The sequence below is a fragment of the Natrix helvetica genome (genome assembly GCF_964273705.1).
Source record: "Natrix helvetica genome assembly, chromosome: 7".
Classification (NCBI taxonomy): Eukaryota; Metazoa; Chordata; class Lepidosauria; order Squamata; family Natricidae; genus Natrix; species Natrix helvetica.
The window spans coordinates 24,993,311-25,137,489 of record NC_138558.1 but is presented as its reverse complement, the minus strand read 5'-3'; the positions used below and the strand labels follow the sequence as shown (position 1 = coordinate 25,137,489).

The following is a 144,179-nucleotide window of genomic DNA, read 5'->3' as shown; positions in this document are numbered from 1 at the left end:
TGTTTTGTGGCAAATGATGGCAATGTTTTTCAGGGTGTATAAATGTGACCGCCAGGGGGCAAAGCCACAAATGTAACATGGAATTAATCTGAAGAACAGCAAAATGGTATTCTTGGCTTTCTTTTTGATATAACATAAATAACATCGCCATTTTATCCAAAGATCTGGTTGACTGAATAACTGTGCATAAATCTTTACATTTCCTCACCTCTTCATTCCTTTTTTTCTTTCACAGTACTGAATATTTGATTCCATTATGTATTTAAAAATTATCTCATGATAACATGCAGCTGCTTTTTGCATACGTATTTATTTGCTGAATTTATTTATGTGCAATCTCAGGACTCTCAGCAGCATACAGAATATAAGAAGAAAAAATTAAATCAGCCACGATAAGATTCAAACACAAACAAGAGAAAGAGAAAATAAAACTGGGAAAAAATGTAAATAACAAGTAAAAGAAGATGCAGTAGGTTAAAAAAAAAAAACGTTTTTCCAAACAGCTCAGTTTTGAAGACCCTTCCAAAAAGTCATCAGAGGTGACCTAACCAGAGGTGAGTTCCTACCGATTCATCCAAACTGGTAGTAACTTGGTGGCCTGGCTTGCTGGAACTGGCAGCGACCCAGGCCTGCCACGCCCCCAAACTGGTTTTCTCGGCGCTGTAGGTGCCACACTCTTGTTTTTGCCTTCTCCGCATGCACAGATAATTTTTTTTGCAATGCACATGCACACACAGCATACATGAAGCCCGCGCGTGCATGGCACGTCCCTGAGTGAACCGGCAGTAGCGGTAGCCGGAACCCACCCCTGGAACTAACAACGTCCTGGAACTCCAGAGGAAGTTCAATACAGAAGTGTGAGACCATTAGGAAGTTGTCCCAACTCTAGGAGGTCACTTTTTTCAGTGCTGTTCTAACACTTGCTTCTAACAATCACTAAATGAACTGTTCTAAGTCAAGGATTACCTGTTTTTAAAAATAGTAAAATTTTGTCATGTTGGCCAATAACAATTATTGTCATAGGTAGGTGTTATTTTTTTCCCTTTAAAATACATTAAAAATGTACATTTTATCCTGATTGTGTATATGCTGTTATGTCTATGAACATAATAAAATTTTAATTTGATTTGATTTGAAGCTGATAACATTTGGAAATGAGGACACATGTACAATGATGTTTTCAGAAATGCCAAACAACTCTACCAGATCTCAAGTTCTGGCGTTGTATAATGTCAGCCAATGTGCTATCTCAAATGCTCATGTTAGCATCAGTGGAATTAGGCAGTGTACTGCCTCAAGGTCCCAAAGAAGAGACGAAGAGCCAATAACCTATTATTTAAAAATATTTTAGCAATCCAGAAATGTGGTGTGCTTGAACTGAGAAAGAATGTAGGAACAATTCTTAAAGTATCTGAAAAACTGGAATCTTACCAACTGAATACAGCCTGCAGTTATTGCTTGCCCTGAAAAACTGCAAATACAAAGACCAGATGCCCAGTCTATTCTTCTAGAAACTATCCTCATGCTGAATATTACCCAGGAAAAACAAAGTAGATGATTTTGCTCAACACCCAGTAAAATGTCTTGGTTCAGATTCAATTTGATTTTTAGAAGTCGTCTTATTGCATGCTTCAATATTTAGACCGTATTTCCACAAAAATAAGACAGGGTCTTATTTTCTTTTGACCCCCCGAAATAAGCACTTGGCCTTATTTTCAGGGAGGTCTTATTATTTTTTACGTTCAGGAGGTGGTGAGTTTGGTCACTTCATGGCTTCTCCTGTGTTGCAATATTTTCAGGGAGGGCTTATTTTCAGGGGAGGGCTTATTTTAGCGCATGCACTCAAAAGCCCGACTGGGCTTATTATCCAGGTAGGGCTTATTTTCGGGGAAACAGGGTATCTGATTGCTTTCTTCACTGTTCACTTTACTGTTTTTGACTCAGAGCTATAGGCAATGCTGAACTTTATACAAAATGATCGACCATCGCATTCATTTAACATGCCCGGTCCATTATTGGTAGAAAAAAGATGACTTATCAAAAGGATGAGATCTCTATGATGACAGAATTGTTCTTCCAGTTCAGATGAGATTAAATGGTACAAAAAGTACCAGAAACACCTAAATTTAATATATCTTCCTTTTCTTTTCTATCTTTTTTTTAACTTTTAAAATTATTTTTAAGTTTGCATTAGTTTTTTTTTCCTTTGTATTTGTAAACCTTAATAACAATTATTGAAAAATTTACATGGCTATCAAAATTATTTTTTCTAGGGATTGAAAACATGGCCAATCAAATCAGATCAGCCACTATGAAGCACATTTGAAAACATTAGTTAGATGGACATATACTGATAAACCCATAATGTATCTAAGTCAGGGGTATCAAACTGAAGGCCCACGGGCTGGATTTGGCCCGCAGGGCTGCCCTGGAAACAGTGAAGGACCAGCCCACAGCGCCTCTGCCAGTGAAAACAGAGCTCAGGAGGGCCATGTGTGGCCCTCCCGAGCTCCATTTTCGCTGGCAGAGGGTTGTAGGAGGCCGGTCCAGCTGAAAACGGAGCTCAAGAGTCCATTTCCGCTGACAGAGTGCTCCGGCCACCACAGCCCCCGCCCCCAGGAGTGATGTCAAGCTGGCCTCATCCTTCCTGGCCACACACACTCCTGCCAAACCCCTATCAAACACAACCCTGAGGCAGCCCTCAATGAAATTATTATTATTATTATTATTATTATTATTATTATTATTATTATTATTATTATTATTATTATTATTATTTATTAGACTTCTAGACCGCCCCCTCTCCCCAAGGGAAATCAAGTTTGACACCCCTGATCGAAGTTCACACAGAAAGATCTCAATGATTACATCTGGTTCTAGGCCACATGCTATCTGCCATTGATCAAAAAGGAAGCATGCTATAAATCAGATGCCGATGCCATCTACTTAGACTTTGATTTGAAGCATAAAGGTTAACCACTCTGTAGTCACGATCAATTGTTTTTAGTGGCATTGATCTGAGAGTGCCAAGATTTGTCCTGTGACTGAAGAATCATCCATAAGTAGACATCTAAAAATGTTTCACAATATTGGATTAAAAAGAAATAAATAAACATTTTCTGCCCACAACATGGTAGGTACACACAGCTTTTGGTTCCAACTACGCATGTTCAAGGTCCCAAAGGTATGGGTTTTTTTTCCAAAAGGCAACTGGACTTTCTTGATTTCTTTGAAAACATTTCATTTCTCATCGAAGAAGTTAGAAGTTAATTTAAGTTAGAACTGGAGAAACTTCTTGGATGAGAAGTGAAATGCTTTCTTAAGACTAAAAAAAAAACAGCAAGAAAGTCCAGTTGCCCTTTTGGGTGGGAAAACACCTTTGGGAGAACCATCACCTGGATGATTGAAAATCTCCATAGATACATGTTGAAGGATAATTCAGTTATCTGATATAGTTCCAGGTGGGTGACTGCCAACCCAAACTGCCATACTAGAACAAAGCCATGCAGAGAGTGTGCCAGTGAGATACACGAAGTGACAACAAAGTGTTTTCCTTTTCCATCATAGTCCTAGGAAATGGCAGCATCGCAATACTTTCTGATAAATTTGTGGGTACTTGCAAAAGCAGATTTCTTTTACATTGAGAATGACATTCTTTATACTTTTGAATACTATTTTCTGGCAGGCAACAATAATTCTGCAGGCAGAATTTGGAACAATCTTCTTTTCCCCTTCAGTTTTGTACAGTAAATTATAGCTAACGCAATCACTGGGGACATTTCCCCCTCCCCCCCCCCCCACATACTCTCTTTTGGATTGTGTCCATGAAATTGTCACATTCCTTAATGCTGTCATTAGCCCAAAATAAACTTCATAACCACCAAGCTTTGAAACAATTCTTATCCAGAAAGGGTAAATAAAGTAAATAAACTCTTCAGGTGGACAATTCTGCAATTCAGCAGATCTCAGAGTTAATTATATTCAGAACATTAATTTCATCGGGTGTACCATTCATGTTTTTATGATTATGTCTGAAAAGTGAATAGTCTAATTATAGGATATACAATGTAGCTTGCATCATATAAAATCTCAGAGATGATGCTATGACGCAATTATTTCAAGATTGCACCAATGAGCAAAGTCCATTCTTCATTCTTGTCCCAACACCCTCATTCTTTTGCATCACAAGAAATGATCATGTCCAAATCTGCACTTTCCCATGTATAGGTAGTCCTTGACTTATGGCCACCATTGAACCTTAATTTTATGTTGCTAAGTGAGACAGCTAAGTAAATTTTGCCTCACTTTATTACCTTTCTTGTCACAATTGTTAAGTGAATTTCTGTTGTTAAGTTAGTAAGAGTCGTTACTACTTTTGGAGGATTTTAGACCATTGTATTGGTATTGCTTTGACTTAATGAGCTATAGCTGAATTTTATATTCTTTTTTATTTAACTGATCTCTCTCTCTCTCTCTCTCTCTCTCTCTCTCTCTCACACACACACACACACACACACACACACACACACACAGGGACGGTTTAGGGTTTTCTTAATGTTCCCCAGCAATTCTCTCTCTCTCTCTCTCTCTCTCTCTCTCTCTCACACACACACACACACACACACACACACACACACACACAGGGACGGTTTAGGGGTTTTCTTAATGTTCCCCAGCAATTCAAAAACACAGGGGTGTGCCAACCGAGTCCAGGCAAAAGCAAACCAACATGAATCCATAGAGCAATGGCCCAATGAGTCCATAAGATACATGAAAGTGCCCAACAAGATAAATCCACCAGGCGAATTAAATCTACAATACAAGAGGGTTGAAAAGGCAAGAAGAGTCCAGAGTTCTTGAGGCATGATCCAAAGTCAAGGCACAGTGCCAGTCCGAAGGTAGGAATCACGATAACCAGGAAACACGTTCCCAACGTCATCTCCATCTGTCTGCTGTGCTAAATAGCCAGCTTTGAATGCAGCCCATCAAGAGGGACGAGGCTACTGCCTCATAAGTGGCCAGACTTGATCTTCGCTGCACCTCATCGCTGACCAGCTGCAACTGTGTTCTTTCTCCACCAAAGCCTCATGGCTGTCCTACTGCTGTTATTCGATCAATCTGAATAACAAAAAATGGTACAATTTGTTGGACCCGATTTGTCCAACAAACATTTTAGGTCTGAGAGTGACAACATACAATACACACAGATCAGAAAGTAGAAAACTTATTTGGCAGATAAAAGCAATTAGTATTTTAAAATATATTTCAGAAGTTTTAGGTTTCTTTTAGGAGGAGGAATATTTTTAACCTCTTATACAATTCTTATCTAGCATATTCAACAACAACAACAATTTATGATTACAGCCTTAGAGCAGTGACCAGAACAAATGGAAGCACTCAGTATATATACACTTAAAACTTCTAGCGTAAAATAATAAATAACTAAAATCTATAATAAAATCCAGTGTCAATTATACATGGTCGGACTATAAGATAGTTGCAATCCCAAAATTGCATGGCCCGTTGTCGGTACAATGCTAAAAGGGAAGTGACTAAGCGGTGCAAAGGGTTTGCCATAATTGTTATATAACACCGCTATGGAGAAGAGACGTGTTTGCGACGAATCCCTAGTGCTGCTGTGCAGAATGTGGCCACCTGCGCTGTAGTTATGGACTGTTTGTCCTTAAGTAGCCACTGGAGATAGGTAGTGTCGGAATGGCCAGGATACCTACCATATTCTTCTCTGATTCCTTTGCCCGTCATAAGTTGACTGTTGACTGAAGCTACTGTCAGATCCTACATAAATTTTTAGATATATGAAAGACTCAAAGTTCTTCCCCAAAACAATTGCATTTGGTATTTTGCAAGACCTGGATTCAGAGTGTTAAAGAGAATGATATGTTCTGGAAAAGTGAAGTGTGAAGCTATAAACAGAAGAATTGTGATCTGTGTGAATACAGAGTGATATTTGTCCTCTAGCTGTTAAGAACATGCGTTATCTTTTTACTTAAATTTTTTGTTTGGGTACGCTAAAGCTAATTTTTTTTTAAAACGTGGATTATGGGAACTTTTCTTGTAATAAATTGTACAAATGCAATTTTGCTGCCCCCCCCCCCATAACAGTGTGTATGTGTGTATGTAACACACATACACACTGCAACAACAGAGGCTTCTGGAAAATATTCTAGATCTAGATCCATAGCAATCTGGCTTCAGATCTGAAGAAAGGAATATAAACTGTGTTGGATTCTACTATGGAAGACTTGGATCATGTCCTACCTTGTCCTCCAATCCAGTGTTCTCCAACCTTGGCAACTGTAAGACTTGTGGACTTCAATCCCAGCTTTGCTGGCTGAGGAACTCTGGGAGTTGAAGTCCTCAAGTCTTAAAATTGCCAAGGTTGGAGACGCCTGCTCCAATCTCTCTGAGAATCCTGGACGTTCACTTTTTTGATTGTCTATAGGTTTGTGATTTGGCAGTGTTTCAGAAGACACTATCCCTACCCAATATGCAGTTAAAGGGAAAGAGATTGGCACTCCTATAGGCACTCTTTTATGGACCCTACCTTATTTAACATCTACATGAAGCCACTGAAAGAAGTCATACATCAGTTTGGATGATAGTTATACATCTTCACCCTGAACCCAATGAAAAACGATGTGGAATTTCTGATTCAATGTTCTGATGGTATCAGGGTCTAGATTGGGTCTAGAACAGTTCAGACTCAACCCTAGTTAGACAGTTGAAAGGCTGGACGAATTAAAGGGAGATTCAAAAGGATTATGTTTCCTCCGAAAGCACATTATTACTTGAAATATTTCTGATAGATGCTCTGCTAGAACACTTAATGCCTATCAGGAAATGTACCATTACAATGGAAAAATTACTAAATTTCCTCAAATCAGTGGACTTCTATTTTCCTTCCTGCTGAACCATAAACAAACCAATTATACAACCAGCATAAATGCTTAAGAAATGCATTGCAGATATCATGATGCTCAAAATAGATGCGTTGTTAGCCTAAGGTAGAAAAGAAAAGAAAGTAGAATACCTTTCAGCTCTGTATGGGATATTCTTCAACAGTGTTCTATGCCCTGTCTTTTTAGGCACAATCTAAACAGTGCGGTGGCTCAGTGGCTAAGATACTGAGCTTATCGATCAGAAAGGTCAGCAGATTGGCAGTTCGAATCCCTAGCGTCGTGTAACGGAGTGAGCTCCCATTACTTGTCCCAGGTTCTAACAACCTAGCAGTTCAAAAGCATGTAAAAATGCAAGTGTCAACTTGTACAGGGACCACCTTTGATGGGAAGGTAACAGCATTCCATGTGCCTTTGGCGTTTAGTCTTGCTGGTCATGACCACGGAGACGTCTTCCAAAGCTCTTTGGTTTTGAAACAGAGATGAGCACCACCCCCTAGAGTCAGGAATGACTAGCACAAAGGTGCGAGGGGAGCCTTGACCTTAAACTATCACAGAGGGAAAGGGCAATCATTCTGTTTCTGGTTCACTTTTTCCCAGGTGAGAAGACTTCAAGTTTTGGCAATTGTTGACTCCTGCCATAGTATATTGCAATTTCTGGCTTCTAATGCGAGCCTTTTGTATATTACAGGTGCAAACCTTAAATAACAACTTTAAGGACTTAAGAATCATTGTGGATCTTTTCAGTGTTTCTTCCCTGCTTTTTTTGTGTCTTGGATTCAGATCCAGTTTCTCTAAACTTCAATTAAATGTTTTGACTGTTTTGTGTTTCTGCCAAATGAAAAATTGGTTCATTTATGGCTGTGCTTATAATCATTTGCTCCTATTTGTTTACTGCTTCCATAGTTGAGAATTGTATGCTTTGTGGATTTGGCCTGCCTCACAATTTGTTCCATTTACCTTCCAGTTCAGTGCAACACTCTGATCTCTCCTGTAAATCCACAAACTTTGGGAAACAGTTTCAGATCAGCTTTTTGCTAGCCTCACTATTGTGACATTGAAAACACATGAAAATCCACATTAAATGTCTGGTTGCTATTTAGAGCATCTTAGCATTTGCAAGAGGAGTGTTGCAAAATCAACAATAAGCTTCTCTCGATTTAATTAAATGGTATTTAAAAACCAGGGAAACAATACTGAGCTGGTGTTGTTTAACCTGTGCAGGTAATAAGGACAGCCTGGAAGCCAAAAGACCAGATGATGCAAAAATTCCCAGCAATGGCTTTTTGCAAAGATTTGTAGAAAATGGCCTTCTGCAAAGATATGCAGAGCTCCTGAATTTCTATTTCGGTGCAATGCATTTCCTGTAGAACTGCAGCCAAGTTGCAATAAAGCATCTGAACTGAGACTTATCAAAGGAGAATGTGGATATAGCAAAAGTCTTATATGTGCAGGTGCCCAAAATGTTATTGTTTCAAACCATTGTCAAGTGAATAATTGCAAGTCGAGAACTAGCTGTAGCATATTTATAATACAGCAAATTTTGATCAGTGATATTTTTGATAAGATTTTAAAAATAAGTAATACTAATAGACACAGAGTTAATAAATTCAAAAGCTTTAATGTAAGTACCACTATTTAACTTGTCCAAGAAATGCAAACATTCTTAGTGAGGTATCTTCATATTTTCCACCTTCGAGAACTGATTGTCTAGTTATTCCTGCTTTATGCAAAAAACCACCCTTGTAAATAAATTGGAGAAGATAAAATATGCAAAATCTTTAGGATATTAGTCATTTGTAGGGAGGAGGATGTCTGCAACAAATACTATGTGTTATGTAATAAAAATGCAGCTTATTTGGCTGATGATGTTTAAAAAGGAAAAGATAAAAAGCCTATGTGTGTACTACAGTGTTAATCAAAATAAATTACTTACGTTTTAAAATCAGGCATCTACATCAGTGTTTCTCAAACTTGGCGACTTTAAGTCCTGTGGACTTCAACTCCCAGAATTCCCCAGGATTCTGGGAGTTGAAGTCCACAGGACTTAAAGTCACCAAGTTTGAGAAACACTGATCTACATAAAATGTTTGGGTTCTTTGTTCGGATTCCTCCTATTCCCTAATTCTTGACTTTTTTCCAGCTTCTCATTAAGTATTTCAAAGTTCCCTTGGTATCTCATGGATAACTGCAAGAATTTCAAAGCAAAAGACACATAACAAAAATGCTGAGCAAACCAGTCAATAAAGCCTTCTCAATAGAGGCATATTTTGTTTTGCCAAAGTACTGGAGAAATCGCACTTGATTTGCTAGAGAAAAACAGTGGCGCACAACTTTATATCATTTCTGAGATCTGCTTGTACTAGAAATGCCAGATTTCTATTTAAAAAAAAAAACCAAGCAATATGGTGACTTTGTTTCACTCTTGTGGATGAGAGAGAGAGAGAGAGAGAGAGAGAGAGAGAGAGAGAGAGAGAGAGAGAGAGAGAGAGAGAGAGAGAGAGAGAGAGAGAGAGAGAGAGAGAGAGAGAGAGAGAGAGAGACTATTGCTGCATGAAACAGCTTTTTAAAAGTGGACTTGAGAAAGTGGAGTTGAAATGAAGCAATCCTTTGAAATGGCACAGCCCTATGGTTAAAAACAATTCTTTCTTTTTCCACTAGGTGGCCTTGCATAATCAGCTGACTGCAAAAACTCCTATGTTGGATTTTTTCCCCAATAGCAAGACAACTGCAAGAAAGCCATATTAAATATTTTCTGAAATATACAAAAAAAAAATACTTTCAGCTGTATCATCTTTTTAATAAGATTGAAATCGGTTAATTCAATAGCTTCAAAAAACATTTCCACCTTTATACAGGAATATATCATTTAACTCACTGGAAGAGAATTACTATGTGTCATACACAGATTTAAAAAATAGTATGTTGTGTTCAATCAGTTTAAATCTTTTATATATCAAACACCAAATTAAGAAGAAAAAGAAAATACACATTTGTGAGACTAATAAAACAGATTAAGAGAAGGAACGAATAGTATAAAGTAAGAGGGAAATAGGATAAATTCAATAGGATAAAGTATTTTATATATGTTTATAGCTATAGCACAAGAGTAAATAGCATGAGATTATTTTTACAGTCCCTCCAAACCCCCAATGCTTAAGACCCAAAGAAGTCTGGACTCATTAGCTTCTGATAGCTATTGTACTAGAGTAAGATTCAGCACCTTTAAAGCGCTCCATGGCTTAGGCCCAGGGTACCTGCGAGACCACCTACTGCCACCAGTAGCCTCCCACCGTCCAGTACGATCCCACAGAGTTGGCCTCCTCAGGGTGCCGTCGGCCAAGCAGTGTCGGCTGGTGACCCCCAGGGGGAGAGCCTTCTCTGTGGGAGTGCCTTCCCTCTGGAATGAGCTGCCCCTGGAGCTTCGCATAATCCCTGACCTCCGGTCCTTCTGACGCGCCCTAAAAAGTTGGCTTTTCCAGCAAGCCGGCCTGCCCTGTTAATTTTAACTTATTTTTAAATGTATTGTCTTATAAATTTGGTTGATTTTTTTTTTTTGTATATGAATTTAATTTCTTTTTAACTTTTGGGATGTGTGTTTTTTAATGTTGTATGCCGCCCTGAGTCCTTTGGGAGAAGGGCGGCATATAAATCCAATAAAAACAAACAAACAAGCAAACAAAGCACCTGTCATGTTTTCAAAGGTTGTGAGAGGTGGCAGTTGTAACAGCAGCTGCAGTTATGAACATCCCTTTCCCTTTGCATCCATGTGTAATGTCAAGTGGGGCTTCATTTTCAGGGGTGTCAAAATCACATCATCCCGGCAGCATCATGTGATGTATTGCAACTTTTCTCCCCTTTACTAAACCGGGCGTGAGCATAGCCAGTGCATGACGCATCCAGACTGTGAATTTGACAGCCCTGATTTAACATAGTCTTAACCACTATCTGAACACTTCCTACCAGGTGTCTTCCAGAGTTAAAATAAATGTATATACATAAATTATTGCTTTAATTTCAACAAGCATTTCCCAACTTTTCTTGTTTCTAGGCTTTCAAAGGTTATACAGTCCTGATAGAAGTTCAAAAATTTGAGAAACATAGACATTTCTTAGCGTAAAGTCTAAAATTCTAAAAATTCAACTTAGGAAAGTGAAGAAAATAGTATTCTGTGAGTCAAAACTACCATAAATCCTTTGGTACAATTTAATTGTTACTGTTGTTAAAAAGGAGAATAATCATAACTGAAAGCAAATACTGTGTGTTATACCATATTTCGACACATTCTGTTTGAGAATGATTCCGTTTTACCTCAGCAGGAAAAATGAAGAAGTGTATCATTAACTTTATTAACAAGTAAAAAAAAGCCCAGGGATAAATAGGTAGCTTGGGGGAAACGAAATAATAATTTAGAAAATATTATCTCAGATTACAAAATGAGCAAACTTTTTACAAATGAAATACTATGTCCATTGGGCCATTAGAAGATTCTTGATAAAGATAACGCCAGAAGAAATTATAGACCATGGTTAACTGATCCAATTTAGAGCGACTATAAAGTTTGTCCATTACTGTCTCCCAAAAATAATTTTGCTAGGAAAATCTGGTTAATATGGATAAGCACTATGAACAGAGAGAATAAACTCGGTATGTTTAATCTTAAGAAAGTGAAGTTGGCTTACTCCAGTGGTGGGTTGCTCTTACCGTTGCTACTGGTATGCTGCTCACAGGGCTGCGCGTCCTGTTTGTGCACATGCTCTGCACACGCATGTGCAATCCACCACCCCTGCGACACCCAGCTCCTTGTTGGGGCTTGTGCAGGCGCCACATGCTGTGCGCACATGCACAATTGGCCGGTTGCTTTAAAAACAGGTATAGAACAAAGGTGGGCGAGCCAAACAAGCCATCGTACCGGTACACTGACAGCTGCTCCTGGCTACTACTGGTATGCCCAGACGGGACCGCACCAGACCAGGAGGAACCCACCATTGGCTTATTCCAAAGATATCCCACAAAAGATAACCAAGATTCATTTCCCATTATTCTAGAATGCAGGACAATAAATAAGGAAATTACAGGAAAACATACCAGTGAATATTAGGAAAAAACACTGCAGCAATAATAGTTCAACAATGGATTCAGTTATCCAGTGAAGTAGGGTGAAGGTCTCTTTCATTGGATGTGTTGAAGTGAAGACCAAGCTGTTGTGGATGTTTTAATTTGGATTTCCTCGCTGTGCAGTACACAATGGCTAGAACAGCTCCTTCTGTCAAAGAATACTAGGGGTCTTACCTCAGTATCCTTGCTTTCTAATGTCAAGCTGTAGGAATGGTTGCAGTACGGAAACAATGTTGAGTAATATAGGTTCTTATGCAACAGAAAATATCGGACCATGAACAAGAAGTAAAGAAGTAGACAAAACAAGAGATGGTTGTTGACTTCAGGAGGACACAACACAACCGCTCCCCGCTGAACATCAATGGCTCCTCCGTGGAGATCGTAGAGAGCACCAAATTCCTTGGTGTTCACCTGGCGGAGAATCTCACCTGGTCCCTCAACACCGGTTCCATAACAAGGAAGGCCCAGCAGCGTCTTTACTTTCTTAAGAAACTGAGGAAGGCACAGCTTCCACCACACATTTTCACAACCTTCTACAGAGGGACCACCAAGAGCACCCTGGGCAGCTGCATCACCACCTGGTTTGGGAATTGCACCGTTTCGGTTCGCAGGACCCTACAGCGAATAGTGAGGACGGCAGAGAAGATCATCGGGGTTGTTCTTCCCTCTGTCAGGGACATATACACCACGCACTGCATCCGTAAAGCCAGAAACATTGTGGCTGACCACACACACCCCTTATACACACTCTTTACTCTCCTGCCATCTGGAAAAAGGTACAGAAGCATTCGGGCCCGCACAAACAGACTGTGTAACAGTTTCTTTCCATCAGACTCCTCAACGCAAAGAAACTGGAACCATAAACACTTGTGCATTTAGCTTGTGTATTTTTTGTGTATTTAGCTTGTGTATTTTTTCTCTTTAAGTTCTTAGATTTAGAGCTATATGTAGCTCTGTGTCCTGCTTTGTCTGCTGTAGCACCTTGGTCCTGGGGAAACGTTTTTTCATTTCACTGTGTACTGTACTGTATATTGTTGAAATGACAATAAAACTTGACTTGACCTGATTTAAATGTTTATGACTTATTTAAGCAGTTTCAATGATTAATTCTCCCTCATTCATGCACATCATGCACTGTTCCATTACCAGTTTGATCATAACTTGATCTGGAAAAGGCAGGCAACAGAAGAAGAACAAAATGGGTCACAAGTCTTCTACCAAGTTTCTTGAATCCATCTTCCTTTAATAACATTTTCTTTATTGTTTCCTCCATAGTGGCATGCACTGTTCACAGCCTTTGGCTCTTTGGGGGGGGGATATTTCCAGGGATGGGATTCTGATTCGCTCCCACTATCAAGTGTCACGATGTTAAAATGTTTGCTAGGCCTGAACTGCCTAAACTGACACTCAAGAGTTAAACTAAGAAAGCTTTATTGCGCAGGTCATAAAACAAAAAGTTCTTATCTGAAAGTGATTTATTGCGCATGCGTTTACACATTCCAAATTTTTCTTCTTCTTTGTTCGGCTGCCAGCTTGGCAGACGTAGCTTTCATTATCAAAATGTAACCAATTAGTTATTTCTGTTTCATTTACTTTTATTATTTTCGTATTAAAGTTTGTTTATTAATTAGAATATACTTGTCAAAGACTTTTATTTTATTTTCTCAATATCTCAAAAGATATGCGGAAGGGAATCAGCCACGGTCCATTGATCTCAGATTTCCCCAGGGCATTTTTTCCCCTGTCAACTTGGTAGCAGAGGATGGTTCGATGATACAAGCTGAGATGGCTACAATTTATGGCTGTATTTTCTCTTCGTGCTATCTAAAGATAACCGACTAAGCCTAATTAGCAATGTCGGAGAAAAAAAAAAAGAAAAGGAAAGATGGGGCGAGCACAGATGAATCAGCTTCCTCTGACAAGGAGGCCCCCTCGGACACAGAGAAGCAAGATCAAAACTTGCTTCAGGAACAACAAATTCCTTCAGGTGCCGAGCCAGATGTGGGGGAAGGAGCTACAGGACGTGACATCCACGAAACGAGGTCAGTGGTTCCTCCTTCTAAAATATCTCCAGGAGATTATGAATTTTTGGGGGCCAAGCCAAAACTTCCCACTCTGCCAGAGCCACTCCATTCCCAGACCCTCGCAGATTATCAAACAATTGATGAATGGCCGGCTGAAAAAAAATCCTCCCACGCAGAAAGCAAAGTCTATGAAATCTCCCCAGATGATGAGCAAGAAATGCAAAGCTATCTTGATCAAATAGAACGTTTCGAAAAATATGCTAGGGACGCGAGAGTGTGTTTTGAGGAGATAAGGCGAAGTAGGAGAAGCTCCCCCATTCCCAAAATGTCTGAGGATGCCATCTTGTCTTCAAAACAACAGCCTAAGACACACCCCACAGAGTTCATTGGTCAATCAGAACAAAGAGACATGTACACGTCACCGAGGTCACGTGGTCCCTTTGAGTCAACTGAACTTCCGCATACGTATAGAAAGGTGAGGCAGCCAAAAAGTGAAGCTGCACTGCCATCTGCTGGCGGAGAAAAATTATTACAGCAAAAGATGAAGCAGTTGGACCAGATTTTTAGAGATCTGTCTATGAGTTTTACAGAAGCCCAAACTTTGCCCTCAAAGGATAAGTCTTCAACACCCCCTGGCGGTGCTGAATCCTCCCTAGATGGAAAAGGGCAAAGCCAAAGGCGAATTTGAGGAAGCCAATTTGATGTTGCCATGCAAAGGCCAATGATGCAACCCCAGCATCCCCTGGTTCAACAACCAGATTTGCAACCAGAGCAACAAATTGTTCCTCAGCAGGTATTCACAGTCACCCCCTTGACTGGTGAGTCCAAGTTAAAGGAGTCAGGAGAGAATTATAAAGCCTGGGTCAGTGAAATTGCACTCTTGCTTCGAAGAGAAGGCACGCATTCCATGGTTTTTAATCCTCCCCCTCAGCCCTGGACACCTGCGATAAGAGACCTCGAAAACAGAGCAATCACGACTTTGCTCATGTCAATGGAAATTGAGATCCAAGGTATCTTTCCACCTGATGCAACTGCCCAAGAAATTTGGGCTATTTTGGAAGATTGCTACAGGCCCGTTTCAATTGAATCCTCATGTTTGCTCATGTCTGAGTTCCATGGTTCGAAGTTGAAACCTGGTGAACGAATTGGTGGACATTTGACCAAACTGAAAAGAATGAGAAGTGAATTGAGACAAAATGGCCATGTAATCGATGATATCCAAATGATTAGCATCATCATTAACTCATTGAATTATGAATGGAAAGATGCTGTTGCAAAGATTAACTACGTGCCTATTGCTCAACGCACAGTTAACCACATTTGCAGACTTTTAGTGGAAGACGAAGCTATCAGGTTAGCTACACCACATCTGCAAAGGCCTCCAGCGTTAAAGGCTCCAGCCAGACGTCCCTTCCGAGGAAGAGGCTACGCTCCAAGGATGCCAAAATGCTACACCTGCAACCGTGTGGGACATGACACCCGGGATTGTCCCCAACGAGTTCCAGCTCCCGTCACGTACCAGCCCAGAGGAACAGATTCCAGAGGCAGAGGTAGAGGCGGAAGACAAGGTCGCCGTGGTCCAAGGCGTGATTCACAAGCTCCACTTGTGACACTGGCCATAACCAACGTTCCACAACCTGATCCAAAGTTCGACAGACGTCTTTTGTGGACTTTAGACAGTGGAGCAGCTGTGCACGTTACCCACAGAAGGGAACTTTTCACAGAGATGGGCGAACCAGAGCCCGAGTATCGAGAACTGTATTCCTTCACCAACCACACTTGCAAGGTTATGGGAAAAGGAACTGTTTACATTGAAGAGCTCGATACACACATCCCTGATGTTTATTACATACCTTCAGCAACCAGTAATTTGCTTAGTCAAAGTCACTTGTCTAGAGATTTAAAGTTCCAGGTTCACCACCTCGAAAAAGCAAGTTACTTAGTTAAAGATGGTGATATTATTGCTGAAGCCATGCTGATTGGTGGTGTTTATTACTTAAAGCCAAAGCCTAAAGGGCAAGCACAGGCAAGTATGCAAACTCCAAAAAGGCACAACGTAGACCCAGAGAGAGTTGTCCCAGAGAGAGAAAACGTTACTGTGCCAAAGGCTCCTAAAGCCAACAAACAAAGAAAACAGAAACAGATTGCTCAGAGCAAGCCTGAGGGTCCTCATGAAACTGTTAATGTTGAGAATTCACTAACTGGTAAACCTTTGCATTCCAGGTGTATTCACAAGTGGCACAGAAGATTGGGGCATGCCAGTTTCCGTGTTCTTAGAAAGATGCCGGAGTTCGCAAAAGGTTTGGATCTAAAGGGGTGTAAGGTGTTTTTGGATTGTGCGGTTTGCAAAAAGGCTAAATCCAAGGCGGCTGCAATTCCCAAACACGCTACACGCCGGTCAACACGCATTTTTGATTTGGTACACACTGACATAGTGGGTCCTTTCCCACCAACACTTGGTGGCAGAAAGTATTTTTTAACAATTGTAGATAATCATTCTAGATATGGATTTGTATATCCTATGAGAGAGAAATCTGAGACCTTTCAGATCTTTAAAGACTTTGCAGCTTTTGTTTCTACACAATACCAAGTTCGCATCGCCAGAATCCAGAGTGACCGTGGTGCAGAATTCATGTCTCAGCGTTTCCAGGACTGGATGCGTAAGAATGGAATTCTTCATCAGACATCTGCTCCATATATACCGGCTCATAACGGAGTCGTAGAAAGAAGACAAGGGGTTCTACAAACCATGATGCGTTGTCTTCTAGAAGATGCCAATCTCAGTAACGCATACTGGGGTGAAGCAATCAAATATGCAAATTACATTGTCAACCGTACTTGGAGCAGTGTAATCAATCAAACTCCTTTCTACATGCTGTATGGCTACAAGCCCGATCTCAAGAACCTCCACATTTTTGGTTCATATGCTATGGTGAACACTCCCTTAAGTCAAAGAAGAAAGGGAGGTACAGTAGCAAAGAGACTGAGATTTATGGGTATTGATGATAATTCAAAATGGTACAAATTCATTGATACTAAACATGTGATTGTCATTTCACAATCTGCTAATTTTGAGGAAGACATTGGCTGGTCCAGGATTCATTCCAATGATCCTGAAGTTTATTTTCCTAGAGATGGTGTTCCAGATGCCACGCAGCCTGATGATAATTCACAGGCAGATATTCCGTCTACCAGTTCTTCACAAACTGATGTTCCGTCTTTGCAAGCCGCGGATGCTGATGCTAGCGACGAACGTGAGGACGAGGATGATGATGATGAAGAAGAAGAAGACTGGTCTGTTGCTCCTAGACGCTCCAAGAGGGCCACAAAAGGAATCCCTCCACAACGTTATTCATGGCAACTGACAAAGTCACCATTACCTTTGATTTGCAACGTTACTCTTCCTCCAGAGACATTCACACAAATCAAACAGCTCCCTGATTCAGAGCAAGACAAATGGTATGATGCAATGCAGGATGAAATGGACAGTTTAAAGAAACTTAATGTATTCACACCTGCAAAACCTCCAGCAAACAAGAAAGTCATTGGCACCCGATGGGTCTACAGAATCAAGAAGAAATCGAATGGTGAGTCTTTATACAAAGCCAGACTTGTAGCTCAGGGTTTCGCTCAACGTTATCCTGAGGACTACACAAACACTTACTCACCAACAGTCAGAACTGAAAGTGTAAAAATTGCTTTAACCACTGCAACTATTCTTGGTTTAGAAGTTTTCCAATTTGATGTGGACACAGCTTATCTACATGCAGACCTAGATGAAGAGATCTACGTGAGAAGCCCTCTAGGATTCCGAAAGCAAGAAGGGGATACCTGGTTCCTGAACAAAAGTCTTTATGGTCTGAAACAGTCAGGTTTAATGTGGTATTTATGTCTTACTGACAAACTAAATTCAATGGGCTTTATTAAGTCCGAAACTGATGAATGCGTGTTCACAAAAAGATCTAACAATGCATATGAGATAATTCTTGTTTATGTTGATGATATTGTTTATATTGGTCCAAATAAGAAAATGAGTGAGATTTTTGCCAAAAGTTTGCAGAGATACTTCACACTGAAATCTTTAGGACACATTAGCACTTATTTAGGTGTTCAAATTGAAAAGACACAGAAGGGGTTTAGTCTTTCACAAGAAGAGAAAATTGACCACATTCTACATCATTGCAACATGAAAGATGCTAGCACAACAAAGACACCCATGCAAACAGATTTTAACAACTTAACACATGAACCAAGTCCTGAGTTCGAGGATCAAACACTTTATCGTTCAGTCATTGGTTCACTATTATACATTAGTAGTTGGACCAGACCTGCCATCGCACTTAGTGTTAATCTTTTATCACGACACGTAGGTAAGGCAACACAATTTCATTGGTCATGCATTAAGAAGTTGTTGAAATACCTGAAACACACTAAACACATGAAGTTATTGCTAGAACCAACACACACTGATCAACCAAAGTTGATTTGTTTTGCTGACGCCGACTGGGCGAGCGACAAGAAGTCACGCAAAAGCACTTCTGGTTACATGATGTTCCTAAATGGTTGTCCTGTTTACTGGCAAGTGAGAAAACAGAGTTTTGTTTCCTGTTCATCTACTGAAGCTGAATATGCTTGTGTTTCAGATGCTTGTAATTCTCTAACGTGGTTTGATGCTTTGATCACAGATATCTGGACACGTCCGATTCGACCAATCACCGTGATGGAAGATAATGTATCTGTTGTCTATATTTCTGAATCACATTTTACAGGTTCTAGGTCCAGACACATTGACATTCGTTATCAAAACACAAAGCAATTAGTTAAGCAAGGTTTTGTTAAATTGCAATATGTTTCTACACATGATCAGATCGCAGACATGCTTAACAAACCACTTGCCACAAATCAACACGAGTATCTGCGAAAGAAGATGTGCCTTAATTGATGATTTGATGACGTCAGCCCAGACTAGCAAAAGAAGGGGTGTCACGATGTTAAAAAGTTTGCTAGGCCTGAACTGCCTAAACTGACACTCAAGAGTTAAACTAAGAAAGCTTTATTGCGCAGGTCATAAAACAAAAAGTTCTTATCTGAAAGTGATTTATTGCACATGCGTTTACACATTCCAAATTTTTCTTCTTCTTTGTTCGGCTGCCAGCTTGGCAGACGTAGCTTTCATTATCAAAATGTAACCAATTAGTTATTTCTGTTTCATTTACTTTTATTATTTTCGTATTAAAGTTTGTTTATTAATTAGAATATACTTGTCAAAGACTTTTATTTTATTTTCTCAATATCTCAAAAGATATGCGGAAGGGAATCAGCCACGGTCCATTGATCTCAGATATCCCCAGGGCATTTTTTCCCCTGACATGCCTGTTCCTGCGCTTTACCTACATCTTCTCAGCTGGGTGCGCGGCTCTGCTGCACCTTAGCTGTTTTCCTTCCCAAGCTGTAATCCAGAAGGTAAGTCTTCTCTAAACTGTGCACACACGTGCAGCATGCACTCAATGAACTGGTTGTTAAAATGATAGGATCCCACCCTTGGATAGTTCCTTTTTCATGTGCTTGCTAGCCTCAAAAAGATTGGCTTTCTGCTGTTATTGTGAATGCTTGTCTTCCCCATGGTGACAAAGAATTCATAATAGCTTTCTATTGGTTCTTCCCATAGCCTACTTTTAATACTTTGAGCTTTGTGATTCTACAGTTGTACAACAGGGGAAGAACTGCTTAGATGATCATTGGAGTATGGAAATTACTGTAAGTGGTACAGGAAGCTTCATTCACTACAGGAAGCTGCCTATACCACAACTCACATCCCTGGGCATGTCCCAGATTCGCTCCAGGACATTAAAGTACATCTATTTATCACTCCGAGAGATAAAGACCTGTAATGTTCTACTGTATTAAACTTAAATGACAGTATGAAAAAAAGTTCTCTTAGGGCTGCAAAAAGTGTGAATAATCTCCAAGATTTCTGCTTAAAAGGAATAAAAGAACAACTTAAAATATAAATAATGAAAGCAACCTCATGTAAAAGTCAGGAAAATGTAAAGCCCCAAGGATTCCTGTAAGTGTTTTATTTTAATGGAAACCATCAGGTTAGAGTGCAATGATACGAAAAAAAAACCCTGTAAAATACATACACCATTTCCATTTGAAAGAAATAATTCTCATTCAGTTCATATCTTTCTAGCACTTCATAGACAATAAACGACACTTGGTTAAGGAAATGCCTGTTAGTTATGGGATAATGGAGAATTCATGTTTTTTTCCCATTAATTTCTCCAAAGGCTCAGTGTGGGAATGATCTGATTATAGGCCTGTTTGTCAGTGAAATACATTGCGTAAATACTCCACAAAGAAGCAAACAAATTAGCATGTAACCAAGTATGGCACTTCTAGTTAAGTATTTAAGATAAGGGAACAACAATCACCTTTGAGTAGTTTTTGTTGTTACTACATGAATCCCACAAAGTACACAACTGGTTGCTTGCATGTTTCCAAGATTTTTTAAATGCTGTACCATTATGTTAAATGTAATCTGTGTCAATAGCACAAAGAATAGTTTGGAGGCTGTGTAAAATAAATTGCCTATTCCAGGAACGCCTTTGGGATTAACATAAATTGATGCCTTCAGCAGATTTAAATTGAAGTCCATGGAAATCAACCACACCTAGACTGTTATTATGTTTTTAGATATTAAAATCATAACCTAATACAATCCTCTGAGTTAGCCTCAATAAAGAACATACTGAACTAATCTAATTATACTATATATTTTATCATTATCTTTTCCACAACAAATGCCAGAGAAATGTCTCTGCATCTACCAATTGTCATTCATTTTGATAAAATTTTTAGACTTTATTTAACAAGAAGAGAGAATTTCAGATAATTTATCCAATGCCAAATGGTATTCTTGTACTTGGACCATGTCACAACCAACTGGTACTTGATTGTGACATGGTCAAAGGAAGGTATAAAAATAGCCTTTTCAACTGTCTTTCTTCTAGTGAAACATTAATCTGCTTTGCCATGTAGGTAGTCCTCAACATTAGTTTAATAAGCGTACGACAGTCCTGAAAAAAGCAACTTACCACCATTCCTCAAATGTATGACTGCTGTAGTGTCCTGAGATCATGTGACTGCTGTTTGTGACTTTCCTTGGGGCTTTCAACAAGCAAAGTCAACGGGGGAAGCTGAGTCACTTAATGGCCAGGGCAAAAAAGGTCATAAAATCAGGTGTTACTCACTTAACAATGACATTGCTTAGTGACGGAAGTTCCAGTACTGATTGTGGTCATGCATCAAGACTATCTGTACTTTAGTTAAATCCCAAAGGAAAGAATTAGGGATTTTCTTTCAGTGGGCTCTGTTACTACAGCGGTAATGTCACTGACGCAAGTGATGATTTTCTTGCCCAAGGAATAGTTGAGGAATTTCTCCTTTCCCTGGAGGTACTATCCATCCAGTTTCTTTGCACACGGTTGTAGATGATAGAATGAGGCTGGCTTTATTCCTTATAAGTATCTAGTTTTAGCCTATCGTTAATCATCTGATACCATGCAACACAGTACTACCAGTCTTTAAAACTGCATAATTGGACAGCTAAGATGGCGCAGTGGTTAGAGTGCAGTACTGCAGGCTACTTCAGCTGACTGCTAGCTGCAGTTCGGCGGTTCAAATCTCACCAGCTCAAGGTTGACTCAGCCTTCCATCCTTCTGAGGTGGGTAAAATGAGGACCCAGATTGTTGGGAGCAATATGCTGACTCTGTAAGCCGCTTAGAGAGGGCTGTAAAAGCACTATGAAGTGGTATATAAGTCTAAGTCCTATTGCTACTGCTATAATTGTTTATAAACCGATTGCCCTCATTGACAATTTATGGTATAATTTACCCCAAAGGACAGAGAAAGAAAGGTCTTTGCTGAAAAAAATGATCTGATACATAACACTCCATGCATATGTACTGCAGGCAAGGCATTTCTGCTATGCTCAGCTAAATAATATACTTACTAAGGAAAAATTAATATCCTGCCCTTCTGGTGAATATACACCTCATTTAGAGAAGCCACCAGGAGTAATTAAAATCATTCCAAGGGAAAAAAGGAAGAATTAAGAAACAGGCAGATCTGGTAGCCTAAAAAGTCTATCTGGGAAACAAGAAAAGGTGTTATGTGTTCAATAAAAACCTAAGCTTTATCACACGGTGAAAGAATTACCAAGGGACAAAAGAGGTGTAATATTTGGATTGCAGTCTCCAAGAAGGTGTTTGTCCTCTTTTCCTCAACCAGGCCTCTGACATTAGGATCAAATTAACCGTTTGTTCATCTGGTTATGGGCATATTCTCATCCACTTGAGATGACTTGCTTGTTCACAGGAATACAAATTAATATTCCAATAGGAAGATGCACATATCCTGGGTGGATGGATAACCATCTTAAGATAAGGCCACTGGGAAATCTTATCTATTATTGTGTGCCATTCAATGGCCCAGTAGATATACCAAATAAACAGAAAGGAAGTAATTATCTTACTCCACTGTTGCTTCCCAGTAAATTATTTAGGTCATGTTCCCTTATGTTGGAAATACTGTATTTTGAGGGAAATGAGGGAAAAACACTCGGGACATCCAGAGAAACTAAAAAGGTGGAGTCACAATATTTCTAGAACAGTGTTTCTCAACCTTGGCAACTTTTACAATGTGTAGATTTCAATGTTTAGTATTCTACGAATTGAAATACATATATCTTGCAGTTGCAAAGTTTGAGCAACAATTCCAAAATGTCCTCAGTCCAGCAGGCCTAACCGGCTTTATCTTTTCCTCCAGGTGTGTCTATGGAGATTCTCAACCATCCAGATCATGGTTGTCCCAAAGATGCTTTTCAAAAGACAACTAGACTTTATTGGGTTTTTTTCTTGAAAACTTTTCACTTCCTTGAAAATGTTTCGCTTAATTTTTTTCCTTTGAAAACCTTTTGTTTCTCATCCAAGAAGCTTCTTCAATTCTTAATTAAAACTTCAGTTAGAACTGAAGAAGCTTCTTGGATAAGAAGTGAAATGTTTTCAGGCAAAAAACCAAGAAAGTCCAGTTACGTTTTGGAAAAGCACCTTTGGAACAGGTCTGCACCTGGAGTTTCCCTAATGATATTTGGATTCCCTTTCTTTCTTTCTTTCTTTCTTTCTTTCTTTCTTTCTTTCTTTCTTTCTTTCTTTCTTTCTTTCTTTCTTTCTTTTTTGTATTGTAATTCCATTAAAGCTTACAAGGGCAAAGTTAAAAGACTAATGTAAAGTAAGGAAAACAGAAAAAGGAAAAAAGAGAGTACAGAGAAATAGGAAGAAGAAAGGATGGTTCTTTCTCTTCTAGAGAAACATAAACAATTTTAGTAATACCTTAAAAAAATCTCCCATCTCTTATCAATAATCAAATTGTAAAAAAAAAAATTCACTCTTAATCAGCAACATGTTCTGTTCTATTCTAAACATTCTATTAAGAGCTATCAAAAATAGTAATAGTTGTTTTTTAATTTGTGTTTTGCTTAACGTAATCAAACAAATCTATTTTGTTATATCTCTCTCTCTGTATATGTATACACACACACACACACACACACACACACACTTATCAACCAATCTTTAAAATCCCTTCATTCAGTTGCGATCAAAAAGAAATCCTATTAATACCTACGAGAAACCACAACATATGTAATTTACCCCATATAGATTAAAATGGGCCATATGCTCGGGAAACAAAGGATTAATCCTAAGGAAGGAAGCAATGGCAAACAGAATTGCAAAGAATAAGAATACTTATTAGTGTTACAGCAGTGTTCTTTCTGGTGGTAATGTATTGTTTGGAAAGTTGTGTCTTGAGAAAGAGTGACGAACGATAATCTGCCTTCAAATTATGGATCTGAAAGGCTGGACTGTCAGAAGAACAGATTAACTGTGGATGAAACACAGTTGCTTCCTGGAGGCAAAGATTGGCAAACAGAAACTCATATATTTTGAGTATGTGGTGCAAGTGGATGATAGATTTAAAAACTCCGATGGGAATAGCAGAGGAAGGAGGGCGAGTCATTCAGTCTCTTTGGACTGTGACCCAATGGACATCCTATCAAGAGGATTGTCTCAGTAACTGATGGGATTTGTTGATAGGATGAAGGGGAACACAGGAAGAGCTACAAATTATTATTAAATTCAACATGTGTATATATTTCCATGTCAGTGTACATGTAGAATATATAAAAATCAGCGCCACATTGTTTAGATGTGATAGTTTTATTTATTTATTTGTCAACAAGTGGAAGAAACAAGCATGAAAACACATGAAAAAATGGCACAAATAAATGGGTATAAATAAGCAAAACACAGCCATAAAGACATAGAGAGTACATATTGTTAGGGATGTAACCCTAGGCTTGGCTTGGCAATGTATATAAGCTATGATTACTTTACGATTACTTTAAATGTTTAAGAGATGTAATTGGTTTGTTATCTCAAGAGGGAGTCAGAATGGCTGTTAGCTCTCTGTTTTGTTAGAAGCTGATCGGTGTAAACTGAGGTATTGTGGTTTGCTACTGTTAGCTATATTTTGTGTGCTAGACTGACTATTTTGATAACTGAATTACTGAACCATGTATGACTTGGACTGTTAACCGGACTCTGAATACCTCTATATTTCTACATAGTAAACTACTATATATTTATACTATTCAGTGTCTCTGCATGCTGGTTTGTGCGTGTTATTCCATATCACTCTCATTACGCTTGTCTGCATACTCGCTCTTCTAACGGGGAGCTTAATTACTTAACACTGGTTATGGGCCCAGAGTGTGCCAGATGTAGCTAAAGAGAGAGTTGGTGTTGATATGCAATACCGTATACAGATAGCTGTTTAATTTATAAATGTTTACTATTATGAAGAAGATGGCACACGCACCATCAGCAAATTTATCATTGATAACCTGGTTGGATGGAACAAACTATGTTTCTTGGTCAATGAAGTGCAGCTTACTTCTGCGTACTGAGGGATTATGGGATGCTGTACAGAATCCACTGGACGTGACGTCTTGGGATCCAGATGACGAGGATGATGCCAAGAAGATAGCAGAGTTTCAAAGATGCAACAAACAAGCATTGTGTATAATTGGTCTAACATTGTCTGACCAACAGTTAGTTCATATTCGTGGGGACAATTCTGCAGCAAGATGTTGGGAGAATTTGAAGAAGATATATGTACGTGACTAGGTGTACATATACATCTTACCCGCAAACTGTTTAGGGCACGTCTTCTGAAGGATGGAGATATGTTAGCTCATTTAAACTTTATGAAAGGAGTTTTCCAGGAGCTACATGAAAAAGAACTTATTTTCTCAGAGTTACATCAAATTTACATCATTCTGTCTTTGCTGGATAAGAGTTATGATGATTTTGTATCTTCACTTGAAGTCCTAACTCGAAATGACTGACATAACTGCATGGCTATTGGAAGAGTCCAGAAGAAGGTTGGAAAGGGAACAACTGAGAGAGAGACCACCACAACATGAAGAGTCACCTTCAACTGCCTATGCTGTTAGAAAATGTTTTTCTTGTGGGGCTAAGAGGCATATAGCTAGATTCTGTAAAAATGCAAAATGACAGAATACTAGAAAGGCTAAGAAACATGCTAATGTCAATTTAGGTATGTCAACTTTAACTATCTCTATAAATGCACCAATAAGCCATGATTCATGGGTTGTTGATAGTGGAGCATCACAGTGCATTACTAGAAATAAGAATTGTTTTATAAAAATGTCCGCCAGCAAGCAACATGTATCTCTGGCAAATGGATGGAGGGTGAAAGCATCTGGTGAAGGTATGGCAAGGTGTTCATTTGTAAATGAGCATTTATCCATGTTGTATATATCTAAACTGAAATTTAATTTGTTATCAGTAAGAGCTCTAGTTAAGATTGCCTATGTAGTAACCTTTAGGGGAGATAAATGTATCATAGAAAAGGAAGGTAATAGGATTACTGCAAAATTAACAAATGGTTTATATATTATAACTGATGACCATACTGCTAATTCAGTGTATGACAATGTGAAGCTACATGATGAATGCATACATCTGTTACATAGGCGTATGCGGCATATTAATATCAAAACGCTGCAACAAACCTTAAAGTTGTCAGAGGGAGTTAAATTAAAACCTTGCAGTAAGTATTTAAATTGTAATATATGTAGTAAGGAAAAGAGCAGGGATACTCCAGCAAACAGACCTAATGGGTTTAATACGAAGGAACTTTTGGAAGTTGTTTTTGCTGATCTAATTGGACCTATAAAACCCAGTTTGGGAGGTGCCTTTTATGGTTTGAATATTATGGATCATTACTCAAGATATGGTTTCTACTACTTAATGAAAGACAAAACAGAAACATTTCAACTATTTTTTAATTGGCTTAGATTTGCGGAAAGAAAGATAAAAGCCAAGGTTATTACTGTAGTTACTGATAATGGGATGGAGTTTATAAATTATAAGTTCCAAACTATGTTAAAAACAGCTGGTATTGAGCATAAACGTTCTGCTCCTTATAGACCTCAACATAATTCATTTGTAGAACGAAGGGGACAAACGTTACAAGCTATGACTAGAACCATGTTAGCCGATTCAGGATTGCCTGAAACATTATGGGGTGAAGCCATGATGTGTGCTAATCATTTACTGAACAATATTGTAAATGCTTCTACTGGAGAGGTACCATTTACTCGTTGGAATGGTAGGAAACCTGATTTGAGCTACTTGCACACATTTGGAGTTCCTGCATGGGTGCATATTCCAGCACAGATTAGGTCAAAGAGACAAACTTGTGCAAGGCAATTAATTTTTGTTGGTTATGACTCAAATCATAGATCTTATAGGTTCTGGGAACGGGGGACAATTAAGATCTATCACAGTGCAAATGTGAAGTTTTTAGAGCATGTTGGTTGGGATAAACTGAAAATAAGTAATGATGTAGTTATTGAAACCCAGGTTTTTCCTAGTGGTAATATAGAGAAACCAGATATAAAAAATTAAGGATGAAGTGAAAAGTCAGGAGGAGTTAGAAGAATGGGAACAGACGCAACAAGAGAGTCCAATAGTGAGCCCTGAGTTACCCAGAAGGTCAATCCATATAACGCGGCCACCTGATAGGTATCAGGCATCTGTTGCATGTCAAGTAGATAAAGTTCCTGCAACGTATAATGAACTATCAATGTATCCTAAAGAGGAGCAAATAGTTTGGAAAGCAGCAATGAACAGAGAACTGAAATCTTTACAAATCTGGAGGTATATGAGAATGTGAGATTACCACCAGGTGAAAAGGCGATAGGGTGTAAATGGATTTATAAGATTAAATCAAGTGTAGATGGGACAGTTACCCATAAAGCTAGATTGGTAGCACAAGGTTTCAACCAGTCGGCAACTGATTATGATGAAATGTTTGCACCACGTTTAAAAGCCATAACGTTGCGTGCATCATTAGTTTGGGCAGCTAAGCATGGATATGTAATAAATCATTTAGATGTTGAAACAGCATATCTCCATGCACCGTTGCAACACACTATTTATTTAAAGAAACCTGAAGGGTTAAACACTGATTGCAACACTGGTTGTTGGAGATTAAAAAAGAGCCTGTAGGGTTTAAAACAGTCAGGATACGAGTGGAATCAATGCATAGTGAAGGAATAAGCAAGGATAGGGTTTAAATCTGGTTTAGCTGATCCTTGTTTATTTAAGCTAGAAAGTGATGGTATGACTTCATTATTGTTATTGTTTACAGACGATATAACATTGATTACTAAAACAGAGCAGAAGGCCATTGAAATAATTACACTGTTAAAAAAGAGGTTTAAAATAAAACATCTTGGTGAAATAAAGAAATATCTCAGATTGAAGACAGATAAGACTAGGGGAGGGTATAAAATATCACAGGCTGATAAGATCAATCAGTTACGTAGGAATAACAAAATGGAACTGTGTAAATCTGCTAAAACTCTATGAGTCAGGATTTTAGCAATGATGATAACAAAAGCCCAGTGTTTGATAAGAATATTTATCAATCCCTAATTGGTAATTTATCTTATCTTAGCAATTGGTCTAGACCAGGTATTTCATATAGCGTAAATCAATTGGATAGGTTTAATGCCGAACCCACTGAACGGCATTGGCAAGCAGCAAAATGTGTATTTTTTTTAAGGTTATATATTTTAATTTTTTTTATTGAAAAAGTTTTATACAGACAAATTTTCCCCCTTTTAACCCCCCCCACCATACAGTATAAATCACATACAGATACTATGCCCCCTCCCCTCCCCCCAACGCCCCCCCCAAATTCTCATTCAGATATTATACCAAATACTTTACCCCCTCCCCTCCCCCGTCTTAAAGTAAATTACTCATTCACATATTGTACCCCCTCTCCTCCCAACACTCACAATATAAGTTTCTCTTAAAGCAACAATAGCACATTAATCCCATCTTCTAAGCTAATTTAACATATATAACTCGTAATATAAATTTCTCTTAAAATAACAATATTTCATTAATTCCATCTTCTAGTTTATTTATACATATATATTGCCCCACCCTCCACCCTAACCCACCCCTACCTCCCACTCAACCCCCCCTGACTTCCGCTATACACCATTCTAACAATTCCAAGCATCCCATGTATTGTTTACTCTGATCATCTATCAGTCTAAACATTCTTACCTAAAGGCTACATAATACCTCCTAGTCTGGTATTTATTCTGTATATAATCAATCCATTTTACCCATTCCTGTGTATAATTCTCCTGCTTCTGATCTTTTAAAAAAGCTGAAATTTTTGCCATTTCGGCAAACCCCGCCACCTTCTGAGTCCATTGACCAATTGTCGGTAAAAAATCTTTCTTCCAATGTTGCGCAATCAACAACCTAGTTGCTGTGACCATATACAAAACCAATTTTGTTTCCCCTTTAGTAAAATCCTTAGTTATACCCAATAAAAACATTTGCGGAGTAAATTGTATTCTTTTCTTCAATACATTTTGCATAACCCACCATATTTTTATCCAAAAAGCTTTAACCTTGTTGCAGGTCCACCATACATGAAAAAAGGTAGCATCTAGGCACCCGCATCTCCAACATTTTGGTTGAATATTTGGGTACATGCATGATAATTTTTTAGGATCTAAATACCATCTGTAAAACATTTTATAAAAGTTCTCCCTTAAATTCTGTGACTGTGTATATTTAACATTCTGAACCCATATTTTTTCCCACGTTTCCAACATAACCACTTCACCAAAATTCTGAGCCCATTTAATCATACAATCCTTAACCAGTTCACTTTCTGAATCTCTTTCTAACAGTACATTATATATTCTTTTAACTTGTTTTGGGCCAGTCTCTTTTATCTGCTTGATCAGTTCCACTTCTTTATCCATAAAACCGACCCTACGATCTTCTTCCCATCTCTTCTGTAGCTGTATATAATGTAACCAGTTTAAAATAATTCCTTCTTCCAACAGTTGTTCCAAAGTTTTTAACTTCCATTTGTCCCCATCAGCGATAAGCACATCTTTGTATAAACAACCCCCGAGTGACTTAATATTCATAATCCCCATGGTGTCTGCAAGATCCAACCAAAGCGGTATTTTATAGTCTCAATTGGGCCGGTGCTTCTTCCATACTCTCATCAGGGCACTTCGGAGAACATGATTGTTAAACACTTTATCCACCCTATCTTCATAAAAAAGATATGCATGCCATCCCAGAACAAGATCATGGCCTTCTATATTCAGCAATTCCATTTTTGTTTTCCCAAACCAATCTGCTACATGCGTTAATACCGCAGCTTCATAGTACAATCGAAGGTTTGGGAGTCTAAGGCCGCCTCTTTCGTGAGTATCTTGCATAATCTTCATCTTTACTCTCGGTTTTTTCTCCTTCCAAACAAATTTATTTAATGTTGCTTGCCAATTTAACAAAGTTTTATCTGATTTAAGCACCGGTATCATCTGGAATAAAAAGATAAATCTAGGTAGAATGTTCATTTTAATTGCTGAGATCCTTCCAAGCAAGGACAATTGTAACTTTTTCCATACTTCAAGATCCTTCAAAATGTGTATTAAGGTATCTGAAACAGACAATACACTATACATTATCCTTAGAGCCAAAGGATGAGCTGATATTAACCGCATACGCTGATGCAAGTTTTGCAACTGAAGTTTCCATGCGTAAATCTACATCAGGTATCGCGATATTCTTGGGAAAAGCATTGGTTGGATGGCGGTCTATTCATCAGAAGCATATAAGTTTGTCTACAATGGAGGCCGAATTTTCATGTTTATCTTTATTATGTACCGATTTAATTTGTTACAAGCAACTACTGATAGATATGGGAATTAATGTTTGTGAGCCTATTGTTGTATATGAGGACAACCAAGCAGCGATCCAGATGGCAACAAATATTGCTGTAAAAACAAGATCAAAGCATACTAACTTAAGATATATGAATGTACGGCAAAGTGTTAGTTGTAAAATGATTAAACTGGAATCATATTGTATGTCTGAAGAAAATGTTGCTGATCATTTTACGAAAGCACAAGGTACAGTCAAACATAAACAATGTTGTGATGTTTATGGATTGAGAAGTTGTGTGTAAATACATTGACAACCCAAGAGGGGAGAATGTTAGGGATGTAACTCTAGGCTTGGCTTGGCAATGTATATAAGCTATGATTACTTTACTGTTACTTTAAATGCTTAAGAGATGTAATTGGTTTGTTACCACAAGCAGCCATAAGAGGGAGCCAGAATGGCTGTTAGCTCTCTGTTTTGTTAGAAGCTGATCGGTGTATATTGAGGTATTGTGGTTTGCTACTGTTAGCTATATTTTGTGTGCTAGACTGACTATTTTGATAACTGAATTACTGAACCATGTATGACTTGGATTGTTAACCGGACTCTGAATACTTCTATATTTCTACATAGTAAACTACTATATTTTTATACTATTCAGTGTCTCTGCATGCTGCTTTGTGCGTGTTATTCCATATCACTCTCATTACGCTTCTCTGCATACTCGCTCTTCTAACAGGGAGCTTAATTACTTAACACTTATAAATGGGCCAGTAGGACAGGGACGGTAGGTACACTGGTGCGCTTATGCATGACCTTTCAGAAATGCATAAAATCCATGGTAGACAGTTTAAGGTAAAAGGTATGGGGGTTAGAGGATAACAGTATCACAAGTTGTTCCAGAAACCATAACCATTACCCTTCTATATGAAACTATTCATCCACCCTGACTAGCAATAAACTGTGCAAACTGAAAAATATCCATTATAATTGGAACAGCACACACAAAAAAATTAAATATACTACATGTAACTTATTGAATGCTTTAATTGACCTCTTCGCACTTTTGAAGTTCTTTGAATCACGTTCAGTGAATGGTTAATTATTAAAATGTACATGTATTTTAACAACATTGAGCTTCTCATGTTTGCACTGATTATTTTATTTGAATTGATCTAAACACTTTACATTTGTGGAAGATTTGACCTATAAAGTGGTTAAAGACATGAAAGGTTTTGGATAGAAAGTTCTTAGTGCTGTCATTCTAATCAGAGGTGATATGCTGCCGGTTCGCACCAGTTCAGGCGAACCGGTAGTGGCGGTGGCGTGAGGCTCCACCCACTCATCCTGATCTCATCACGGACCTTCTGCGCTTGCCAGACGTCCGTGCGCTCCCATTACTGAACCGGTAGTGAAGAGAATAGAATACCATTACTGATTCTAATGGAACTATGAAGCTATGCCATCTTTTAATATATTTTTAACAAAAAGAAAAACTTGAAATAGTAGTAAAAATACATGGGGGTAATAAGGTAGGTAACAACTCCTATAACCCACAACTAAGGCAGGCTAAGTTCAAAAAGAAAGTTTGTGTAACATTCTAGTGATGTTACTCATATCCTTATGAAACCAATGTCATGATTTGGCCTATTGCTTGTTATCAATCAGAACATTAAAATATGTGACTCAATAGTAATTACAGATGTTCCACAAATATATGTTAAGACCAACAGATCAAAATGTTTCTCTCACAGAATTGACTAAGCCATTGGCTGTTTATTGAGTCAGATAGGCTTATATAAGAATTAAGTCTCTTTGTATTCATGTATGGCTTGGCAGACAATAACAACTAAATACTGGTGAGAAACATACACCCTGCTTTTTAACTTTTTTCCTAATTTTCCAATTCATTTTTGTGGAAATTGTTCTTTACTCTGTTCCCATTTATTTTATACATTTAAGATCAAATAGCTATTCCATGGGAGTAACTATTTATTCATTTCTATATGATTTTATATCTTATTAATGGTGAAAGACTTTTAGAGACAAATTCAACACTTACTTAGATTTACTTGAAAATAGTCCATTCACCTGAAACATAACAAATTACTTGTTGGACGTATCCCTTTTAATTTCAAGAAATAAATACACTGAAGTTTTCCAACCTGTGGCCTTTTAGGAAACTTCAGATGATCTATAGCAGTGTTTCTCAAACTTGGCGACTTTAAGTCCCGTGGACTTCAACTCCCAGAATCCCCCAGCCAGCATAGCTGGCTGGGGAATTCTGGGAGTTGAAGTCCACGGGACTTAAAGTCGCCAAGTTTGAGAAACACTGATCTATAGTGTACGCGTCAAAATAAATTAACCTGGGCAAAAGTTTGCAAAATTACCAAATTTCACAAGGCTTTGATACTCTTTCTTGAAATCTTACAGAATTTGGCATTTAAAGAGGTAATCCGCAGTTTCATGCCGTTTGGTGAGCTCACCTGATTTGAGCCATCACAACACATGCCTGTGTGCACACATACACAGTTTAAATTTCATTTTGGAATGCTACTTATAGGATATCATTTGTGGCATGATATTGAAAACTCTTGGTTTTGTGTGGTTTTGTGTACTGATTTATAGAAAAGTACTGCTGGTTTTCATTACAGATATCAACAGTATTTTTTTTAAAAAAAAGTAAACTAGTTTCACCACAGAATCCCTTATTATTCTAGTTTTGTTACATAGCTAGAGAGCTTTGTGAAAAACAGAAATTGCATGTATTATTTTTGTGGAAGAACTCCATATGTTCCAGCAATTCCCAGTCGATTCAAAGTTTCAATTAAGAGATATATTCAAGCTGTTATTCAGGGAATCCTGCCGTTCCAAGGACATTTAACTGGATGTCTCCGCAAGAAATAACAATAGATGCTTTCTTTTTCTAAGATAAAATATCGGCCTAGTTAAAAATCTAAACCTAATGAAAACAAGTTGCAATCAAGCTTAATGATGATCAAATGTTTGTTCTCTGAAAGATGAACTCACAGCTTTTGTACTGTGAGAAGAGAGCACATTTGGAGAAACCCAAAGGCAACTGGACATTCTTGTTTTTTTTCTTTTTCATTTCAAAGAGTGCAGAGAAGAGCAACAAAGATGATTAGGGGACTGGAGACTAAAACGTATGAAGAACGGTTGCAGGAACTGGGTATGTTTAGCTTAAGAGAAAGAAGGACTAGGGGAGACATGATAGCAGTGTTCCAATATCTCAGGGGCTGCCACAAAGAAGAGGGAGTCAAGCTATTCTCCAAGGCACCTGAGGACAGAACAAGAAGCAATGGGTGGAAACTAATCAAGGAGAGAAGCAACTTAGAACTGAGGAGAAACTTCCTGAGTTAGAACAATTAATCAGTGGAACAGCTTGCCTCCAGAAGTTGTGAATGCCCCAACACTGGAAGTCTTTAAGAAGATGTTGGATAGCCATTTGTCTGGAACGGTATAGGGTTTCCTGCCTAGGCAGGGGGTTGGACTAGAAGACCTCCAAGGTCCCTTCCAACTCTACTATTGTATTGTATTGTATTGTATTTTGGTAATTCATACAATACATCTAACATAAAACCATGACCTAATTGCATAATATTCGTTAATGATTAGCATTACAATGTGGTTGGATGGTAGTTTGTGATTCTGGGTGTTATGCAAATCTGGGTATCCATTTGCTTTGCCAGATGCATCAAATTTTCATGTTTTTTTTTCCAGTCCGCTTTCAGATGGTGCAACAGAATGAATGAATCTGTGATTCTGTATTACCAAGTGCAAACCCTTCAAAAGACGGACGGACGGATGGGTAATCTAGAGAGATAATTTACTAATTTATTACTCTTATGACCATAATAACAAAAACTTTGTCATACTAAGGAAAATGTTACAGTTCCTCATTCATAACTTTCTCTAAAATTACTACATAGTTTAATCCTCATATATTTTTTTATTTTCCTTTTACTGTTTTAATACAGAACAGCCAACTTGTTTTACCATATACTGTAACCCATGTTTTACCCAGCCAACTAGAACACGTTTACTAAGAGATTCTAAAGATTAGCAATTAACTATTCCTGGAATCTCTGGGGCAACATTTAGTGTAGGTTATGTGTGTGCCAGAGGTGGGTTCTGGCTGCTGCTACTGCCGGTTTGCTTGATGAGCGCTACGCGTGCATGCACAGTACTAAAAAAAATTGCTTCTGCACATGATCAGAAGCAAAAAACAAGAGAACTGGTTCGGGGGAGTGGCAGGCCAAGTTACTACCTACTTGGCCGAACCAGTAGGAACCCACCTCTGGTAGGTGCATGTAAAGAGAGAATCTTATACTACACGCTACATGTGTGTATAGTGCAAGATCCTCTCTTTAAATTTCCCACTAAATATTACCATTCTTCTCTCCTAGACCAGTGGTGGGCAACCTTTTTTTTCAACTGAGCCAAATCTCGCCAAAACCACGATTGAAATTTATTTGGAGAGCCGCATTTTTAAAACCGAAAATACATAGGATGGTACACTGTTTTTAGTTTCAATAAGTTTTTATTGAGAATACTCTGCATGCAAGTATCCACATAGGTCGGGAGGATACAAATAACACAACTAATAAAACAAAAACTTTAGAACGATATTATTTATCGATAACGTTAAATTCCGTAAAATTTGCCTTACAATGTAGAGAAAATTACATCCTGACAATGACTGACAAAGTCACAACCACTAATGTGAACATTGGCCTTGCATTTCCTTGGATAGTTTGAGTAAGTCAGGTTTGTATGTTGTTGTTTTTAATTTCATCTCTCTCTCCCACTTTCTTTCTTGTTTTCTTTTTCTTTCTCTCTCTCTCTTTGGCTCTTTGGCTCTCTCTCCCTCCCTCCCTCTCTGTCTCCCTCTGTCATTTTCTCTGGGTGTCTATCTGTCTCTCTCTCTCTCTGTATCTCTGTCTCTCTCTCCTCCTTTCCCCATCTCTGTCACTCTCTGTGTGTGTGTCTGTCTGTCTGTCTCTCACTCACTCTGTGTGTGTGTGTGTGTCTGTCTGTCTCTCACTCACTCTATGTGTGTGTGTGTGTCTGTCTCTCGCTCTGTCTCTCTCCCCTCCCTTCCTCTCTCTCTGTCACTCTGTGTATGTGGGTGTGTCTGTCTCTCACTCATTCACTTAATCACTCACTCTGTGTGTGTGTCTCTCTCTGTCTGTCTATCTTTCTCTCTCTCCCTCCCCCTCTCTGTCTGTGTGTGTGTGTGTGTGTGTGTGTGTCTGTCAGTCTCTCTCTGATTCCCTCCCTCACTCCCTCTCTCTGTTCCTCTCTCTGTCTGTCTGCAGGCCAGTTGTTGAGTGTTTCAAATGTGATTGGAACACTCAACAAGGTGACCACAGTGTGTGTGTGTGTGAGTGAGACAGACAGACAGAGAGAGGAACAGAGAGAGGGAGTGAGAGAGGGAATCAGAGAGAGACTGACAGAGACGAATCAGAGACGTACTTTTAACTACCTGGCAGCGGCGTTTTGCCTTGGGGGGCTCCACAGAACATCCCAAGACTTCGGAGGGAAGTTTACAGCCCTCCTTCGGAACGCTTCAGAGGGAAGCTTCTGCAAAAGCCCGGGCGATTGACAACAAGTCTCCCAGGCTGTAATTTGCCGAGCTGTGCGCACGTGCCCGTTTTCCACGGCGTGGAGCAGCGGCGAGATTCTGCGCGGCGAGCAATGATTCCAGGGGCTATCCGGGAAGATGAGGAACGCGAGGGGGGACCCTGCCCCCCCACTGATGGCCCCCGGAATCATCGCTCGCCGCCCAGTATCTCGCCGCTGCTCCACGCCGTGGAAAACAGGCGCGTGCGTACAGCTCGGCAAATTACAGCCTGGGAGACTTGTCACTCGCCGGGGTTTTGCAGAAGCTTCCCTCCGAAGCCCGAGAGGAAGGAGGGAAGCGGGCGCCCGGCACACAGAAGAGCCGCATTAAAATGTTTAAAGAGCCACATTTGGCTCGCGAGCCGCGGCTTGCCGACCACTGTCCTAGACCATCAATACACCCCATCTAAAGTCTATACATCACACCCACATTTACCCTGGCCCCACAGCAGACTAACGATATTGTTGTAGTCATATATTCTGTTATTGATGCATTGGCACTGGCTGTTGTTCTGTACACTGTTTAAACAGTCTATAAATTCATAAATAAATACACTAACTTAAGTGTATCTCACTAATGGGTTATGAATTAGATGACGGCAATGTCATGGAGAGATGGCAAAACAAGGGGTTAATATATTTATATATTTGGTTAGTTATGAGTTGCAACACAGTCTTACTGAGTCTGCAAAAACAGGTTTAATGTTTAGAGTAAACCTGGATAAGTAAACTCTAAGAAACCCAGATAAAAACGGTTAAGGAGCCACCAAACTGTTCACATTTCACGAGTTACCTCCTTTGGGATATACTTCTCATGAAGGTATTTGACAAAGTAGACCACAACCTACTTCTTGGTAAGCTAGAAAAAGATGGGATAGATAGCATCATCATCAGATGGATTTGTAACTGGCTGACAAACGGTACACAACGAGTAGTCCTTAATGGTACATCTACATGGAGGGAAATAAGCAGTTGGTTACCACAAGGTTCCATCTTAGACCCAGTACTCTTCAATATCTTCATAAATGATTTAGATGAGGGAATAGAAGAGGACCGTATCAAATTTGCGGATGATATTAAGCTGGCAGGAATAACCAAAAGCCTAAATGACAAGTTTAAGATCCAGATGGATCTTGACAGATTTGAACACTGGGTCCTATCTAACAAAATGAAATCCAATTAGAGAAAAGTAAATCCTTACACTTAGGCAAGAAAAACCAAAAGTACATTTGAAGATTGGGTGAAACAAGGTTTCATGGCAGGAACTGTGAGAAGGATCTTGAAGTCTTAATAGGCTCCAATTAAATATGAGCCAAGAGTGTGTGGCAGCAGCCAAAAAAGCCAATGCAATCCTAAATTGCATTAACAGAGAGATACAATCAAGATCAAGTGTACGAATAAAACCTTATAAAGCCAAAGAATTCTGGACCAAAATTCAAAAAAGTTTAGAAGAAATAATAGAACAAAAAATTGACATGAACCCTCAGCTGTTTCTTCTAGGAATAATAATAAAAATATTAGTAAGGATATCCAATATTTAATGCTTCATATAATCACTGCTGCCAGAATTTCATATGCCCAAAGTTGGAAACTAAAAACCATTCCATCAAAGGCAGAAATCATAAAAAAGGTGTCAGAATGCTCAGAAATGGACAAACTAACGATGGAACTAAGAGATAGCGAGGAAACAGTGTACTACAAGATATGGAACAGGTGGTATAACTGGCTTGAAAAGGGATGTAAAATCAACGCATAAGGAACACATAGCAAACACAATGAAAAGAGACGGCATATATTTAGAAAGCAATAGAGATGGAAATATTGTATATAGATATATATCGGGTTTCCCCGAAAATAAGACAGGGTCTTATTTTCTTTTGACCCTCCAAATAAGGGTTTGGCCTTATTTTCAGGGAGGTCTTATTATTTTTCAGGTGCAGGAGGCAGCAAGCTCACCAGCCCCACCCTCTCTGTCCCACCATCTGCTTGCCTGCGGCCACAATGATCCAAATTCTCCTTAAGTTTAAGTTTTATTAGATTTATAGACTGCCCCCTCTCCCCGAAGGAACTCGAGGCGGTGTACAGACATTAAAAACCATATACAAAAATAAATACCCTTAAATTCCCATAAAATCAAATTAAACAATAGGCTGTACAAAGTGATAAAAATTAAAAACAACCTAAAACCCACCCCTAAAAATTTAAAATACAGACTTGAGGGAGTAAGCTGGGATTAGGCCAGGCTAGCTAAATTGAACAGGTGGGTCTTAAACTTCTTACGGAAGGAGCAGAGATCGGTGGTTTTTCTGATATCGGGTGGGAGATCATTCCAGAGGGTCGGGCCCATCACCGAGAAGGCCCTGCTCCTGGGCGTTGCCCGCTGGCACTGCCTAGCGGACGGCACCCGGAGGAGTCCCTCTCTGTGAGAGCGGATCGGCCGAAGGGATGTATGGGGCAGGATGCGATCCCGCAAATACCTAGGTCCTGTGCCATGGAGTGCTTTAAAGATGATAGTCAACACCTTGAAACGCACCCAAAAAGCCACAGGTAGCCAGTGCAGCCCGCGCAGGAGAGGTGTCACGTGGGAGTACCTAGTAACTCCCACAATTGCCCGCGCGGCCGCATTCTGAACCAACTGCAGCCTTCGGGTGCATCTCAGGGGGAGCCCCATGTAGAGCGCATTACAGTAGTCCAGTCGGGACGTCACAAGCGCATGGGTGACTGTGTGGAGGGCATTCCGGTCCAATAGGGACGCAATTGGCGCACCAGGCGAACCTGGTAAAACGCCCCCCTTGCCACGGCCGTCACATGGTCATCCATTGACAGCCGGGCATCCAGGAGGACGCCCAAATTGCGTGCCCGATCCACGGGGGCCAGCTGTTCGCCCCCAATGGCCAGTGATGGAACCAACTGGTTGAACCGGGGTGCCGGTAGCCACAGCCACTCCATCTTGGAAGGGTTGAGCTTGAGTCTGTTACTTCCCATCCAGATCCGTACAGCCTCCAGGCACCGGGACATCACTTCGACGGCATCATTGGGGTGGTTCGGGGTAGAGATGTACAGCTGAGTGTCATCAGCGTACAGGTGGTACTCGACCCCGAACCCACAAATGATCTCGCCCAGCGGCTTCATATATGTGTTGAACAGGAGAGGCGAGAGGACCGACTCCTGCGGCACCCAAGTGAGCAGCCTCAGGGTCGACCTCTGCCCCCCTGTCAGCACACATTGCGCTTAGCCAGAGAGGTAGGAGGAGAACCACCGCAAAACGGTGCCCCTCACCCCCAGCCCCTCTAGACGATGCAATAGGATACCATGGTCGATGGTATCAAAAGCCGCCGAGAGGTCTAATAGGACCAAGATGGAGGAGTAACCCCCATCTCTGGCCCTCCAGAGATCATCCACCAACGCGACCAAAGCCGTCTCCGTGCTGTGGCCGGGCCGGAAACCGGACTGGCGCGGGTCCAGATAATCAATTTCCTCCAAGTGGCGTGGGAACTGTTGTGCCACCACACTCTCTACAACCTTCGCCAAGAAGGAAAGGTTGGAGACGGGACGATAGTTAGCTAACATAGCTGGGTCCAGGGAAGACTTCTTGAGTAGGGGTCTCACCACCGCCTCTTTTAAGACAGCCGGCAAGAACCCTTCTCTCAAGGAGGCGTTGACTAACTCCTGGAGCCAGCCTCGTGTGACCTCCCAGGATGCCAGTATAAGCCAGGAGGGACACGGGTCCAATAAACATGTAGTGGCTCGCAGTCGCCCACGCAACCTGTCCATATCGTCGGCTGTAACAGAGTCAAACTCCTCCCAGAATGGTGCCTCAAGACCCACCTCCGACGTCCCTTCTAGACCACTAAAGGGGACCCACTCGCTGCGAATCTGAGCGATTTTGTCCTGCAGATATTCCCCAAATTCCTCTGCTCTACCCTGCAAGGGGGCTTCCCGCGGCCTCTGTGAAAGGAGGGAGCGGGTCACCCTAAACAGGGCGGCAGGGTGGTAATCTGCAGACGCAATAAGAGTGGCACAATACTGACGTTTGGCCACTCTTAATGCCACAAGGTAGGTCCGTAAATAGGCTGTCACCTGTGCTCGGTCAGATTCAGAGCGTGACGATCTCCATCTGCTCTCTAGGCGTCTCTTGTGGCGCTTCATCACCCTCAGCTCCACGGTAAACCAAGGGGCCTGGGTGGATCGCTGCTGCAGGAGAGGCCGCAAAGGCGCAACCCGGTCCAAGGCCCCGGCGGCCGCACTATTCCATGCAGCCACCAGGTCCTCCATCCAGGAGCGGGTCAGGGCTACAGGAAGTGGCCCAAGCTCCGTCTGGAACCTATCAGGTTCCATCAGGCGTCTGGGGCGGAACCATCTAGGACATTCCGGTTCCGCCTCCCCGCGATGGGGAGTAGTGGCTGGAAAGTCGAGCCGGAGAAGTGAGTGCATCCCGGCCTTCGCCTGTCCTGCTTGCTAGCCGCCAAACAGCTGACTGTGCTGCTCTGGTCTCGCGGGGGCTCTTCCTGATGGCACACACACACACACACTCCAAGGCAGCCACATCCCTTCACTAACTTGGTTTCCAGCTCCATTCTCCGCTCCACATGCAGGACAAGAAAAGTAGACTGTATGCCTATGGTAAAAAAAAATACCAGAAAATACCTTCCAAACTTCTCGCAAAAAAAAAAAAGATCTCGCGAAGTTGGAAGTAGTCCCACAAACTACTTTTCTTACCCTGTACGTGGCAGTGCAGAATGGAGCAGGAAAGCAAGTTAGTGGAGGGATGTGGCTGCCTTGGGGGGGGGGGGGGGAGTGTTAGTGATCTCTCTCTCATACACCCACACACCAGCCCTTCCTTGGGAACTCTGCACAGACGCAGAGGCGGCTTCAGATAGAGCATTTGGGGGATGTGCGTCTGCGCTGAGATCCCAAGGAAAGTACGATTGCCAGGAAAAGGGGGGGGGGAGGATTTTGCCTCTTAACCTGTTCTGAGTCTGGGCTGAGCTTCAGAACAGCATAAGAGGAAGGAAAATCTCCCCTCCCCATTTTCAAGCTGTTTGCAAAAATGCCCATTCCGACCCTTCTATCCTGCAATCCTGGAATATGCTGAAGGCTCAAAATGGGGCGTTTTTGCAAACGGCTTGAAAATGTGGAGGGGGATATTCCTGCCTCTCACCCTGTTCTGAAGGTCAGCACAGACTGAAAACAGGATGAGAGACAAAATCCCCCCTCCCAATTTTCAAGCCATTTGCAAAAATGCCCCATTCCAAGCCTTCAATCGTGCAATCCTGGATAATGTGAAGGCTTGGAACTGGGCATTTTTGCAAAACGTTTGAAAATGGGGAGGGGGAAATTTTGTCTCTTATCCTGTTCTCAGTCTGTGCTGACCTTCAGAACATGGTGAGAGGCAGGAATATCCCCCTCCACATTTTCAAGTCGTTTGCAAAAATGTTCCATTTCGAGCCTCCAATGTGAATATGCAGGTGAGAAGCGATCTCCTGTAGGCATGGAAATCCATACACTTGGGACATCGCAATAAGCCCTGCGAGGAAATGCTGCTGGCGAAGTGCAGGAAATCTCCCCCGTCACTGGCAGATCGTCCTTTCAAAGTGGAGTTTCACCAGGACGAAGATGTGGCTGAAGGCGGCGTTTGTGTCCCCTTCATCCTGGTGAAACTCCTTTTTGAAAGGGCGATCTGCAGGGGGGGGGGGGATTTTCTGCACATCAGCAGCGGTGACTCCTCGCAGGGCTTCTTCCTATGTCCCGGGTGTATTGATTTCCATGCCTTCCTTTCCTGGTCTATGGACGGAATTGCCTGCTGTGACTGTCACCATTAAGTAAGCAGGGCATGAGGCATTTGGGTTGTGTTGCTTGGCCCGAAGGTGCTTAGATCTGGTCAGCAGGGCTATCCTGGAAACAGCGAAGGACTGGCCCGCGGTGCCTCAGCCAGTGAAACCGGAACTCCATTTGTGTGGCAGAGAGTTGCAAGAGGCCACTGCAGCTGGAAACGGAGCTCGGGAGCCTGTTTTCGCTGGCAGAGTGCTTGGGCCACCACAGGCGGCCCTGCCACGAGTGACAACGCCCACCCTGGTCACGCCCACTCCAGTCCCCTGAGGTCAAACACAACCCTAATGCGGTCCTCAATGAAATCGAGTATGACACCCCTGAAATAAACAAATAAATAAATATTTTGCCAAAATCAGTGTATTTATATTGTTGTGGTCAAATAAATTGTCTAAAAGGGGGTAAGGTTATTTTTGTTGAATTCACACTGATGCCTACAAAGGAGTGCATTTTTTTCTAACTGCTACAGTAGATAAATATATATTCTATGTTATCTATCTATGTATGTATAGCCTTGTTCAGAATACTGCACGTATGTGATACAAGTAAAATTTAGTTTTACTCAAACACTTATTCAAAAACACGTGGCAGAACTTTAATCCACTTGAGTATTCTTATATGTGTTAGGTTATGTTGTCAGTATAGAAAACTTTTGGAGGCACCATCTTTTTACTTACTAATAATTTTAGGTTTTACAAACCTGTTCAGACAAGCAAATATTCAAAATAATGTACCTCTTCTGTCACCATTCTGCCCTTGAAATGTTACTTACCAAATTGGTGTCACACATTGTACTCTTCAGAATAAGCAGGTTTTACTACTTATTTTATGCAGGATGCTAATTATTTAGCTCTTAAAGAGCCTCACAAAATTGTAGTTTCCCTAGAAGCAGTCTGGTTTGGTCTTAAAGCAGATTAGATTATTTCTCTATGTAATCCACTTTTTCGTAGTCATTCATATTGGGAACAAGCATCTAGATGAATCTTATATCAGAGAAAGAGAGGGGGGGGAAATGGGTATTAGGTACCATTTTGCTTGAAATGTATTAGAATCTTCCCCCTTATTCCAGGGGTTTCACCCTTTATCTAGAGAATAAATTCTATACCAAGAAAGTTAATTTTATAGCTAGGACATGGACCATTAATCACTAAGGGACAACAAAACCAATCAGATGTTCTGTTGTTATTTATCTGTTCAATATATAACAGTGATGGTGAACCTATGGCACGCGTGCCACAGGTGGCACGCAGAGCCATGTCAGGGCACGCGAGGTGCTGCCCGGTCAGCTGGCCAGCACGCATGCGTGCGCTGGCCAGCTCAGTTCACCGTTTTTAAAAGCCATTTTTTTCGCCCTCCCCAGGCTCCAGAGGCTTTATAGGAGCCTGGGGAGGGCAAAAAGAGCCTCCCCCGCCTCCCCGGAGGCCCTCCGGAGGCTTCAGGGACCGTCCGGAGGCTTCCCTGAAGCCTTCGGAACACTTAAAATGACCCTCCGAGCAAACCGGAAGTCACTTCCGCTTTTTCGCTTTTTCATTTGTATTACTTTTTATCTTTTCAGTCGCAATGTTTAATAAATATAAATTTAATAGGGGAGGAAAATATAACTGCAGAGAGGCAGTCCCTCCAGAAAAGCATATTTTGCATAGCTACATAACTAAGCCCAGCAAAAAAGCAACTTGTGCCATATGGATAAACTGATCTGTCTTCAGGACAGACTGATCTGTCTTCAGGACAGACTATGGACAACAGAGTAACAAAATACTGCACACTTTTCTGACTATTGCTTTGAGCAGAGGTGGGTTCCTACTGGTTTGGCCGAGTAGGTAGTAACTCGGCCACCATGCCCCCGAACTGGTTCTATCGGCAGCACTATAGGCGGCCATCTTGTTTTTTGCTTCTGTGCATGCGCAGAAGCAATTGTTTTACTACTGTGTATGCGTGCATTGCACACATCAAGCGAGTCAGTGCATGAAGCACGTCCCTCAGCAAACTGGCAGTAACAGAAGCCAGAACCCACCCCTGGCTTTGAGGCGTCTTAATAGACTTACAGATTAAAACTAGCAATATATCTGCCAAGTGCAACTAAGAAACCAAAATATTTTGGCAGTTTGAAAGCTTGAATGGAAAGATACACTGCCTGTAGTGCACCCATGTGGTGCAGGTATTCCTCATTTACTGACTGTGTTTAATGATCTGTTCTGACCCCCCCTCACGCCTGTGAATAAACCAGAACACAGGCTTGGCTGTTTGCCACTGTTTAATTACTGAGATAACAAATCCTTTGGCTGAGGGCCCAGACAACTCACGTTCAATAGAGCAACCCAGATAATTCAAATGAAGCAGCGCAGATAGTCCAAATGAACAGACACAGCTAGAATACACAAATATATTTTCTTAATTACTAATTTGAACGGTTGTTTCCTGCAAATGTCCCCGCCCAACGCCTCACCTATAATCTCTTTTGGGAGGGGCCAATCCACAACCACCTGTGCTTAATCATCTTCTGTGAGTCTGCCTACGGAGTTGCTGCTTCCATTTCTCAGCCCTTCTCAATCTAGCGTCAGGGACAAACTGCCTTTGATCCTCCCCACTGCTCCATGTCTCAGGTGCCTCCTGGTGGCCAACCAGCCTTTCTGGCCCCTGCTCTGAGTCTGAACCCTGCACAGGGTCCTCCACATTGTCCAGGGCAGACTCATATGGTTCCTCGCTATCCGAGTACATCAGCAACTCAACCGGATCCTGCTGGGCCACAACAATGATCATTCAAAATTAAGAGGCAATAAACTAAAAGCTTTGTGACCATGACATCACTCCACTATTGCTATTAGGATGCTTCGCAAATGGCACACATTTATGATAGTTTCCTATGGTCACGTGATCCCTGCTTCTGGGCTTCATAACCAGCATCAGAAAGCCGGATTAATTAAGAACATGGGAAATAAAACTGCAGGTTGCAGTCATGTGATACCTCACTTAATAACTGTGGAGACTTGCTTAACTACTCAATGGAAAGTGACACTGTAAATCTGGTGCAGTCATGTGATTTATGCTTACCAACATGGTGATTGAAGTTGCTGGTCCCAATTGTGGTTACTAAGCAAAGACTATCTTTTGCATTTCTTAACCTTCACTAAAGAAAACAAAACTCATCAACTATAAGATTTATTTGTTGAAATCAAAGCAAACAAGATTTGCTTCAACATCAATGAAGTTATCTACAAGGCAGGCTGAAATATGCACTCATTTGATACATCTCTGCCTGTTAGCTCAATCCAGCCAATGAGAACAGAGGGAGAAACCACAGATTTCAATCTTTTTTTTTTTAAGCTAACCACAGTGCATCTAATGTTCTCATTCTCCACGTTACAAAGTTATCTTACCTTGTTTTCTTTTTAATATATGTTGAGTTGTTTAATTATATTTCATTCTGAGACAAGTCCTTATTTAGAAATACACGTCAGTAATTGAAAACATACATTATTTCATTTCTGTGTCTAATTATTTTTTACCCAAACAACAAAAAATTGCATGCATGAGGTCTGCATTATATTTTTCATCTTTGAATTAGTGCTGTGGTGGTGCAGTAGTTAGAATGCAGTAATGCAGACTAACTCTGCCCACTGCCAGGAGTTTAATTCTGACCAGCTCAAAGATGATTCAACCTTCCAAGATGGGTAAAAGGAGGACCCAGATATGTTGACTCTGTAAACTGCTTAGAGAGGGCTGTAAAGCATTATGAAGCGGTTATGTTGTAGCCTGACGGCCACCAGTCCCTCCAACAGCTGAATCAGAGGAGGAGGCGGCATCAAGACAATCTGAAGCTCCGAGGGTGAAGAGGGAATAGAACTGGCAGAGAGAGAGAGAGAGAGAGAGACAGACAGAGGTGGAGCCTGGTCCGTCCATCAGCCCTCAGATGAAGTAACAACAGCCCCCAGGTCTGGAGGTGGCTGATTAGGAAGAGGAGGAACGGCTGGGTCCAGTGCCTGTTGTGCAGAAGGCAGAGGAGAGCAGTGGAAATTTGTGTGCCGATCCTTGGGAAGAGCCACTGCTGGTAGTGAAGCCCCACCCATCAGGGGATAAAAGGCAGGGGGCGGAGAGGAATAGATGTGGCAAGACAACTATTCATCTTCCAGCTGGATGGACATATTTGCCTGTGGCGCTCCTAATAAAGAAATTTTTGAGTTAACTTCAGAGGATTTGTCATGTTTAGGGAGTGTATTTTTCAGTTTTAAGACGTATAAGACCCACCAAGATTTTGAAGAGGCAAATTAAAAAAAAAAGTTTTTGCAGTCTGCAGACCTCCCAAAAACGGCTCATTTTTCATGAAAATGGGTCCATTTTTTGCCAAAAAGAGGACATGCATAGTCTTTAGGAGGCTTGTAGAGTGCTCCTGGGGGCTGGTGGGGCACAAACGAGCAAAACCCAGTCCATTTTTTGTGAAAACAGGCCTATTACCTGTCAAAAAAAGGGCATGCCTAGACTTTAGGATGCTTATACAGTGCTTCTGGGGACGGGAGGGCAAAAACGAGCAAAACCCCCACCCATTTTTCACTCATTTCTGCCCTCCCCAGCCCCCAGGAGCACTTTGGAAGCCTCCTAAAGGCTGTGCATGGCCATTTTTGCAAAAGGAGCAGGGTTTGGGGAGGCAAAAAAATGCTGTGTTCAGTGTATAACACGCACCCAGGTTTTCACCCTCTTTTTGAGGGAAAAAGGTGCGTCTTATACTTCGAAAAATACAGTAAGTCTAAGTGCTATTGCTATTAAAGAGAAATAGAAGGACATGCACCAAACAAAAGAAAATAAAGTCCACATACACTTATTAAAAAATTTTTAATGCTAGTATGTAGGTTGTCTTCAATTTACTGCAATTTACAACAGCACTGAAAAAAGTGACATGACCATTTTTCACACTTAAAACAATTGCAGCATCCTCATAGTTACGTTGTCAAAATTCGGATGCTTGGCAACTGACACATATTTATGACATTTAGTGTCCCATGGTCATGTGATCCCCTTTTGCAACCTTCAGACAAGCAAAGTCAATGGGGAATCCAGATGCACTTAACAATCGTGTTCCCAACTTTTAACAACGGCAGTAATTCGCTGAACAACTGTGGCCAAAAAAAAGTCATAAACTGGGACAAAACTCACCTAACAACTGTTTCACGTACCAACAAAAATGTTGAGCTCAATTGTGGTCATAAGGACTTATCTGTACTTTGGAAAAAAAAAACCTTCTTCAGGGGATTATGAATGATGGAAATGTCCTTTTATAATAAATATTTTGAAGTACCGTAATAGTTTCAGATAAAATATGCACAAGGAACACATTAACCAGCATGAGACAAGATCATCCAAAAGCTTTTATATGTACAGTTTCTGTTGTTTATCTGTGCATTGATAGTCACAGCTGAATTTCAGTAAGGAGGCTTAATCATGTCTTGTACTTTCAAAGCATAGTTCTGACTGTATAACTTAATAGTAAACATGCTGAACAAAGAATACTTTCTTTTCTTACTAAGATGACAATAGGTTTGACACGTACCTGCCAAGATAGTATATATAATTTGATTGTTAAATTATTTATCCTGGTTCTTTAAACAAAAATATATTTTTATTATTACAGTACATACAGGTACCGTATTTTTTGGAGTATAAGATGCACCTTTCCCTCTTCCTAAGAGAATATGGAAATGTTGGTGCGTCTTATACACCGAATCCGCAATTTCTAGCCTCCCAAAGCCCCACCCCGCATCCCATTTTTGCGAAAAATGGGCAGTTTTTCACAAAAACGGACGCTTTTTTGCCTTCTCTCAGCCCCCACAGCACTCTGCAAGCTTCAGCAGGGCTGGGGCAAGGCAGAAACGGGGGCGTTTTTGCCTTGCCCCAGCCCTGTTGAAGCCTGCAGAATGCTGCTGGCGGCTGAGGGAAGGCAAACACTTTTTTTCCCTTACTTACCTCTCCGAAATCATGGTGCATCTTATACACCGGTGTGTCTTATAATCCGAAAAATACGGTATATCGAACATCCTGGAGTTTCATCTGCCATAAAAACCAAAGTGAAAGACAAATAACATATATACTACTTACACAGTGCTAGTCTTGTACAATTATTTTTGACCAATACACATATAATATCTCATTCCAGGTCTACTTAGCCTATTTTTTTTCGTGTTCCGACTCCCACCTCGTGTTTCCAGCCATTGATAAAATCTGTTCCATGTCACATGATATTCTGTCTCTCCTTTGTTTTTTAATTCTAATGTTAGTCTATCCATCTTTGCGCATATTAATGTCTTCCTTATTATCTCCTTTTCTGAAGGGGTTTTTTCACTTTTCCATTGCGTACACCATTCTTGCTGCTATCAGGATGTGAAGTATTAGGTACATTGACCCTTTGCTATAGCCTTCGGTTATAATACCTAATAGAATTATTTATCCTGCTTGATCACACTACTTCAGATGCTAGCATTAGCAACAAGGCTTAGATTTATATACTGCTCCATGGGTAGCTCTGAGTAGTTTGCAAATGTCGTCATATTGCTCTCAACAATCTGGGTCCTCATTTTATCTCACTTTATTCCAAAGCGTAAATAATGTTTTAAAGAAAGAATATTTTTTTCAGTAAAGAGAAAAGCAAAATAATCCACTGTTAATTTTACCTGCTTGGCATTACAATAGATCTGTTAAGGATGCAATTTTGGGCACAGCTTATTAACTTCTCAAAGGGAGCTCAAGTAATAACAACGGATTGAATGAAACTCAGCCTAAATACTGATTAGAATGCAGACTTGTCCACAATCTACTTTCACTTGTCCACAATCTACTTTCCCTGTTGGCTGGTTTCTGAATCACAATCTTAGCTTGAAAAAGCTAGTAGTTAATCTATGCAATCTACCAATACCATATGGATAATTATACAATAAACAGAGGTCTTCAAACTTGGCAACTTGAAGACTTGTGGACTTCAACTCCCAAGAATTCTCCAGCCAGCTCGCTGGAGAATTCTGGGAGTTGAAGTCCACAAGTCTTCAAGTTGCCAAGTTTGGGGACCCCTGGATAGCAGTAACCAAATTTATGGGTCTGCACTGACCATTTATTGTGGCGATTCCTTTCATAAAACGCTGCTCTGCACATGCCGGTAGGCGTACAGTAATTTCTTTCAGCACAGAAAGATAGCATTGGTGAATTTTAACTATTATTAAAGAGCAAACGTTAGGTACTGGCTGTGCCCAGGACACTAAAGGTCATTTTCGCCTACCAGAAGTCTTCCAAATATACTGAAACGACAAGTCTGGCCATTCTCAACCTGTCCTTTGGCCTCGTTGGCCCTTGAGAATTTAGATAATTGCACTCCCAAAAGACTTGGAGGGCACCAAATTGGATGCTTTTTTTAAGTGGCGGCCGCATTCTGCTCCGTACGGTAAACTCCCGAGAGGCTCATAAAAATCAGGCGAGCAAGGCGATTTGCTGGCGGCTACCGCCTTCCCCCCCGCCCTCCAAACTAAACCATTACACCCTCAATCCGTACAAGCACGTGGGCGCGCTATTACAAGTTTATCCACCCACCCCCTGAAAATTGGCTTCCAGCTAGCTAGAAAATAACTGCAGTTTGTGACTTAAAGCCACGCCGCCCGCCCGCCCGTATCCGACTGCGCACTTTGATCCTTTAGCTGCTGGCGATCTCCTGAGCGTGACGTCATTTCATTCATTCTCAGTCCGAAGGAGGAAGAGGGAGCGTTTGAAAACCGACACGAAAGGGGAGAGTACGCGGCTTTGATTAGCTACCCCTATCGGTTAAACGCTTTCAAACCCATCCATTCATTTCAAAGCACGGCTTTCGGTTAAAATGAATCAATGCTACAGGTAGATTAAAAAAAAGATTTTATTTTTTTAAATCGTTTTTCAGTACCAATATTTTTACGTATCGAATAAGCTCAATAAGCAATACCCCCCTCCCTCCCCCCGTTTCCTGAATCTTAGTGGTGCAGTCCCTTTTGATATTCCGCTAGGAATCTATCTGCCTCGGGCGAGTGCGAGAAGTGTGGATGCTTCTGGGTCTTAAAGTCCATTGATTTAAAGTATGCTCTTGCTTTCCCATGGGCAGGTGTTGAGGCAGAGAATTATTATTATTATTATTGTATGCATATCGTCCTTAAATGTTTATCTATGAATGCTAAACAAGTGGGCATTGTTATCCTGATCCTGCTCCATCTTAGATATTACCAGTAGAAACTTTCATGAGCAGAGTTCACTTCATCAAAAGGAGTGAGGAAGGGAGTTTTTACTCACCAAATTATATGCATTTAATAAAAGTTGTTAGTCTGAAAGGTGCTATCAGACTCATGATTTTTTTTCTAGGGTACATCAAAAAGGTTTTAGACTATATTAAAAGGTCTCTATAAACACAAATGGGTACTTAACACGTGGGAGTTTTTAATACATTTATTATCAAACATTTTAGGAATAACTACACAAAAGGGGAAAAAAGATACAGTGGAGGGAAAATAAAATACCACTAAATAAACAGATTTGCAGTTGTCACAACATTTAAAATGTATCACTTGAAAACATTTCTTTGACAGTTTTGTCTTACATTATACTTTGGGCAAGATCCTTTATTTGTTCTGTCTCTGTAATAGTTAACAGCAATTTACATATATGCAATACATGGAGTCCTTGATTTACAACCATTCCTTGACTGACTGTTTGAAGTTACAACAGCATTGAAAAAAGTCACTTATCACCAGTTTTCACACTTATGACAGGTGCAGCATCTCCACTCTCATGTGATCAAAATTTAGATGTTGGCAGCTGACGTATTTGTGACAGTTGCACTGTCCTGGGGTCATGTGATCACCATTTGTAATTTTCTGACAAGCCAAGTCAATGGGGTAAACCAGATTAGCTTAATGACCACATGATTCGCTTAACAACTGCAGTGATTCACTTAACAACTGTGGCAAAAAACAGTCACAAAATGGAGCATAACTCACTTAACAACTACTTTGCTTAGCCACAGAAATTTTGGGGTCAATTGTGGTGTAAGTCGAGGACTACCTGTATCCTAATTTGCCTGTCCACCTATCCTACTTAGCATAATGTCACACTGCACTTTCTAAATTTTGCTCATTGTCCTTTCTCATAGCTTTCAATCAGAATTCGGCCAAAGATTCCCAGACATATTCAACAGATTAATCCCCCTGAAGCTTTTGCATTCATTCTTGCTCATTTCCCTTTTGTATAGGGGAGCAGTTATGGCATTCCACCAGTTTTCGGGCACAGATATAGACTTCACCCGTACGTTAAACAACCCACACAGCCACTCCATATGCAACCCACATCCATATTTTAACCTTTCTCCAGTTACAATTGCACTTTACAATTGTTCAACAGTCTTACATCATTTTTCTCCTTTAAAATTTCCCCTTGAGCACTAGTATTGATTGATTACATGCCATCCAGCAGTGTCAGCTCTTAGCAACCACATAGATAGACCTTCTCAGAATAAGGGACTGACATTAATAGCGTTCAATTACGTTTGACTCATCAACATATCACTTCCATACAAATCTCTAAAATGGGGCATTGGCTTTCTATCGTTTCAGTTTCATCCCAAGTAAATTCATCACTTTTATTTTATTTACATTCACTTTGCAGAATCCCTCTTGTCTATTCTTTTACCTGCTTCCAAAACATTATATTTTCATCAAAATTGCTCTGCGTTTTCCAACCCAGCTGAATTTTTATTCTTACCGACTCAACATAACGCTTTTATCTGGGCTTCCTTTCTTGCTGCCACAATGCCACCATTATTAGGCAACAATAAATATTCTGCAAAGAATTGTATAAGTCAAGGTACTTGATTAATCTTAGGTATTTCTGGTTCTTTGACTTCATTTGTAGCAGTATCTGTCTTCCTTATATACCTTACATGGTATCTTTCTCTCAGCTTCAGTTCTGTAGTCATCACTATTTTATATACGGTATATCTGTTTAATTTAAAGCCTACTTTTATCATTTAACCAAGAATTCTTTTTTATATTTCTGATTTGTTTGTGGCATTCCATTGCATAATTATCTTCTACTTTCTTCTACCCACTTTCTTCCCACTCCATTAGAAGAATAACTATCTTGGTAACATGTACTTTTCTTTGTGCAGTTTTTCTACTTAGTCTTATTTTCTTCCCTATTTTTCCTTCTCTTTCATGTGCAACCCGTTTATAATAGTTTGTGTCACAATTGGAACCCTTTCATCATGCTTACATTCTTTACAAATTAGTTTAGTCTTCCATCAAAAACAATCAAATTAAGCTAGGATGCCACAAGCATAACCAAACCAGTTTACTGCAGGCATGCTCGCAGTAAACATGCATATTCTACAGACCACCTTACTCCACAATTCACATCCATTTATTAGATACAAGGCATTTTCATGCAGTTTTAGGTTGTGTAATTTTAAAAATATTTTTGTACAAGGAGACCTGTAAGGCTGAATTTCATTTCTAAAGCGCGTTCGCTCGCTCTCCCGCACCCCTGCTTAAATCAGTCTTTCCTGGTGACTTCCTAGAGTCATTCCTGGTGACTTCCTAGAAAAGTCCCTCTGCTTTACTTGGCAAGATGTCTGGAAGTGATTTGCCATCGCCTCCTTCCTAGAGCCGAAAGAGAAGCATCTGCCCCAACTCACCCAGCTGCCTTCGTGCCCAAGGTGTGACTAGAACTCAGGTGCCCAGTTTCTAGCCCTGGCTATTCACCAAATTTCCTCTCAAGAAAGATCTCATTGGGATTTAACAAAATAAATCATTAAAAAACAGTCCAAACCCATTATATCTAAAATGTCTTCCTACGGTTCAATGATTAATATATCTAGAATGCAGCAGAGACGCGGTGGCTCAGTGGACGCTGAGCTCATCGATCAGATAAGTCAGCAGTTTGGCGGTTTGAATCCCTAGTGCCGCATAACGGAGTGAACTCCCCAGTGACGTGCGGTGAGGTTTACGCCTGGTGAGGCTGGTGATGTCATCAGGAAGGCGGGGAATGGGACCACGTGTGCTGGAAGCTGAGGCTGCCTCAGTCTCCAGCACACATGATCCCATTCCCCGCCTTTCTGAGCGCGCTCTGCCGGCTCGCGCTCCCCAACAGCAGCTGCTTTTTAGTGCTTTTCTGTGTGTCTGGCGTTTAGGACATCCGGCTATCTACCTAAACGCCAGACGTACAGAAAAGCAGCTGCTGTTGGGGATCGCGGAGCGCGAGCCGGCGGAGTGCGTTCGGGAAGACGGGGAATGAATCAGCAGACGTGATCCCATTCTCCGCCTTCCTCAGCGCGCTCCGCCGGCTCGCGCTCCCCAACAGCAGCTGCTTTTTAGTGCTTTTCTGTGCGTCTGGCCTTTAAGACATCCGGCTATCTACCTAAACGCCAGACGCACAGAAAAGCACTTTGCCTCCAAGCCACTTCATCTTGATGACGTCGCTGACGTCGCTGCTGGGCGCGGCTGGACGGAGGTAACCAGAGTGGCGCCGAGGGGTCCGGGCGGACGAAAGAGCGAGCGAGCGAGCGATGGAGGATCAGGCAGCCTGATCCTCGGTCGCTCGTCCGCCGGACTGCCTTGGCACCACTCTGGCTACCTCCGTCCATCCGCGCATGGCAGCTGCGGCGATGTCATCAAGCCCCTGCCACTTCTGGACGGCGATTGCAGTCGCGAGGAGCGCGCAAAGTACAGAGAAGGCAGGAAGGTTATTGGCGCTTCCGAGAACCCTCCTGCCTCTGCCGGTTACCCAGCTGGCACCACCCCGCACACGCTCCTCCTCCTCCCTCCTCTTCCTCTTATATATATGAAACTCCCTCGTGGATATTATTATTTTATATATTATTATTTCATGATGAGAGATGAGGCTCTGCCTCCCCTGCCTCCAATGACTGCACATCCCTGGAGCTCCCGTTACTTGTCCCAGCTTCTGCCAACCTAGCAGTTCGAAAGCACGTAAAATTGCAAGTAGAAAAATAGGAACCACCTTTGGTGGGAAAGTAACAGGGTTCCATGCGCCTTCGGCATTTAGTCATGCCAACGACATAACCATAAACACATTTTCGGACAGCGCTGGCTCGTCAGCTTTGAAATGGAGATGAGTATCGCCCCCCAATGTTCCCTCTAATTTTTTTTCAGTGTGAGCAGAAAAGTATAGTGTTTGAGCGGCACATTTTTATGCCTGAGCAGCACCTGAATTTTTTTCACAGGTGTCACCTAAGACAACAACAAAATCAGTATTATTTGAAACTCAAAGTTATGTTTATTCAAGGTACCCGCTTAATTAAAAGTGTTATATAGTATCACTTAACAACGTTCCTGCTTAGCAACCAAAATGTTGGGTCAGAAACTCTGGCATTGAAGCATGCAAGTCTTAAAGCTGTCAAGTTACAAGATCCTTGCATCCCTAACCCTTTAGGAAAAAAAACCCCAAGGGGTCTTCAAACTTGACAGCTTTAAGACTTGTGGACTTCAACTCCCAGAATTCCTCCTCCAGTCATGTTGGCTCAGGAACTCTGGCATTGAAGCATGCAAGTCTTAAAGCTGTCAAGTTGCAAGACCCTTGCACCCCTAACCCTTTAGAAAAAAAAAAAAACCCAGGGTCTTCAAACCTGACAGCTTGAAGACTTGTGGACTTCAACTCCCAGAATTCCTCCTCCAGTCATGTTGCAGCGACGTCATCTGCTCCATCTTCGGTTTTTTTCACAGAGGGCAGGGCTGCCGCTGAAGATGCCGACGACGAGCCCCTGCCGCCACCAGAATAACAGCTGCCTCCTCCTCCTCCTCAAACAGCACCACCACATTTGGAGGGAAGCCGCCAAAGCTCCCGCTGGCGCCCCCGCCCGTGGCAGCGGCGCGTCCCCTTCCACTCGGAGCACCTGAGCTGGGCACCGCGTTACCCCTGCTGCCTTCTCCTCCTCCGCCGTGCTTTTGAGAAGCCATGAGGCCTTTTTCCCCTGCTCCCGCCCCCTCCGCTGCCTTCCTACTGGCTCCCGCGGCCTCATGGCTCCTCAAAAGCACAGCAGAGGAGGAGGGGCAGGGGTAACACGGGGCTCAGCTCAGGTGCTCCGAACAGAGGGGGAGGTGCCGCTACCAAGGGCGGGGACGCCAGCGGGAGCTTTGAAAAGGCTTTGGGGGGTTATTTTCGCCACAGCACCGGGCGCAAGCAGCTAGGATTGGCCGCCCACAAACAACCTCCCCGGGCTTGCTTTCCTGAACTCAGTCGCCCCGCGCTCATCAAAACAAGTCCAGGGAGGTCCTTTGCGGGCGGCCAGTTCTAGCCACCTGCAAAGGACCTCCGGCGCCTGTGACAGTACAAAACACTGTGCGGCAGTTGGAAACTGCTGCGCGGTGTTTTCTTGCCACCTGCGCGGCCGCGCAGCCGCGCACCTTAGAGGGAACAGTGCCACCCCCTAGAGTCGGGAATGACTAGCACATATGTGAACCTTTACCTCTACCTAGAATGCAGCATTTGTTTGGCTTTTGGTGAGGAAATACAAATGTACACCTAACCTAGCTCACAAAAACCATAATTTTCCCAGAAAGAAATTAATGAGGAAAAAAACGGCTCTCCAGCCTTGGCAACTTTAAGACTTCGGACTTCAACTCCCAGAACTCCTCAGTCATCTTCACTGGCTGAGGAATGCTGGAAGTTGAAGTTCACAAGTCTTAAAGTTGCCAAGGTTGGAGACCCCTGCTTTAGAGGCATAATTGCCCTAGAATTTAAGCCTCTCCTATCACCAGGAAATTCTGGAGTGCATTGTGACACTTTAACACAAACTTGCAAGGTATTCATTTGTCTGGGAAGGCCCATGTGTATGTGTTTATGATTCTTTTTAATCCAAGTTAATGTCCCAATCGCTGATGCCAAAGAAGAAAAAGTTGACAAATTTCATAGTTGCATTGGTTGAAATAGACATAATATGCAAGCAAAATATGCTGTATGGTAGTTGGAGATTGTAATGCAAAAGTTGGAAATAGTAAGGAGGAAAATACAGTTGGGCTATATGGGCTAGGAAATAGAAATAAAGCAGAACTACATATTGGAATAGAGTAGAAACTGTGAAGGGAAGGGGGGAGAGGAGAGGAGTGGAGAAGAGGGCAAAAAAGGCAATATTCTCATGAAGGAGCTTAACAAAGGATGGGATAGCTATTTGGCCAAATGTGATTAGAGAAACAAGGATTTTATCTTTGATTAGAAGTTATTAGCATACATGAAAAACAACAGAATAATAATAATAATCCTAATAATTATACCAGTAGGTGGGGGTAGTAGAAAAATTGAGAAGGATAATAGTAATCTAAAGCCATAGACATCTATTTAAAAAGACAAAAAAAGTTGTACAAAGAAATCGTACTACAATAAAAGCAGTACAATGACATATGTAAGGACATAAAAGTTGGAAACAGACCCCTTTCTCAGGTTGTCTTTGGGAAAACTCTCCAACCTCAGAAAGTTAAAATGTTAATGGACAGATAGTAACTATTTAAAAGATAGAAAGAGAAGATTGAAATTCTGTAGGTAAAATATTTAAGATGCTCTAGAAGATGGGTTTTCTAAAACTCATTATATAAAAAACCCTCAAATACTAGAAAATGAAATTGTATCAATTCTCTGATCATCACATTAAAGCTACAGGGACTGCTAGAATATCTACAGAAATATTGCAAAGAACAGAAAAATCAATAAAGGTTCTAACAAAATTATGTCAGCAAATTGGCAGAATGACACAATGGCAACAGATTAGAAGAAGTCAGTTTATTTTACCAATACCAAAGAAAAATAATACCTTTAATTTCACATGCTAGTAAAATAATGCTTAGCATCATTCAATGTAGATTAGAGCCTTATGTGGACAGGGAGATGTCAGATGTTTAAGATGGCTTTAGAAAAACTTGAGGAACAAAAGATGCTGTTGATAATGTATCCTAGACAGTTGACAAATCCAAACAAGTTTAAAGGCATGTGCTTCATTGTCTATTAAGGGCTCAGATGTGTCCACCATGTAAACCTGTGCAATAATCTGAATAAAATGGGAATACCAGAACATATAATTGATTCCATGAGAAACCTATATGTTAAGAAGCCATGGCACGTGTGGAGGCTCAAGGAGGGCGAAAATGGGCTCCCCAGGCTCCAGAGGCCCTCTGGAGGCCAGAAACTTCCCAAACTTCTGGTAGGCCCATTTTTCGCCCTCCTTGAGCCTCCACACGTCCCCTGCACTAACCTGCATCCAAAATGGGCTATGTGAGGATCCTTGGGAGGGGTGGGATGGGGTAGCCACGAGAGGGATTTGGGGTTTCTCTGAACTGCACAGAATCTTATCTAGAGGTTCCCCCGAACCCCTACAAGCCCCCAGCAGCCCACCCCTGCTAATTATGTTCTCCAGAAAATGGTTACCTGTTTTTCCAGCAACTGGATACTGGGGATGCATGCTGAGGAGACACATATATTGAGGTCATATTTTAAATATTGAAATGCAAATACAAAATGCAAGGGGATATTTTAAAAGGGAGTTCCTTTCCTAAAAACTAATTTTGAGAGAGTTTTCAAAATTCTACTGTAAATATTGCTTAGCTTGTTTCCATCTAATTGGTATGGTGAAATAATTGTACAATTGTTTGGTCAACTAAAAATGTTTTCCATTTTTCTTAGAAAGCGGCAGGAAGCTTTCAAAGATGACAGCCATTATAGCACTTTTAAAAATACAGGTCTATCACCCAATTAAAAAAAATAACTTGAGGATTTTATTACACTAAGCTGGGAGTGAACTACGTAAACACAAAGTAATTTAAACTTCTCAGTAAACATATATATCTTTGTACTAGTTTAGTGGAATGTCTGTTAAATAATAACTTTTGCATAGATCTGCATGTGAGAGAAATAATTGGCTTGAGAGAAATATGTCATTTGTTTTTAGGAGGTTAATGCATGCTATAATTAGCAGCAATTTTGTGCCATGGTTAGGCTAACTGTAGAAAGACCCTGGAGGGAGGAAGCCTATGCCTAGACATTTTCATTCTTGCATTAAGTTTAATTTTTGTAATCTATAATCCTCCTATGGGTGATCTGGCACATGTGTTCAAAATTGTCCATGTTTCTGGAGTGAGCAAGCTGAGTTGGGATGCATTGCTTTGAGGGACAGAGCACAATGCCATTTTTCACATAATTTCCTTCCTTCTGGCAACACAATCAGAAAGATGTCATGGCCAAAGATACCAAAGGGTGCCATGAGATTTTAAAAAGAAACAGAACTGCTCCTCCTACAGGAATCAGCCAAGGCAATCAAGGATCAAGACAATAATTATTTGGTTCTGATCTGTTCTATGTACTGTAAGTCCCTTATGCTCAAGCATCTAATTATACAATAGATTATTGTATAATAATCTATTATTATACATGGCGAGCTGCACTGGCTACCTGTGGTTTTTCGGGTGCGTTTCAAGGTCCTGATTACTATCTTTAAAGCGCTCCATGGCTCAGGACCTAGTTACTTGCGGGATCGCATCCTCCCACATACATCCCTGCGGCCAATCCGCTCTCACAGAGAGGGCCTTCTCCAGGTGCCGTCCACTAGGCAATGCCAGCGGGCGGCGCCGAGGAGTAGAGCCTTCTCTGTGATGGGCCCAACCCTCTGGAATGACCTCCCCCCCCGACATTAGAACCACCTCGGACTTCCGCTCCTTCCGTCAAAAATTGAAGACTCACCTGTTCCGACTAGCTGGCCTGGCATGATTATAAATGTTACATCTATGAACTCCTGGTAGTATATTCTCATCTGGTTATTTTAAGGGTAATGTTTTAGTTTTAATTGTTTTTAGGGCTTTTAGCCTCATATTTATTTATTCTTCTGTACAGGACTCTTAATTTTAACCTCCTCCACATACATACATACATATATTTATAGCCCTATTTATATTTGTATTTTATCTGTGATTTATTGTGGACTGTACACCGCCCCGAGTCCCTTTTTGGGAGAGGGGGCGGTTTAGAAATGTGAATAAATAAATAAATAAATAAATAAATAGATTATTTGTTCCTGGCCAATGATAAAGCTATTCAGATTGCTATTTTCTCAACCTCAGATACTATACTTTCACATAGTTGTTTTAAATTCCTTCTGTGATTCTGTTTTTATACTCCTTATATACTTCTTCAAAGTTTTCTTTATTTAGATTATTATTCTAATTTTAAATATATTTTGTTTTTCCTATTGTAAGGTGTTCTGGACTTGGAAAATCAATCAATCAATCAATCTGAGTTTATATCCAAGTACACAAGGAGGTGTTTTGTGGCATAAATTAACTTTCTGACACTTTCTTTTTTCACTAGGGATATTTAGCAGAGAATAGTAGGCTAAAGTGTTGCGAGAATACAGCAGGAACATTATACTGTTCCATCCTCCTTTCCCATGTCAGCCGGCTAACAAAATGAATTCAGAAAATATTTTGAGAATGCTGATTGACATTTGCTCCAGAAACGTATCAATGATAATCAAGGCTAGGTTCCTTGCCTGAACACACCTTCTCAAATGGGTGGGTGGAGTCAGATAAAATTTAGACCCTTTGGCTCTCTGACTGATGAAGCAGGAAAAACTGGTTATTCACTGGAACTGGAAGAATTAGCAGAAGACTTTACAATACTGCATGGGCTGGGAACAAGATGGGTCATCATCACATTTTTGTACTGTGTGTAGAGACTAATTGGTGAAGAGTGACCTTATGTTCCCTGATTTCAAACCACTGTGCACCTTAAATATCAACATCTTGAACTGGCTTTAAAATATGCTGTGTTCTCTCATCAGGTTTAAGCATGTCAGGTGATGATCTGCCTTCCCACAACATATGCTTATTAAATATTAATTAAGTTAATATTATTATTTTTATTTCCTTGGCATACTGCAAGAGTATAGACCACCTGGTTAGTTTATGATTCAGTGAATTGTACCACTGTCTTTCCAATGGATTAATTCAGTCCTCATATTAAGTATACTGGGTGAACATAGCCATTGTTCAGTGTAGCTGATGCTAAAATGAAGAGTCGACTGTTGAGACACTGATATATTTTACCCTTTGGTTAGCTATGTTTTGAACGCAATTTAACTTAATGTAAAGCTTGTTACAATGGTTCAATAAGGAGATTATTGCAGTTCCAGTTTAGAACTACCACCAGTAATAGATTGCAGGTCTGACAGATTTACCGAGAGACACTGTAGTGCTCTTCCGTGATAACAAAACTGAGGACCAACAGGAAGAAGAGTGCCAGCTGATGCCTCCTGATGTTATAGTGATTGTATAGAGACCCCCAAAGTCCAGGGATTATCTTGGATTATAATTAAAGAGTCAGAACATGATAGGGACTATTTGGCAAGAGATCTCTATTATGTTATGTATCTGATTCTAAGGAAGGTTTAAATAGGAACCAGTAATCAAGGTATTATTCAAGTCTATTTCTACACTTGACATTACAGTCAGTAAGAAAGTTGGCAAGGCCATGATAAGTATTACAGAACAGAGATCATTCACTTTAAAAAACATTGATTTTGTCAGATCATTAACCACTCTAGATCTATATTGTTATTAGTTGTTTAGCCAAGTGATATCCATTTGGTTCGGACACTTACTGGGACTCTCATCTTATCCTGTGTGCTGATATGGACAAGCCATATGCGAATGAATGTCCTGGAACGGAAAAGAAGTGAAATAATACAAATCAACACACCATATAAACCATATTGGGGATTAGCATAACAAATGATCAAGCTGTAATGTCTAAATACAGATAATTTATTTAAAGCAACTTGGCCTCTGTACCAGTAGCAATTATTCACTACTCAAAAACAGCCTGTTCCATTTGATTCTTTACTACAGTGTGCAGGACAATCCCTTTCTTAAACATGTTATACCAGCAGCTGCTGATATAAAACAACATGTACTCAGAGGAAGTTTAGTGATTAGTTGGCTTTTCATTTTATTTTCATCTTCCCTCACCCCCTCATAAGATTTGCTTCGCTATTTATCATTATCTCATTGTTTAAAAAAGGTGTTTCCGAAGCAAAAGACAAAGCATTAAAAAAATAATTTTCAAGTAGGCATATTCGTCGCTTGCATTCTCCTGCGATGCGACTATCCTCTTGTTGTTTCTTTTCCCGTGATCCTTTCTTTATTACTCTTGCTGATGAGTATCCCTACCAAGTAAAACCTTCGGAAGAACTTAAGGCAAACGCGGGCATCTTACTTACCGGGGTTACCTACAAAAGGCTGACGTTGCAAGCTCCGCCTTCTAAACGAAGATTGGAGCGTGGCCAGACACTAATTTCTCGCTTTAAAACGGAGAATGAATGGCTCTGGGAGGATTAAGGTGAGGGTTGAGCACTAAGACCGCCGCGGATCCCTCACCGCCCAGGCTAGATTGCAGAGACGAGGAGATCTCCAGACACGAGAGAGGGGAGGCTATATAGGAAGAGCAGAAAAGCAATGCTACGACAAGCACAGGGCTGAAAGGGAGAAGGACACCAGAAGAGGAGACACCTGGCGAGACGCTCCGAAAGGAAGGAGGAGAAAAAAAACACACCACCGAACCAAACGAGGCGGGGAAAAAAACAACAGGGTCTAATCGCAGACTCGTGTCCTTTCTCCTAGGCGTAGCGAAGCGTTCTCTCCAAGACCGCTCCAATGAACATGTCAGTGTTGACTTTGCAGGAATACGAATTCGAGAAGCAGTTCAACGAGAATGAAGCGATTCAATGGATGCAAGAAAACTGGTAAGTGATGCGAGAGGCTCGCGCGCCGCGTCGGCCCGCTCCTTGCCGCCACGGGGCTCGTGCCTCTCCCGAGGCGAGGTGGTGGTGCCCGTCTGCGTCTGGCGATCTCCATGGCATGGATTATTAAAAGGGAGCGGAGGGAGACCGGCGGCGGCGGCGGGGTGGGGGGTGGGGGTGGAGGTCAGTAAAACCCGAGAGCCGCGGAGTGACCGGGAGCGAAGGGTGAGAGCTCCGTGCCCGGCACGCCTCTGATGCGTACGTGGATATATGGATGCATGGTTTAGGGGGTACCCTGATTTGTGGTTGGGGAGAGTCTGCAGATCGCGGGGAGAGGGGGAAGGTCGTGTTTTTTGCGTGGCTGGCTCTGAAAAGGAACATACCATTACCGGGGAACTAGCCTCCTGAATCCCCCCCCTCCTCCTCCTCCGGTGCAGAATAAATTATATAATATATTATATTTCCAAGTGATGGATTCAATAGGCTTCTTTCTGCCGTTTTTTTTTCTTTTGATTTTTTTTTTTGGCTCGAGCCTTTGATCTTCCTCCCCTATCACGCGGAGTACCTCCGTGCCCTGGTCTTAAAACTCCTGTCGGTACTACTAGTAGCCCCCTAGCCCTCCCCGGCCACTATTTCCGCCTCCCTAACCCATTGGCGGGCATGTTTTCCCTCCACCTACTCCTGGGCTCTATGGAGAGCCCATGAAATTGATTTATCGGGCGAATATAAAAGGCGCTGTCGGGGAGGGTTCAGGGATGGATGGGGAGGAACCGAAGAGTGCCTGAAGCTCAAGGAGGGCCGGGACGTTATAAGAGTAGTGTAGCCCATCTTCCATGCGTCCTTAAAGTTACCCATAGCAAAGGTAAAGACGTTGCCCTAATAATTCATGCCCTCCTGCCAGGGGTGCTTTGGAAAGTTATTTATTTCATCGTCAACATCCTGTGGCGAGCTCAAACCGTGCCTTTTATTGTGTTGTGATCCTTCCTTCTCCCCACCGCCATATGACTTAAGACAGAAACCTGTGCGGCTTGGAATGACCTTGACTTAAGTATTTTATTTTTAAAAGCTGGGGCAATCTCTACGAGGCACAGTGGTTTTGAGAAGTACCCTTCCATAGGTTGAAAAACCTGAAGAGATACACGTGAGGATTGCTAAGCTTAGTGGGATAACACGGGTGGGGGTGGGGTGGGGGGCGGTTTGGTCGTTCCAGGCTTCTCCTTCTCTCAGCGCGCATCATTCCTTCGCCAACCGGCGGCGGCTCGCTCGCTCAGGCCAGCCCGCGAGGGCTCCCTGTATGTGCGCGCGCGCCTTTCTCAAACCAAACGCACGCCTCGAGTGGCGAATGAATGGCAGGAGGAGGAGGAGGGGAAGGAGGTGCGCGCCGGGAGCTTGACGGGGCTTAATGCAAGCTCAGGTTCTTCTATCCCGGAAACTTGTACGTTTAATGTTTCGGCGCATGTGCAGAGTGAGTTTCCTACGAGGGAGGAGAGTGACTCGAATCGCCGGCCGGTGCGCACGGTCTGCGAACTGATGATTTAGGAAAGGAGGGAGAGCTCGGATACACGAGTGTCTCTTAGTCGTGTGTATACGGGTTTTTATTTTCCCTTTCGGCGTGGCTTGTCCTCCACTACCACCCACCCGCCCCATGAACTACAGGATGCCGGCGTCTTTTGCTGAAGTGGCAGGGCGCAGACTTAGGCTCGCTTCCAGCCACTTTGACGCGCTCCTTCAGGTCTGATGCTTCCTCCCTTGAGCAGGCCCGGGCTTCTGTTTTGGCGGGGTTTGACCGACTTTCGGCCTTACTCGCTTTGCAACCTCGGCGTGAGGTCGGAGTTGCCCCTTGGACTACTGTCGGCAAAGGGACTGTTTGAGGCGGCCTTGCACAACGGCTTCCCTCCCTCTTCCCCAGAGGCAAATTGTGGAGCTACCTTGAGCAGACAGAAAAACTTGGCCCAGTGTGAATTTGGAATGGGCTGGAGAGGGAAGGCTGCCAGATGCCCTAGAAAAGAAAAAGTGAGATAGTTCTTTTTTCTTTCTTTCTTGGCTTACTTCTGCCCTTTCCTGCTAGCTTAAATAGGCAGACATTTGCTAATGTGGCTTTGGCACTCTAGGGGGGTCTGTTCATGTTGACTGCACACCACAGAGCTCCCAGAGTAGCGAAAGCCAGTTCAGAAGAAATGCAAGAGCAATCTGTGGTTCCCCCATATAAATAAAAGGACCCACTTCAGTTTCAGTCTCCAGAAATGATGCTCTCCTTGGATTCTGTGGTTCCCCCCCCCAATGAAAAGGGGGAGTCATAGACAAAAGTGACTGATGAATAACTGGACTGGGTTCTGCTTCAGAATTCTGACCATCTTCTCTTGTCTGGTCCACCACCCATATCCCATTTTGCCCCCGCCCAATTAAAATTCTATTAAACAAATGAAAATGCTGTATAGAAAGACTTGAGGGGTGGTTTGGTGCAGTGGTTAAGGCATCAGGCTAGAAACTGGGAGATGAAGTCTAGACCTGCCTGTGGCACAAAGCCAACTGGGTGACCTGGGGACAGTCATTCTCTTCATGCCTAGGAAGAAGTCAGTGGCAAAACACTTCTGCAATCTTGCCAAGAAAATTGAGGCGAGGTCCAGGCACTGACTAGAACTCTGATTCAGAACACACATACCCTTTCTCCTCCCAAACCAGTGTAAACAGCCAAACAGGTGAGTTAAAACCAACCAGCTGCTATAAGGGGAAAAGAAAATGCTTGAAACGGTACAGGAAATTAACCAATAAGCCTAAATATGCCATTTTCCCTAACAAAATTAGGAAGGTTTGTTTCTTCTACTTTGTCGGAAGCCGGGTATCAAAAACAGTATCATGGAGAAGGATGACTATGAAAGGAACTCAAGAAACCAACTGCTAACCCAGAAAACAAATGCTAGGAAAGAAATGGCTGGACTGGAAAACTAGCTAGTGATCAGAAGACAGTTGGCTGATCTACACCTCCTAAAATCCCAAACACGTTTCTCTTCACAGCCAGTACAAGTCACTTAACTTCAATGTAAGGAATGGCAAAGGTTTTATACATCTTGAGACTGTTTTTGAGAAGCACTGAAATAAGGGGGAAGGGTATTACTTTTGTAATGGTTAGGCTAGTCTCACTGATGGCTGGGAATAAAACAGAAGCAACCTCATGAAGATAAGGGGGAGATTGATGAAACTGATGTCAGGGCAAGACTGGCATGATTACAGTAAATGTAAGTAAGAATTATGCTGATGTGTTTGGAAAAAAATCCTTTTTTCCAAAGCTTTTTCCTTACATAAGTTCTGCTCTAGTCTGATCAATATGATCAATTCATACATTAAACCATATTAGATTTTGTTTTGTTGCCTTAGTGTGTTGTATGAATGTTGGATTCATACAACACACTAAGCCCAAACTAAACAAAATCTGCAATTTATAAATCATGATTTATAATAGTGCGCTATGTAATCTAGACAGTAGTGTTTCAGTCAAAACATGATTAAAATCAGTTGACTGTGATATACAAACTCACTATAAGTTTTATATTTCCTTTTCCTCTGCTCACAATTTAACAACTGCCATTGGTCTAATGGCTTGATTTGGACAATAAGCCAATAACAAGAAACAAACCACTTTTAAAACTAATAAGCAGAGCATATTAGAAAAAAAGTGGTTTTATGTCTCTTGATGTGACACAAGTCAAGGTAGATCATTAAGTAAAAAGAACACTTGATTAAAATTTGGTAACTATAGAGCCTTGCACCATAATACACATTAATTTCTAAAATGTCACAAGACTTAGTAGTTTTTTTTCTTACATCACATTAACTAGTTAAACAGCCTGTTGAGCTCTTCCCTTCTCTATTTTCTTCTCCCACAAAGAAACAAAAAACCCATCACTTTCACTAGTTCTGCCCACAAGATAAAAGAATACATTTCCTTTCTCACACACACTATTTAGTGTTTTTTTTCTGAAGAGAAATTAATGTTGCATAAACATTGAAATAAATGTATGCTCAGTATTGATTCTGCAAACAATACGAATGCAATAATGACAAGGATTTAAAATGTGGGACAATTATAATATGAGAAGTTAGAAAAAGTAATTATACTAGAGGATCAAATTGTCCTGAGAACCACACAAAATTTTGAAATCACTTTTCTGTAATCTCAAATCTATGCAAGATAAGCTTGGTTACTCAATCAAAGGATCTTTCTAGATATTAGGGAGTTGTATGTATTTTGGCACCCTCAAATGAGACTTTAATATTTAACTACATGTCAGACCTATAACTTTATAGAGAGAAGGGCTATTATGATAGGTTTAAATATATGATTAGAGATCAGGGATAACCTTGAATGTGAATTGCACAAAAGGTACTTTCTGAGTTGGAACATTTTACTTGTTTGCCTTTAATTTATATAAGAAGATAATCATGTCTTCTCCAGAAAATCCATGCAAGGAAAAATGTCATTTTTCATTATTGCCTACAGATATTAAGAACAAAGGAATGCCATTCCATTATCCATTGTCTCTACAACAGTATTTTTTCACAGTAGTGTCAATGTCTCTTTACTGTGAAGGTTTGGCTGTACTGTAACATAGGATTGTAGAAGCCTTTCACTTACCACCCTGCCTTCATCGAGGACCTATATACTGCACAGGTCAGGAAGGCTGAGAAAATAGCTACAGATCCCTTTTATCCTGGACACAAACTGTTTCAACTCAGAATGCTGCTATAGACATTACATACCAAAACAACCAGACACAAAGATAGTTTTTTCCCTAGTTCCATCATTCTGCTGAACACTTAATTACCACAGTATTTATTATGTTTAAGGATATTTACCCATGTACTATGGCTGTACTACTATTATCCTTTTCATCTTTTCTACTACTTTGTTCCATTGGTATCATGATTATATATACTGAGAGCTATGCACCAGAGACAAATTTCTTGTGTGTCCAATCACAGTTGGCCAATAATTCTGTTCTGTTCTACTCCTATTCCTATTCTATTCTAATCTACCCTATTGTTTCACTCACTGTGTTGGAACCAGACAGACTTTTGCTTTAGTGTGTGTATGCTACTGGACTTGGGTATAGTGAATCTTTTTTGATAAACAGAAAGCAGATTGTGTATATATTCTATTCTCTCTGTGTGTGCGTGTTTAAAGGACACACAAAAATGCCTTTTTCCCAGCCTGCATAATGCAATGAACTTCCAGAAAGTACCATTTCGTGTTCCAATGTTATCTCTAGAAAAATAGCTCTCTGTCATGTAGAATGTATGTTAGTGCATGGTCCAAAGTTGCTAAGCAAACTTTTGTGAGGGGGGTGGATTTGAACTTTAGATTCCGTGAGATCAGAAATCTCAATATCTGTTGCTGAATTAGAATTGTACATCATAAGATTTTTTCTATTTTACTTTACTTACAGTTTTGTTATTTCTTAGTTTTTTCCAATGACAGCAGAATTATTGCTGGCTAAACTTATTATGTTCAATTATCTTGGGAACTCAGTTAAAAGTTTATATATTGGGACAACCCAAATTATAGCTAGTTAGATAATTTCATTGCAACACAGCTACTGAGCAAGGTATGTGGTATTGCAAAAATAATGTGTCACCATATAAATATCAGAATGACGGTGAAACATCCATCTTCAATTACTACAAAATGAATTTTAATCTTTCTAGTAGTATAACTTACCATTCTACATTTTCACCTAGACTATATTCTGAATATTTAGTAAGTTTTAACTTCTAAGGACTATATAGCTCTTATTTCTATTTCTTCAGCTATAATATCAGAATAAATTTATCTGAAAGATATATTTTTTTTAAATTTCCAGAAAGCTCTATGAAAATGTGAAATACAGAATATGGTGCATTGCACAGTCATAATTATATATTTCACAACCCTAATTTTAGTATCTCTGGAGTATGCTAACTTGTTGCACAATGTTACCTGCTGGATATCTCACACAGTAATGTTCATCACATGCTGTTCAGTTTCATAGGGGAATTAGCTGTGTTAGCTTTAATGTTAGATAACTACATATTGGTGTCACATTTGTAAGACTGTATTTTGTGAATGAACTGGAGTGAAATGGCAGTTCCACTCATGTTTAACTGCATATTGTTTCAGAAAATTCTGGAGAAGGTTACAAATCCTTTGGATGTACTTCTCTTGAATATGTAAAAGTTTGCTAATATGTAATTATATTATTGGCTCTTCTACTTTTATCTTACCTGTAGTAAGTTGGCAGTGGATCTCTAGATTTTTTTTAAAAAAAGGTATTTAATCATTTTTTAGTTCTACTTGGACTGTAACTGGGGCTTGTTCAATGAAATCATTCTACTTTCTAACTAAATTACAGCTTTTCCAATAAAAGTTTGCTTCTTTGTAGGCGATCCTCAGCTGGTTGATTCTAGCGGCCCTCTTATATGTTTTTAGTTTTGGCTTCGTTAAGCTGTATAACAGATAAGAGCAACATCTATGCTCTTATAGATTCTTTTTTAATAAGTCATTCTCCTGACTTTCATTGCAATGAAAGCACGACAGAACTAAGTAGATCTGAGAGTCAATAAATGTAAATGACTGTAGATTTGGGGAGAGGGGGGAGAGAGAAAAAGAAAGAAGAAGAAATAGAAAGAGAAAAGAACTGTAAGGCTATTTTAAACATTTTCTCCTATGATGGCTTGTCAGTTTCTAAAAGGCAAATTCAAGTTGCCAGGTGATCATCTCAAAACTGCAATATAATAAGAAACGTCAACTGAGAAAAGATACAGTATTGATAAGAATATAGAATAAGAAAGGAAGCTTCTAATCTTTTTCTTTGCAGTCTTTATACATCTACACTTATATCTTGATGATGCTTAAAAAAATTGTTTCCTCAATAATTGCACAGCATTTGAGCAACATTTAATCTTGAGATTGAAACATCCATCAATATACACTATATTACCAAAAGTACTTGCTCACCCATCCAAATCAGAATCAGTTGTGAGCGAATACTTTGGGCAATATAGTGTATCTATTACATCTTTTCCTTTTCCTGACATACATCATACCTATTTTTCTTTCATTTCTTGACAAACAACATATCTATTTTATTTATTTATTTCACCTTTCTTTCATTCATCTACACTGTTTACTCTTATGTTCCACATTGCAATCTTCCACATACCTTGGTCATTATCAAATGGGCCCATTTGTCATGGGCTTTGGTCAGACAAGTAATGTCACATAATATCTGTTAGCAATATAGGGTATCCTATAGATCTGGGTTGAAGGGGTGTGGTGGCCTAACGGTTAAGATACTGGGTTGTCAAATGGAACATTGGCTGTCTGGGACCCACGTACCAGATGACTGGATGAGCTCCTGGTCTTGCGCTAACCTAGCAGTTAAAAAACATGCAAAACCAAGTAGATAAATAGATAACGCTGTGGTAGGAAGGTAGTAACGTTCCATGCCCCTCGACATATTCTGTTGGCCACATGACTTTGGAAAGGATCTTCAGACAATACTGGCTCCCTTAGCTAAGAAATGGAGATGAGTGCCAACCCCTAGAGTCAGACACAACTGGGCAGAGAAAATCTTTTATTTATTTTTTATATAGACTAGGTTACCAGTCAAATTCTTTATTGTGCTACATGTTGTATTCCCTTGTAATTACAGATGCAATGCTAGTTATTGGGTATAATTTAGTCAGTTTTGTTACAAGGAAAAGGCAAGCATTTTTATGTTATACTATGTTCTCTAATAAGAGACTTTTCTGTAAGTCAACAAACTGTTACCCATATTCTTCCAATTTTGAGGTACATGCAGTATATTGATACACATTCTGTGGTGATTATTAAGTACATTCTAATCAAATATTACAAAGAAGCCCACAAAAACTAATGAGTTTTTTTTGTAATAGATTTTGGAAGCTGATAAAGGAGAGATGAGGAATTGAATTTCTATGTGGCTTCATTTCTATGCTGAATGAGGAGAACAGAAATGTCTTTCAGCTAGGCAGCTTATTTACATGTATTGACTCTTGTGAACTCTATTCATCTACAGTATAACCAACAAGTAGCGTTTAGCTAGTTGGGATTCTTTTTAAGAATGCTACATTTCATTCTAGTCTGCTATAGAATAATTCTATACCTGTACCTGATATAAAACATTTGAACATGAGAATCTTCTACATTTAACAGACAATATTTAAGCAATTATTGCAACACTGTTGTTATTATACCTGGTTATGAGATGGGATGACAAAACAAATTTAGTGCATAAATACATTTGAAATGTAGTTTGTATCCCCAAGCAAAACCAACTATTTACATGAAAGAGTGTTGTAACTAAATTGCTAGGTTTATAGTTTTAAAATGCAGAAGAGATTTTAAGATATAGCAAATTTATTTCACTTTTGTAATAATTAGATCTGCTGTGTGATACTACCAGTTTTATGAACTGTCAACTGTATCAGTAGAAAATCAGTAAGATGAAGAAATTACTCAATTTTTCATTAAAGCTGTGCTTCCAGTTAATCAAATGACAGATTAAATAATCCCCCCTCTCCTACAAAAATTGTTAGGAGCTGCTGCATATCTTTTTAAAAAGTGTATCTCCATATACATACTTACAAAGAAAATTGTCCTACTAAAATTATACTATCTGCACGATTTATATGTACATCTAAACACAAAATAAATACCTCTATAGGACATTTTCAGTTACATGCAAATTGGTGCATGTGTAATATTAATACTTTTTAAAGGAACATTTGGATACATGAACAGAGGTATGGATACATTAACTTTTAGGGAATTCTTTCTCAGTAGTTTAATCTACTGAAGTGTTATGTATCAATTGCAAACGCCCTGTGTGTTTTAGAAGATTGGAGACGAATTTGTCCAGGGCATTAACCAGATTTCTTTCATGTTATCTGCATTTTGTGAGGTGCACCTCATGACTATGCATTTTAACACTGCACATTCTATTCAGGTTTGCTTGCCTAAATCTATTTATATTTCCATTTAGGAACCATTTGTTACGCTCTCTTAAGGAACCTAAGATAATATTGGGTTCTAAAATTCACAAATCATCGACTAATTGCATTGTGATTGCCTATACACATATATTCTGGTGGGAGAGTTTTGAAGTTTCAAAATCTATCAATTTGTATTTTGTGATTTTTTCCCCATTTTTTTTCAATCTGGAACTTAGTTCGTCTAATTGCTTTATCATGTTCAAAATTTTGTTTAAAGTTCACTTAGTATGTAATACTGGATGCAGGAATGTCTAGTATATATTTTCTACACCTTTTAGTACAAATAAGTATTTTTAAACTGGTCTACATTACAGAAATGCAAACACATTTGGGCACCATGCATTAACATTTTTGTGCATATTTTTCATTTGGTGAATTGCAACATTTTTTAAAAAGAATTTTGAGGGATAATTGTGTTTGCATTGATTAAATATTGATTAAAAGTGCAAAATTAGCTAAATGAATCTCTCTCCTCAAAGCCTACAGCAGTGTTTCTCAAATTGTGACTGGATCAATAGTGCTGAGCAAAGATCCATCAGGGCACCAGAAATGATTTCATTGATCTGTACAAGTGATCATTCAAGTAGCAATATAAGTACTAGAATTCAGAAAACCGATAGTAATGAAAAGGTCTCAAGTGAAGTTACTGACTGCCAATCCACATGTGCTAAACAGAATTGTGATTTCATCCAAGCAAACCCAAAAGAAAATTTGTGAAATAGAAAATAGAGCAATATACAGTATATATAAGAATGGGATCTCATTCAGTTAAGATTTACCCAGATTTCTATTAAAACCCTTCTGGCCAGCAAAGTGGTGCTACTAGATGTTATTATTATGGCATGGGATACATAATAATACATAAAGCAATGCAAGTGATGCACATGTAATTTTAATTAAATATTTGATCTAACATTTAGTTTAAAAGGGTCTTTAAAATTTAGGTAATGGGTAAGTATATACAAATTCAAATATACAACCACCCCAACGAGGTTGTTGAAGTGATGTCCCGTTGTCTGGAAGCCGTGCGGGTCTGGATGGGTGACAACAGGCTCAGGCTCAACCCCTCCAAGACAGAGTGACTGTGGCTTCCGGCACCCCGGTACAACCAGCACATTCCATCGCTGGCCATCGGGGATGAACAATTAGCCCCGGTGGAACGGGCACGCAATTTGGGCGTCCTCCTTGATGCCTGGCTGGCTATGGAAGATCATGTGGCAGCCGTGGCGAGGTGGACGTTCCACCAGGTTCGCCTGGTGCGCCAATTGCAACCCCTTTTGGACCGGGAGGCCTTGCACACAGTCACTCACGCGCTGGTGACGTCTCACCTGGACTACTGTAATGCTCTCTACATGGGGCTCCCCTTGAGGTGCACCCGGAGGCTGCAGTTGGTCCAGAATGCAGCCGCGCGGGTAATTATGGGGAGATCGAGGTTCTCCCATATAACACCGCTCCTGCGCGAGCTGCACTGGCTTCCTGTGGCCTACCGGGTGCGCTTCAAGGTGTTAGTTACCATCTTCAAAGCGCTCCATGGCATAGGGCCTAGTTACCTGCGGGATCGTGTCCTGCCCCATACATCCCTGCGGCCCATTCGCTCACACAGAGAGGGTCTCCTCCGGGTGCCGTCCTCTAGAGATTGTCAGAGGGCGGTGCCCAGGAGTAGGTCCTTCTCTGTGGCGGGCCCTACCCTTTGGAACGACCTCCCCCCAGACATTAGAACAACAACCGATCTCCGCTCCTTCCGCAGTAAACTGAAGACCCACCTGTTTCGGCTAGCCGGCCTGGCTTAACTCGACAACTTATCCACCCCTAGGTCATTTTTAATTGTTAATTTTAGTTTTTAAACTATTAATGTTATTGAGGTTTTAACCTTTTTTAGTATTGTAATTATTTATTTATTTTTTACCTCCTCTATATGACACTGTGTTGACTGTTGCTTGTGTACGTCGCCCCGAGTCCCTGTGGGGAGAGGGGGCGACTAATAAGTTTAAATAAATAAAATAATAATAATAAATAAATAATTATTACCTTATTTACTGCAAAAAATGAACTTCCATGCTCTAAAAGGGGGGTGGGGTTATATATTTTTCCCTGCATATTTTGAATAGTTAGTGCACAATTGCAGAAATTTAAACAAATACTAGTTTGAGGAAATGTAACTTCATCTGAAACATAGTATTTCCTACTGTTGGAGAAATAAGATATCCCGAAAGAGCTTCGTGCTGCATGGCTGATTTATGTTGGAATTAGATATAAATTACTAGAGGTAGTAGTAAAATTTAGCCCAAAATTTGCATTGCTAAGGAAGCCAGTTGTGGAGTTTTGCCTCATAATGTTTTTTGCCCCGTTGTTAAATGAATTGTTGCAAATGTTAAGTGAATCATGCAGTCACTAAGTGAATCTGGCTTCTCTCATTGACTTTGCTTGTTGGAAGCCAGTTGCGAACGTTAGAGATGTGATCACATGAATCCAGGACAGTGCATCTGTCATAAATACATACCAGTTGCCAATGTCCGAATTTTGATCGCATGACCATGGGAATGTTGGTCGTAAGTGTGAATACTAGTCATAAGTCACTTTTTCAGTTCCATTTTAACCTCAAATGGTCACTAAACAAATGGTTGTAATTTGAGAACCTCCTGTAGTTGGTGAAATATTATTAAGCTGTGAAATATACCCACATTAATCATTTGCTTCTCTTGAGCAGGAAGGATATATTGTTTGGCAACTTCTTTTCTGACTTGGTATATTCTGTTTGGTTCCCATTGTGATATTTGGTAAAATCTACCAACTTTAAATTTCTTGGCACAATGCTACATTTCACTTTTACCAACTGCTTGTATTTCAGCTCAGTCAAAGAATAATGATGATGATGTAGAGAAAATTAGATTCTCCTACCCTGGCTCCTTCAAGAGGTATTAGAATACTATTCCCATACCAATTTACAGAATAAATCACAACAGGAAAGGATCTGGTTCTGGAAAACTAGGAAAGATTATGAATCTGAGTCTCTCTTCTTCCACAAAACCATTGACTGAAACTGCTTGCTCAGAAAGGTAAAATCACTGTAAAACAGAGCTCCAATCCTCACCAGCAGGCCAGAAATAAACCATCATTAGTAGCACTGAAGGCTGCTGTTAAGTTTAAAAGACCAGAAAGGGGCATTCCCTTCATCCAACTCTCAGTGAAGGAGTTGGGATCGTTTTATGATTTTTTTCATTCATTTAGTCAGACAATTTATATTCCTGCCCAAATCACAGTGACTCTGGATAGCTTATTGAAATAAACCCCCAGTACAAAACCCAATAAACCCCTACCCCAGGGTTTCCACCACTAATTATTTGTTATGTTGTGTTAAGCTATTAAAAGTTATAGTAGTCAAAACCTCTGGAGGCCACCTGGACTTCTCACTATATTGTACTACTACTTATTTGTTTAAAAGGATGCAGAAGAAAAATTCTGTATGAAGGGATAAAACATTCCCATCACAACTCCTAGTATGCCAGTAGTGACATAAAAGGGAGGAAATGTTTGAGACACAATGGCATTTACCTCAGCCCCACAGTAAATGTAGCTCCCAGTAGATTACTCTCAAGGGAATGCAATTCTATACAAAAGGTTTTCTACCATCTAAGGAAATTGAAGCCTAATCCTTTCATTATGTACTCTTTGCAAAGTACAAGAATTGCACACCAGCAGAGATTGAAAGGAAAATCCCAGAGATTATAAAAGTAGTAACTATTTTGGCAGGGGAAAATTGCAAGCAAAGTATTGCGTAACAGGAGAGTAACTGCCTCATAGACTTAAATTTATAGTAAGATATTGTTCCATTTTTTTCAGTTTTAAATACTTTTCCTGGATCAGAAATAACTGTTTTGAATCTCTATTTCAAATGCACAAAAAAACCCTCATTTTTAATTAAAAATTCTTTAATTAAACATTCACAACTCTTCTGGAGCACTAATTCAATGGCAAAAGAGCTGCATGGTTTGCCAGGATGTGTTTTAAAATCATGCTTCTGATCCGATATTTCATTCAGCTGCACACAACTAGTTTAGTTTAAACTGACACTGTCTATATTGGCTGTCAGAGTGAAAGAGTTCTAAAAGCTGTTGTTCCTAACTTGCAGCTGCATTTTGGGGAAATTGCAATTAAAAGAGAGAGAGAGAGAGAGAGAGAGAGAGAGAGAGAGAGAGAGAGAGAGAGAGAGAAAGAACACTCCACCGAACATGCCATAACACCCCATTTCCTCTTTGCTTTGATTTGCATAGCCTGCTGGGCTAGCAGCATTGAAAGACAGTCACTGTCCTTGTGAGCGCTCAGCCAATAGGGTTCACCTTCTGATGTCTGCTGATGGGGAACACACCAATAGGAATTTGGGAGGGTTGTGCTGACTCTTAGAGAATATAAGGTTCATAACATTAGAAGAGTTGGCTTTTTGTTTGGGGTGTGAAAGAGACGCGTGAGAGAGTGTGTGTGAGATGCCATCAAAACTCAAGAAATATTTTCTTAGAATCACACACAATGCATCACAGCATGACTTTTGTCAGTCTTTTTTTAAAGCTTCCTTGCAGAGTGGTCTTTTCCGACAGTTCTGAAATAGGCTTTCGTTTTATGTTTTGGGCAAAATTAGAGGGACTGAGAAAACTTCTTTATGCATGCACGTGTTTTAAGTAAATAAACCACAGATCATGTTTTTTTCAGAAAAGGCCATTTCTTAGAGTCATCAAAAAGAAATTGCCTTTAAGTGCCTGAAATATTTATTTCAGTAGCTGAGCCTAATCTAGGATACAAACATTGTACATGATAATGTTAAGGAAAATTGTGGAACATAATAGAGTCCTGTAACATTTAGTTCTAAACCTTATTATGACGTATGTGGGGCTGTTTAAAATGTAAGTACAACTGAAATATACCACTGTAAGGATCACTTTAATAGAGGGTATAAATATTAAAAAGAAGACAATTTAATTCATTGTATATGCATAGATGGGAAATAACACAGAACCAAATAGATGTTTTATGAAATATTCAAGTACTTTTTTTTTCTATGCAGCATAAAGCAATCTTTTATATTCTTCCATTCTGGGCTGTTAGCAGAAATATCAGAAATAGGTACATAGAAAGGAAAGTTAAAACAAGTTGCCAGAAAAATAAAAAAAATTTCAAAGCAGCAAAATAAATGATTAGTATTATATGGGAGGAATATGGTTTTCTTTATTTTAGCTGTATAAATCAGATGACAACCCATCAAGTATATAAATTAGGACAATTTAAAGAGGGATTTAATTCACTGTGCTATTTTATTTTTTTACCTTATACTCAGAACAGCTCACATCAGAGTGAAATGTTTTCCAATTGATATTTTGATATTATTATTTTATTTGCAGATTAATTGTGGGTTTAGGAGTTGCATTGATGTTTCTTCCAGAAAGAAATAATTCTCATATATAGAAGTAAATGTGAACAATAAAAAGTGATTTGCAAAGTATTTATTCCAAGTTCAGAACTTAGAAGACAACAATAATGTGATCAGAATTTCTCCAAAATAAATAATATGTTTTTTTAAAATATTGATCAAATGTATATGGCAATATCTGTAAAAGGCACTTCAAATTCTCTGTGAATACGATGAAACATAGGACCTGAATTTAGCATAGAGAGCCTCAGATTTTCTGCTGTTTTACTAAAGGCAAGCGAGGGATATTTTATGATTGTGTATTTCTGAGCATTTGTGTTTTGCTTTGTTGCTGTCAGGTCAGTCTTGACTCCTGGCAGCTGCCTAGACCAGACAGGTTTTCTTGGCAAGATTTTTTGAAGTGACCTGCCATTGCGTTCTTCCCACGGCTGAAAGAAAATGGCTGTCCCAAGTCACCCAGCTAGCTTTGCCCCTTAGGATGTCCTGATTTATAACCTGGTACTTTAAATCAAGATTTTTCAACCTTGGCAACTTTCAGATTTATGGATTTCAGCTTTCAAGATTGAGAAATACTGCCTTAAATATATTTTGAATATTTTTTGAATATCGCTTTCTGAATCTATGAGCAAGAAGGCACAGCCTCATTTCCCAGCTTACTTTCTCCTTTCTTTGTCTGCTCCCAGATGCTAATTTTCTGTTCATTTTCTATTTTCTGCTATATGTTAATATGACCGTTATTTAAATAATGCATTGCTATGACTAGATGTCACCGTAGCTTGAGATTCGTTCTAACTGTCACTGCCTGGTTTCAATTATTTTGGTTAAATATGATTAGAGGAAAATGAAAGTTAAGGTAGTAGTTGGCCCATAGAAAAAATAGTACAAAGTCTATGACCTTGTGATACATTTTTTGACATACGAATCTGAAGGAGTCCTTGAAATGAACCTTCAGATTTTTCCCCCTTGTTTTGGCTAATCGTTTCCTACTACATGATGTAGTTATTAGGATTAACTTAAATGTTACTAAGAAGTGCTTATCCAGAGTGCATTACAGATTATCAGTAAATGCTTTAAAATAGTATTTTGAATTAAATTGGCAGAGCGGAAGCAGGAATCATTCATCTTTTCCTGAAAAAAAGCTATCCATGCAAAGTATTTTATTCCAAAAGATGTATCATTTTGCTGCCATCCTTTTTAATAAAGGGATTGGGTCAAGTAGCTTCAGCCTCCTTAAGCAAGCTAAACAGCCCCGACCAGACTTCTGGATAAATGCCCCACTTCCTTGTGGGTCTGTTTTGTCTCTAGCATCATAGTAGCATGGGATGAATTCAGTTAGAGCCAACGACAGGGTCATTATGATTAGACAACTGCCTTTCCAAAGTAGTTTCTTTTCTAATAGATGCTGATGGACTGGTTATGTATGTAAGGTATCTGTTCAGCTATTGAGGTCTATCCTGATTGGCTTTATATTTGTTACATCATTTTTAACTTGTCTGGATTGAGATCCTTGGCATTTTCTGAAATGAGTTGTTGTAAAATTGTTTGTTGCTTTTTATGCTTTGTTTTTTGCAATCTCTTGCCTTCCAAAAGTGTTTGAGCTACAAGTTCCAGAAATTCCAACCTGGCTGGTTAAAATGTGGAAAATAAGAGTTTATTTGGATCAGTTCTCTCCTAGGTGTTATCTTTTGTTCTAAGCACAAAACCAAAGAAGGATTCTAACAACAGTGGATTTAGAAAGCCTTGGAAGTACATTAGAAAGTAAAGGTCTATAGTCTATTTGGCTTTGGAAAGAATTGTAGCATTTTTCAAATACCTGAAGAGGTATCATAGACGATAATCCATAGCCTGTTCTCCATTGACCCACAGTGTTGCATATGGAATCATGAACTTAAGTCACAGGAATGCAAGTTTCACCAAATGTTGAAAAAAAACTTGTGAGGAGTTGGGCTCTGCATTGTTGAATATATTCAGGCAAAAAATCTTTGTGTACTGAGCAAAGATTAAGCTTTTCTTAAATTATACTTTTCAGTGATGATCCTAATTCTTTTAATATACCTGGAAAGTGTTAGTTGGAAAAGACTGCTTGGATCTTTTCAACAAAATCAGAATGCTGTCCCAATAACCCATTGTGTATATCTGTATCTCTTTCTTTCTCTGTGTGTGTATGTATTCACATACACATATAAAGCCTTTAAATGATGCCATGACTCTGCATAATTCTGTTTACTTTCACCTTAGAGAATGGGAGGATTGCCATATGTTTGCATTTGGTGCTTACACAGGGGAAGTGGCAAAGCACAATGCCAAGGCACCTGCCTTTTATGCAAATGGTCCATAGTTCAAGCCTTGTGAAGTCCAGGCAAATGTGAGAAAAAACTCCTTAGATAAAATACTGAAAGAGCTGCTGCCATTCTGAGTGTGATGGTTTTGTCTAATCTGGTATGCTTTAAATCTGTTGGGTTTATCATTTCAAGCATTGTCGCTCTTAAGAAACCTGGCAAAGATCATTAGTATTGAACCAGCCAGACCAATACCTGTAAGGCAGTTTCCTGTCTGAGGAAGCCTTGAAGCTTTCAAGGATCACTCATTTGTTTCACAGGTATATACAACACTCTTAAGCAGGCTCTCAATGGAGCTGTTAATTAACTACACAAAATAGCTATTTAAAAAAAAACATAAAAGACCATCAGTGTTGTGAGTGGGTGGGGATATCAAGGTTTACAATATCTCAATAAAATTGTCAGGCTATATCTTATTAAATCAATAAAAATATTATCACCTGGCACTCTAGTAAGAATAGTTGGCTCCAATCAAGACTTCATGAAGCATTTTTTCAAAGAAAACAAGTTTCCTGCCAAGTGGCTGATAAAACACCACTATTAAGAAAACAACTTTGTAAAAAAATCAGAATCAGGGGAACCACATTCTGTTTTGTTGCTGCTGGATTTCTATTCTGTATAAACCTTTGCAGGTATAGCCCAGTTTAAAGGTAAAGTGCCCCTCAAACATACGTGCTAGTCGTTCCCGACTCTAGGGGGCGGTGGTTGTCTCCTTTTCTAAGCCGAAGAGCCAGTGCTGTCTAATGACGATTCCGTGGTCATGTGACCAGCATGACTAAATGCCAAAGGCGCACGGAACAATGTTACCTTCCCACCAAACTGGTCCCTATTTTTCTACTTGCATTTTTTACGTGCTTTCGAACTGCTAGGTTGGCAGAAGCTGGGGCACGTAATGGGAGCTCATTCCATTACAGGGATGCAAAACGCCAAACTGCCAAACTTTCTGATTGACAAGCTCAGCGTCTTAGCCACTGCGCCCCCCCCCCCCTTAGCCCAGTTTACAATTGTGCTAAACCATGGGCTATTTTCACAGGGATGACCTCAAGAGTTCTTTCCTCAGCCTTACTCACAGGTTCTGAAGAAAAGATAAGGTTATTTGGATAGGGCACGGGTGTCAAGCTCACTGTTTCACATTGCTGCCTTTTGATGTATTTCCACATTTTTTCTCTTCACGGAGCTGGGGTAGGCATGGCCTATGTGTGTTGCATCTGGCCAGCGGCCGACAGTTTGACACCCCTGGAATAGGATGCCTAAAGCAAGTAAACTTAGCCTCCATTTTTTTTCTTATTCTAAGTTTAAGAGAATAATCCAGATAACAGTAATATTTGCATGAGCTGTATGTCAGCTTTCACATTCCTAAAGTGCAGTAAAATATTGAAATACAAGTAGCCAAGTTTCTCAGAGTGAAATATCTGAAGTCTTGCCGCCCCCCCCCCCCGAAAGATTTTTTTTTTTTTGGCTTTTCTCTGTTTTCTAGCTGTATGAAATCTTTTCTGTGATGGAGTAACTAGAACAAAATCTTGTTCCATAGATCAGTAGATACTTACTTTCTTGGGTAATGAAAAATTGTGCAAGTGAGAGTAAATGCAGACAGCTCCTTTTCCGTTTAATTTGCATTTCTCACATTTAAAGTTGGAGGAATAATTCAGCGTAGTCAGGAGAGTTCAAAGTTGGACATAGGATATGTAAAAGGAATTAATAACTTGAAAGACATGAAACTTGTCAATGCATCCCTCCTTGTTTCTCCTACAGAGAAAAATGTCTGAAGAAACTTCTACTGTATATATTTTCTTGTAAAACTTTATGCCTACCTTGCAAAACAAAGAATTCCCATAGTTGCATGCATCTATATCTACATCTATATCTAATTTCTTAAATGATAGTTAAAATGCCCAATATATAAATATTATTAGTGCTCAATTTCAAGAAAACAGCAACATTGCTGTATGAAAATATAATGGGAACAAATAGGATACATTCTGGGAAAGGAAGTATTATTACATGGCTGATGCATCTTGTACTTCAGCAAAATAATGGAGTACAATACTGATTGCACGCATTGATTGAAAAGGTCAGAAATCTTTGTCAATTTAACAGGTTGCATTAATCTGCTGAGTCACTATTGCAACTGCTCTTCAGCCAGGCATGATTTGATTCCACTTAACTGCTAAGGTACCTCCTAGAAGCTGTAGTCTAAATTAAATACTACCTCTAAATTTTTTAGAATGTTATTAGCTCTAACACTGCATGAAACACAGACTCTCGTGATAGTTCAATTCCCCCTTTACTCATTGTCAGGATGTGTACAAAATGCCCTGCATATTCCTCAGTAACAGTTTCAAACATCCCTAGATATACCAAATGCTCCATTAGCAAGTATTACTGAATAAAACCTACTGCTATTTTTGACACATGTTTTGAGTAAGAAAAATATTTCAGTATGTTAATTCCAAACAACCTTATCTACTAAATAAACATACCATCTTGTTCAGAAATGAATAGATATGATTTGTCATGTAATTCTGCTTGGTCTGTCGTCTTTTTCTGCTTGGTCTATTCCCCACATAAGGAACCAGGAACCTGTCACCCTACAGTAGTTGTACAATTTCAAAATCTAGCATCCTTCATTCTTGGCCGCTGTAATTAAAACTATTGAGAGATAAAGTGACATTATTTAGAAAAATGTATGTTCCATTTGCCCCCAGAAAATACTAGAGACTAAATCATCAAATATGCCTGGATTTCTGCAATATGTTGAATTAAAAGTATATAAAACATGTCAGTTTTGCTTTAAATTCAAGCTATTTTATGTTTGAAATGACATTTAACATAGATGGAATCTGCACAACAACAGATCCCATCTATGTTAAATGCCATTTCATGCAGTGGTGGGTTTCAAAAATTTTTGGACTCTCTTCTGTAGGTGTGGCCAGCTTTGTGGGAGTGGCTTGCCAGCCATGTGACTGAGTGGAAGTGGCTTTCTGGCCATGTGACTGAGTGGGAGTGGCTTACGCATATATAAGAAGAGGACAGCCTCCATTCGCAAGTCCGAATGGGCACCTCAATGGGCAGGAAGGTTTCTTCTTCGACTATTGGGCGTTGGCTGCGCGCCTGCATTAAGCTGACCTATGAACATCAGGCCCAGCCAGTTCCCCCTTGCATCACTGCTCATTCCACGAGGAGCGCCGCGACCTCTGCCGCATGGGCAACTCAGGCGCCCATTGAAGAGATATACAGGGCAGCTACTTGGACCTCGCAATCCCCATTTATTCGTAACTATAAATTGGACTCCTTTGCAGCAGCAGAAGCCTCTTTTGGAAGGAGGATCCTGCAGAGAGTCTTAGCGGCTCCGGAACAAAGGAATGTTTGTTTCCCACCCTGGGACTATATAGCTTGGGTATGTCCCTTGCTTGGAAACTCCAAGCAGCGCCTAGGAGAATGACCGTTGGCTTACCTGAATGGTCGTTCTCTAGGTGCTGCGGAAGTGTCCAACCCTGCCTTGGGGTAATCTGGCGGAGCCGAATCACCTCTCCTGAAGAAATAGTTCACCTTCTTTAACATCCTTCTGGTCTTCACCTCGCTTTTCAAACTGACCTCCAAAGGGAGCAGGAGGCGTGGCTACACTAAACATTTAAACTCAGTCCTTGGGCAGCAAGCTGAAGTTAACCCATGCTTGGACACTCCTGCAGCTCCTAGAGAGCGACCATTTAGGTAAGCCAACGGTCATTCCCCCCAACCCCACTCCCTTCAAGCACTGATGATGTTACATAGTTTGGTAATGAGACGTCTGCAAGAAAACCACCAAGCTCAGAGAGCACCCTCATTGCAACTTCATTACAAACTACTGTCCATCTCCCTGTGCTCAGAAAAGGAAGCCCGTGCAAGTTCTTTGCTAGCAGGCAGGTTCTAGGATGCATGCCGCCACCAAAGGACCTTCCTGGAGTTGCTTTTCTGAGCACGGGGAAACGGACGCTGGCCACGCCACATAACTTCCTGCTGCCATCCCCACCCCTGCACTTTCTGGCGGCCAGACATCTTAGGCAAGACCTTGCAAAGGCCTTGCGAAGTCTCCAAACCTTTCAAAGACACTGGCCGCGCTGCGTAACCTCCCGGCGCCATCCCCACCCCCGCACCTGTGCTTTCTGGCAGCCCTGCGATATAAGTGAGCCCGGGATCCTTGCAAGGCCGCAAAAGGTCACTGGACTCGCTTATAGTGCAGGGCCACGGCAGGCCGCTCCAGATGGCCTGCCGCCGCCCCCCGCCTGCCCTGCGCTTAGTTGCAGCTTACTTGCCACTTGGAGTCAGCAGGCAGCAATAGAAAGCCAAGCAGGAAAAAAGGTAAGTGGGTTTAGATAGGGTTCTTAGAGGTGGGCGGGGCGATTGGTGAGCCAGCCAATCAGTGAGCGGGGCTAGGATAGTGCAGACGGGTGAGGGGAGCGAGCAATAGAGTGGCTTCCGGATAGCCGGGGGTGAGCGAGCGAGCGACAGGGCCAGGGCAGACGTTCCGGAACTTACTTCCGGGTCCACCGGTGGAACCTCTTCTAACCGGTTCGGTAGATTTAACGAACCTGTAGGAACCCACCTCTGATTTCATGTGATGTCATGTGCAGCATGTTAAAAAATGGACTTCTAGATGAAATTGCATATGGATTCTTGTATGGAGGAAGAACTAATTCAAGCTTATAATTTCTCGTTAATCAGCATCATTACATATCTTGTGATCCATGAAGCCTCTTGCTATACTTTATGCTAGATTCTCCGTTCATATTTGCAATTCCAAAACAAAATCAAGAACAGGAAATTTAATTTGATCACAAGCAATTAGGATTTCAACATGTTTTATTTGGGAATCCAAGAGTATTTCAGTAATCTATACTTCACCCCACAAAGCACAATATTGCTGAATTTAACACATTTTTTGACTTGGCACAATACACTGAGCCATAAATTAAACATCGTAGAGACACTCTCCTGAAGAACTCAGGGTTAGAAGTAAATCCACCTGCAAGTGACCTATATAAGTATATTGTAAACACAGCTGGAGGTTTTGTGATAGATTCTTGTTCTGGATCTTAGCCAAGCTATCAAAAGCACCTGCGTGCATGTTATCTGCTAAATTTAGATGCTCAGTATAGAGAGGCCTAGACTTGTAGCCAAAGACCTCCTTCATTTGCATCCACAAATTAAAAACGGTGTGCAATTTTATCTCTGGTCCTCACAACAAATTTGGCTTTACATGTAAAAAGTTATAAGTGCTGACAATTTAAAGGGGGAAGCACTTCTTTTCTGAGTCTTCGGCATCAAGCAGCTTTTTAGTTCCATTATTGCTCCAGGTATTATTGCCTAGTAAAGCAGGCGTGCAATTTCTGAATTTTGTAGTGTAACATTTAATACCTTGAACTTCAACATCCATTTTTAAGCCCTTGAGCAACTATGGATCACACATCCATGAGAGTATGATTGATGGATCAATCATACGCTCATGGATTTTTGTTAATATAATTCAGGAGGGAAGCTTCCCATGTACATCATGACCTCTCAAATGAAAACTTGGGAGAAGGAAGAAAGGGGAAGAGAGAAGCAAAAATCCCAAGTATATTTTTATCAAACTACTTCAAAACAGATCACTGTGTGTTGCAGAAAAATAAGTCTGGTGTCACCATTTATAAGATCACTAACAAACCTATAGAGAGCCAGTTAAAGTATCAGACTAGGAACCGGCTGTTTTAGTCCCTCCTTTGTTACAAAGCCAGCTAGGTGGGAAGAAGGCAAGGGAAGCCACTTCTGCAATCTTGCCAAGAACTAGTCCAGGCAGTAAAATAAAAATCAAAAAATATGGAAAGATTTGCCTCTGGCACACTCTAAATGAATTCAGTCTTACTCCATTGCTTTAATCAGGATATCTTCAATTTGCCAGCAAAGAAATATAAACTTCCACTCTGGATTAAGTTCCCATGTGCCAAACACACAGTTGTATTTCTTAATCTCTGATCTACTAGTTGAGCCATTTACAGAGAAATGCATCTGGATCTAAGTTTCAGTCTAACTGCTTTAGATATAACCTTGAATCATTTTTTTTGTCTCTTGTGTCATTTTCCGGACTATCACAATGAGATTCTGAATTTGTTTTTATGAAGATTGTCTGTGGGAGAGTGTAAGTTTTGATGGGCAGAGAAACAGAATTTCTTATTTTCATTTTGATCATTCTAAGATGATGCAGGCATAATTATATTCTTTGTAGGATTTTGCACCATTAAATTCCAGCATTAATTAACAGGATGTGAAAGATAAGAGAATTCCGGTATGATTTAGCGTATACTTACTTTTATTTTTTTAAATGTGATTAAAGTTAAGACTTGGGCTACATCTTTAAAGAAGAAAACACTGAATTCAGGAGGATGTCAAACAGACTCAAACAATATGCAGGAAAACACTTAAGCTCATAATTTGTCCTGGAGCAGCAGGCAGCTATATAAAAATATTTTCCTTCATTTATAGCTAAATTAAAACTTGAAACAGTCATATCTCTTCTGCATCCTTTCTGTAAAGGGTGTTAATTTCTAAAAGCTGAAAAGTGACTGCTTGTTGATGTAGAACGTGAAAAAGGCAAACAAGATCTTATATTTTTATTAGCTTCCCCCCTCATGCAGGCACCCACGCCATTAGACCTAGAGAGGAAAGAAATAGCACAATCATCTTTAAATACACATCAATATACATTACAATGATGCATTGTTATTGTTTCTAAATACTTATTTTTGTAAAAGCATGGGACGATCAAAACAATCTTGCAGAATTATTTTTCCTTCAGGAAAGTTCACTGGAGCTATATGAGTAATCTGCATATTCACATATTAACAAACTGATCTGGGGTTAACTGGGATGCTAATCATAGCAGCAGGATCAGCAACAGTCTCAAAATCCAGCTAGCTCAGGATTCTTTACAATTCAACAGTCTGCATTTTTCCAACACATTTGCAAACTCCAAAAGTGGTTGAGCCTCCAACTCCACCTTTGCACAATCCTTAGTTAATTCTTACTTGATTCATGACAAATGTTTTTATATTAATTTATCACTTTCTATGCGGCCCTTCATATTATACCAACATTTTAAAAATGGACTTTTTCATTATGCATAATAAAGCAGGGTTATTCTGAAGAATAAGACATCAGTGGGCCAATTCACTCTTGCTAAAACTCATAGAGAGAGACAATTTGATGTAGTGGTTATGGCAGCAGGCTAGAAACTGGAAGACTGACTTCTTATCTTAAGCACAAAGCCAACTGTGTGACCTTGGACCAGTTACATTCTATCAGCCCTAGGAAGGACACAATGGCAAACCATGTCTCAAAACTCTTGCCAGGAAAACTGCAAGATTATCCAGACAGTTGCCAGGGATCAATGCTGACTGAAGTCACAAAACAAAAAAACCGAAAGAACCCTGAGAACATAATCTGGAAGATTTTCAGGTGCAGGTTCCATTGAAAATAGAAGTGTTTATATTTTAGTGAGGTTGTTATACAGCAGGAGTGTCAAACTCGCATTGTCACAGTGGCGTCACGTGACTAATCGCGACTCTCCCCCACCTTCGACTTCCTCCCTGACTAATCTTAATTGAAACTTTACTCCTCATTGTTTTCCATTTTCCAACGTGTCTAATAAAATAAATATATTTTTAAAGGAGAATATTTGTAGCTCCGGATTGAAATGAGGGGTCCTTGCTGCTCCCTGAGCTTGATTGTTTTCTTGCAGATGTTTCATTACCCAAATTAGGTAATATCATCAGCACTCATGATTTTACCTAGTTTGGGCAATGAAACATCTGCAATAAAAGAACCAAGCTGAAAGAGCACCAAGGATCCCTCATAAGATATATATTTTAATTATATATCTCTTCATAGCTGCTACACAATAATCTTCAGGATACCATGCAAAGATCTGAAAGTGTTTAAAGCTTGCCATCTGGGTAACGGCAAGAACACATCCAACTCGGTTTGATTCTCACAATGTGGCCCAGTAGGTTCCCTTAATTGCTTTGAATATTATAACATCTTGCTTACACAGAGATGAGATAGACAGCTGGAAAAGAAATACTGAAAGAGTAATTACCCCAGGTCTTGCATGTTTTTGCAGTAATAGTGATATGATTGGGAATTGCTTCTTCCAAATTTTCAGCTACATTAATAATCCTATATTTTATTTACTCTTTAGATCAACACATGTTAAATTACTCTTAAAAAAGGAATGTTATATCCAAAAGAAAGTCATGGGATTGCTTTAAGTCACAATTTTATTTTGATGAGGTTTGTTGGAATTACAGTGTTATTACCTCAGGACTACAATGTTTAAGAAATAAATTAGTTGTTGAACACGTGCTGCTGACAAAGCATCCAAGATGCTGTAGCATCAGTTTTGAATTATGTATTCGTGTTGTCTCCAAGAAAAAAAATATAGTTGCTTTTATGGCATGATGGATTACCTACATATCAGTCATGCAGGAAAGGCCTTAAATGAATTTCCATCTAAACCAGAACAATAGCTTTCTGTCATAAATCTAGTTGTCACTTTTGCTTCCCATCACTGATACTCTCACAATTTGACTAAATTGTAGGGAGAACACTGGATGGGGATCTAAAAATCAGACAGATTTATTTCCTAAAATTTTCCTAACCTTCCAATCTACCTATGCATTGCTCTGCTTTCTAGGTATTTTGCCACATATTTAGTTTTATTCTTTTCTTAACATCAGTAATGGGAAAGATAATGTCATAATAATAAGGAATCAAATCTATTGCATACAGTTTTTGCTGCCATGTATTTTGAGAGTCAGGAAAGTCACAGTAGTCTGGCTGCCAGCAGTTGTTAGTTCATTTAGTTCACATTGCAAGGGTGTACCACAAGGTGAGCTAGTTTAACACAATTGCAATACGCTAAATAAATAAGTAATGTATACTGTTTGTGTGTGTGTGTGTAAAATTATTTTTGGTTACCTAGATCTAAACCAAATCCATAGCAGATTAATCAGTCAATCTTTGCTGAATTGCATGATCCATATAGCAACAGATAACATTAACTACGTTAAAGGGCTTGGTCATGAACTGTACTAAATATTAGAAGATATGATGCCAATGTATGTGCTGTCTCTATAGCTTATGACCCTAGTTGCTAGAAAATAATCGAATGTAATGTTTTGCAATGAAGCCAGTAATGTTGGCTTAAATATATTTACAATCCTAATCCCTGAAAACAAAGCACCTTTCATCCTGATATATATCTTAATACATCCATGTCCAGAGGGGGAGTTCACCCCTGAGCTTTCTGTATCAAAGCTGATTGGTCCAGGTACCAAGCATTGTGGTAGATCATCTAATTGGATCATTTGACACTCTGGAAAGCACTCCAGTGCTTCTAGATCTGTCTCCATTGTTAAACTGTCTAGGTGGTACTGGAGAATTCCCACACCGGTCCGGTTTGGTATATAAACAAAAATGATAGCATAATAACTTCATCTCTATTCTTAATATGAGAGATGGAATCATTAGAATGTCATTAGAATATTTTCATTATTAGAATATTTTTCATTCTGTCTTCCATCCTGGCAATCCATATACGCCAAAATGACACTATCCTTGCTCATCAGTTCAGCCATATCAGAACAGCCACCCAGCAAGTATATAAAACAGTAATGGCCCTTATCAAAATCCATTGGGACATTTTCAAGGTGATCTTGCATAAAGGGATAGCAGATTATGCTTAGGTTTTTTGCAACAAAGGTGGGAGAGAGAATGAATTCCCCTCCTTTTTTTAATGAACCCCTCTTCTACAACTTTCTGCCCATTTTCCTGCTCATTCTCTGAAGATCACCAAAGATTTGATCATCTGCATTATAATTGCAGTGTACCTGTTTCAGCTGTCCTGTCTCACCTGCCAGGAATATTTATGAACCTGACTTTGAACCTGTAGAAAGAGGATAAGATGGAGCCGTTGATTTTTTAAAAGTCTTCTGTAAGGGCCAAATGAAAATCCTCTTAAAAATTTATCCAGAAATAACAGTTTACAGTATTCCCTGCAGTATTTAGATGCATCATAGTTTGGTATTTCCTCTGCACATGAAAGAGTGAGATTTCATTTACTTTTCAATAAGGTTATATATCATGTGTTATCTAGCTCACTGATAAAATCATTCTATATATCTCTTGCTATATCTCGCATTTTTGGTCTGGAACTGCTCATTGTTTGCTGTAGTGTTAACATTGAAGCCTTTTCAGTCCATAGATACCATTTTGATTTTTCCTCCACATATGGCAGGACCGTAGCTGGAATATCAGCACATTAAGCCATTATTTACAAATAAGTAGCTAATTCTCTGATTCCCCCCTCAAATTTCCACACTGTGGAAGCAGGTGCACATTACATTGCATTTTTAAATCAAATTTGTGCCAGCTTGCTTCCAAAGATCCAGTCAAGATTCATGTTCTAGTGATATTTATTATACAAGTGAAGTTAGATACTTTTTTTGGCCCACTTGTTCATCAGTTGCTGATTATTATTTAAACTTGTAATAGTCATTCTTGCTGTGTAAGCATAACCATTGTTTTGCTTTTTTTAAACAACATTCTAAACAATGTAATATGCTTGTGTGAGCCAACTTGGCTAGACCATTGATCACATTAATCCCAGAGACTTTTATGTGTAAGATAAAAAGGGAAGAACTGTTACTTATTTAATGATTTTCCACTTTTGGACTTAGTGTTAAGTATATTTAGTACAAACTTTAAATTTCTCTAGTATTTAATTTCTAGATTTATTTTTCAGCTTGCTTTTACAGCCTTATTTTGACTATGGGTGACAATTAATAAATGAAACGAATAGTACTTCTCTTTGCACGAGTGCTTAATTCTCTTACTTAAAAATAGCAGACTAAATGGCAGTCAATTACATGTTTAAAAATATAAAAATAAAATAAAATTGTGTATAATGAGGGAAAAAGATAAAAGATTTATATTTTTCCAGTGACTGTAGAAACTCCATGAGTAGTTATAGAGTGGCCAGGTATAAAAGGATATTTTTACTGTGAGCAATGGGATTTCTAATTTTCCTAATTTAGATGAAATTGCTACCTCTGTTAGAAATGCTCTTCAAGATATGAGCATACATTTTTATAATACTTATGCATCAAGCATTCCCAGGGGTAAATTACTCTCTAAATTATACGTAATTAAATGCACATCCTGGACAATGCAGTTAAATTATAAGCAGTGCAGGTGACAAATTTTGAAAGTGACTAAAATAAGCTTGTGATTCTTTTTGTCACAGCCTCATTTTTTTTGCGATCCTGAAAGGAAAACAGATCCTTTCATATATTTTTTTACCTATTTTCCCTATATAAAACTATGATGATGACTTTGGGCAGGTATTGAATTTCAGCAACCATTGCAACTGAACACTGTGATGAGATTGTGATGAGAAATGTTAAGTAAAAACCAAACAGGCACTCCTAGTTTCCCAAACCTGTTACAATTGTTTGCTTTCTTTCTGTCACAATTTTTTCAGATTAATCTGAGCCCAATATGTTGACAATGTGGGTGGGGAGTTAGGAGAAAAAAAGATTTCTTCACATCAGCAACACTAGATATTCAGTTACAAGCTCTCCATAATTGTTACTTCTGATCCAGCTCTCTCTCAGCTACTGTCACCAGATGAAATAGCTCCCAAATACTTGTCAAACAGAATCTGACCATTTAAGCCAGCTAGTTAAGGCAGAACTGACATAATTTATTGTATTTTAAATTATCTGCAAAGAAGATTATTTATTTATTTATTTATTTCTTAGATTTTTAGACCGCCCCTCTCCCAAAAAGGGACTCGGGGCGGTGTACAGTCAATACAATAAAACCAGTCATAATAATTAAATACATTTAAGCTACATTTAAAATACATTTGGAGGGGGAGATAGGCTGTACTAAGAAATAAATACCTAAAAACATCACAATTAAAACCCCAAACCCTAAAATAAAATAAATCCCTGGGAGGTAAAACTAAGAAAGTGCCAGGCCAGCTGATTGAAATAGGTGAGTCTTTAACTTTTGCCGGAAGGAACGGAGGTCGGTGGTAGTTCGAATGTCTGGGGGGAGGTCATTCCAGAGGGTTGGGCCCATCACAGAGAAGGATCTACTCCTAGGTGTCGCCCGCTGGCATTGCCTAGCAGACGGCACCAGGAGGAGCCCCTCCCTGTGTGAGCGGATAGGTCGCAGGGACGTATGTGGTAGGATGCGATCCTGCAGATAACTAGGTCCTCTGCCATGGAGCGCTTTAAAGATGGTAATCAATACCTTGAAACGCACCCGAAAGGCCACAGGTAGCCAGTGCAGCTCGCGCAGGAGAGGTGTTACGTGGGAGTAACGTGTACGTCCCATAATAACCCGCGCGGCTGCGTTCTGAACTAGCTGCAGTCTCCGGATGCGTCCCAAGGGAAGCCCCCTGTAGAGGGCATTGCAGTAGTCCAGGCGAGACGTCACCAGCGCATGAGTGACCGTGCGCAGGGCACTCCGGTCCAGTAGGGGGCGCAATTGGCGCACCAGGCGAACCTGGTGGAACGCCCCCCTTGCCACGGCTGCCACATGGTCCTCCATTGACAGCCGGGCATCAAGGAGGACGCCCAAATTGCGCGCCCGCTCCACAGGGGACAGTTGTTCGCCCCCTATGGCCAGCGATGGAGTCAGCTGGCTGAACCGAGGTGCCGGTAACCACAGCCACTCGGTCTTGGAGGGGTTGAGTTTGAGTCTGTTGTCCCCCATCCAGACCCCGACGGCTTCCAAACACCGGGACATCACTTCGACAGCCTCGTTGGGGTGGTTTGGGGTTGAAATATACAGCTGAGTATCATCAGCGTAAAGATGGTACTCAACCCCAAAACCACGGATGATCTCACCCAGCGGCTTCACATATGCGTTGAACAGAAGAGGCGAGAGGACCGACCCCTGTGGCACCCCACAAGTGAGTGGCCTCAGGGACGACCTCTGCCCCCCTGTCAACACACATTGCTTCCGGTCGGAGAGGTAGGAGCCAAACCACCGCAAAACGGTGCCTCCGACTCCCATCCCCTCCAACCGGCGCAATAGGATACCATGGTCGATGGTATCAAAAGCCGCCGAGAGGTCTAATAGGACCAGGATAGAGGAACAACCCCTATCTCTGGCCCTCCAGAGATCATCAACCAACGCGACCAAGGCTGTCTCAGTGCTGTGCCCGGGTCGGAAGCCGGACTGGCGTGGGTCTAGATAATCGGATTCGTCTAGGTGTCGTGGAAATTGCTGCGCCACCACATTCTCAACAACCTTCGCCAAGAAGGGGAGGTTGGAGACTGGACGATAGTTAGCTAGCTCCATTGGGTCGAGCGAAGGCCTCTTGAGCAAGGGTCTCACCACCGCCTCTTTCAAGGCGGTTGGTAAGTATCCCTCACCCAGTGAGGCGCTCACCAGGCCCAGGAGCCAGCCTCGTGTCACCTCCCAGGCTGCCAGTACCAGCCAGGAAGGGCACGGGTCCGTTAAACAAGTGGTGGGTCGCAGCCGTCCACGCAACCTGTCCAAATCCTCGGGGGCAACAGAGTCAAACTCCTCCCAGAATGGTCTCTCAAGACTCGCTGTTGGCGGCTCGTCTGGTCCACATGAAGATTAGCAGAAGATTATAGTTGTTTTATAGGGACACGGTGGCTCAGTGGCTAAGAGACTAGCTTGTCGAACAGAAAGTTGGGTGGTTTGAATCCCTAGCGCCGCATAACAGAGTGAGCTCCCGTTAGTTGTCCCGGCTTCTGCCAACCTAGAAGTTCGAAAGCATGTAAAATGCAAGTGGAAAAATAGGAACCTTTGTTGGGAATGTAACAGTGTGCCGTGCACCTTTGGCGTCTGGTCATGCCAGCCACATGACCATGGAGACGTCTTTGGATAGCGCTGGCTCTTTGGCTTTGAAATGTAGATGAGCACCACCCCCTAGAGTTGGGGATCAACTAGCACATATGTGTGAGGGGAACCTTTATCTTTTATAGTTTTATACTTTATATTTCTTATTGTTGCGATGAGCCACATATAATTACTTAAGATGGGCAGCCATGTAGATCTTTTAAACTGATTAATTTAAAATGTAAGTTATTTGATTGCTTGTGGGCTGCCAAGAGTCAGGTTATGAAGCAGTTTATACATTTTTATAGCAAATACATGCGTATGCCTGCATGTATACCAATCTAAAGAGCCTTTTAAAGTTTTCATAAGTAATAACCGTTCCCCCACTGAGAAATATAATTAATCTCAGGGTATAAATTAAAGCAAGCACACTTGAACTAATCTGGCAATATTATAGTTCATATTGAAGGGTTCCTTTTATGTTGAAGGATGAAAAATGTTCATCTACTTCAGGTCTAGCTGTTCAATTCAGCGAGGTCTCAATAAAGTGATCCTGGCCATTGCAGGATTTTTCCTATGCAGACAATCTGCTCTATTGCTTGCCTCATTTGGATGTGATGCCAGTCTTTGGGAGTTTGGAAGCCACCCCTGTGGCTTGAGAATGGTAGTTCTCAAAAGATAGTAAACAATAGAGTAGTTGTAAATGAGATACTAGCGTTTAAGCCACCAGCAACCCTTTTCTTTTTATTAAAATGAAAACACTTATTTCATACGAGAGAGGTGCATGATTCACGAATTAGTAGCATGACTATTTTTTGAGAAGAGAGGCAAGATATGCATATTTTCTAGGAAAATGTACATATTACTATATTGTCTTAGAAAGAATAATTTATGAACTTGTCATAGAAATAAAATGTGTACTGAGGAAAATAGAGCTAAGCTAAGCCAAGTAAAGCTGCTTACCTTGTATTAGAGAAATTTATTTATTTATTTTATTATTCATATTTATAGACCGCCCCTTCTCCCGAAAGGGACTCGGGGCGGTGTACAGTCACTAAAATATGTTATAAAATACATACATAAAACAGTTAAATAATTAAATACGTAGGTGGAGGAGGTTGCAAGACTGTATATAGAATAATAAATATAGTACATTAAAAGCTTATTAAAACCCCAAACCCAATTAAAATGAATAAATCCCCGGGAGGTAAAACTAAGAAAGTGCCAGGCCAGCTGATTGAAATAGGTGAGTCTTTAACTTTTGCTGGAAGGAACGGAGGTCGGTGGTAGTTCGAATGTCTGGGGGGAGGTCATTCCAGAGGGTTGGGCCCATCACAGAGAAGGATCTACTCCTAGGTGTCGCCCACTGGCATTGCCTAGCAGACGGCACCAGGAGGAGCCCCTCTCTGTGTGAGCGGATAGGTCGCAGGGACGTGTGTGGTAGGATGCGAGAAAGTATAAATTAGGAAGAATTCTTCCTTGTTCACAGTTGTTTCAGAAATGTTAGTAGACGGTTAAAGCTTGACTTTTTATTGTGTTCTATTTTAAACAGTCAGAAGACAAATGGAGGTATAAAAAAGGAAGACATCAGAAAAGATTCATTGTGGCATTTTAGAAATGCTTAGAAAAGGCGAATATTAAATTCAAATCCTCAACATATAAAGTGCAGCTAGAATATAATCAGCTTAGATACTGGAAATTCTAAGAGTTATCCATTCTTCAGAATCACTAAGGGTCAGGGAGAAAAGAAGTTTAATAAATTATGGTTGATTGCATAGTCATCCAGGAGTTTAAACTGGATTTAGCATTTTTGCCCACTTATTATTCTGATTTTTTGCATAATCAGTCAGATGTTTGGAATGAGTTTGGCATTTTTATCACTGGTTGAGTTCTTCCCAAGGAGATAGGATAGGTAGATGTTGTTGGCCTTGTCCAGGCAGTCACAAGGAATCAAAAAACTGACAGGAAGGTATCCCCCCCCCCCCCAAATTAAAAAAAAAGTATGTTAATGTGTAATTTATCTGTCTAAAATATAATTATGTATTTGTATCTCATAACAATAAAAGCTTCAGAACTGGTATCAAAAACATGGTGAAGTTTATTATAAATATATACTGCAAATAATGTTTAGTGTTTTCATTTGCAACTTCCCAGACAACTGTATCTATAGAATTGGATGCTTATTCATTACTAGCAGTTGGTACACTGCAGTACACTATAGGCAATAAGAGCTGTGTCAGTGTGATTTTCATGGAACACAATAAACACTCATGCCCCTTAGAGAGGAAGGAACATAATACTTTGGAGATCTCTTAACACTGCTAGGGTACTAATGTAACATTGTATAATATTAACATAGCATAACTTAATTTGTTTGCAATTTGCATAGCATAGCATAGTTTGTAATTTGGCACATGCAAAGATTTTAGGTAATCAAACCTGCTCTTCATATTTCTGAAATATGAGTATAAACTTGTTGCAACTTTGTTGAACATGCTCTATTTTTAATACCTTCAGTTTTTTTAGCCTTATTATTTTCAATTTGAGTCTTCATCTTTTTGAAAATATTATCTTTCTCAACTCTACTAGGAAGGGAAGAGAACATTCACTCACTCAGCACTGACCTGCCTTAGTGTCTAAACTTCTCTGTTCCAAACTTGTAAATCTTGTAAGCCTCTTCTGTCTCTTTATCCTCTACATGTTTTTTTCAATCCTGCTTAGACAGGTCCAACTGGAAGAAGCAGTGATATCTCATTTCCAGAACACATTGCAATTCCCAGAATACTAATCTATCATGGAAGCCTGAATGGAAAGGAAAATTTATTTTCCTATTTAGGTTGTTTTGCTTGATCTATTTATCCATGGATTTATTTATAATATTTGTAGATTGCACCAGTCATGAGACTCTAGGTTGTGTAGAACCACTAGAACACAACAGTTTCACAACAGTGAAAACAAAGCTATAAAACAAAATGAGAAAAAGAAGGGAATAGGAACTGCAATTCAGTGCATCTTCATTTAAGACATAAAGACATGCCTTTGTTTAGTGCAGCAGAATATAGGGACAACACAGATAGTACTTAAGCGATGACCTCAACTGGGACCAGAATTTCTGTTACTAAGCCACATAGTTGTTATCAGCACTGAGTGGGACCAGCCTTGGAACATAGAACAATAGAGCTGGAAGGGACCTTGGAGATGTTCTAATTCAACCCCCTGCTCAGGCAGGAGATCTTAAACCTTGTTGTCCAGTGTTTGAAAGCATCCAGTGATGGAGCACCCACAATTTCACAATTCAGATCTTCATACTTTGTGATCTTCTCTATTGTCTTCTATTCTACTACTCCCTGGTATTGCAATATAAATTATTCCCCACTTTCTTCTTTTCAGCCACAGTTATATATATGGTATATTATGAGCCAAGATTTTTTCAGTCGGTATTCGGTAATCACACAATATTTCATTTCTTACTTCTTTTCAGTCAATGTTCCACCTATTTTTTCATTACTGGCAATTGATAATTTTTACAGATGTTCCAATGAATCATTTCGATGACTGTGCTATGTCGTTAATAATCAGTTTTCTGATCTTCTTGCACGAACTAAATATATGATCTGCTTATTTGCAAAATCTGGGTTTGAAGAGAGTTCAGTTATGGCCTTGATTTTATTAGTTCAATAGTGTGCACTTGCACAGCCAAAATCAAGTCTTTGGGTTTTTTTCTTTCTTTTTAATGTTTCCAATGAAAGTCATTGGTAGGTTTATCTTTATCCACTTTACCCTTGATCTTTTTAGATATTGATTGTGCAATACTTTTCCTTGCTAGCATTCTGTTTGTGTTTTCCTAACGTTATTTTGATGCTCACTTTTTGTTTCCTGTATATTTAGTAAGTTCCATTTTTAACATGCATCTTTGCTTGTTCTTGGCTGTATTTTATATAATCAACCAATGTATGCTTTCCTTATTCGGCAATATATTTGGCCTGAAGTACATCTCTGCCTTCATTTCTGCGAGGCAGATATAATCTATCAATATCAGTATGGGGGTGTAATGCATAGTGAATAGTCATAGAGTTGTCTTGCTTTTTTATCCAAATTGCTAGTTTATCTTGTGTCCATTTAATAACTCCAGCAGTATATTGTATTGTTATTGTTGTTGTTTTTGTTGTTATTATTATTTAAGTTTTAATCTTCAATTTGATTCACAATTTGGAACTCATAAAAACTTAACAGTTCAAGTCCTAACCAAGGACCTAAGAGCTGTTAAGTAACACCTGAGTATATTAGTATTATTGTTATTGTTATTATTGTTATTGTTTAATTGAGATTTAATCTACAATTCAAGTCACAGTCTGGGACTGGTAAAAATTAACAGCTCAAGTCCTAACCCGGGACGTAAGACCTGTTAAGGTAGCGTCTGATTATATAGGCAGTTCCAAGTACGGTGTTTTTTTGCAAAGTAAGGATATTCAGGTTTAATAAGTTCAAAATTTCCATGTATCTAGGTAGCCTTTGGGGTATTGCTCCAAGGGCTCCTATTCTTATTGGTACAACCATTGATTGATTCCTCCACAATCGCTCAACTTCAATGTGCAAATCATAATATTTTATTTTTTCTAGCTGTTTCTCTTCAATTCGTGCATCACCTGGTATATTGCGCTTTCACTGAACCAGACTTTTTTTCTTTTCTACAGTAGTGATGTCAGGCATGTGGTAGACCGGATATCTGTCTATTTAGATCTGAAAGTTCAACAGGATCTTGACTTGATCATTTTCAAGAACTTTGTCAACATGGTGTTCCCTGTAATTTTTACTGCATTTAAACCCAAACTTCTGGCAAAGTATAATTTTGGCAACTCGATCATGACATTGTAGATAATCAGTCTGTGAAATTTTGCTGCAGGCACTGATAAGCCACTGTTTCATCTTTCTCGTTGTATAAGCGACATTTGCTGTTGTTACTGACATGTTGAATTTTTCCTTTCCTGGAATTGGTCTGTAAGGCTTACTCTTAAGCAGCCAAAATTCAGTTTCTTTCTTCAACACCCCTGATCTCAACCAGCTCCATTCTAGCTTTTTATCTGCTTTTCTTTCAAAGTCTTTCGGGTATTGACTGTGCATATGCTTTTTTTCCCCCAGTTAAAAACCTCGATGCTGAATTGTTTCCTTTCGATAGTCTGCTTTCAATCTTACTGTTTTCAAGAGGTTTCCCTTGTTCCCATCTTTCAGCAGAGGTTCTTTTGCTTTGTTAATGTAGTCATTTAAGCCGTGTTTTTCTTCTTCCACAGTTTGTTTCACCTGTAAGAATTCTCTGCCACCCTAAAGTACAATTGATCAATAGCACTTTTTGGGTGCAGAGCATAGTGCACTGTCATTAGCTTTCTTGTCTTTCGATCCAGGTTATCCGGTTCTAGTTGAGTCCGATCAATTATTCCAGCTGAGTATCATATTACAGACACTGTCCTGGTGTTAACTGCCTTTATGGTATTTCTTCCAATCAGTTTTGATCTCAAGACTTTCTGGACTCATTTTATATATTTTGTTGAAGTAGGACTCGCTTTATGTATTTTGTGTTGGGTTTTTAAAAATTATTATTGTTGTTGCTGTTGTTCGTTAATCTTCAGTTCGATTCACAGTCTGGGACTGGTAAAAACGTAACAGTTCAAATCCTAACCCAGGACCTTAAAGCTGTTAAGGTAGCATCTAAGTTAGTGATTGGAGTCAAAAAAATTTACTACCGGTTCTGTGGGCATGGCTTGGTGGGTGTGGCTTGGTGGGTGTGGCAGGGGAAGGATACTGTAAAATCTCAATTCTCATTCCATTCCAGGGCAAAAATCCCCATTCTTCCCAATCAGGTGGGACTTGGGAGGCAGAGAATTGATGGGGGGCAGCCCAGTCAGAGGTGGTATTTACTGGTTTTCCAAACCACTCAAAATTTCTGCTACCGGTTCTCCATAACCTGCTGAATACCACTTTTGATCTGAGTATATAGACAATTCATAGTAGGGTGGGTTTTGTTTGCAAAGTCAGAATATTCAGGTCTAATATTTCAAAATTTCTATCTATCTAGGCAGCCCTTTGAGTATTGCTGCAGCAGCTCCCATTACTATTGGTACAACCATTGATTTCTTCCTCCATAATCACTCAACTTGCAAATCACAATATTTTGTTATTTTTTTCTAGCTGTTTCTCAATTCATGCATCACCTGGTATTGTAATATCAATGAACCAGACTTTTTTCTTTTCCACAATAGTGATGCTCAGCATGTTGTTGTTGTTGTTGTTGTTGTTGTTGTTGTTGTTGTTTGTTATTAATTAATTCATTCTTTTGGTCAAGTTGACAAACATACCAGAGTTGGGTTGTTCCTGGTTCAGCCCGGTTTGGCCGAACCGGTAGTGGGATTCAGGCCTGGGTTTCAGAGCCAGCAGCGACCCTAGCCTGCCACGCCCCCGAACCGGTTCCCTTGCCACCACTGGGCACCGCCATTTTGGTTTTTAGTGACTGCGCATGCGCAGTTCACTGTAAATTGTTCTGCGCATGCGTGAAGAACAATTTACATTGAACAGCGCACGCAGCATGTAGTAAAACCAGCAGCAACCCACCCCTGAAATATACCTAAGGCTTCTAATTCCTATTTTTGCTGCAACAATACACTAACATAGTCTAAGAATGCAGGATGGCAGATTCCAGTGAAGGTTTGAAAAGCTTAATTGTACGATCCGTTATCCAGAGAAATGATGAATTTCGTTTAACATGTTTAAGCAAAAACTGCACAATCGTCTGTAGATCCCTTCTTTCTTTCATTCTTCTTGAAGTTAGCAAAATTGGACTCAGTGGCCTATGTGGTTCAAAAGATCCTTCTGTCAAAGTAACAGCTCTGTTCCCACCAAGGTTTTCTCTTTGCAACTTTGATTGTTTATTGTGGGAAAGGAGCCAACATATACTAAATACATTGCTTAAAGTTGTTTGTTCCTTTCTGATAATAGGAATATCTCTGTTATCAGAATACAATGTCTTTCTGATACTGCCCACCATCCCAACTGAAAATCTCATTTTATTCATTTTTCCACATATATTGCATGAGTTGGCACATGAGTTGGGGCGTGTTGTACATACGTAAATAAAGATATTTGCATTTAGTCATAAGCAGGATCAGTTGTGACATGGTTAATATACTGTCTTTCACTATTATGAATGGTTCTTTGAACTCGTCGTTCTTTTTCCAAATTTATATACAAGAACTTGTAAAGCAAGAACATATTCAAATTCAGAATACAAATGAATGCACATACAGCAGCTTTAAACCTTTGGTATTTAATTTATATATTCTAAATAGAACTAAACAAGACATTTTTTCATCTAGGTGTATTGAACAGACAGCATCTTTGTCAAATGCCTGTTTATTGTACCACAATCTTGGCATTGGAAGGAAGGATAACATTTTTTTGGAGGAGACCATTTCTGGAGTATTCTTCTCACTAAACATAGTTCAGGCAGATGTTAAAATGTTTTTAAAGTTCTTGTACACTGTCTCATATTGCCTATGTTTTGCTAGTTGTAACAGTCTTAAATAATAATGCCACAGTAGAAATGCTGAATACATGTCTTACTCATGTAAGTAAGAGTAATTTTATTTAATTTTTTTCATCATGTATGATTTGTCTTTTATTAATTCAAAATTTCTCCCTCTGGGCTTTAATTTAATCATATGAAATTACTGAAAAATTTAAAATATGGCTTTGCTCCCCCCCTTAGCCTTTCTGAGCATAAGATGCTATATTTTTAACTCAACAATAATTATTTTTTGGTTTGATGATAACTGAACTTAAGAACTATGCTTTCTATTCTAATATAGTGTGAACTCCACAAGATACATCAAACCGGGAAATCAACTCCATCGGAAGGTTAAACCTACTTTTATTGAAATTTGCTATAACAGAAACCTGCAAGCCTGATTTATTGTACCGCCTTCTCTTTCTTATAGTTTGGTAAATTAAGAAGGTATCTGTTTGAGTCATTTCCAAAAATTATTTTATTCTGAACTTTAAAAATCCTCTATCCCTCTTTGCTTTATTTTTCTTTATTCTGTACACATAGTGTGCCTAGTAATCTACTAAAATCTTTGGTATAATTTAGTAGTCCTTGTCAACTTCAACCACCAAAAATAGAACTTAGCACTGTGTTAGAATTTCAGTTTGCACAGGATTTATACCGAAATTAATTAATGTAACCACTAATTCAGATGTCACCAACATAGTAAAGGAATTGGAACCTCTTGTTAACAATTGCCCAACTTATAAGTCACTGTTTTTCTCACCCACAAATATATTTTGTTTGCTAGCAAGTAATTAAATGGCAGCTGTATTTATGTTAACCACAGCCAAAAAATAATGTACTGCTTAGTGTGTAAGAATAAGCAAGAAAGCAAGAAACTCCTGTCTAGAAACAATTCAGTAGAAATGGGAATAGTTAAGAGTGAAAGGTTCACTCTAGTTCACGTTCAAGCTAAAAACATCCTGTACATTCTTATTTCTTATGTTATCTATATTTGATTTTCCTATCATGAATGCAACTTCTATGTCACTAAACAAAGAATAATGCCTGTAAACAAATGGAAATAAAAATAACAAAGGAATAACTTCATAAAATTTTAGGAGCTCTGTACAAGAAATTTAGTCAAAAGCAAAAAAAAAATATGAGTGTGTACCATGGAATTCAGAGGTAGTGTTTTGCCGGTTCACACCGGTTCGACTAAACCGGTAGAGGCAGCCAAGCTGATGTCATCATGCATGCACAGAAGGTCCTGCGCATGCCCAGAAGTGCAGGCTCCCGCTACTGAACTGGTAGCGAAGAAAATAGGATTTCATACCTGATGGAATTGTTGTTGAGAATCCAACATTCCCTCCCCACTCCAGGGGAAGGTTACTGCAAAATCCCCATTTCCTCCTGATCAGCTGGGACCTGGGAGGCGGAGAATAGATGGAGGCGAGGCCAGTCAGAGGTGGTATTTACCGGTTCTCCAAACTTCTCAAAATTTCCACTACCGGTTCCAGACAGACAGACAGTATGATACTATTGCTCTTAAGGTTCAATAATATTTTTAAAATTAAAGAGGAAGACAAGTTACTAGCCTTTAGGATGGAAATGGGCTACCTAATTATCATTAAACTGTTATTTTTCTGGAAAAGAACGAAAAACAGTGTTTAGTAGAAACTTTATCAGTTTCTACTAAACAGCATTAGATTGGAGAGCTAGTTTGATGTAGTAGTTAAGGTATAGGCTAGAAACTGGAAGATTGTTAAATTTAATTCCCTTTTAGGACAAAACCAAGTGGAGAGCTAGTTTGATGTAGTAGTTAAGGTATAGGCTAGAAACTGGAAGATTGTTAATTTTAATTCCCTTTTAGGACAAAACCAAGTGGGTGACCTTGGGCTAGTCATCCTCTCTCAGCTCAAGGAAGCAGGCAAGCACAAACCGTTTCCAAAATCTCACCAAGAAAACTGCAGGAACATGTCCAGGCAATTGCCAATATTAATCAATCTACTTTTAAAAAATTGCTTAATTTAAGAAACTTATTTCATTAAAATATATACTACTGGGTTACATCACAATGATTTAAAGCAACGGGCCCAGTTTTTATGCCTATTGGCTGCCATAGCCATAGACCCATGGCTAATCCTATGCTATCCAGTTATCAGAAGGTGATCTAAACACCCACAGTACTCAGTAAGAACCCACTACCTTTCCCAAGTATGGCAGCATAGTTACAAACCAAGTATTAAGCTGCATTCATATACCACTTTTTATCTTCAAAAAATACCTCGTTGAAAATGTATATTCTATTTTGTCTTCCTCTACTTTTTTAAAACCATGTATATCACAATTTGGAAGCAAGTTTTTTAAAAGTAAAATGGGGCAAAAAAACTTTGCAGGAAGCATTTGTTGGACATACTGCACCTATCAGCACAATGCTAGAAACTCTATTTCATTATGCCAAACACACAACTTAAATCCAAAGTTTTCACTCTACATATACATTGCTTTCATGATCCTTAAAAGGACTTTAGTCCTCTTCTTTCTAGAGCAATCTTCAAAAATAGGATTTTAAAACTGGAAGACCATTCAGATTGGCAAGGATTAAAGCATAGGGAAAGGGAAGACAACAATTTGAAAAGAGGAAGTGGCTGCATCTGTACCTCCCCTACATTCTTTGCCATATTACACTAGTAGTGGGTATACTAGTACTTAAAGTTTCAGCTTACATCCAAACTGTACTACAGATAACGTGTCGTGCAGAATTTCATCAATTTTTTGATTGATGAAACAATATATTCATTGTACTTATGAATATTATTTACTTCACATTAGGACAGCATATTCGTATGTGTAGAATGGAGATTTTACAGTATCATTCTCCTGCTATGCCCACCAAGCCATGCAACGCCCACAGAACCGGTAGTAATTTTTTTTGAATCCCACCACTGCCCAGGAGCAAATGTACCAAGGAGCATTGATAATGTAATCTTGGGTATATTTAATGGAGCTTCCTCGGTGGGAGCAGGGATAGCAGAGCAGAAGATGTAAGTTGAATCCATTTAATTTGAGAAAAGATACAAGCCAGTGTCTCTGATTTAATTCCCTAAATAATAGAATCACAGAGCTGGAAAGGGCCGCTTAGGTGTTGGAATTCATTTCTACTCAGTACAGAGATACAAATTAAAGTATCTCCAGTGGGAAGGAACTCACAACCCCCTTACTTGTTTTATCCTCAATCTGCTCATGTGGTTAGGGAATATTTTCAACTGAAATCTGTCTTCCTGTAGTTTAAAATTATTATTTTACATCTTGTATTCTGAGTTTTGATTTTCTGCTTTATACTATTTTTCTCAGCTATTGTGAAAACTATTAGGTTACCCTATCCTATTTAGTCTTTCCTTCTCAAGGCTTAACATCTCCGGTTTCTAAATCTCTTTTCATAGGACTTACTTGATTTCAAAACTCAAGTTAAGGAAATCAAATACACCTGAGTGAGGAAATGTATTTGTTCCAGTTAAACTTTGTTCTATTGTTTTCAGTATGATTATGTTTAAGAATATAATGACCATGCACAGAAGTCCTGATTTGATGTTCACATAGGGTTTATATCTACCCGCAATAAGCTACCACGTTCCTAGTGCCAAATTAATGCAATCTGCAAATATCTATTAATAAGAAATCTCCATTAAGTTCAATGAGTCCTGGGCTAAGGATATGCAACCTTAAGAATAATTTCAAAAACTTCGCATAATTTTTCCTCTGTTGTAATTCAAGGAATAGCTCCACATAGTAATCTTCAACATGTGGTAATTTGGTGACAAATTAATACTACATAAGGAAACGGGCAACTGGATTTATAGTATTAGCTTGCATGACTGATAACCTAGTAAGCAAAAAATCCTGATTCTAACTGTGACTCTATGGTCATTAAGCATATTACTGTGGCTTCAGCGGGATCATATAACCACAGGGTTCTGTAACGGTCCAAATAAGTACTGATTGCCAAATGCCAAAATTGCAATCACGTGACCATGGGAATGTTGCAACAGCCACAACGTTAAGGACTGTCATGAATCTCCATTTTTCAAGCCATTAAAACTTCAAACAGTTACTGAACGAATGGTCAGTAAGTGAGAACTACCTCTATGTATTGCAACAGACACCAAATCTTTGAAATCAAGTTGAGGAAGGCTAACACTATCCAATGTGCAAGATACCCATAAAGCTAGCAGATGCAGCAAAGAGTTGGCTTGTTTTACCTTTGTTTCTCATCTAGTTTGAATGTTTACACATAGGATGAGGCTATATGGAGAATCCAAAGGTACTAGCAACAAAGAATTGATTCTAAACAAGGACAATTTTTTTAAAAAAAATCAAGACTTGTCTGTATTTTTGTTTCCTTTTCATTTCTTTCATCGCAAGCTTGTTTAATAACATCAACTTTTTAAAGCATATAACTATGGTGTTTCCATGTCCTTACTTTATGCCAGAAAATGTGTGAACCCAAAATTGGGAAGCAAAGATAGAGTTCCAACACCTATTTATTCTAGTTTTCAAATTGGCAAACCCTAAGGCATAATGTTCCACTCAACACCTGCTAAGAAGGCAACAAAAATAGGAGTTTTATCAAGCTGTGAGTGAAAATAGTATGTAAAATTCAATGCAATATGTTTAACAGTATGGACTTGCTGTTTATTATTCTTGCTTTGTTAGTGACTGTTATTTTCATTGTGACTTAAAAAGAAATCAATCATTAAAAGTAACTTCTGGTTTAGAATTAAACATTTTCCACATGAAGGATTTTCCTTCATCTGCAATCATTGCAAAATGATGTTTCTCCCTTTGAAGGACAGAGAACCAAAGAGTTGAACTGGAATAGATATCTTGAAAATTCTTAATATTGGTTGATATAGTTCTGCCCATTGTACTTGAACACTGTTACATTTAGAGTTTGTTTGATTTTCATTGGTATTTTCCAGTCAGCAATTGGTTCAAGAATTATCCCTAACTTCTCAGATTAAGATAGGCATTTTAGCATGTTCATTGTATTGCTTTTTTGATCATTGAAATATGTAGTCATTTAAGATAAATGCAGTAATAAGCTATTCATCCATGTCACAAATCACACTCTTCCTGTAAGTAAAACTATGAAAGGCATTCAGCTGCCATACATCTACCTACCCAGGGGTGGGCTGCTATGGGTTCCCCCAGGTTCGGGAGAACCCTTAGCTAATGTTATGGCCAGTTCTGAGAATCTCGAAACCCCCAACCCTGGCCGGCCCCGCCCACTCCTCCCCTCCCAGGAGTCTGCAGCATTGTTCCCTCTAAGCTGCGCGCCTGCGCAGCCGCGCAGATAACAAGGAAACACCATGCACAAGTTTTAAACTGCGCGCAGTGTTTTTTAATATTTTAAAATGTGAGTGAAAATATCCCCCCTCCCTCCCTTCTCTCTGTCTGCACCGAACTCTCTCTTCCATGATTGGTGAAATCAAGGAAGATTCTGCCCGGAGACTGATGACGTTGCAGAATGGAGAATTCCCATTGGTCCTGTGAGGCTTCATTGGTTCCTGGGAAAACGTGATTCGCTGGTTGTAGCCTGCTTTTCTCTGCATATCCGGGGTTTCTAAGGCATTGCATCGTCTGAAGCCCCGTTCTGGACTGGGCAATCTTTCTGCGATCCCTTCGCTTTGGGGGGAGAGGGAAGCAGCGTGGAATTGGACTGTCTGAGCCAAAGGGGTCCACGGGATCTTGAGACTGGACTTTTGAGCATTACCATTCCACTCTTTCTTTTCCCTTTCTGTCCTTCTATCTTCCTTTGCTTTTCATTTTTTCCTTTCATTTCTCCTTTCCTTTCCTTTTTCCTTTCCTTCTTTTCCATTTCCTTTCCTTTTTCCTTTCCTTTTCTTCTTTCCCATTTCCTTTCCTTTCCCTCCCCCTCCCTTCCCTTCCTTCCTTCCTGGGAATCTGAGGGAGAGGGAGGGGACCCTTTTCCTACTTGCCCCCCTCCCCAACATCTGCTCTGATGGCAATTATGGCTAAAAAAAAATCAGGTGCTCAGGGATGAAAATGTGCCGCTCAAACACTATATTTTTCCGCACACACTGAAAAAAAATTAGAGGGAACATTGGTCTCCAGGTGGCCTGTTGGATGCGAGAGAAGTGCAGGGCCTGTGTGGAGGCTCGAGGCGGAGGAAAAACAGACCTTCCGGAAGGCCAGAAATGTTTCCAGCCTCTGGAGGGCCTTCAGCGCCTGGGGGAAGCAGTTTTCACCCTCCCAGAGGCTCAAGGAAAGCTTCCAGAGCCTGGGGAAGGCGAAAATGCCCCCCTGCCATAGTGCAGGAGGCCGACAAGGTCATGCCTAACCTGTGAAGAAAGAGTCCACTTTACTGACTCCTTACATAGATAAAGAGAATGTGCAGATAATTTGGCATTTATGACCTTTAGAAATCTGAAATAAGGAGCTAATTAAAAAGTTGTGAAATGACCTGATGTATAAATATAGTTGTTGACCTACTTAAGATAATTTGAGTTAATGTCATGGATAATTTGGACAACATTTTTGCTTAACTGTAGTTTTCTTATAGGTAGAAAAAAATGGAATGAGATCCAAGCATTCCATTTTTTCAGGCATTCCCTAAATGGAGTTAAGTCCCATGGTGCTCAGCTGTGCTTAAAACATATCTGTCTACATACATACACATACACACTGTGAGACAAATTATCTTCATAATTCTGTAATGTTTAATATAAATTTACAATCGGGACAATTATTTAAAGAGCTACTTAGCTATTCCAAAGAATTTGGGCCCAAGCTGTACCATTATGAATATTTATGAAAGTTATAAGACTCCCTTGCAATCACTGAACTTGAGGCAGCTTACAGAAGCTACAGTATAAAAACAAGAGACATACTCAGAATAAAATGTCCTAATTAGTTAGAACTATTTAATTAACTAATCAATAGTTAATTAACTGTTAATAGTAGTGATAAAAATGCTAACAAAAAGTAAGGAGTTAAAATTATAGAATTGTAAAAATAAGCACAAAGGAGCCAAGATAAAATTGAATTTATCTGAGTTGGGAAACAATAATTCTTTATTTGAACTGCTTTGTGACGCAGTGCGATCAGATTCAACCCAAAGTCAGGCAGTCAATCATTCTCTGTCTCTCTGTCTTTCCTTCCATCCATCCATCCATCCATCTATCTAATCTCCAAAGCACCTGAAGGCAGAACAAGAAGCAATGGATAGAAACTAATCAAGGAGAGAACCAACCTGGAAATGAGAAATTTCCTGACAATTAGAACAATTAATTAGTGGAATGGCTTGCCATCAGAAGTTGTGAGTGTTTCATCTTTGGAGGTTATCAAGAAGAAATTGGATAACCATTTGTTTAAAATGTCTTCTGCTTGAGCTGGGGGGTTGGATTAGAACACCTCCGGGCTGTTTGTTTGTCCGTCCATCGGTTTTTCTGTCTATCTCCTTCATAAGCATGGTAGAGGAGAATGCTATTCTACCAATGAGAAAGATAAACGCAGCTGGATTTGATTAATATTTTGATGGGAGATCATTAGCATTTCCCGGACTACAGTTTATATGGAGGAGAGGGTAGGAAAAAAATAATGAGAAACTAATTCTGTGTTATTGCCAAAAACCCTATAGAGATATGTCCCTGCAGTCAGCAGCAAAAGCCAAGCTCAGTGTGAAGGAAACTATTTTTACTTGTCCTTCATAAGTGATGTATAAAATAACCATGGAGAAAGGAAGACATAAGGTTAAAATGCACCTTGGCAGTTCAGCAAGACACCACCTTCTGGATTCAATGTTATGTTGAAGGATTTCAACTACGAAACTGTTTACCTGTTCTGTAAGGTAACAGCTAGATAACTTTCTGTCTTCCAACTGCCCTAAACAAATTGGGAATATGTCACTAGAAATTTCTGAATTGTTACTGAAGCTGCGGTGCCTTATGCTTATGTTTCAACTCTAATTTGAGGTCAGTGCAAGGCACATATTTTTATTATGCTAGTGAAACCATATTATGTGCCTTCTGCTTTGTTACAGGCTAATCCAGTATTTGAAGTTATCATTATAATATTTTTAGGAGTATCTGGAAGCAATGAAATGCCTAGAGTAGTATTCAAAATCCCAATTAATGCTTGTAGGTTATTTCCTGATATAGATATAGGTCAGGGGTCCCCAACTGCCAGGCCGCAGCTCAGTACTGGTCCTTGAACCCTTCAGTACCGGGTTATGGAAGTGGCAGGCAAGCACGTGCATTCTCACTTGCACAAGCCGCAGGCAAGCATGTGCATATGCACACCATTTGTGCAAATGGCAAATGGGCATGACGGCTGCACACACACACTTGCCCGCCGCTTTCATGGAACCATCCCTCCCCCTCCAGTCCGCAAAGCCGGAAATATTGGAGAATTCTGATATAGGTGATATAGATATAGATAGATATAAGCTGGTTTGTTGCCTTCTATTAATACTCATCAAAAATGAGTATTAATATGTGTAAGTAATATATACGTTATTTGTCTTTCACTTTGGTTTCTATGGCGGATGAAACGCAGGACGGTCACACTGTGTTCGATATACTTATATGTAAATAATAAGAATATATTTTTTTAAAAAAGAAAAAAAAATCCCATATCATTAAAACATACAAAAAATACTTTCACTGAAAATGCTGGTCCAGTTCAGATGTAACATGGTGGCATGCTTTAATTTGTTTTCTATATTTGCAAACTTGCAAACTCATATGACATGTTGAACCATTAATTATTTAATCATGATTAGTTTACACAATGTGCTCAATCCAAACCAAAGAATTACATTATGTCTTTAAACAGCCTTATGTCAGAATACTGGATTATTACTAGGAACACAAAAAGATCACAAAGTAATTTTAACTGGGTTGCACTTTATAATTATATTTTGAGTTTATTACACAGTGGTTAATTTGCATTCAATATTCTATGTTTTGATTGACTAAAAGAAATATATCAGTATTTCATGAATGCTTTTCTTGTCACATACCTTCAAATATAGATTTTCACACTAATGGCTGATCAATTTATGATTGAGGTTTATTTCATTTTTCTTCTTTAGGAAAAAATCTTTCCTGTTTTCTGCTCTATATGCTGCCTTTATATTCGGTGGTCGGCATCTAATGAACAAAAGAGCAAAATTTGAACTAAGAAAACCATTAGTTTTGTGGTCTTTGAGTCTCGCAGTTTTCAGGTAAGCTATTTTTTGGAAGCTATTCATATTTAAATTATTAACTGGTTTAAATAAGGAAAATATTTTAAAAATTAATTTTTTACAACTGCCTTCCTCAAGCAGGAGACCTTAGAGACAGAGAATTTCAACTCTGAGAATTCCCAGCCAATATGTTTTATAATATATGTTTACCACAATTGCAAGGTGTGAGGCATTCCTTTCCCAGTTATCTGGCCACTTATTCCCTCAAGTATTAGCCTGGATTGAAATGGAAGCCTGAGGATGGCATGTTAGGGGCATCACAGGACAATGGATATGGAACCAGGGGGGGATATGTTTTATTTTTCTGCTTTGTGCCTTTATGCTCTACAGCAGGGGTGTCAAACTCACGTTGTCACCGGGCATCACATGACATATTGGGCCTTTTTTCCCCCTTCGCTAAACCAGGCATGGCCAGCGTGTGACGCAACAGTTATGCTCAAAATGGGTGCATCTAAAGTTAAGCTTTAAAATGGGTGGCTATACAATTTTTTTAGATTAAAAAAAAAACTGTCCTCCTGAAAGATGTATGTCCTTTCAAGCTTCATTAAAGCATATGAGGATTGGCTCAGGATTAAGAAACATCTGAGGAAGTAAGTACAATATTATTTTCGCCATCTTTAAATTGTGGATTTAATCTATTTACCACAGCTTTATTGTGATTCTACCTTGCAATCTTGTACTTGTCTACTCAAATTAACTCACATTGGCAGCAATGGTGCTTAATCCTACAGGAATGCACTGTAGAAGGACAGATTGTTAGTAGTCAAAACTAAGAAGAGTCTGGTAGCACTTTTCCAGCCTAACATATTTTATGAAAAGGCATAAGCTTTCATGTGCTTGAGTGTGCTACGTCATGATGTAAGATGTAACCTAAGTTTCTGTTACATATCTAAAGTTTTCTGACAGTTGAAATGTGTATGAGAGTTACTTTGGTGCATAAGTCTTAAGGAAAAAGGCAAGGCAAACTACTTCCAAAAATGTTGTTCAGGATTGACTTGGAGACAATCATCATCATCATCATAAATATTTTGATTTAGGATAATGATAGGTAGAGAGATGACAGATTTCAATGGTGGATACTCTATTGCAGGGGTGTCAAACTCAAGGCCAGGGGGGCGGATCCGGCCCACACGGTACTTAGATCTGGCCCATGGAGCCACCCTGGAAACAGTGAAGGACTGGCTTGCGGTGCTTCTGCCAGCAAAAATGAGCTCTGTTTTCAGCTGCCTCAGCCTCCTGCAACCCTCTGCCAATGAAAATATTGCGCAGGAGCTGTTTTCACTGGCAGAGCGTTCGGGCCACCACAAACGCCTCTGACAGGAGTGATGTCGAGCTGGCCACGCCCACCCCGGCCCCCTGAGGTCAAACACAGTCCTCATGCGGCCCTCAATGACATCAAATTTGACACCCCTGCTCTATTGTCTCCAACATCTGGATACCTCTGTTTTTTTAATAACCTTAAGAATATCATGTAGAAATAGGCTTCCTTCCTTTTTAGACTGCTGTTCAAATCTTCATAAATATCTCAAGACACTTTCAGGACTTAAGATTTATTACCATTACCATTATGACCACAGTTTAGCAGGCTCTTTTCTGAAAATAATCATTTGGGATTATTTAAATTTTATACCGTATTGACACATGTGTTTTGAACTGTGTTAAAGTTTACTAAGTAACTCCTTTAATTACAAGAAGATTATTTGCCATATAGAGAATTGAAACTGAAAACATTTACAAGAAGCTGCCTCATTTTGCTATAGTCATATATGATGTTTTTTAGTAACAAAATTTTATCCTATTGGGTAGCTTAAATATATTTATTTAGAGTTCTGTAAATAATATATACATTTATTTTCTTGGATTATATAATGTCTGTTGAATCTGCAATAATATTAACATATCAGAGTATTACAGGAACTTTATTTCCACACTTAGAATATCTACGTCTTCCTGAGAAGAGCATGTGTTTATTTTTAAATCTACTCCTATCAAATTTTATTAATTTACAGTATTGAATACTTTCCTAAGAAACTTGACCTTGTTTGGGGAGAATAAATTGAAACAATAGTAACTAGCAATTTGTCTAAATCTCCCTAAATATATATTTACCATATTTATAAATGCTGATTTATCTAACAAAATTTAACCAAAACAAATAAGCAGTATTTTTTTTAAAAAAATTAAGCTAATGTTCATTCCATCTTTTATAATGAAAGAAGATAAATATTTATATCAATTTCTAAGAGTTGTTTACAAATGAGATTGGAAATGTTAAAGAAAAGATAAAACACTGCAATCTATTATAGATTATACTTCTTAGAGTCTTATGCCAGTTTGGCACTCTACATTTACTGGAATTGCCATCTTAAAAGCTCTTCATTCCTTCAGCCATACTGACTGGAATCTCTGGGAACTGTTCAGTCAATATATTTGAAGACTCTAAGCTGATTCCAGTCTTGGGTATCCGGATGGCCTTGAAGAATGGAAGGAGGACAATTGTATTTGGGAGCCACTGGAAAAGCTAAATCAAAAGCAGTAATGGAACTGAGCAGTGGGGAACATATGCAACTGAATTGTAGCAAGTGTTCCTGACAAATAATTAACAGAAAGCGTTATCTAGCCCAGAGGTGGGTTGATAATTTTTTTACTAACGGTTCGGGCACGCTCCTACATGCGCAGAAGTGTCCGGGCGGGTGGGCGGAGCCTCCCACTATTGGCTCGCCCGATCTGGACCGAACCGGCAGCAACCCACCTCTGATCTAGCCTCATTTACACTTCACTTGTTATTCAAAGAAGTGTAAGAGTGATTGAAGTAATATAAGAACTCATCAGATAAATAAATAAGCAAGCAAGCAAGCAAATAAACAAGCTCACAGGATCCCAGCATAGCTACAAACATTTCTTATTATCCACAAGGCTTCAAGTTCCATCTGATTTTATGTCTCTGCAATGTTTTTTAAGTAGAAAATGAGGCATAAGACTGCCATGGTGTAAAGAAAAGTTTCAAGTCTTTCTTCTTAATGGTGCTTCTGGGTCACACCAAGCACTCTTAAAAAAATAAAATGGGGAAAAAAAGTGATTTTTTTTTAATGTACCTATCTGCTCAGAAAAAGAACTTGAGATAGTATAGATCTGTCTGAGAAATTAAAGGGTTTCCTGTTGGCAGGAAACAACTTAGGCAGTTTAACTTCTCACTATTATATGATTGGTCATGCATATAATAGTAGAGATTTTGAGAGCATTCCATTAACATGCTCCACAGCCCAAATATTTGGAGACGTTTGCCTTCCTTGAATACCCATATACCTCAATGAATCCTTTATCAGAGCTATCATTCAATGACTGGCATTGTGTTCCAATTGTGTTTCTGCTACTTAGTTTTCGTGATACCTTTTTCTCTGGTAGGATCACCGAAAACAAGTACGGGTGATCCTTGCCTACTGACCATTCGTTCAGTGATGGTTCAACTACGTTGCTACTGAATAAGATTTATAACCAGTCCTTGAAGTTGCAGCTGCTGTAGTTTCCCTGTAATCACGTGATTCAGTGATCACATGATTCAGTCGCTTGGCAGCTGGCAAACATTTATGACAGTTGCAGCATTCAGCAGTCACATGATTACCATTTGCAACCCTCACAACTAGATTCCACCAAAAATGTCAGTGAGGAAGCCTTCAGGAAGCCACAAGTCATTGTCATGTGACATCATGCTTAACAAGCATAGGTGATTATCTAATGACCACAGTTGGAATTGCCATAGCAAATTGGGTGCAATCATGTCATTTCCCATTTTAAGACTAAATAGCTTAACAACAGAGCTGTTGGTCTAACTGAGTTTCGTCAGTGAGGACTACCTGTAGACCAGGGGTGTCAAACTCACATCGTCACGGCATCATCACGTGAGGTATCACAACTTTCTTCCCCTTCACTGAACCGGATGTGGCCAGCATGTGATGCATCCGGGCCGCCAGTTTGACACCCCAGCTGTAGACCAAACTGGGATCCTGAAAACTTAAAAAAATAATCTCCAAGGTTGGCCATCGGTAGAAATATTTGGATTTTCTTGTTGCCCCTTAATTAAAAATTCTATTTACATTCTTTTATTTATCTGTTCGCTTGTTTTCATATCTTCCTCCTGGAGTCTAAAGTGGCATGCAGTGGTATCTCAGCCCCAGTTTTATTCCTACAAAGCAGATTAGTCCGAGAGTTAGTGAGTCTGCCAAAATACTAATGAAGCTGCACTTTAATGTAGTCGTTATTATGCTGACATAATCCCTGATGTTACACTGGTCTGATCCCTATTGAAGATATCCTTGCCCAATTCTCTGGAGGTGGCATCAGCTGATCCTAAGAATAAGCTCTTTATTTGGAACATTGCCTTGTAATTGTAGTAGCTGTTTCAATCTTTTGTTACAATTTGTTTTTTGGCCGAATAGATGAAGATAAATGACCTGATTGAGATGTTGTTTGCACTCACATGGTGCTCTCAAACAACTGTTGTTTTGGCAGCAAATGATTTAGAGATCCACACTAACTTTTCAGATTCTTTTGAGGATGTTTTCACTAGGAACCTTTAGTTTGAAAAGAAATGAGCTATTTCTTAGTCTTCCAGGTGACTATTAGACTAGGAATACGGTTGATTATTATTATTAGTTGTTTATAACTTTCTTACTACAAATCTTTTTATCCTTTTGTTTATACATTGTAACATTTATTAGATTTCCTATCATTTTTCATCAAACTAAGATTTAGGTCAGTGGAGGCAAATACTGTATAAATAAGTATATTTACTGTACAACTAAAATGCATTCATGCTGTTGCTACCTCTCTATGAAGCTCATAGACAGGTAGCAACAGCCTGAATGCATTTTACTCCACAGATCAGGGGTCTGCAATCTTAAACACTCAAAGAGCCATTTTGGACCCATTTTCCACAGAAAACAAAATACCAGGAGTCACAAAACCTGGGTGGACATGGCCAACTCAATGGCACTCACTCCCACCCAGTCACATGATCCCCCCCAGCCACGCCCATCCAGGTTTTGTGGCTCTTCAGTGTTTTCTTTTTTATGGGAAACAGGTATCTCTCTGAGTGTCTCTCTCTTTCTATCTTTTTCTCTCTCTCATCTCTCCCTCTCGTCTCTTTTTCTCTAGCTTTCTCCTCTCTTCCACCTTCTCTCTTTCTTTCTCTTTCCCTCCCTCCCTCTCTCATCTCGCCCTCCCTTTCCCTCCCTCTCTCATCTCTCTCTTTCTCTCATCTTTCTCTATCTCATCTCTCTACTTCTCCCTCTCTCTATCTCCCTCTCCCTCATTCTGATCCCTTTCTCACTCTCTCCTTCCCTCTCTTTCTTCTTCTCTCATCTCTATCTCTCATTATCTCTCATACCTTTCTCCCTTTCTTTCATCTCTCTCTCCCTCATCTCTCTCTTTCTCTCTTGCATATCTCTCTCTTTCTTTCTTCCTCTCCGTCCCTCTCTCGTTTCCCTCTCTCATTCTCTCCCTCCATCATTTTCTCATTTCTTTCTCTTTTTCTCTCTTTTTCTCCCCTTGTCTCTCTCACATGTCTTGCATGCATGCGTGCGCACAAGCAGGATACCCTCAAGCCAGGATCATGGCAGTGGCCGGGGTGGTGACTCCTCCTCCCGCTGCCACCACTGCGCAGTGAGGCGAGTAGTTGGCTGTGCTGCACTGCACCGAGAGCCAGAGGTCTTCCCTCCTTGCATCCGGCTGTGGTGGCTGCTCCTTCCCATTCCCCTCCTTCCTGAGCTGACCACGTCTGGTGCTGAGCTGCCTGCGAAGGATGCAGAATTGCAAAAAGCAGCCGGTTGTGGGCAGTGTAGAGAAAATGCTAAGGGCGCTTTAGCCGTGCAGCTCTGTGGAGGGGCTTGCGCCTTCTTGGGGGGGGCGGAGAGCAGGTCGCATTACCGGGACAGCAGAGAGCCCCAGGAGAGAGGTCAAAGAGCCGCATGAGGCTCTGGGGCTGCAGATTGCTGACACCCGCCATAGATTATAGATGTCATTATTGAGAACATAGATACTTAAATAGGAACTTATAAATTTGCTTTTTTTAAAAATAGCATTTCCATCAAATCCAGGACATAGCTCAGCTTGAAAAACAAATAAGGTCCTTTTTAGCACTTTGTAAAATATGAAACCATTATTATATAAGCTTCAGGTTTACCCTAAATGTACATATAATTGGTGCATTTAGATTGTAGCAAATTCTTCACTTATTGTGGAGTCCTTGATATTCTCTGACCTTGGTAGTTCGCTTGCAGACATTTTGTTACCCAACTGGGTAACATCATCAGTACTAGTGGGAGTGGTATTTGCTCCCTGTTTATATGTAGCTTGTTCTACAAGTATTGGTGGGTGTGTAGTTTTCTCCTTGGTAGTTCTTTGATTAGGGCATTATGTTCTGTCTGATTGTTTGTCTGGTGTTAATCCCTGCTTATCTGGGTGTAGGTTGCTGGAGAGGACATGCTCTGATCTTGTTTCTTCCTTGGTTATATTAGCAGGTAAATTTAAAAAATGAGATCCTTTCAGTTTTCATGTTTTATATGTATAGTTCATGTTCTATAAAGCTTTATAAATACTGCTAAAATACCCTGTATTCATGCGGTCACATATCACGTGCTATGTGGTAACAGTTAGCAGCTGCTTCAGATTTTAAATAAACTGCCCAGATTTTAAATTGTCCTCGTAAAAAACAGGAAACCACCAAGGTTGTGAAATTTTCAACTTATATTATAAAACAACTCACATTTCACACCTTCTACATTCTAAGGTGAAGATTATCGTGGCATGTATAACTGAGGCTGAGTTATATTTGAGAGCACGGTGCTAGGTAGTCTGATGTTTGATAATAAAAAATGCTATGTCACCAGGGCTACTTATATTTCTATGTGCAAAGGTAACTATACATATGTTTTCTATAGTTACACAGCATTGGAGTAAACTAAATATTAACTGAGTATCAGGAGAGCAAGTTGGACATAGGGAGCAGTGGACATGATGATGCTTTTATACCCACAATGCAGTGTTTTATAAAAAAAATATTGTAGATACATTTTATTTTCTCTTTTAAGCTTTTGTTAATGGAATGGACATTTTATGAATATATGTTTATAGTATTTTCTCATACATTTTTGGTCCCACAAAAGGTATGATCATACAAAGATAAGTTTTTTACCGCATGGAAGAGATGTGATCCATTTAAACATTTATATTAAATTCAAATGAAAAAACAGAGCATATAACAGAATAGCAGAGTTCAAAAGGACCTTGGAGATATTCTAGTCCACTGTTTCTCAACCTTGGCGACTTTAAGTCCTGTGGACTCTGGGAGTTGAAGTCCACAGGACTTAAAGACACCAAGGTTGAGAAACACAGTTCTAGTCCAACCCCTGCTCAGGCAGAAACCCTATACCAGGCATGTCCAAAGTGCGGCCCGGTGGCCAAATGTGGCCCTTTTTCAAATTTCAAGCGGCCCGCAGCCTCTTCTCCCCACTGGAGTTATTTGTTTAGTCTTTCATAAAATACCGTATTTTTCGAAGTATAAAGATGCATCTTTTTCCCCTCAAAAAAGAGGCTAAAAATCTGGGTGCATCTTATACACTGAATACAGCATTTTTTGCCTCCTCTCTGCCCCCTTCACCAAAATGGCTGTGCATAGCCTTAAGGAGGTTTTCAGAGTGCTCCTGGGGGCTGTGGAGGGCATAAATGAGCAAAAAACGGGCCATTTTTCGCTCAACTTTGCCCCCCCCCAGCGCCCAGGAGCACTCTAGAAGCCTCTTAAAGGCTATTCATGCCCTTTTTTAAAAAAAGGCCCATTTTCGTGGGAGAGTGCAAAAACTTTTTTTTTAATTTGCCACTTCAAAATCTTGGTGCGTCTTAGACTCTGAAAAATATGATAGTTAATTCGCATTTAATGTTAAGGGTTCAAAGAATGTCAGGCTGAATGATCGGCCCCACACATTTTCACCTCACCAAATCTGGCCCTCCTCGCAAAAAGTTTGGACACCCCTGCCCTATACCATAGTTGTTCAATTTCTTCTTAAAAACTTCCAGTGTTGGGGCATTCACAACTTTTGGAGGCAAGTTGTTCCATTGATTAATTGTTCTAACTGTCAGGAAATTTCTCCTTAGTTCTAAGTTGCTTCTATCCTTGATTAGTTTTCCACCCATTGCTTCTTGTCCTACCCTCAGGTACTTTGGAGAGTATGTTGACCATCTCTTCTTTGTGGCAGCCCCTGAAATATCGGAACACTGCTATCATGTCACCCCTGGTCCTTCTTTTCATTAAACTAGACATACCCAAATCCAACAACCGTTCTTTATGTTTTAGCCTCCAGACCCTTAATGAATTTGGTTGTTCTTCTCTGTACTCTTTCTAGAGTCTCAATATCTTTTTTACATCATGACAACCAAAATTGGATGCAGTTTTCCAAGTGTGGCCTTATCAAAGCATTATAAAATGGTATTAACACTTCATGTGATCTTGATTTTATCCCTCTGTTAATGCAACCTAGAACTACATATATCTACGGGATATGTATGTTTCCCCATGTATAACATAATAATTAGAGTCCAGAAGCTGATTACCTTAGTTTCTTGCTAATTGACTCGTTAATCTGGATTTCAGATAGTGTAACTTGCTTCTGTGTCAGGGATATAATTAATCATAAACACAACCTCCAAGTGATATAATGCTGAAACTTAAGTAGACTTCTAAAATTCAATATAGTTTCCCTTTTATCCCCCATTCCTTCTCCCCCTCCTGCTTTTTCTCTTCTGCTTTTAAATACACACATACTATTATAATGTTTTATTTTACTATTTCCTTGTTTTCATTGATTGGACTATAATCCCATCAAAGCCAAGAAAGGGTTCAGCAAGTATTAGATTTAATTTAATTTAGCATAGCTTTTGCATTCTTGTATTGTTTTATAAATTCTAATATTACTTATGTTCCTTTTATACTTACCTATCCTATCTATTTATAGCATTTAGATTATTCATTTTAAAATTAATTGTAGCTTTATACAATGGTGCGGCCGTGAGTCAACCAGCAGTAGCCACTGCCGGAACTCACCCCTGCTGTGTAGGTCCCTAAGCAATATAAATTTGAATGATTGACTTATTTAAAATATGCTTACATACAGTATATGCAATGTAGTCTCCAAAGAATTCATGCAAAAGCACATAAACGCTATGAAATTTTGAAATTTAATTAATGACTACCAAATTGTAAATTATCTGCAATTTGCTCACCATACCTTGCAATCTTGGATGAAACGAATTGTCTGGGTTTTCCAATGTTGTTGCAGGGCTCAGGTTACCCCTGGAATTATTGCCTTGGGTGATGGATAGTTCTTATTTAAAAAGAGAGAAAGGAGAGTGTACAGTTATTGATTCTTTTTTTCTTATTGCAATAATAAAATTAGGAGACATAGTTTCATTTATAATGCTGGATTCATTACAGAGATTGCATTGAAATTTTACAGAAATGGTATGTGTGCTGCATTTCTTTTGCTCTTTCACTATGTGCAGTAAAATTGCTTGGAATATTGTTGCTAGTCTGCCATTGATAAGAATTCTCTCTTTTATCTAAGGTTGTCTAATCAGGGTGCGGACTCTTATATAAATATAATAACAAGTTGGTAAGGCCTTTCTTGTGGGAAAAGAGTAGCCAGAGCTATGGCGGGAGAGTTAAGTGCATCATCAGCTTAGAGTTGTTGCATTCTCACAAGCACTCCAAGTCCAACCCTTCCTGAATTGCTTTGACCCTTACCTGGTACCAGTTTAGTATTGGATTTTATTTGACCAAATTCTTAGACTTGAATAAATCTTTTATGCTGCAACCTTACAAATGTTCCTGATTCTTTGCACCTGACTTCACCAGAGGTGGCATTCAGCAGGTTCTGACCAGTTCTGAAGAAGCAGTAGCAGAAATTTTGAGTAGTTTGGAGAACCAGTAAATACCACTTCTGACTGGCCCCGTCCCGGTCTATTCTCTGCCTCCCGAGTCCCAGCTGATCGGGAGGAAATGGGGATTTTACAGTATCCTTCCCCTCCCACTCCCACAAAGCCATGCCACAGATCTGTTAGTAAAATATTTTGAATCCCACCACTGGATTTCACTACGCAAAAACCTAATCCTGACCAGATTAAAAAACTATTGTTGATGATTTATGGGTATATATATTTAGGTCTAGGTTTCTAAATTTCCTCAACAACTTTGCATCCCCCTTCCCCCGCGTTTTGGCTGGGGATTTTCCTTAATTCATCATTGTCCTTGGAGACTCAGAGAGGGTATTATATGTGGAGTGCAAAAATCAGGACAGGCACTACAGGTTTTTAGTATCACTTTGCTGCCAACTAGAAGTCATATGGATTAGCCTGGATATACTATATTGGTATATACAGGAAAGGCTATAATTGTGAATCCAAAATATTCAGACAAATTGGTTCTCTCAGAGAACTAACATAGAACTAACATTTGTATAATATCACTGGAAAAAAATAACAACAGTTCATAAGGTAGGTGTTTTCCTCTGTTCTTGCTTGCTTCCTCAATTAGTGATTCAGTTAGTGTTGCTTTTATATAGGTAATGTTTAAGTGTTTTGTTTGTCCCTCATTCTTTCATATAGTGAAAAAAAAAATTAAAGAAAAAACATGACCAACTCTGCACGTTAATAGTGCCTGTAAATTTTGCCTCCATTGCTTCTTGCAGTTAATGAATATTGTTTGTTTTTTCTCTTTATGGTCACAAAGTATATTTGGTGCTGTTCGAACGGGTGCTTATATGGTGTATATATTGATGGCCAAAGGACTGAAGCAATCTGTTTGCGATCAGAGTTTTTACAATGGACCAGTCAGCAAATTCTGGGCCTATGCATTTGTGCTAAGTAAAGCACCAGAATTAGGTAAGTGGCTTTTAAAAAAAAATAAAAAATAAAAACTTTATGGGACATAATGAAAGCAAAAAAAGCAAAGCTGCAAAAGAATTTACCTTGGTGTTTTAAGTGGTTTTAAAATATTGCTCTGCACCCCTTTGACTTTCATATTTGTAAGTTTGAAAATCACTTCCAAATTGTAAAATGAAGAGCATATCAAACAACTTGAGGAAATTGTTAATCCATTCAGTTTAGATTTGAATTATAACATTTCTGAATTCTTTTTTTATTCTACTCTCCAGCTCTCCCTCTGTGCTAGAAAGTAGCACTTCCCCCATACAATAAATTCTGCACTAGCCCAGAGATTGATTACTGCAGCCACAATTCATAATGCCTTAGTGCTGTGAAAAGTTCCAGGTGGAAGGGTCAGTTCATTAATTGGTTAAAATTTTATAGACTAGAACCGTGATGACGAACCTATGGCACATGTGCCAGAGATGGCACGCAGAACCCTCTCTGTGGGCATGCGTGCCAGCCATAAGACCAGCTGTCTGGCACTCATGCGCGCGATGGAACTGGAGGAGCAGCTGGCCACGGTGCGCATGTTCACCAGCCAGCTGCTCTCTTCCAGGTTCCGGTGCTCCAGCACAAGCATGCAGAAATGCGCGCTCGTTTCAGCACTCGGTACCAAAAAGGTTAGCCATCACTAGGAGAAGAAGAATGAAAAAAAAAATCACACCTACTCAGTGCCTGGAAAGAAATCTTGATTTTGTTACTTAGCTTACAGTTTTATTTTGCTTGTTGCCACAAACCAAAATACAATGAAATATTGAAAGTCATATCTAGGAGTTAAACAAACATTTTGGTTTTCTCTAAAAATGTTACGGTAGATCTTGAGCCAGTTCTCTGGATCTTTTGAATCTGTTGAACATGTATATATTAGCATCTTTGAGAGCCTGAAAAATATGACCTTTAAAAAAAATTATATTGAATTTAGATTGCAGAATTGAGTTTTGGGAGAAAAGAGATGTGGTGTATGTACTGTTTATGATACAATCAACTATGATTAAAAAATCCAGCATGTACCCTCTAAAGCAGTATTGCACACTCAGGAGTAAATTCACTGAACTATATTTTTTAGTACCACCGCCTTTAAAACATCCTTCACACCAAAATCAGGTCTGTGTTACACTGTGAAAAACAGATTTTAGATCTTAGCAATTTTTTATCTTTCTAGGGTAGAATATTTTTTCCCCTTGCACTGTCTTCACAATTCAGCTGGAAATATGAGGTGTTTAATCCAAAGAGAGAGCTGAATCAACTATGTCATAGATTTAAAGTTTCCTTACAATTCATATTAATACTGCCTTAACACATACACTAATGTCTTGTAACTAAAATTATTTTTTCCCTTACTGTTTTGGGTATTTGTTTTCTATTAAAAATTATTTTTCATTCTAAAGATCTGAAGAGAATAAACAAGGTTAACCCGGGTTGAAGCACCTTAACATGATCTCAGAAAGCATATTGTAATTTACAACTATTTTCTTCATTGCTGTATGTTTATGCTAATTACAGGCATAATTATAATCTATTCTAGAAATGTAAGATTATCATAAAGATGTATTTAATTGATATTTAATCATTTATGGAGATTATTTTAATTATTTCTTGTGTATCTTTCCTTATTAAGAAATAAAAATTGAATCTAAAGTTAGGGCCTTGCAGAGATTTTTATTATGATGTCATTATACAAACAAATGCAAATGGTCACAATTAAAGATGCTAAAACCAATTTTAATATGATATTGCATTCAAAAGATTTCTATAGAAAATCCTTATTTCTGTGACGTACATTTTTAAACTGATGTAATGTTTCAGAGTATTTCAAAGGGTTCTTTTGGTGTCTTCTTTTTTCCTAAAACCATGTTGTACAGTATGCATATTTATTCTATTCTCTCTTTCTTTTTTCTCTCCGCAGGAGATACAATATTTATTATTCTTAGGAAACAGAAGCTCATCTTCCTCCATTGGTATCACCATATTACAGTACTACTTTATTCTTGGTACTCTTACAAGGACATGGTGGCCGGTGGCGGCTGGTTTATGACCATGAACTATGGAGTACATGCAGTCATGTACACATATTATGCCTTGCGGGCTGCGGGCTTCAGAGTGTCACGCAAATTTGCCATGTTTATCACCTTGTCACAGATTACACAGATGTTTGTGGGCTGCATAATCAACTACCTGGTCTTCGCCTGGATGCAACAAGGCCAATGCCACTCACATGTTTACAACGTCGTTTGGTGTTCCCTCATGTACCTCAGCTACTTTGTGCTCTTCTGCCATTTCTTCTTTGACGCATACATTGGCAAAACAAGGAAAGCAAGGAAGGCTGAGTAATGCTAGGAATACCGCTAAGCCACCACTCAGCTCGTCGACCAAACCAGAAACACAAAGCAAAACAAAATGGCACAACAAAAACCATTTATATGTGGTGCAAGTAAAACTCAGCAGCTGTGGACAGATAGGTTTGTTCAAACCGGTAAATTTATGATCATGTTATGGTAAGGACTCAAGGAATGATCTTTATATCTTAGCAGGCTGCTGTAAGACGTCTTCTTTCTTGCATCTCTTAAAAGAAGCAATCTTGCATTTAGAAAACAAAAGGAGAAAAAGATCAGAATTTTTGCGAAATAAAATACTAAAGAATATGGTTTCCCCGATCATATAGATAACCTTTATTTTAAATGAGATTTATTATATTCTTTCTAACTTTTGTTTTTAAAGATATAAAACTTGAACAAAATTTAAGAAGAGGAAACAAATTGTATCCTATGAAATACTACAAAGCTGCCTTACACTATCAGAGCATGGTTCTTTTGAGCTCCATCTTCTCTATTCTGACCGGCAGCAGTTCCACTAATCTTGGGACATGCCCTGCAAGTAAAGATCCTGGTTTATTTTATATACATACAATACACCCAAGAATCCAAGGATTAAACCTTGGACATTTCTGCAGGCAAAGTATTTGCTCTCCAATTGAGTTAAGGGATCCTTCCAGTATTTGCCAGTATTTCTGTAAAAGTGGGGGGGAAAGCTCCTTGAAAAGGTTGCACTCTAGGAAACCAAATTATATTTAAAAAAATTAAAGGTTCCTATGAAAGCTCTTATTAGGGCAGCCTTTTAAATTCCACTGAAGCACTACATGACAAAAAAATTGTAACCATGTGTGCACAAGAGAGCATGGATGCCTGGGTTCACATATATTCTGTATTATGCTGTCAAGAGGCTCTGGTATGTCAAGTTAAATTAAAGATTTAGAGTTAGAATAATCTAAAGATTGAAGGCTTTCTTCAAAAATGCGTTAGAAAGCATTGATTCAAGCGTATTTTGAGTCTAAAATGTGGCCAAGAATAATTGTAATATTGAGTCTCAATTAGTTACTGGAACTATTGATAATAGAAAGCAGGAGGAGAGGGGAAAAAGGGATAGGAAATGGCCCTTCACAGAAAGCCAATTTGCAGAGATCTTTCCAGCTACTGTGCTGTGATGTTATTTGAGATACAGAGGATATTGTTCACTCTTCATTTAGTTGATACATTGTCATCTGAATCACTTTATCCACAGTTATTTCTATTAGCCAGAATTGTTCAAAATAAGGGAACGCAAACGTTACAGTAAGGCTGGTTTTTGGAACGACGTTTCCTGCTTCCAATGTCTTCTCTTTCTTCCTGTTGATTCCCATGACGGCTCACAGCTCATAACCACAAGTCGTTGTTAAGGAAACTTGTAATTTCTTTATCATAGATCATAAACAGAGGTACAATTTTCATTGGTGTATGCAAATTGCTGCTCCTACCAAACAAGTCTAAGGCTCCAAAACTGAGGTGGAACCATCATAGGGAGAAGAAAATAGAAGCTATCCTAAAGATGATAGAGCCCGAAGATACATCATTAAGTGCAATTGGAATGAAAGGTACAAAGACAAGCAAAAATTAGCTTTGGAGATATATTAGTATTAGAGAGATCAGGAAACAAATACTGTGGTATGGTACATATTTTATATTTTTATGAACTTCAATGAATAGATATCTGCAACTTTAAATAGTATTTTACAGACTGTAAATGACTTTAGCTAACACTGTGCTTCTGTATTTGCTTCACAAGCAATGCAAAGATGTTTAAAGTGCCCTCCTGTGGCCACTTAGAGATACTACTCTAGAAGGCAGGCCATGCAATCATACTGCAAGCTTTGAAGAGGGCAAATCCTGAATGGACTGTTTGTGCTGCAACAAATTAATGTATAGAAAAAACTTCATGCTCACTTTTAAAAAAAATCCATAGGAAATCTATACTGTAGCATCCTTGATTGCTTAAAAAAAGACATCTGGTTCTTCAGTCAGCTGCAGATAAAAAGATGCCACTCTGAACCTCAGAGAAATAGCTGAAAAGAGCCATATTTTCTACAAGGAAAAAGTAGATTGTATTAACTGTAAGATTTCAGTCCTTACAAAGCCAAATAAAATATATAACATTCCTAATACTTCAAAGAAAAAAAGTATGTAAATTTAATGTTGCAAGTGTATTAGCATAATGTTTTCTCATTTCTATGTTCGGTTCTTTTTAACAATTAGAAGAACTCGAGAAACAATGAAAAGCTGCTATTTTACGTAGGGAATCAAACTTACATGTAACCACATATATAATCCTTACATGACTTGTCCAAACAAAAATTAATGGGGCCAGGCAGAATCACTTTTTTTTTCTAATGGAAAATGATGTCCACTTTCTTATTTTAACTTCAGACTCAGAGATTATATTCAGACATAGTAATACGGTACATAGTAATTTGATTTAGCTTCAACTGTGCTGTCTGTCATTCAGGACTCAATGTAATAACCCTGTTAGACATAAAGGGCTTTCAATGTTCCATGATGTCCAAGAAAAACTGCTACATTCTATATGACTCTATGTGAACTGTATTTGGGAGTGGGGGCGGAGGCTGTGGGATTCAGAAGCTCTCTAGGGCTTAATCATAACTGTGAAAAATTGGGAAAAGTTTGTAGCTGTGTCATTAAAAGTTATTGATGTTCTGACATTGTTATATACTACAAGAATAACAAAATATTATATTAAGTAGAACATAAACATATAATAGTAAATTGTAGGACTTATAGGGTACATGGGCATTAAATTAAAATGTAGACAATGTTATTTGGGGTTGGGAGGGTAAGAATTCTATTCCACAGTAAACCTTCCTTTGCTTTCTGCTCCCACAACAAATATTTGAAGCAAAACTAAAGTGTGGAAAAGTTGTGGGAAGTAGTAGTTGGTAATTTGCAGCTGTGCCCTTACCACGTGTATCTTTCATGTCTCTCTCAATCGTTTGCATTATAAGCTGATCCTCCTACTCATTCATGGAAAATTTACTTTTTTAGAAGATGGTATTTCACAAGGGATGCTAAGAATTTTATTATTATTTTTGCTTCCTGTAACCAAAGGAATGGATTACATCAGTGAAGATCATTGATTTAAAAGGGTCGTTCCCCCCCCCCCCCGTTTTGTTCTAGTATTAATAAGAGTGATAAGCAACCATTTGCATTCTTTTTTCATATGACTTATGAGAATGCTTTGATAGGGCAGTTCTGGGATAGTTGTTTAAATGCACAATGTCACAGAACTCAAAACAGCATTCCAGCCTTATTCCTCTTCCATTAAAGCAGTTGTGGTTTACTTTTGAAAGGGAAAGTTTGTTTATTATTATTAGAAAGAAAAATGAGAAAAAAAGATATTGCACTGTTATAAAAATAATAATAATAGCAGTTATAAGATAAACATTGTTATAAAATGAACCAGAAAAAGAATAGGCATCTTTTGTCCAGAATAGGTTGTCCAGAACCAAAATATTTATATCTCAACTCTCCCATTCAAATAACTGGCTCTGAAAATGTGTGAGGCGATAGCTGGCTGGTATCTCCTTTTTGCCCCTGTATTTATAAATGAGCATTTTGTATATTTTTGCAAATGTACTGCAATGCATAATGGCCTAATATTTATCACCTTTGATATTCTTATAAGAATAAATTCAGCTAAGTTACTATTTAGTAACTGGGTTAAATTATTGCAAAATCTGCAAAATATTTTTTTCCTTATTGGAAAGCTAATTGGAAGCCTTGATTCCTGGAGTTCCATAAACAGATTATAATGTTTGTTGAGTCTATTGTAATTTTCTTAATTGTTGCCCTTCCACAGAATCTCCTGCTTTAACCATTTAGGTCACCAAAATATAGTGAATAAGTTAAATATACTTGCATGATCTATTCTTTAGACCTAAAGAAGCTACAGATTCTGCAGATCACCTAAACATGTGCCAGCTAGCTCATCTGGAATACACCCAATCCAGTGCTGATGATCTCATTTCAGACCATAGATTATATTGAGGCAAGTTTTTCATTGTCATGGTAAACTTTTCTTGTTGAGCAAGTGAATTCATTCATTGAGTCTCTGGCTAAGCACTCGCCTTTTATGGCCTAAATCTAGAAAGACTTGAGTCATGCTTAAGCATGCTATATCAGTGGATTTGTCTGTCTTGGCTGAGCTGATATAGAAATAGGAGTCTCACAAATACATAGAGAGCAAAGCAGTTAAAAAGAAGACATCTAAAGGTGGATCAGTGACTGTGTGAACATGACTGATCTGCATTGCCTTGAAAAGTCTTCCATGCAGAAATATGTCTTAAGATTTTGTATTTCTGGAGAATGGAGGAATGAATAGTTTGCAAAGCTAATCATACAGTCATCATGTGTGCTTCAAAACCAAGATCATCTTAGTTCAAGGGGGTGGTGGTTATTTCCTAATGAGCGGGGGTAGACCCAATCATGTCCACACTTTAGCATTCTGACTCATAGGCCACTCCTGCTAAAATTTGTCTCAATTATTTACCACCAATGGTCAGTTTGCGTACCAGCCACTTACCCATCTTAGAAAGTAATTTTGTTCCCTTTTTTTAAATGAAAGCTTAGCTTATTTGCATCTACTCAGAAATAGAAGATATAGCTGAAAAATGAGTGATGAAATAGATTTTAAAACTAAATGGCATGTAACACAGTACATAGGATGCCATTCTGTTGAAATAACATTAAGATGTGCATCTTAATGAACCAAAAATAATAATAATAATCCAAAACAGCGGTGAGGGTTGGCTTGAGGCAAATAGAGAGGGAAAGTGTTTCAAAGCCTCCATCAGCAACTTCCTTGCTCTGTGTTTGCCAGCAATTGGAAATCTTGATCCTTTCTCTCCCTCATCATAAACTGTCCAGCAGCTTTTCCTCTTGCTTAGGGTCAGCTTCTTTCAAATAAGAAGTTTGAATATAACCATCTAAGAGAAAAGCATGGGCTTGACCACTAAAAACTCAATTTCCCATAATAAATTTAATTAATATAATACTTTTCTATAACACCTGACACTTAACATGTAAGCATATCCTGAAGGGCATTTCATCTGATATTTAGAAATTCACAGGTGAAATTCCCAAATGTTATATTTGCTGGGAGTTTTGACATGTACAGTATACTGTAGATCCATCATAAGGATGCCAAAGGACACTTCAGAGAATACTACTCCCTCCTCCTCCTCCTCCTCCTCCTTTGCAGGAGAATACAATTGTAAGAAATGGTTATCATTCAGAATTCCTTGACATTTAGGAACAAATTGTTTTCCAATCCTTTGTTTCCCTAACTCAGCAACTCCTGATTAAATCCTACTGAAAGCATTCATTTGGAAATTCATTGCTAATTTAATGCATCTGGTTAAACATTGGCAATGTAATTTCTTCCTGCTGTCCTTCTATTCCCCATGAAAAGGTTTTGAAAAACATATTCCAGTTTTCAGCATTATAGTTTTTATTTTTATGAAAACAACTATTTTCCTTTTGAAGGGAAAAAAAAAGCAACATGTGTCAATTTGGTTAAAATGGCCCTGAAATAATCATTGCTAGTTTTGAGTAAGCCTGTAAAAACAGTGTGTTAGTAAACAAAAATGAAAATGAATCTGTACTCTGAATTTTTACTATCCGCCTTTTAAATAGTTTCTTGCACAATGAATATAGGCACTCTATTTTCTATTTTTATATATGTAGATAGGTCATGAACGAGGAGGATATCATTAAATGCTGATGAGGATCATAGTTCTAACTAGTACCCCTCGGAAAGAAAATATATAGTAGGCAGGGATGGGGTCTATTTTTTCACAGAGTCATAAGTCATTCATAAGCAAGCAGGGGTCTCTAATGCCTAGAACAGGGGTGTCAAACTCGCGGCGTCACGGGGCTTTTTACCCCTTCACTAAACCAGGCCTGGGCATGACACATCCAGCCTGTGGACCAGTTCTGGCCTAGAACCTCCCCCCCCCCCTTCCCTAGCTGTGGGGGAAGGTTCTTCGTGTTGAAATTTCATAATTGACTTCATCATAGGGGTTAGGATAAGAATCTCACTACGAATTGCTTAACTATAGTTGTTTTTTGTTTTTTAAATAAACCACAATTGGCTGGGATCACACAACATGCAAAGCCCCCCATTCCACAATGGCTGATTCAGGCTATATAACCAGCCACAACCCAACCAAGGATATTGGGGCTCAGCATTATGTGCAAAACCAGGAATGGATTTTATAAACTGCCCGTTCCACTTTTCCAATGCTTTATTCTGCAGATGAACTGAAGTGAACTGCCTTGTGAAAAAATATAATACTTTGTACTTTTACAGCCACTGCAACCGAGTTACATAATCTCAGTTAAAGTATATATCAGCTTTGTCAAAAGGGAGAAGGATTCTTGCCAGTCCTTCCCATCCACTGCAGTTATTACACCATAAACGCTCTTTAGTTTGAACCAAAGCAGCTAGCAGATTTTTCTTGGGCAATGGGCGATGCCATCCTCTCGTCACCTGATGCCCATCACTTCCACGGCTTCAGGGACCTTTGCTCAAGAAAGTGGTGTGATTTGATCATCTCATCTGCTTAATAGGATACCAGCAAAATGCATGCCAACACCTGAGCTTAGGTGAGCCCTTACGTCATTTTCCCAAGAGAATTACTCATCTCTGTGTGTCAACAGCAGTTTAAGTAACTTGCCAAGCATTCTGTTTCTTCTACAGTCTCTCTGTCTAGCCAAAATGAGACCATTTAACACCATATCATTCTTCTAGTGCCCTACTGGTTCCCAGCATGGGATTGATTACAGGCTTCTCACCTATCTTCATTCTCCAGAGCTATTTGGTTCTTCAGTGTCTTAAAGCTTGAATCAGATGTATGTTCAGATTAAAGTTGTCTGTAAAGTATCTATAATGATTAGGAATAGCTTTATTTTGTCATTTTCAAATATGGATGTTTCATTCCATAAAAGGGAGAGTTTTTAATTTTAATTTTATTTTGGTATATCAATATTCTAAATAAAATGTGAATTTTTTGGGGTTTAAAATGACACATTTGTCTGTTTTATTATGCACAATATATCTTGTTTTGTGTTTAAAAAGGTATCAGTACATATCTGGTTGTAACATACAGTATGTAAAACATTCTGAGAGAAAGAAAAATATACTACCTTACTGTCTCCAAAAAACCTGATGAAACCATTTCTAATCATCATCCCAAAAATCCTTATAAAACAGTTTCCTGAGAATTAACATAGAACTCTGAGAACTACCATGGTTTAACACTAAGCAAATTAAATTAGCTTATATTTATTTATGGTGGAAGACACAAAAATACATTCATGTAAACCCAATCTCCAAAAATCCATATTGTGATCAAAGTTTTCCTGGACACTATTTTAAACATAGACCCGGTTTTCGTTTATCGATGTTATGAACCATAACCTAACACATTAAAAGTCGAAGGTTTCTATAGAATCACAGCACCCCACTTCACTATCCTATCCTATCCATTTCCATGTTGCTTTTAGATACAACCCCCCCCCAAAAAAAACCTACACATGTGCAATGAAAGGCCATGTTAGCATTCCATTTCCATACTGAAAATAGGATCGATTTTGTAATTACTTGAAATATCTCTGTGCCAAGTATTTTCTTCTTTGTGCAGAGTAGATTCAACCTACTTGAATCTAGCTTCCTAATTAATAGCTGCTTTTCTTAATGCCTTTGTCCACTGCTATGAAATAGCTTGAAGTGCATTTGGGTTACAGTGTACCTGTCTGGAAGAAGGCAGTGAATAAAACCAGGAACAAGATAGTATAACAACACCAAAAAAGATATCTTGATTGACCCTAGACTAAGGGTATCAAACTCAAGGCTTATGGGCCAAATCCGGCCTGCAGGATGCTTAAATCTAGCTCATGGGGCCACTAAAGCTGGTTCTTTGCTGTTTCCAGAGTGGCCCCATGAGCCAGATTTAAGCACCCTGCAGGCTGGATTTGGCAAAAAGAGAGCTAATGAGGGCTGTGTGTGGCCCTCCCGAACTTCATTTTCACAGCTCGCATTTTCACTGGCAGAGCGCTCGGGCCACCACAGGCATCCCTGACATGATGTCACTGGCCACGCCCACCTTGGCCACATCCACCCCCCTCAAGGTCAAACACAATTCTAATGCGGCCCTCAATGAAATCAAGTTCGACACCCCTGCCCTAGACTATATACTACAGTAGAATATAGAGGGAGCCCTAACATCATATCAAGAGAGCAGTTTTATATCATTGACATGAAATTGTTTGAAAATGAAAGCATTGTCTTGACAGACAATAATACAGAAAGGAGTAAGGCAGGATTGCCCACTATCACCTCTGCTCTTTATCCTGATGCTTGAAAGTTTCTTAAGAATTAGACAAAATTCAGAGATAGGAGGAACTAAAATTTAAAAAGAGGAGTATAAAATTCAGGCCTTGGCAGATTATTTGGTATTCATTATAGAAGACCCGCTAGAAACAGGAAATAGCTTAATGCGAGAATTAGAAAAATATGGAGATGTAGCAGGGTTAAAGATTAATAGAGAAAAGACTAAAATGATAACTAAAAATTTGAAGGAAAAACAAAATAAAGAATTAGAAAGAATAATAGGACTGCAAGTGGCAAAAGAAGTTAAATATCTTGGAATATGGCTACCTGCTAAGTACTCAACTATAAAAGAAAATAATTATACAAAATTAGTGCAACAAATGAAAAAAGATCTAGAATTATGGGGGAAACTACAACTATCATTATTAGGGAAAATAGCAGCGATAAAAATGAATGTACTACCGAGACTATTATGCTTATTTCAAACAATCCCCATCAAATTAGGGAATTTTTTTTTTACTGAATTGAATAAGATTATATTAAAATTTATATGGCAAGGGAAGAAAGCCAGGATAAAGTTGAAAGCTCTACAGGATGACAGAAGCAGAGGTGGTATGGGACTCCCTGACTGGGAGCTTTATTACAAAGCATCAGCATTAACATGGATTGGATAAATTTAAAAAATAAAAGAATACTAACATTAAGGACTAGCAAACGGGATGGCATTTTTTCCTATGGGAAGAGGGTAAAAAGAAACAAAAATACTTTCACAGACACTATTAGATACAGGTCTTGAATAAAATTAGAGAAAAACACTACATGAAAATACCGACATGGCTTTCCGCTATGGAATCCATGACACATCCCAATAGACTAGATCTATCGAAAATGGTTAGATATAGTGAAATTTTAGACATCCAAGGAAATTTGAAAACAAATCAGGAATTAAAGGAGCAAAATATAAATAGATTGGTGGCCATATCTCCAACTACAATCGAAATATAAAAAAGATGTAAAAGAATATGGAATATACACAGAATTACAACAAATAGATTAAAATTTTAATTGGCCCGGAAAATAAATTCATAACAAAAATTTACAAATATTTATTAGAAGTGACACTAGAAGAAGAAAATGTTAAAGGTTGCATGATAGCGTGGACCAAAAACTTTGGTTACAATATAGATCTAGTGGATTGGGAAAGAATTTGGAACACAAATTATAAACTAACACGATTAGAAGCACTTAAAGAAAATATATACAAAATGTTTTATCATTGGTATCTACCACCAACAAGATTGGCTAAAATGTACCCAAACATGAATACTGGAAGTGTAAAAAAATGCAAGGGACTTTATCACATATGGTGGACCTGCCCGGAAACACAAAAATATTGGACAAAAATTTGGAAATGAGTGCAAGAAATTACAGGAGAACAGATAAAATACAAACTTGAAATCTTCCTGCTGGGAATAATAATCAAAGGGAAACATACAAAGAGAATTAAGTACATATTAACACATCTGCTAACCACAGCTAGAATAGCATTTGCCCAATACTGGAAACAAAATAATATCCCCTCGGACAAATTAGTGATACAAAATTTTTTGGATTGTGCAGAGATGGACAAATTAACACTAAAATTAAAAGATAAAGAAGAGTCGGAGTATTATGAAATTTGGAACATTTGGTACAACTGGCTGCAAAACAAGAATAAAATTAATTAAGCCGAAAAACAATATATATACAGTATATAGATAGATGATAGATAGATAGATAGATATAGAATGTGTATAAAGATGTGTAAACATAGAAGTGAAATAATATATACATGTATAGGTATGATGACATAATAATGTTGATATAATGACTGTAAGATGTAGAAAGGAAAAAAATAATTAAAAAATCTGCTAAAAAAAATAATATAGTAAACCTAATGTTCCAAGCATTTGTTTTATTTGCCATAACAACTACAAAGATTCATGACACAAACAAAATGTTGTTACAGCAATGTACATAGAGCATCAAAGGTCTACAATAAATATTAAATAGTTAACAATAATCATATCAAAATTAATATATCAATATTGCAATATCCATGGTAGAACCACTCATAGTAATTCTAAAATAATCTTTTACTCCTATCCAATTTCATGCAATACTTCCAGCAAGATGACCATCTGCTACCATATTACAGAACCCAATTCTTTGAAAAACATTCAGATTTGATTGCCTTCTTGAAAAATGTTGATATTAAATCCAAAATCGCAATGCTAGCTTCAGTGCAGTCATTGTTCAGAAAGAGGCAGCAACAATGTATATCAACATTTGCTCTACTTAGATATTTCATTACATGAGAACATATTCAAATATGTTATCTCAATTATTATTTTCAGTCAAATCCCATTATCTACCACACCAAATTTAGCTACATTATATTATGTTTTAGTCATAGTTCAAAAGATAACTTCTAAAGAAGTAAAAATAAATGATTGTATTCTTAAAAAATTAAGAGTTGTAATTAAGTCACAAGAACCCCTACAAAAGCTATTGTACAGTATAAAAAATGAGAGGCAAAGTTCCCATTTCTCTGCTTCCAAAAAGATATTCCTCATAAACAATTATATGAAATCTAGCCTAATATGATTATATAAACATGCTAACATGAAGGTGGTAGATGTGCCTTTCAGGGAGTGTTACCAGTGGTGTGAATTGAGACCACTGTTTCACAATGGTTCTACTCAGTGGTGAGTTTCCTTTTTTTTTACTACCAGTTTGTGCGTGCGCGCAACACTTCTGCGCATGCACAGAAGCATCTGGCTGGGTGGGCGGATCATCCTGCCACCGCCACTATCGGTTCACCCGATCTGGGCCAAATCGGGAGCAACTCACCTGTTTCTACTCCTTTCTGAGTTGTGAAGAAAATATATATTTATATTTATATATATAAAATTTATAGACCGCCCCCTCTCCCCAAAGGGACTTTTGGATGTGATGCCTCAGATCACTGTCTTTTTTTCTATTGTTTACCATCTACATTAGAGGTGTCAAACTCGATTTCATTGAGAGCCACATCAGGGTTGTGTTTGACCTCAGAGGGTGGAGGGATCCATGGCCATGGCCATTTTTGGCCAACAGTGCTGCTGGAGGCTGGGGAGATTGAAAACCGCCCCTTGGGGGGGACCTGTGGGGCCTCCACGGGACCCATTTTAGCCACAAATGGCAGGCACCTCAGGGCGGTAAGAGTCCAGAGTAGCTACCAACTTCAGAACATTTGTTCTCAGAGATCACGATGCCCCCTTCCCCCATCCCTGCAAAGAAAATGCCCTTCCAAAGAGCTTTTGCAGTGGAAAATTCTATTTAGGAGATTGCAGTATTCAGATTTAGTGGCTTAACTGACCATTAGATTTATGCTTTTAGAATCCACCTAGAATTAACAGCATACAAAAGTCTGCAAATAACTAAATTCCATATCCCAGGAAATGATTGTTCCATTTTTTCCCCCTGTACTATTTCGATCCAGCTTCAACTTATAAGCTGTTTTGGATGCCACGTCTTAATAAGGTTTCAAAAACAGGCAAGTAGGATTATCAAACAACTACAAATGAATATATCTTCTTGAGAGGCTCATTAATGTGCATTCCTCTAGCCTTTAAGTAGTCAGAAAAGTTCACAGGCATAATTTTCATTCTCTCAATAATTTTGCTATGTAAGAAGACGTATGAATCAGAGGTGGGTTGCTCCTGATTCGGCCCGGATCAGGCAAACTGGTGGCATTGGTGGCAAGAGACTCTGCCCAGACGCTTCTGCGCATGCGCAGAAGCATTACACGAGAGAACCGTACTAAAAAAAAAATGGAAACCCACCACTGGTATGAATGGTCCTGTTATGACAGCCTTGTTGCATGATCATTTAAATCAGGGGTGTCCAAACTTGGCAACTTTAAGACTTGTGGACTTCAACTCCCAGAATTCCCCAGCCAGCTGGCTGGGGAATTCTGGGAGTTGAAGTCCACAAGTCTTAAAGTTGCCAAGTTTGGACACCCCTGATTTAAAGGCAGAAATTGACAGGTTTACCTAGCTTTATTTCCCCTTCATTTATCCAATAACTAACCAGCATGGGGAAAAAACACTTTCCTTTTCCTTAATAAATTCAGACAATGGTAGGCAACCACCTAGGGTGGGATATTAACCACATTTAGAGATGTTGTTGTGACAGACATCTTCCGCTGTCATTTAGTTCATTTCAGAACACGGAAAACTGCCCATTTTGTTTTTTGGAGAGCAGCAGCCATATTTCCAAAAACAGCTCAGTAATTTGGTGGTGGGGTATGGAGTGAAATGGGAGCTTACTTGCATGGTGCATCAAAAGGACTCCCTCTTAGTGTCTCGTCTTGGTCCCATCCTCTTCACAATCCGCTTGCTCACCTGATAGATTTTGCACATATGTCCAATGGGAGAGTAAACTGGAGAAACTCACACAAATGAGAATTTAGAATTTAGTGGCATTGTTCACACACACACCCAAAAAAACACCTTAAGTTTGCAGCCTAGTATGAACATCCTTTTTTTTTCTTCATCCAGCTTTAAGAGTCTTAGATCAAACAAATCAGTATATTAACAATCTAAATTTAATTAGAAGTTTAATTTCCTCTCACCTTAAATCATGTCTGATTATTCACAATCTCATAACAGCAGACAATGATATGTGCCCTGGCACTCTTAGAAGTCTTAACGGAGGTAGGTTCCTACTGGTTCGGACCAGTTTGGCTGAGCAGGTAGTAACTTGGCCTGCCACAGCCCCGAACAGGTTTGGTGGCAGCATAGGAGCCGCCATCTTGTTTTTTGAGTACTGTGCATGCAAGCAAAGCACCCATCAAGCGCGCGAAACACGTCCCTGAGCAAACCGGCAGTAGCAGCAGCTGGAACCCACCCGAGTCTTAAGATAGGAATAAAACCAAAAACAAAACAGAACAAAAATAATTCAATAATGGAGATGGAAACATTCAGAAAAGCTTAGCATTTTTTTAAAAATGAGGGTTTCCCGCCCCCAAACATGCTTTTCCATTTGCCTTACTCCTCTAGTAATAGAGAACATTAAATGTAACTTAAAAGTACAATGTTCAAATTGTCTCTGAATACTCTCTGCCAAGGCCCTTTCACAATTGCAAAGCTTCCCCAAGTGCTTTGCAGCTTTTATTCTGGGGTCACCATGTAGGCTTCAAAATGCTTCCATTGCAACTGTTTTACTATAATGTTGAACTTGCACTGCTCAGTCTGGAGGGAAAGTACATTTAAAAGCTCTATAGGAAAGATTATCTGGAACTGCTTTCCACCGTTCTAAAGAAAGAAGAATGAGAAATAGAAGCTATAAATTGCAGCTTTCTAGACTTTTTTAAAAAAAATCTAAGAGTCTAATACAGTGTTTCTCAAACTTGGTGACTTTAAGTCCTGTGGACTTCAACTCCCAGAATCCCCCAGCCAGCATAGCTGGCTGGGGAATTCTGGGAGTTGAAGTCCACAGGACTTAAAGTCGCCAAGTTTGAGAAACACTGGTCTAATAGAAGAAGAGGAAGCCAAAACCATGAAGAAATGATTCTACAAAAAAAAAGGACAGTCACATTCTCCTTCTGTAAATTTCATCTAAATTTTATTTCCATTGCAAACATCTTTCAAGCAAACTATTTTTTTCATTATATTGAATGAAAACTGATTGGGGGGGAAAAAATGCAGGAAGATTTATGTATCAGCCACTCACTATTAAAGTCTTGTTGGCTAACTGACTAAACAATCATTTGCTCAACTAACTCAAACATTGATTTAGGGCCTCTCCCACATGGATTTACACATTTTTACATGTGCAGGACCCTTTACTTATGATTGTGCAAGGATAATTCCCGCAAAGCAAGTGATTATCATTGTTTTCATCTTGTCATAATCAAAGGTCTTGTGGGCTAAGCCCCTCTAATTTATTAACCAGACTATGCTTGTTCCTATCTAAGCTTCATTTTCTGAGGCTTCATCACCCAAAGTTTGACTTTATAAAATCATCTTTCATCTTTAGTCTATATCAAGGGTGTCAAACTCAAGGCCTGCGGGCCGCATCTGACCCACAGGTTGCTTAGATCTGGCCTGTGGGGCTTCCCTGGAAATAGCGAATGACTGGCCTGAGGTGCCTCTACCAGCGAAAATGGAGCATGGGAGGGCTGTGCACAGTGGCCCTTTTCACTGGCAGAGGGATGCAGGAAGTCATCACAGCTGAAAATGGAGCCAGCGTGGACACGTGTGCTAGTAAAACAAACTACTAGCAAAAGTGGATCCCCCCAGGCCACCCCAGGTGCCCCCGACACAAGTTACATCGAACTGACCATGCCCACCATGGCCACATGGCCACGCCGGCCCAACCTTCTAAGGTCAACGCCTAATGGGGCCCTCTATGAAATTGAGTTTGGCACCCCTGGTCTACATATAATAATCAAATATGAATCACAAAGAAAATGTACCATCTCATCATCTGTATATGTTCCTTTAAGAAACCTAGTAAACGTACGCTAGTCAATAACTAGCCTTAATATTCTGGGAATAGTAACAGTAAATGTAGGATAAAAGGGATGAATTGCATCTTGAATGAAGTCAGAGAAGAATTTTTGGTTCATCTTTCCCTCCCCCTGTATTTTTCTTTGGAAAAAGATCAAATCATTGATTGATTGGCTTGTTTGTAGGATTTACATTACGGTTTTGACGTGTGTCCCACCTCAGAATGGCAAGAAGAGCCCTCCATTTGTGATTCCAAGAATCATCCCTGACAAAAGTTTTTAAAACTGAATTAGCAAATAAGTTCCCACATCATATTCTGAATTGACTTCCAGAGGAGTGGTGTGCAAACAAAAATTACTAACTCATGGAGAATAAGGTATGTGCTGAAAATTCTTAGAAAACAAGTCATTTTTGTAGTGTGCAATGAGTATGTTTCCCCCTGCAGTACATCCTAGGAGAAATGATGAGGTGAAAAATACCCTTTGTTATAGGATCCAAAAAATTTTAAACTATCCTGGGGATTGTTGGAAAGTCTTTTCTGCTCTTCAGAGATTTTAATTACATCTATCCATAATTTCATTTTCAAGAAGGCTACTTCATATTCCATGCCTGCTCTCTTTATTTTGTCATTCATAGTAACGTGACATGGTGCCTACTGAATTATTTAATTCATATCCTTCCCAAATTGGTGCTGCGGGCAAATAACAGTAACAAAATTAAAGATTAAAAACTCAATTACAATTTAAAGGACCGTACTGGCTTAAAACCAAATTAAAACATAATTTAACTCCAAACTTAAACATAGGAAAAGAAATGGGAGAAAAAGAAACAACCACCAATTAAATAAGAAGTGTCTTGTGGCTACTGGATGTGCTAAAGGAGAAATTGGAATTACACAAAACACTATGATGGGATGAATAAAATCATCTCTCTGTTTTGAAAATATTTTTAATGCCTCATTTAAGCTGTGGATACCTCACATTCCAAGAGAGACATTTAAATGCAAAATATGGGCAGAAAGAAAAATAGTTTACATTCTACTGGAAGAACAGTATGGATAAATCTAATTTGATCTCCTCAGTAAGGAATTCCAAAATCTGGGTATAATCTTCACCAAAAACTTTCCTTACTATCTACCATGCTAGGTTTCTAAAATTAACATCACTGTAAGATAGAGAAATCCATAGTATAAACTTTCCAAGTTGTAGAGATAAATTTTATATGTGTAGATATCTCATTAATACAGTTTATTTATTTATTTATTTAGCATATGGCATATCATACATGGATTAGCAATATATTTAACATTTCAACTAGATTAGTAGAACCCAATCTACATATATAAAAACAACTCTGTGTATGTATGTTCCAGCATAACTCTGGAACTCCTCGAGCAATTTCAGCCAAACTTGGCACACAGATGACTTACTCTCTGGAGAGAAATACTGTGCGGGTAAGACATCCCTTACACCCCTCGGGGTGTGTGTTCTGTTAAGATACAGCCTCTTGTGCCATACTGCCGTTGTGGCTTCTACTGTACAGCGCAGTGGAGTTGCCATGGTAACGGCTTCACAGTATTCCACAAGGGAGCTCCCTCTGGTAAGGGGAAAAAATCCAACATTAGAAATTACGTTTGGTCTGGATATTTCCCCCCTATAAATAAATCCCCAGGCAATGCCGGTTTATCGGCTAGTAAAATATAAAGGTTAAAGAATCTATGTTTGAATATTGGTGTCTAGGCCATCTAAGCATTGAAGCACAGCATCATTTACATTTTAAAAAAATCAGATGCTGGGCTAATATATGCCCTCAACTTACAGCCGGGCAAAATGTGGTCTATAGTGTGGCATGGAACTTGCAATCACACTGAGGGGATGGCACTATGCCACATTTATATGCAGTTCTGAAATAACAGTCATAGAATAGCCTATGATATTCAGTGCAGCCTAATACAACATACTAACCAGTAGTTAATGCCTCTACAGTTTACAGAAGTTTACAGTATAAACAATATGCATTATTCACCCAGTGTGATGCATGAATCTAAATAAGTAAAGAATGAATAATTAGCTTGATGAAGCCAAAGTATGCCAGCCAGAAACTGTTGCATTGAATAAAAAGGAGGAAATACCAGTTTGGTAGAAAGAAAAACTGTTTCGCTGCAAAAATAGAGGGTAATATGAAACAAAGAGTTAGGGAAGTGAATCAATAAAGTTTTTGAAAGCCAATGAATGGAATTTTATAGACAATTTTACAGTCAATTTAGAATGACTGGGAAATGCTTGAATTTAATGGCTTGAATTCTAACTATCTTAGATGAAATGGATCTTTCTTTTCATAGATAAAACTGAGATTTAAATCCTAAACCAAAAAAGCCATTACAATTTTAAACAGTGGTTTATGACGTATACAATCTATTATAAACCAACTGTGATAACTTGTTCAACCAAACACCTTTAACACAAACTGTGGCTTAAAGTTGCTGATGTATGTGTGTGTGTGTGTGTGTGTGTGTGTGTGTGTACATATATGCTTTATTCTTCTTTATCATGCAAAAAAAGAGAAGAAAGGCAAATTGAAGACTAATACTTTAAAGGCGTGGAATTGCTAACTTTCCTTACATTTATCAGATGAGTCTGCAGAATAAGGTTTAGCCATTTTATTCCTTTTGTAGATCACCTGTATTTTTGAAGTTATGGGGCAGGAGGAAATAAAGGATTAGAAATATTTCCTCCTGCCCCATAACTTCAAAAATACAGGTGATCTACAAAAGGAATAAAATGGCTAAACCTTATTCTGCAGACTCATCTGATAAATGTAAGGAAAGTTAGCAATTCCACGCCTTTAAAGTATTAGTCTTCAATTTGCCTTTCTTCTCTTTTTTTGCATGATAAAGAAGAATAAAGCATTGGAGATATAGAGATGACTAGAATTGTGAAGTTGGCTGTTATGTGGATTTCTGCTACAGCAGAGTTTTGTCATGCCATAAACACCAAGAGATGCCGGAATATATGATAGCGTCACTAAACTCTTTATTTTCTTTCACTATTGTTTAGTATAAAACTAACCTTAGATTCATAGATGCATATTTTAAGAGTGTGTGGCCACTGGTGGTATGGAAACACAGAAAAGGAGGAAGGAGTTCTGATTTCTTTGAAGATTTTTTTTTAATGTCACTTTTTTTTCTATCAGTTCTGATCAATGGTGGGATTCAAACATTTTTACCGCCTGTTCTGTGGGCGTGGCTTGGTGGGTGTGGCATGGCTTGTTGAATGTGGCTTGGTGGACGTGACAGGGGAAGGATACTGTAAAATCCCCATTCCCTCCCCATTCCAGGAGAAGGATACTGCAAAATCCCCATTTCCTCCTGATCAGCCGGGACTCAGGAGGCAGAGAATAGAAGGGAGTGGGGCCAGTCAGAGGTGGTATTTACCAGTTCTCTGAACTACTCAAGATTTCCGCTACTGGTTCTCCAGAACTGTTAAGAACCTGCTGAATACCACCTCTGGTTCTGATGTATTTCTTCACATTTCAGAAAAAGGAATTTCACATTTCAATGCACTTTTTTCTAAAGAGAAAAATCTCCTGAATGTTTTAACACATTTAATAGACTGATGTAATCAACTAGTCATGCAACAAATCAAATTTCTGTGGCAATTTTCATGATTTTGCAACAAATGTAAATACTCAATGTGCAGTTCTGAAATAGCAGTCATAGAACAGCTTGTGATATTCAATGTAGCCTAACACAGCCTTAGTTAATACCTCTACAGTTTACAGAAATTTACAGAATAAGTAATTTTCAGTATTCATCCAGTGTGATGTATGAATCCAAATATGTAAGGACTGAATAATAATGTCATTCCACAAATAATATAAATTGTTCCACATGCATTTTTTTGTTTAATGGATGGTTAATGGACATGACCACATCCTATCTAATCTGTTAAAACAGGTTTCACTATAAATACTAAACTAAACTATAAATGCTAAAGCACCAGTTTGGTAAGCTGTTCTTTTATATCTCCATTAGTGTAAGCAAAACATCTGGGAAGCCAAAAATGAATGCAGTTATTAGTTTTAAACTTTCCAATATATTAATGGGACTGAGATCTCTGTTAGTTCAGCTAAATTGGTAATTCTCTCAGTCTAAACAATGATTCTAAACATTGTTTCCATTCTGTAGAAGAAAGCCCGGAGAAATATTTATTTATTTCCCATATCGCCAAAAATGTGAGCTGTCCATGATGATCAATGGTGATTATCTATAGGGTTTAGCATTACAATAATTGAAAATATACTACAAAATTCAGGAAGAGTTTAATTCCATCTGTGATGAACATACCTGCTTAGTTTGCTGACCACATGCTACTGGACAACTTTCCCTGCTCTCCTTAATTTATGGACTTTCATCTTAAATCAGATCTGAACTACAATCCATTTCAATGGGAGGCACCTTCAAATAAAATGTCACCTTTGGCAGGCCATCTTATTCCTTTTCAGTTTAAGTATATCCAATTAAGCCTTGCCTATGAGGTCATAAGGTAAAAAGATGCAGTGGCTCAGTGGCTAAGACGCTGAGCTTGTCGATCAGAAGGTCAGCAGTTTGGCAGTTCGAATGCCTAGCAGCGTGTAACAGAATGAACTCCTATTACTTATCCCAGCTTCTGCCAACCTAGCAGTTCAAAAGCACATAAAAAAGGCAAGTAGAAAAATAGGGACCACTTTGGTGGGAAGGTAACAGCGTTTGGTGCGCCTTTGGTGTTGAGTCATGCCGGCCACCTGACCACGGAGACAGCTTCGGACAGTGCTAGCTCTTCGGCTTAGAAACGGAGATGAGCACCACCTCTACACCCGGAAATGACTAGCACACATGTGTGGGGGAATCTTTACCTTTACCTATGAGATAATAATCTATTTTCCCATTGTTATATTATTTGATACAATGTGGGCAAGAAGATTACTTTTAATATTCATTAATACTTGTGACTTGTGATATGCCTCAACAATTGGCATATGCAAAAACACTGCCCTAGAAAATAATTCTGAAACTAGGACTGGTAAAGCACACTATGCCTATGTGCCAACATGGGGAAGGCAGAAGAGATAACAACAATCAAACCACTTTTAATCTCCTGGATTTTGAAATATTTACCATACATATAAACCCTATATAACCTGGCCTAATATACATCAAGTAACACCTGGACTCCTTTTAAATTCTCAAATTATTAAGATAAGAAAGGAGTGGTATTCAACTTGCTTATCTGAACACTCACAGCCAAGAACTTCTCAACAACTGCTTTTGTAAGCATGTAATAAAAAAATCAAACAAAATTTCTCACAGTGTGTATTTCTCATCATTCATGTTTTATTCTAATGTCTATAAAAATCGTGTTTATGAATTTTGCCTCTTTTATATCTCTATATATCACAGTGAGCAATCCAATTTTAACTGTTAATTTAGACTGTTTTTGTTTATAACTCTTCTGTAATACTATTGCGGTTTGAGATTTATCCATTTACAAAAATTGCTTTCCCTCAAATGGAGGCATTAAAATGTTCTTAATAAATATTATGAGTAAAAGGTTTAATAACGCAGAGAAATGTAGCATTCACAGACATACAGTGGAAGCCATGAGGGCATTTATGACATCTGGCAAATGTCATCACACAATTTATGTTCATTACACAATTTTGATTACTGTGTTTATTTACGTACTGTGACTTACATGCCACTCTGGCTTATCAAATCTTTTCTTAAAAAGGATTAAAAACCATACATCAAACTAACCAAAGAGATACAAAACCAAAGGCATTGCACCAAAGGAGTAATCCAATATCAAACCCATGATAATTGTGTCATGAAATGAGCCACATAGGGCCGTTATGGCTCAGTGGGTTACAGATGCTGAGCTTATCAGCTAGAAAGCTGACAGCCCCGGTTTAAGACCTGAATGCTGGGCAAGGGGGTAAGCTCCAGAGGTGGATTACTCTTGGTTCAGACTGGTTCGGGAGAATGGGTAGTGGTAATTGGGCGTGGGTCATCAAACCAGTAGTGATGGCACGCCCACTCAGTCACATGCCCCCCCCCACCTAGCCACACTCACCTAACCGGTATTAAAAAGGTTGAAAGCCACCCCTGGTAAGGTCCTGTAACTTGCTCCCAGCTCCTAGCAGTTCGAAAGCAGGCAAATAAATAGAGTCGTTTGTGTGATGACATCATGATATGCATGATGTCACTTCATTCCCCTTCTCGTCTTAAAAGAGGAGTGTCGAACTGGCAGCCTGAAGACTAGATGCGTCACGCACAGGCCACACCCACCCCAGCTCCGCGAAGAGAAAAAAACATTTTTTTGAAACCCATGTCTTAAAACATTTAAATATTAAAACATTGAATATTGAAAGTTAAAAGAAAAAAGTGGAAAAAATAGGGCCTGGTATGATGTTGTGGAGGTGAGAACCTCTTAGTCAGATCAGAAAGGGTAGGCATATTCTGTTTCCCCTCAATTAAACAGTGTTATCTTACGGGATGCAGGAAGGATATTTTCTCTGTCACAACAACTTCCCTATAGAAAAAAAAAATACCCTTGAGATTAGGACGATCCCACTCATGTTGGCTTTTCATGGCAAATTGGAGACCTGGTTCCTCCCCCATGGATTGGAACAGAGCTTCTGTATAGGTAGTTTTCAACTTATGACCAAAATTGAGCCCAAAGTTACCATTGTTAAGCGGGTTTTACTCCATTTTATGGCCA

General features: G+C 39.3%; 1 protein-coding gene across 3 annotated transcripts; it reads left to right on the top strand.

Annotated features, from left to right (window-relative positions):
• The first annotated feature begins 61,220 nt into the window (after nucleotides 1–61,220).
• Nucleotides 61,221–128,625, top strand: ELOVL6 (ELOVL fatty acid elongase 6). 3 transcript variants are annotated; one of them, XM_081959733.1, is made up of 4 exons: nucleotides 61,221–61,685; nucleotides 109,043–109,174; nucleotides 119,973–120,124; nucleotides 122,076–128,625. In XM_081959733.1, exons 1-4 carry the CDS (start codon nucleotides 61,597–61,599, stop codon nucleotides 122,498–122,500), a joined length of 798 nt encoding a protein of 265 aa, XP_081815859.1. In that variant the 5' UTR covers nucleotides 61,221–61,596; the 3' UTR covers nucleotides 122,501–128,625. The 3 variants fall into 3 exon arrangements, with proteins under 3 accessions (XP_081815859.1, XP_081815860.1, XP_081815861.1); XM_081959734.1 differs by lacking the exon at nucleotides 61,221–61,685 and adding an exon at nucleotides 62,446–62,544; XM_081959735.1 differs by lacking the exon at nucleotides 61,221–61,685 and adding an exon at nucleotides 64,262–64,381.
• The last annotated feature ends 15,554 nt before the right edge of the window (nucleotides 128,626–144,179 follow it).

Coding starts and splice junctions, on each gene's coding strand:
- ELOVL6 (XM_081959733.1), top strand. CDS start 61,597: ATGAACATGTCAGTGTTGACTTTGCAGGAATACGAATTCGAGAAGCAG. Junction 61,686..109,042: donor CAATGGATGCAAGAAAACTG/GTAAGTGATGCG, acceptor TTTCTTCTTTAG/GAAAAAATCTTTCCTGTTTT. Junction 120,125..122,075: donor AAGTAAAGCACCAGAATTAG/GTAAGTGGCTTT, acceptor TTCTCTCCGCAG/GAGATACAATATTTATTATT.